Raw genomic sequence first — 144179 nt, forward strand, 5'->3', positions numbered from 1 at the left:
TATTTTGAACAAGACTGTATGTTTAAATGAACCCCACTAAACGAGCAATCGCACCAGGGTTTGTTTTAATCGAACCAAACATGACAAGTGTGAACAGTGAAATAGAGCATCCACAACTCTTTTTGCTGAAATGTTACGGAGCGTCACTGTCTCTGGGTATAGCGTTTCATAGTCCACTATTATTAATTCAAAGCAATGCCCCCATGCGCATCTATGAACTAGGGGTGGACAATTATTTGTTATTTTAATTTATCTTTATAAAAATAAGAACTAAAACCAGTTGTCTAGACATTAATTAAATATACACCAATTCATAATAAAACTACAAAAGTTATTCAGCCAAGAGTACAGTAATTTTACTTTGTTGTTTGACAAACAGTGGCAGGTTTACTGTCATAGGCGCTGTCACTTTAAGAGCTAATGCACAGATCCTATTGACACGCATTTCTCAAAACTAATTTGTTTACATTATATAAAGCCATAAAGTTCTGCATTATTAAGGGAGTGGTCACTTTGAGTGACAGGTTGATTGCTGTTTGTCTGCTGTCATCACGTCACCTCACGTCACCCCATATCCAGCCTCTTTGCCCATTTTCTTGACACGCTGCCAAGATGGCAACTGCCAGCTCGACCCTACTTTACACTTCAGAACTGTCTTCAGAACCCTATGAGTGGCATCACGGACACTATGTCCATATTTTTTTACAGTCTATGGTTAAAATGCTTAAGTGAGTATAAACATAAAATTTGCCAGTCACTGCCAGTGTAATTTTCATGTCCCTTTCACAGTTCATGGCCCACAGAATATCTTGTATGAATATCTGAACATGCAATATATCAAAAGAAAAACATTTGTTTTATTCGAGTTTCATGTATTTCTTTTATCAACACGAATGTGAGTAAGGCAAGTTTATTTATATAGCATAATTCATACACAATATTAATTCAAAGTGTTTTACACAGAATAGGTATTGAAATATTGATAGAATAATCAAAACATATGCATAAGAAATACAAATACCATGTATAATAAGGCTCCCTGTCTAAACAGAAGAGTCAGAGACATTCGGTTTGTGAGACACTACTCGCAGCCCGGCTTCCTAGTGACCTCCTGTCCTTCTAAGGACCCAGTGTTCAGCACTCACACCTGATAGAGATAGAGTAAGTCTAATGAAAAAAGCAACATTTTGAGGCAAAAAGCTGAGAAAATTGCAACTACATCCACATGATTCAATACGTTGATCTAACACAGATGGAGGCCATCAACACCCCCAAAGCAGTCCTATCGCTCGTCCTGGTCGACATTTCTTTCAGTAACATTAGGCAGTTTTGATTTATATGCTGTTTAATGTTGATCGCATTATTTCTGCTAGAGATCAATCGTTCTCCTTCACCTGTGTTTTGACCAGATTCTGCATTCGTTCAGGAGATGTGTAATAGTGCCCCTACTGTATAACAGTGAAAATGAATAAATTACCACCACCACCACCCCCCAACCGGTACTGTACTATTATATACACAAAGAATATTGACCGATTTATTTTTTTACTTCCTAATATCCTTATCAGTATCGGTCAGGCTCTAGTTTTGAAATCCAAAATTTTGGATAAAAATGTGTAATAAAATGTGATGATAATGTTACACTAAAATGCTAGTTCTTGCAATCTGATTTTATGACTGGATTCTGCCTGTGTTGTCTGCATAGCAAAAATGAATCCTTATAAAAGTTGTTTAGTCAAGAGTACTGGGTGATTTTGTTGTTGTTGGTCTTTTGTGGTTTGATTAACATTAAGGGTGTGTTCACACAAAAACAACATATAGTCCTGGTCCGCTTAGCGTTCACACGGGCATTTTTAACAGCGAACCTAAAGTTCTGTATCGTCTGTACCGTCAGATAGGCAACACGGGTCCTTTGATGAGAAGAACCAGGTTTGCTTTTTGTGCATTTTTTCTAGCATTTTCAAAACATGCTCGTCAGACATAATATTGATGAGGCACTTCCTTGTTGTGCTACGTTTGCCCTCTAACGTTAACGTTATTCATTTTGGATACACCGATCTTTCCGCGTCATCAGCTGACTATGGGTCGCACCTTGTGACATTACGTCTGGTTTTTGGTCCGTTTACATGTCTTTGGTCCGTGTTGCATTCATATATCAGTCGAACCGGAAGCGGTTTGACGGTATTCGTTTGGAAGCGGACCGAGACCCATCTTTTTAGCGCTCTCGGTCTGCTTGTTTGGTGCGCACCAGGGTTCGAATGGCAGCGTTCACATGTTTAAATGAACCGCACTAAATGAGCAATCGCACCAGGGTTCGTTTTAATCGAACCAAACATGACAAGTGTGAACGCACCCTAAGATGCAGCAGGAATATTACATTATAATCTTAGATTATGCAGCACACAGCTCCGTGCCTTCATACATTTCATTAATAGACCATCGTTTTTTTATATCTGACTTTTTCATGCTACAGCCGATATGATGATGGTTGTAAATTAATCAAAAATCAGCCGATAAATGTCAACGTTTAATACATCAGTGCATCTCTATTCACAATGACACTAAAACGCCAGTTCTTGCATATCAGAATAAAATGGTGCAAAAATGCGTACACACAGCATGTTTAAGGAAATCGGGTAAGAGTGTAAGGTCCACACACACTCCTAAACGTAAGGTTCGTCTGGACTCCTCACAACGGAAATGGTTTTGCACATGATAAACCATTAAGTTTATCACATAGAAAATCTCATAAGCTCAGTAAAAGCTGCGGTCGTGCAGACTCTCCATCCTCAGGGAAGAGCACCTAAAGCAACAATACCATTATATATTGCTATTCAAATGAGTTGTTTTGCTTAATATAAAGTAATTAAATAAATAAAAGGGTATCGCAAACATATGAAAATAACAAAATACCATGAAATATATTCAGTTCAATGAGGAGCATGTGTAAAGTAGTGATTTCTTTAAGTAGTATTTTGTTCCGGTACAAGGGTGTCGGAGCATCAGATTAAACGTGGATTGGCCATTCCAGTTCAATTAATTTACTGAATTGCTCTGCTCTTCCCTTTAAGGCATTGTCCTCTTGACGTAAAGCCTCTCCCTGCAAAATATATGATACTTTCACAAGGGACTTGCGCAGTTTTAGTGCTGTTGAGGGCACTGAGAATCTGTTTGTTGAGTTATTAAATCCAGTCATCTTTTTTACTGCCTCAAGTACTGTGTTGAACTTTCCTGGGTTGATCAAGTCCTTCAAAGCATCAATGTCTTTGTCGATAGTTCTTGTCACCTGAAGAAGTCTACCAAGTTCTCTCATCTGGTTTCTTATGTCTGCCCGGGGGCGTCCAACATCTCCATTTTTGAGGAACATCCTCTCGCCCAGTGACAGAATCAGCGGGTCAGATTGCACAACTTCAGTTACACTGTCAGATGTCATGTCGTCAATAATTTGTTTAAGTCCACTGGAAACGACAGACTCCATGGGCAACAACATGGAACAACTCGAGACCTGCACTTTTGGTTTCACTGGCGTATCGTCTTGCTCTTGTAATTTGCAACGTTTGTGATGTTTCCAGAGTTCTTTTTTTACATACATAGCAAAGCAAAACTTGCACGGCAGATAGTCCGTTGCTGTTGACTTATAAGTTGCTTGCCTTTTTGGTATGATCTCTCCTTTCCCAGAAGATAGGACTGAACTGTTGTGATGGTAGTTTCCCATGTTCCTTAGTTTGGCTAATAAAAGATTACGCATGGCTGAGCCTTGCCTGTGTGCCAGTGCCTTGGCAACTTCAGCTTTTTCCGAATGTTTCTGTATTAGATGTCTAGTAATTTTTGCATAAGGCTTCTCACAGTAAAGACAGTAATTCTTCTTGTCATAGATGCGTTCTTGTACACTGTTTGAGGACATTTTCACTCCGACAATTTGTTGTTGAGAGCTACAGCCATGGGCACTTTCATCTATTTCCATCCAGGTCTTCATGAGTGGTCTTCCTGGGATGCCTTCTGCTATTTGTTCTTCAGCTCTATTTGTTTCTTCTTCTTCTTCTTTCATTTCCAGGGAAAAGCAAACCTGTTGTTCACCATCATACTGAAATAAAGAAACACAACTTAAATGTATTTGCAAATAATAACAATGTAATAAATTCCCCATATATGCATAGTCGTTCATCACCCGATCATGTAATTAAACGGCTATTTACCATTTCATACTCAAATAATTCCTCTTTAGGGTGAAAAGATGAATGTATTTCTGGCTTTCTGTCAGTACTCTCTAGGATGCCCATCTCATTTGATGTTTGGAGACAGCAATCAGCTGTATGTGTTCTGTCCTGTAAAACAAAAACCGTGTGTGAAGCCATCTAAAAATACCAGATTTATGATCCATGTTTTTATTTCTCTAGAGCCTGCTGTTTATCTCATAACATTGTGTCTTGGAATCACTGTCTTTTGAGTCTTCAATTGTTTATTAATTAAACTGCCCAAATAGATAAAATACTTACTTCATTTCCATTCTCATTGAATGTGTGATCAAACTGGATTCCGAAACCTGTAAATGCACAACAATTGTTAACTATATCCAATTATTTAAGGATTCCTGTATAATCTACCATATGATTTATCGATTTTTATACAGTCGGTAACATTATCCACCATCAGGTGCCACTGAACTGAATCACTCGTGCTTTGGTGACTCCCTAGTTAATTTTTTGTTATTGATGTTTTAATCAGGATACTCGTCCAGTCGGCCAATTAAACTTCTTTCACTTGCCCCTTCAAAATTCGTTCTCTCTTTAGCTCTTTACGTGTTGCCCGGGGCGATATGACGAAATATATCGTCTGGACGATAGAAAATGTCTATCGTTTTATATTAGGCTCTATCGCTTACGCCACGATAAGGCGTTTACGGCAGAATTTTACGTCAAGATGCACCTCACGCCACGGCATGCCCATGCACGCTGCAATACATAAACACACATGGAGGAAGACGGTAGTAGACGCGGTTCAGACCAGGGTGATTCTCAGAGTAATTATGCCAGAGTGGTGGCATAAGCGCTCAAAACAAACTTCAGACACACCATATATTGAAATATTTTAATGGCAGGTGTAGGGATGACGAAAACTAAACATTTTCTTGACCGACCACAGAGCCTCATTAGCCAGTTGAAACCGGTTAACCGATTAGTTTAAAATATGCTGCGCTATTTGAAATAACAGCTGCGAGCCACGCTCCCTCTCTCTCTCTCTTTCTCTCTCACACACACACACACACACACACACACACACACAGTCCTAGCGCTGCCGCCTCCCTTCCACTCACGTCACTTTTTTTAAATCCCCCACAGCGCGAAACATGAGTCCCGCAAACGCGCCGCCGAGGAGCTTGTTTGTAATCTGAGGACAATGGCTCCTTAGTTTCGAAATGGTTTGGGCAAGGTGATCGCGTTGAAAATAAAGGCGTTTGTCTAGCGTAAGAAGCTCATTTGAAACATTGCCGCGGCTCATTTAAGAAAATGACAGCTCCGAAGAGACGCCGCTTTAGTTCGAGGTAGTGCTAACAATAATAAAGGAAGACGATCAACACCTTATGTGTTACCACTGAAATGTAGATGTAATATATTTCCAAATGTAAGCCCATCTTAAGCGAAATGCACGCTTCATCCTGTCGTCTGCCCTGGCTCTAACCTCGAGTGTTTTAGCCGGTTTACTTTTTGCAAACCTTGTGAGCGCTCAAACCCAAACGCTGTGACCTCGCGTCAAATGTTTTTATTGGTTTATTAAGTACAAACAGGCGAGTTATGAAAAATTGAGTGCGAGGGATTTGTTCACTTCACACAAAAAGATTTTGTAATGAGACGGCTAACTGTAGTAGCGTTTAGTCCACTGTCTATAATAGCCTAATTTAGAGATCACTTTTTTTTTTAACCGACAACTTTGATCGGTTAGCGTTGATACGGTCAACCATCGGTCAAACGTTCATCAGTTAACATCCCTAGGCAGGTGTTGACTTTACCAACAGTCTTGCTTGAAAAAAAGGTTCTAAATAAAATAAAAATGTAGTCCATACTACCTTTATTTGTTTTGTATATCATTTCAAACTGCATTTCCACATTGCAATTTTGTATAGACTATTCATAAACTGAATTAACAGAAAAATTGCTATATCGTTATCGGGATATTAAATTTTGGCCATATCGCCCAGCCCTACACATACATATTATATATATATATATATATATATATATATATATATATATATATATATATACACACACACACACTTCATCTTAAAGTCAACATGGGAGAGTGATTGCGATATTTTTTGGATATATCTACAATTTTTTGCCCAAGTGTGCTCTAAAGTTCATTAGCAAACACTTTATTTCCATTCTGGTCATGTGATCTCAACACGTGGATCACAGGACTGAGCTCAGCTTTGAGAATGAAACTAACCTGTTTGTTCCTCAGTTTCTTCTTGTTTCACACTGAACACATCTTCAATCCTTATGTCTTCACTCTCCTGTTTAATAAACGCCATCTTTAGATCCGTGTCTCGTGGATCTCAGAGGCTTCTCCGGGGGTTTTCCTGTGTGTTTGGACAAAGTCATGTTTAAGAGGAGAATAATAACTACTGAACTAGGGAACTAATTGAGACACAATTACTGTTCTATTAGTGAATTATTATAATGTGGATATCTATAGATACAGTGTTGTAATGAAAACATTTGTGTTTTGCTTATAAAAGTTGTCATTTTTCATGTTTTGTTGTCGCATTTATACAGTTTTGAACGGCAGGATTCATCAGCGGGCAGTGATTCAAATGCTTCAAATCAGTGAGTCATTTGGCAAAGTATTCGATTCAATTGACGAGTTTCAAGAAGCGCCGTTTCTCCATCACCACTAGTGTCTGAATGGGTTAGTTCACCCAAAAATCAATTTACAGCAGGGAAAATAAGTATTTGACACATCAGCATTTTTATCAGTAAGGGGATTTCTAAGTGGACTATTGACAACATTTTCACCAGATGTAGCCATCAAGCCAAATATTGAATTGATACAAAGAAATCAGAACATTTAAGTATACAAGTTGAGTCATAATAAATTATTAATTAAAAATTAGCTAAGTCCGATTTTTTTTGGGCGCAAATTACTAAATCAAAATTTTAAAGTATAAATTGTCCCCTGTTCCTTTTGCGATAGTCACTCTGAAGACACTGATCATATCTTTTTTTAATGCAATTTATCCAAACTTTTCTGGATATCAATCTAGTACTGGTTGATAGAAAAAGAGGTGGTAGTTGATGGTTTTATTTTTTCTCTAAACCATATTTTATTTGGAGTATCCAAAAACTGCTGTGTTAACTCTTTTTTGCTAAATAACATTGTAATACTAGCAAAATAGTATTAGTATAATAGTAACCTATTAACAAAGATTGCATAATTTTATAGTTAAATAGAAACGGTAATAAAAATAGCTATTTTAAATGGGTTTCAATGGCTACATGTTTGTCCAAAAGGGGCTGAGAGGATTTTGTGTACCTAGTGCAAAAGGAAATGGCAGTGAAATTATATTTCACTGGCATTTTATTTTATTGACAGTGACATTTTATTTCACTAGCATTACCACAGGCAAAGTTATCAAAATAAACTACACTAAAAAAGCCTAAAATGTCCATAAGGATGCACAAGGGTTACATCTAGACTAAAACACACCTCTTTACAATGGCGTACACATAGAACATTATCAATTTCTTTATCAAGTTATTTACATGCGAGTACGCTTTACTCACAAAAACACCACACTAATGTTACATGAATCATATTAAAAAGAGATGTTCAATAATACACCCTTTTACACCTCTTTTAAAAGTTTGTATTTGAATACGGAAATTCACAAACCTTTCTTCAGTCGTCTCTTAACAATCGCAGGAGCGCGGCGCAGCTTTATGATGTCATCGCAGAGCAAAATAAAAGTCCTGTTCCCTCTGCAGTCTAATATCACAAAAATGCATAGAATATAAATGTTTTATTACACGTTGTCCAATTATGTGATGAAAAGATGTAATATTTGAATGCTGAAACTATTTATACCAGATACCCCAATATCAAAATGATCAAATTGTTACAAATGTGATTTAAAAAAACACATTAAAAAGCGTGTACAAGCTCCTTAAAGCAGAGTTTGCATGAGAAAGTAGCACAATGCATATATTCCATGAACCAATAGAAGATAACTGAAAAAATAACCATTGTATAAGTGATTTCTGCACTCAAACACGTCCTGTTTTAGACAGAATCTTACATATTAGATGTGATACACACTCTTTCAATTAAAGTTGTCATTGGTCAGCATTTAAACATGTATTTTACCAATCAAACTGCACCGAAAATGTATGTTATTACTTGTATGCAGCAAACTTACTAACGGAAAATGACTTTTATTTTGTCGAGGCACTGTGACGTCATAAGACCGCGTCTAGCGTCTGTGATTCGGCTGGAGAAAGGCTTGAGTTTTACTTTTTTAAATCGACACAAACAGCGTAATTTATCGTATAGTTTCTACAGTCGGTATAAATTAATGAATGTGTATTGAATTTAATGCTTTGTCTAACATAATGAACGTTAGTTTCAGCAAATAAGTATATATATACACACACACAATTAAAAATACCATCTTAAAATATTTATTTTGTTTCAATATATGAGCACTTAATTCTGGTTTTAAATTCGGTTTTCAGTCATTTATTGAGTATGCAAAAGAACAGTTATTTGTGCTAAAGTATTTATGATTACATTAATAATTTAAATAATATGAAAACACGTACCAGTTTACAACATCAAGTAACATAATGAACTGTTTCTGCACAGCTAAGGAAGTGGCTTACTATTTAATGTAGCTTATAAATAATTGAACCTCATATAAATCATGAAGTGTTAGTATAAGTTGTATCTTGTGTCAATTTGTGGCTTGACAAAAATTGACAAAAGACAAAAAAAACTTCTGGCTTATCACTTTGCTTTCTGTTATTTATTCTAGATAATTATTAATATTAAACGTGACTTTGTCCAAACACTCAGGAAAACTCCCGAAGAAGCCTCTGAGATCCATGTGACATGGAAGTTTTCAGTGTGAAACATGAAGAAACTGAGGAACAAACAGGTTAGTTTCATACAATCCTTATTAACTGGAAGTGGACGTGTTTGTACTATTTACTTTTGTTTTATACTAAATATTCAATCAACTATCACAAATTTCGCATCATTTGAAACCTAAAACACTCAAGATTCATGTTTTGCAATAAATACACCAGTGAGGAAAGGGTTAAATGAAATCCTGAAGGATCGGCCATTTAAACATTAACATAATAAACGCTGTACTCATCTTTCATCTCCTGACGTTCAGATCAGATTGGACGAATCCAAGAAACAACAGCATACATGTCTGTGTAAGAGTCTTCAAAATACATCCCACTTTTTAATCCAAAACAATGAAAAAATAAGGAGAAAAACAAATACCCATTTGTTTGCATGAGAGTTTTGAGTTAAAGTAGTCAATCATGTCCATTTTCAGTGAAATGTCAGTTCTAATCAGTTCTAGCGATCTGTCCTCAAAAATTCTGATTTAAAGATGATGGATTTGCTGCAGTGGACACTACCATCTACAAGCTACTCAAAACGAAATTACATATTTTGAAAGGAAACACAATTGAAAAAGATCTAGGATTTGAGGAAGTACCAGACACAAATGAACACAGATGATTCGTTCAAACATAATTCCACACAAAACCCAACCCAACAATCCAGGCCCAAAATCAACCATCTTTGGCCGTAAAAGTCTGTGCCATTCTGTCTGTGCCAAGACTGTGCACATCTGCTAGTCATATCTGTGGTGACTAGCAAGGGTTCATGATGCCACCAACCCGGGAAGAAGCTTGTTGTAGTCCAAAACGGCCGTTTTTGTAGGCAATAAACTGCTATAAATTTAAAATACAATATATCCGTTTGCATTGAACTTTCAGTGCCGTAACTTTGCAGATTCTGTTTATGTTCAAGCAGCGACATTACACACTAACTAAAGTTAAACAAGTGAAATCGCATGCAACCACCCCTTTAAATAAACTCTTAAACACCGTTAAAATCCACAGGAAACCCCAAAGAGACTGTTGTTACATATAAATTACATCAAATCATTCAAAAAGGATGATAGTCAGACTTGCATTCAAACAGCCTTTTACTGCATAATTTTATATCATGTCCTATAACCAACAAACACAACCTTTATGTATATATATATATCACTCACAATTCCTCTAATTGTATTACTATTGAACGATTGACTGAAAGTGTGCCTTGCTTGGTACCATTGTATGTATCTGTTCATAATTCAGAAGATGGCTACATTAAAATCTGTGTAGAATGTATTGTGTTCTTATAATATAAATCTCTCTTCTTAGTGCGGGAAGTTAGGAGACCACAGATAGGTAATTTATGGTGAGGGGGGTGGGAACATAGTCGGACACAAGACGAAAAGACAATGAGACAGATTATAACGATATCATGAGACAGACAATCGTGGCAGACCAAGATCCGAGGAAATAGGTTAACAATTACATTTCAAACCATCTAAATACTCTCTCACTTTCCTTTCTTTTACTTAGTTTATTTTATTTCTGTTGAGTCTTATGTCAAGTTTTGCCATAAAGTTTTGATCAATGATTCTACAGCAAAGCGGGCTTCAACTTCAAACAACACCAACAAAACTTTTCATTCATCCACCAATAAACCACATGATTGGCTTCCCAAGACACAACAAGACTGTCAGCAAAATAACAAAGAACCTAGGGAACCCCTCTGCAGCCAGGACCAAAAAGGAGGGAATCCCCATTCAAACACCTTCACAAACAGAGCAGTCATCCCCTTCATTATCCTCTCACCAGTCGCCTCCTCTTCCAGTTTGTTTGCAGCCAGGGTTGTGATTCACCCTTCAGTCTCGGGCGTTGATGCGCTTATCCTATGAGCTGAAGTACAAGCTCTGCTAAGCCCCTTTCACACTCTGATTCCGGCAAATACACGGATAATGCGACCCGGCATTTGTTCCCGGGTCGCTAGATTTGGTCCATTCACACTGCCAGTGAAATACCGTAATATGTGCGCTTTCACACACAACCCGTAACGGTCCCGGATCGAGTTGACACGTGACATCCTGATGTGACGTATAACGGCGAGCGATCTCCGCTTCAGCGCGGATAGTAAGGAGCTCCGTGGGCTCGACTTGTGTCCAGGTTGCACACATTTCTGCTTGTTTAATTTTAGTTTCTTTTGTATACGAACACTCTCTGCGTTTTAAACACCGACGAGCTCTTCTGGCACTGCAGGGTTGTGTTATTGAAAAAACAAGCTCTAGGAGTCGCACGATAACTACGTACACGTTGCGGCATTAGTTTTGGCTTTTGTTCACACAGCGCTCGTCCCGGGTCGAATCCCGCAATATTACTAGGTCCCCGACCCAGGTCGAATTCGGTAATCAATCCCGGGACGTGGTTGCTTTCACACAGAAGGTGACCCGGCAATGCTCCGGGAATATTGCGGGTCCGACGTGCAGTGTGAAAGGGGCTCTAGTGAAGGGATCTGTAGAGGACTTTCCACAGCCCACAGCGAGCCAGGCTTTTACAGCCACTACTTCCCTATTCCACAGAGTGGTGGTGGCCTTAGGCTCATCCTCGATATTTGAGATGGAACAGATTTCTGATAAGACTCAGAATACTAACTCTTGCAGATTTGTGAAGGGGATTGTTTTTTATGCATCTGAAGGATGCATACTTTCATATCCCGATACCCCTCATCTCAAACAGTTCCTAAGATTCAAATTGGAAGGGGTGGCTTACCAATATAGAGTCCAACCATTCGGACTGTCCCTAGCTCAGCGCACTTTTATGAAATGCGTAGATATGGCCCTCTCCTGCCTGAGACCGATGGGAGTACGGATCCTGATTTAAATCGACAATTGTCTACTCTTAGCCCAATCAAAGGAGGCGTAAAGATCTTTGCTCCTCAGCCACTTGTAAAGTCAGGGGTTCAAGATCAATTTAAGCATAATCTCACTGTCCCCCATCCAACGCATCCTGTCCTGGTCTTCGACTCTGTCCAAGTGTGTGTCTGGATTTCCCCGGAACGCTCTCTAAAAATCCAAAGGCTAGTGGCATCATTCAGAATCGGAGATGGCCTCCCCTTAAAAACGGTTCAAAAGCTACTGGACCTCAGCAGACAGCTTCTCTGAAGGATGGAAACGTTTCTGCATCCATCCCTATCACTTGTGGACTACCATGAGTGATATCATTTTGGGCCCAAAATGGATGCTACCTTCGGGGTCTATCTTTCAGAAATATATTTCATATCGTTACTATGCAGTATGTTCTGATAAAACTTTAGATTTCTGCTATATAACTTTAACTCCTCCTGATAAAAACATCAAAGACAGAAGTTATTTTGGTCCCCTGATTCCATTACTACGGTAAACGGTTTTCAAGGTAATCTCTTTAAACAATGCAGCGCTGTGCTTATAAACACTACATTAGAGGGCAGTACACAGAGGGAAGATGAAACGAAAATACCATGGAAACTTTTCTGAAGACTTACGATTTGATGTGTGTTGCTTTGTGCCGTTAAATTAGGGTTAACTTGTTTTTGTTTTGCCTTAGACCTGATGCAGCTGAAAGAGGAGAGTCAAGAATGGAAGGAAAGGGAAAAGAAAAAACAGCATATGAAAGATCATGATTACATATCTGGAGAATCATTTAGTTGCTCAATGACAAAAAAGATTTTCTTAATAAAAACAGAAACTAAAAGAGATTTCACCTGCCAACAGTGTGGAAAAAGTTTCACTAATAAAACAATCCTTGAAATCCACATGAGAGTTCACACTGGAGAGAAGCAGTTCACTTGCCAGCAATGTGGAAAAAGTTTCAGTCAAAAAGGAAATTTTAATGTCCACATGAAACTTCACACTGGAGAGAAGCCTTTCACCTGCAATCTGTGTGGGAAGAGCTTCCTTCAAAAAGAAAACACATGAGGTTCACATGAGAGTTCACACCGGAGAGAAGCCGTTCACCTGCCCTCAGTGTGGAAAGGGTTACGCTCTCAAAGGAAACCTTAAGACTCACATAAGAAGTCACACTGGAGAAAAGCCTTACACGTGTCATCTGTGTGACAAGAGATTCGCATATCAAAAAGACGTGAAAAATCATTTGCAAACTCATTTTTTTATATAAATCAAATGTAAATGTATGCTCCAATTACACTTAATATTGTAACATTGTCCGCTTGTTTGGTGTGCACCAGGGTTCGGATGGCAGCGTTCACATGTGTTCAAATGAACCGCACTAAGCGAGCAATCGCACCAGGGTTCGTTTTAATCCAACCAAACATGACAAGTGTGAACGCACCCTTAATTTCACCAAGTTGATCACTCACTAAAAACCCCTCAGTCATCATGTTTTCAGGCCATTTCCAGTATGATTTTTATGTGACGATAAAACTCAAAGGGCTCAGGGGAAGCAAGAGAGACGTGGACTCCCTCTGTAACTTTACCTGCGGTGTTACTATTGGACCATGTTACTTTAGAAAAGTTATTTTGACATGTTTTAATGTCACACAATGTTTTATATTAATATTTATGCTGTTTTATTTTTGTAAAATGATCCACAACAACATTTCCAAGACACTTGAAGAAACCCTCCTGCAAAGCTCCCTGAAAAACTATGAGCAAGTGTACCAAGACAAGCTGTTTAAAACACAAAGCGTGGTCACACCAAACACTGTTTATCAATGAACTCTAAATTAAACCAATTTATGGCATTATTTTTGAAAGCATTCTCACATTACAGCATTTTTACACAAGTGTCTAAAACTGTTCACAGTACTATAGCTTTGCAGGAGGGTTTCTTCAAGCGTCTTGGAGATGTTGTCGCAGTTCTTGTGGATTTTGTCTCAGTTTTTTTAGTTTCTTCATGTAGTTACAGACAGACTTGATGATGGTGAGATTAGATCTCCATGTGGATCAAACAGCTGTTGTCAGACTCCTGCATCCACAAATCTCATTGGAATGGATTACAATTAATGGCAAAATAAATGTTTGAAAATGTAAACTGATATTACTGACACACAATTGCAAAATATTTAAATAACTGGCTTAAAACATTTTTGGGGGGTGAAAATACTAACTTGCTTAAGACTTTTGCACAGTACTGTATATTGTCTTTTAATGATTATAATAGTGAACAGAGCGTTAAATACCCAGCTTCACAGGAACAGTGTTGCTCCTTAATGTTGTTATCCTAAGTCTCAATCACCAGGTGATGCGGTAGTTCAGTTTTACCCTGTGACCTGTAGGCTATAGCTGCAATCTTTATTTAGTTTATTACATTTTGAGTTCACATCCTGAATATATACATTGAATGCATATTGCAGACCTTTCTGTCTGCTTCTGTCTGAAATCAACATGTAATTTTTCCAGAAATTATTCACTATTTCCCCAGGGAGTACACAAATGGACAGTGGGAGCTCCAGGGCTGGTATCGAATGCTTGTCAGACGTAGCAACAGTAACTAAAGGGGGCGGGTCTTTGCGAAGGGTGAATTGGTCAGAACTCCTCCGGGAGGCTGGACACACATTTGAATCAATAAATCAGGACAGGGGCGGGAGTGGCTCAGTGGTTCATGTAGGTTGTCTACAAACCAGAAGGTTGTTGGTTCAATCCCCGGTTCCACTTGACCAAGTGTCGAAGTGTCCATGAGCAAGACACCTAACCCCAGCTGCTCCCGACGAGCTGGATGAGCCTTACATGGCTGACATCGCTGTCGATGTATGAATGGGTGAATGTGAGGCAAAAATGTAAAGCGCTTTGGATAAAAGCGCTATATAAATGCAGTCCATTTTAGGACACAAACAAAGCCTCAGGTGACCGATTTGGGAGACCGAGCAGCTATATTTAAGTAAATACTCTCACTTCAGACTTTCTTTTATTTAGTTTTTCTTTTAGTTTTACCCTTAAAGTTTCAGTTGATGACTTGCAGCTTTCAAACTTCATCCACGAGACTTTTCCTTCATCTGCCAACACCTGTGCATATACTGCTAAAAACGTAGGATTTCATAATTTCATTTGCTTAAAACTCATTCTTTCCTCACTTTCTTTCTGCAACTTGTATGTTTTATGTTAGAGTAATCAAAGTCTTAATTTTTTAAGAGAAGTGTATTGTTGTTGCTATAGGCTAAATATAAACTGCTGATCTTAAACTGTTATCTTGCGAATAAATTGTTTTCACTATAGTTTGGATATTTATATCCAACAGAGCTGATATTACGGTCTATAAAATTCCCTATAAAGGAATTAATAATTCTCATTTGAGCTTAATTGACCTTTCCTTCACAATGAATTCAATGTTATAAGAAGTAATCCTTTTAGCTCAGATTTAAGTGCAAGTAGTTGCACTATATAGCAATGCTCACTCACAGTTTCACTATTGATCACATTCAATGCATTTTTACTTGTTAATTATTCAATTGTGATATTTTGATAAATCTGCATGTATTTAGTCATTACATGTATGATGTGCAGTTCATTGGAGCCACTTTAATGACAGTTAAGGCTTCATGAAAACATTTACATGATAAGACAAGTAAGAAATACTTCACTTTACACCTTTTACAAGGCTCATCATCATTTGTAATGTCCCCTTTTGGCCAGTTTAGAGAAGAGAAAGAGTTTCGAGACAAAGAAGGGGTAACAAATAATAAACATGTGTGTACAACAAAATCGTTTTATTATATAAAATCTTTTTATTATAAAATCTTCTTTATATAGCCGATTATCTGAAAAGCTTCAGGGATGGCCATATAAAAAAATAACAAAACCCAGGTCAAATGGCTTTATTTAGAAACTGAAATAATTCTTAACACAATTATAAACAAAATACAATAAACTTCCCTCCCTCCTTTACCAGACAGAGGAGAGATACAATTGTAATCCAAAAAAGGGCTCCCAATCCTCTACAAACTCAACCCATCTTTATTTCTAAAGCTTTTAAAACCAGAATGTGTACCAGTACAATAATAGATCAAATTGGCTTCACTGAGCAATAGAGAGAAAGAGAGCACAACTACCAAAATACATCCCAGAATGTGGGATAACTTAATGTTTTAGAACAAGAATGAAAAAGTGTAATATAGAGGACTTTTAGTCTTTTTTTAAAAATACAGTTAAGGGTGTACTATCTGAACCATGCCTGAGTGCGTTTAACCTCCAAAGTCTGGTTCGCTCCGTACCGCGGTTCGTTTAACCGTCCCTGGCCCGTTTTGGAAGAGGTGGACCAGAGCGCAGTCCTGTTGGGCTCTGGCACGGTACGTATGTAGTGTGATAACGGAACAGCTACTACTCTTGTAGGCGCTACTGTCATCATTACAACAGCAAACATCTTCTATTATTACTTGGAAAATACACTTTTCAACTAATTTGAGTATATTTAGGTTTATAAAGGGTCTGGTTCTCACCTGATTGACAAACAGGAATTGTATCGCTTTTCTTGCGGTCTTCTTTAAAACAAAAAGTTGCATCGTATATGACTTAAACATGCAGGGCCGGCGTTTGCTACAGGCGATCTAGGCGGTTGCCAAGGGCGAAATTGTGTTGAGGCCTAAGGCTTACTTCTCATTAATCACAGATTTAGAACAAGCGAAATAAAACATAATATTTAGTACTCAGCAGCAGTCCAGTCCTTTTTGTCTTTAGCCCAGGCGAGACGCTTCTAAAGCGGTTCAAGAGTGGCTTGACACAAGGAATGCGACAGCTGAAACCCATGTCTTGCATACGGCTGTGCGTAGTAGTTCTTTTAGCACTAACTCCAGCTCCAGTCCACTCTTTGTCAGTCTCCCCCACATTTTTGAATGGGTTTTGTTTCACATTCCTCTCCAGGGTGCGGTTATCCTTATTGCTTGTACACTTTTTTCTACTACCGTGTTTTCCGGACTATAAGTCACTCCAGAGTATAAGTCGCATCAGTCAAAAAATGCGTCATGAAGAGGAAAAAATCCTATGTAAGTCGTACTGGACTATAAGTCACATTAGGGCAGAAGCAGCGCGGAGAACAGGAGCCGCCCGCTCAATCAAACAGCAGAATCAGCATAATCGAGCAGCAGAAAGAAAGTTTGAAGTGAGTAAGAAACTTGTGAAGGACTGGCAAAAAGCAGAGGTTACTTTAACTGTAATGAAGAAAACAAAGAAAGCTAATCGCGGACTGAAAGCAAGATAGCTGAAGGAACGAGTCCACAGATAGAGACTAACGCTGTTTGAATCGTTCTCGGCTGCATATTTTACTACCTGCAGTTTGTAATATGCAGAATAGGATTTTCTTCATTGGGGAGCATTTTGTTAGTGTTCAGGAGCAGCATAGAGCGCCCTCTCGCGGCTGTAGACGTAGCTAAATGTTTATTCTTGTCAGTCAGCATGAATTAAATTTGATATATCCCTTACGCAACAAAAATATATTTCTCAATATATTAGTTGACAATATATTTCATGTGTCTCCATATATTGTGAAATTTACATGGTAATATATCACATGATATATTATATAATATATTATATATGCAAGTTATATATTGCAATATATGGGAAAATACTGCAATTATTGCCGTTTTCATATATTGAATAAATACATATCATTATACTATTCAATATATTGCTATGTATATTGAAATATATCCTACAATATATGAAATTATATATTGGAAGTCATTGTATATATATGTAAATATATATGTAAAATTATATGAGATAATATACCTCAATGTACTGGATAATATAATCAGATTTATATGGGAACATATGTCTTAAATATATTGATTTATATTACATAGTATATAATTATCATATATATTGTATACATGGTAAATATGAAATAATCTAATGTACACTGTCTGTCATATATTTTAAAATATAACAGATTAAAATATAATATAGAAATTAGGGCCGCGACTCGATTAAACAAAATAATCTAATTAATTAGAGGCTTTGTAATTAATTAATCGCATTTTAATTGCATATAAATATTTGACCTGAGAACAATGAGAAGTAATTTTTCACATGTATTTTTAGTATACCATTGAATAATGACTGAATACATAAGCTTAATCAACAAAATATTGTTTATTTATTTCAGTCCAGCAGACCAGTGCATGTTTGCCAGTTTAGCAAAAGCATTTTTGTGATATTTGAGGCTCAATGTGCTGCAGTGATACGCGAATTCCTTGTTGTATAGCTTGCACACAACCATGCTCTTGACGACGCTTCCATTCTTTCGTTTTTAAAACAAAATTTCCCATCCACGGGGCCAAGCAAAGCAGTCTCATCAGCTTCTTCGTTCCATAGCTTCGTTCATGTTCACATGGTTCGTTGTTGTCGTGACTCCGGAGCGCTAGTTGGTGTTCCAGTATAATTGGTCCGTCGAAACTCATTCATTGAAAAACGTTCCGCGGTGCAAAAATAAGTGTGGTAAAAATTTTTTTTTTTTTTTTGCGTTATTAATTAACGCGTTAAAGTCACGTAATGAACGCGTTAAAGTCACGTAATTAATTAATCTTAATTAACGCGTTAAAGTCCCGGCCCTAATAGAAATATTTTCTAAATATAGAAAATATATTGAATGTCATGCACCATCATATTTTCTAAATATAGAAAATATATGGAATGTCATGCACCATCTGATTTGGGCTATTGTTAATCAACCTCTGTAAACATATGCAGGAGCTTGCTTAACTCACAAAAAATACTTTGTTTCAATAAACATACATGAAATAATTCAGTTTTGTTTGTATATCAATGTATTTTAATATATGAATCAATATATAGCAATAGGTTATCCATCCATATATTGCTATATATTTTCAAATATATGAGGAAGTTTCTGATACATTGAAATATATTTTCTAATGTATTGCAATATAAATTCTAGTATATTGCAATATATTTTTGTTTCGTAAGGGATAAGTCACACCTGACTATAAGTCACAGTACCAGCCAAACTATGAGAAAAAGGGTACATCTTTTCTTCCCTTCGCCTCTCTGATAATGTCCTTGGACACAGAGCTCTGTGAACAGCCAGCCTATTTTGCTATGATCTTATGAGTCTTGCCTTCCTTGTGCAATGTGTCAATGGCCGTCTTTTGGACAACTGTCAAGTCAGCAGTTTTCCCCATCATTGTGTACCCTACACAACTAGACTGAGAGATCATTTAAAGGCCTTTGCAGGTGTTAATTAGTTTAGTTTTAGTTAATTAGTTAATTAGCTGATTAGAGAGTGGCACCAGGTGTCTTCAATAATGAACTTTTTCACAATATTCAAATTTTCTTAGATACTGAATTTGGGATTTTCCTTAGTTGTGTTATAATCATCATAATTAAAAGAAATAAACCTTTAAAATATATCGATCTGTGTGTAATAAATTATTATAATATACAAGTTTCACTGTTTGAATGGAAATAGTGAAATAAATCAACTTTTTGATGATATTCTAATAATATGACCAGCACCTGTACGTAAATTTTACTCCTCCCAACAATGCTAACAAATAAATCTGTGAGAACGTCTTATATAGGTTATATGACGTTATAGTAATGGCAGCGCTGCTGCAGCACGCATTGCTTCAGACGAATGAAAATGAACGCTGCAGATGCTCAATACACAATCATCTTAATTAAAAGTGAACTAAGTGATCTTATCAGTGCTTATGCCACTATCGCGGTCTGATTTTGAAGCTGTTGATCAATAAAATGCAGCTCATATTTATTTCTGTGACGTGAACTCCATTAAAAGTAAAAATATTTTATTTGAAGGAATTGAAGATATGAATTGTTTCGGTGGCATTTTTACATCGGTGCACAAAGAAACGCTCCTTTCCATAAGCACCACCTACTGTCAGAGAGTGAATTTATTCAGTCCATCTCTTTTTGTTTCGTGCAGAGGTTTCTTATGTAACAATTTCACAAAGACTTTATTTCATAAAGTCAGACCATTCTGAATTTGCTCTAAGTCTTGAAATTATGCAATCTAATTTAAATAAAAAAAACTACTGCTCATGTGTGTATCTTAGTTTGGTTGTGATTAAAATGCAGTGGTTACCTCTCATTTTTTATGGCTAATTTTTAGAGCAAATTTAAAGTGAATAAACAACGAATACATTTGCCTTAACAAAAAAAAAAATCAGCAGCTGTTATCGGAAATAGCCAATTTGCTTGTAAAAAAAACTTTGAATCGGCCATTCATCAGTGCTGAGGTCTGGGATCTTTGGCTTGAAAAGGATGGTGACCACTTCCCTAGATCATAGGCAAATCTGTGCTTGTGTGTTTTACAATAAATACAATATGAACACAATAAGTACATTGTATTTATTTTTTGACATAACGACATAGTAGTTAAGGACTCCTAATATAAAGTAGAACCTTAATTATTTTTAGCATATTAAACTGAAAAAGATAATTGCATGCGTTAACAAATTGATTTTGACAGCCCTAATGGTGACATTGAAAGGGAAGTGGGTAAGACTGTGCCCTATTTAAAGGGAGATCGGCAGCAGCACTTTGCTTTTTTTTTTTTTTTTTTTTTTTTTTTTTTTATTCCAGTGTAGGTCTTTTGTCTGAAACAAAAATCTAACACAGAGACACTGAGGTGCGTAAATAAAGCCCAAATCCAGCATAAAGGGGTTCTGTGAATGTGGTTTTGAATGTATGTAAGTGTGTGAGTGTGTTTGTGTCAGAGACGCTGTAGAAGGACAGAGTTCCCGCTGACCAATCCAAATACACTCCTACTCTATTAGAGGAGCCTGAAGGAACACGTGTTTTGGTTTTCTTATTATTGTGACGGACAGTGAACCTGTTATCAGAGCAGATCAGACTCCAGGACATTTCACTGGATCCAAACTCACAGTCATCACTTCCTCCATACGCCACAGAAACATCAGCATCTCCACTCCATTCTGCCTCCCAGTAACAGCGTCCAGTCAGACTCTCTCTACACAGAACCTGGGGAACCTGCTCAAATCTCTCTGGATGATCAGGATATGGCTGCTTCTCCCTCATGTATGTTACCTTTCTGTTCTGCTCAGACAGCACAAGATAAGTGTGAGCTGTGTTTGGATCCAGTGTGAGATCACAGGTATCTGAACACAAGAAGAGAGAAAAATTTTAACAACAGCTTTCTCAACACAAGTGTTTAGACTACAATAAAACACTAGGATTGATGCAGTTTACACATCCTTCCAGAAGTATCACCATTTCAAGAAATATACAATCGATATGGTAGAAAACGTGTGTTCTTTCACTAACAACTCGACTCAGCTGATATGCTGATATATATATATATATATATATATATATATATATATATATATATATATATATATATATATATATATATATATATATATATAAAAGCTATTTCCTGTTGACACAGAAATATTTAGTCTGTATGCTTCCTTTAATTTAAATCGTATAATTTTTGGCCAAGAACAATTCAGACGTTATAAACAAAACAGACATTTTTCTTGACCTGTAGATGGTGCTGTGCTGAAATGGTCAAATACCAAGTCTAGCCTTGTGCCAGATATTAGCATGCATAGCTATTAAATTTGTTAATATGTTAAAATAGACCGGTTTGGTTTTTCTTAAAATGAAATGAGTTTGAATTTAGATGAAAAATGTTTGCTATGGTACATGTAGAGACTGTTCTCTATGGTACATGTAGAGACTGTTCTCTATCTGTGTGCCATATTTCATAACTTTGCTATGTATGGTTTTATAGGCTATATATCCAAAGAAAGAGCTGACCCTCTTCTTTTAAACAACAAAAAGTTTTATTCTAACTTCGTGCATTTCATTTTTTATCAACACTTGAACATGGGTAAGTTTCATAAAAAAGGAACATTTTGAACAAAAAGCTGAGAAAATCATGTTTTTGTGAAAGAGGAGATTGAGTCCATCAACACCTCTAATGCTTCAGTCCTGTAGCTCGTCCTGGGTCCACATCTCATTCACTAACATCAGATAGTTCTGATTTATATGTTTAATGTGGATGATCACATTATTTTTCATATGCATCTGCTTACATACAATCGTTTGTTTTACTGCGTCTTCTTCGCGTGTATTTTGATCGGGAGATTCCGTACTCATTCAGAAGATGTGTAATAGCGCCCTCTAGCGTCTAACAGTGAAAACCCATAAAATTCAGTTTTTAGCCGGGAAGCGTTTTCTCACAAATAACGGAAAATTATGTGTTTGGCTGGGAAAGAGTTAAAACAGAGCAGTTGGACACATACAATGATAGTGTGTATAAAACTACTCATAATTAGTATACAATTATTTTGTGTGCTATGACCAATAGGTTTGAAAAACAGCCCTCAATTGTGCCACAAAATGTGCCTTTTTAAATTAATTTATGTTTTATCATAAAACATTTACTTAAATATGTAAGGGATCTAAAGCTGTCATGTCCACTGATAACTTTATAATGTCATTCCACCCAGCCATTGTGTGTGTGTGTGTGTGTGTGTGTGTGTGTGTGTGTGTGAGCGTAAACCTACATTTTTTTGGTCCTGGTGTAATTCTTATCTCTCCTCCATGGTCTATGCTGGGAAAAAAACATGCAGACATGTCATATTCTGTAGATTTAATACAAAATGAATGCATTTGTAAACATATTAGTCACATACATATAACTGGCAATACATGGTGGTCCCCCGACCCTTTGCATCACACAGTTTATTCTGTTTATTGAGACACAACCCTGTTCACACCAGTCAAACACTGCATTGAAGCACAATATCATCTCCTCCTCTCTTACTAATTCAATCTTTATTTAAAAAAAAATGTCCCACTTTTTATTAAGTGTCTTTAACTACTATGGGCTAATATTTAAATTAATTTGATACAATGCACATGTTGTGTACAGACAGGAGTTCACATTGTAAATTTAATTACAGCTATAAATACTTTCTGTAATAACATCTATAAATACACTGTTGAGGACTAAAGCCAATGAAAGCAACAACTGATCTACTATTTAAAGTTTTAACTCCTTAAGTGGAAAAGAAAGCATTCAGTCAAGCTAAAATTATTCTGCTTCGTTTCTGTAATTGTTACCAGTAATAGATAAACTCATAATATCTGTCACCAAGTAGACGACCGATACAGGCCTCTTGTGCTTTATGCAAGGCAATTCTGGGCTGATAAAAGAAAAAGGCAAACAAAAATAAGCCTGGACTTAAAAGGTTGGTTAAAAACTTAAATACACGGAATAGAAAAGGATTTTTAAAAAAGAGGGTGGAAAAGATTGGAAGATGACGGGATAAGGGATAACGTTTAGATATTATCCAATGCATGGAGTCCTGATGGTAAACAATATTGGTAAAACTTTAGTTTAGGGTCCAATTCTCACTATTAACTAGTTGATTATTATTATGACTATTTTTTGATCTTGGCTATTTAATAGTACTTATAAAGCACATATCCCAGTCCACCGTATAATGTAATAAAGGCTTGCCAGAAGGTTACTGAGGTGTAGGTCAACACCACAGGTGTTGGCAGTGCTACTTAAAGCATGCAAGTCTTGACTTTCTCTCAGGTGAGCTTTTCCTCAGTCTGCAAAATGCAATCCATCAACTAATTCACTCTCCTCCATCTAGAGGTCTTCACGGGGCACCCGAGACCCGTGGACCCCGGGATCCGACCCGGGACCCGTACGGGTTGGGGTCTATATTTTAAATGGTCAGCCGGGTCCGGGTCGGGTCCTAATCTATTACTTCGGATCCCGGGTCTGTTAATGTTGTAGCATGTAATACGTCAATCGGACTCGGAGAACACCTGGCCGTGAGAGTCAGCGCGGCTTGTGTGTTTTGTGTAACTTACAAATTGCTAAATTAGGATGAGAAAAGTGTGAAATGAGGTTTAGAAATACACAACAACAACAAAAGCTCTCACTCTCTCTCTCTCGCGCTCTCTCAGCCGTTTAGAAAGCGGGCAGATTTAATGCATACGCGCGGTAATAATGTGCTCAATAATATATTTCAAATCTGCGACAAGACCTCAGGTGAACTGTCACATAAATGTTTTCTGTGATGCTCAAAATGCGTTAAAAAACCTCATATTTCAGGTGCTCCAGCTGACATGCGAGTGCAGTCTCAAGTGCGTATCATGTTTCTATGGCAACCCGAGCTTCCGCAGTGACTGTAATGACTTTAAAAATAATACGAATGAACCATCTTGTTTAATCTTAAATTTCTGCTAGTCAGACTCGGCTCAGAGAGATTATGGCAAATAAATAATGCTAACGCAAGCGGCCATGACACTGAACGAGCAATAGTTATTAGTTAAAAAATGGCAAACAGTCAACGTTATTATGCAAGTTAACTTTTCAAGGTAGGCCTACAAGGAAGAGAGACAACGGCTATAGATCGTTAGGTAGGCAGTTTATTGTGTAATATGACAATCGGGTCCAGTCGGGTCTGTGTCTTCCCGGCGGGTTCGGTTCCAGCTATCAAATAATAGATGGGTCCATGTCGGTTCCGGGTACTATATTTTTGCCATTTTCGGATCTGCACGGGTCCGGGTCCAGTTTTTGAAATAATAGACGGTTTCGGGTCGGATCTGTGTTGAACATTGCAGGTCTCTTCGGATTCGGGTGCGAATTTTTGGACCCATGAAGACCTCTACCTCCATCACTTGCAAGGTTTGAGCTGAAGTCAGATACCAATAGCTTTCCTCTGGCAACGATCTAAACCGATAAAGCACTTGCCATGCCTAGAAGCAGTGGTAATTTTGACAGCAAATTTTTATTTAGTTTTAGTCATAGTCTTTTGATTAAAATGCCATTTAATTTGTCATATTTTAGTCATGTCATTTTTTTTAGGATTAGTCTAGTTTTAGTTGACTAAATATCATAAGATTTTTTTTGACTAAATCTACAGAAGTTTTAGGGTAGGTTGCACCAACAAGGATTAAATTAAACTCAATTTAGAGCTATGTTGTTAGTGCCTCATCTTTCTACCGCAATATTTACTTATGAATGTTTGTATTTTCACATGATCCTCAAAGAATTTGGAGCCTATAGTTTGAGAAAAAATGATTAACCCAATATATTTCAAGATTATAACAGGCACACTCACACTGTATAGAATGATTATTAGTGATTATTATTATCAGTATTAGTGCCATACATACTTAAGTATTTCCAATGTGCAGTTAGGACTGTTTAGTGTATCAGAGAGCTTCTTAACTCCTGATTGTCCAAGGTGATTGTAGCTCAGATCCAGCTCTCTCAAGTGTGAGGGATTTGAACTCAGTGCTGAAGCCAGATAACAGCAGCTTTCCTCTGTCAACATACAGCCAGCCAATCTACATACAAAAAATAAACAGTCAGATAATATGCAGACATGCATCAACACTCATTTAATCTACATTATATTTTAGCTCCGACCCTAATTAAACACAACTGAACCTTTTAATCAAGTTGTTCAAAATGACTTGTAAAATAACAGGAAGGTGTGTGGGAGCAAGGTTTAAACTGAAGTCTACAGGAAGGTAGCCCTTCAGGAGCAGGTTTGGCTACCCCAATTTTACAGACACAAATCAAGTCATATAATCCATAAACTCCTGATATATTATCCTGATATAACATACTAGTTAAAAAAAAAACCTTTTACATACCTCAGTATCTCCAGCTGACAGTTTGGACTTTTCAGCCCAACAGAGAGCAGCTTCACTCCTGAATCCCTCAGGTCATTGTTACTCAGGTCCAGCTCTCTCAGACAGGAGTTTGATGATTGTAGAGCTGATGCAACAATTTCGCAACACTGATCAGTAAGGTTACAGCTTGCCAATCTGAAAAGATAAAAACAAAAAAAGTGTCTGTCAGTTTTCTAGCAGTTTTCACAAAGCAACTTGTATACCTAAATTTAGATTAAGTTTAACATCAATGAACATTTAGTTTACTTTTTTAGATTTACTTAGTTAGTTTTAGTTTAGTTTTAACTCAATAGCACAATGAACAAGCAAATGAAAACACAACTAAACTAAACAGTTAAATCTAAAGGAATCAGCTCCCATGACTTCATGCTTGTGCTCAATTGCATCACATTTGTTTACAGTAGATAATTACTCACAGAGCTTTTCTGCAGTTCCTAACAGCAGGTACCAGCCTCTTCTGACCATCTCTTGATTTCATGTTATACTTTCCAAGATCTAACACATCCAGCACCTCATCTGACATCAAGATCATGTTTGCCAAAGCAGAACATTGTGTAAGAGAAAGTGTTTTATTTGTTTCAGAGCTTAAAAATGTCTTCATTTCTTCAAAAAGAGAATTGTCCTTAATTTCAAGCAAGCAGTGTGAAAGATTTATCCATCTTTCAGGACTGGCATTCTTCTTTTGAACTTGTTTGATGTGTTGGATCACTTTTTCAATGCTCTCTGAGCTGTTCTCTCTGTGTGTCAGTAGATCCTGTAAGAGCCTCTGATTGGACTCCAGTGAGATGCCCAGCAGAAACCGCAGAAAAAGATCCAGCTGTCCATTTTTACTCTGGAGGGCTTTATTTATTACTCCTTTCAGAACTACATCCAGATGAAGATTCTCGTGCTGTGTTTTGGAGTTTCCTCTCAGAAACGATTTCAGAACCTCATTATTTTTGTGTAAATATGAAACAAACATGAAAAACGCTGCCAAAAACTCCTGAAAGCTTAAATGTAAAAAACTGTAGACTTTCCTTCGATGAATCACAGATTCCTCCTTGAAGATCTCAGTGCAAATCCCAGAATACACTGAGGCATCAGTGACATCAATGCCACTCTCTCTTAGGTCCTCCTCGTAGAACATCACATTGCCTTTCATCAGCTGATTGAAAGCCAGTTCAGCAAGTTTCAAAATCACTTCTCTGTTGAACTGCAGGAGTTTCTGTGGATCTCTCTCTTCATACTTCTGATTCCTCATGTTGATCTGAATCAGCAGGAAGTGGATGTACATTTCAGTCAGTGTTTGGGGGATTTCTGCACTCAGATCTTCTTCCAGGAGCTTTTGAAGCACAGTGGATGAGATCCAGCAGAAGACGGGTATGTGGCACATGATGTGGAGGCTTCTTGCCTTCCTGATGTGTGAGATGATTCTGCTGGCTTGATGCTTGTCACTGATTCTCTTCCTGAAATATTCCTCTTTCTGAGGCTCATTAAATCCCTGAATCTCTGTCAGACGGTTAATGTATTTGGAGGGGATTTGATTGGCTGCTGCTGGTCTGGATGTGATCCAGATGAGAGCAGAGGGAAGCAGCTCTCCTTTAATGAGCTTTGACATCAACTCATCCACTGATGAAGTCTCAGTCACATCAGAAACTTCATGAGCATCTGAAAACATCAGTGTGATTCTGCTTTCATCCAGACCATCAAAGATGAACACAACTTTGCACTCTTCAAAAATCCTTGAGTCTAGTTCTTGAAGTTCAGGATGAAAGTCCAGCAGAAGTCTGTGAAGACTGCACTGATGATCTTGGATCAAGTTCAGCTCTCGAAATGGAAGCACAAACATGAAATCTACATCCTGATTGGCTCTTCCTTCAGCCCAGTCCAGAATGAACTTCTGCACAGAGACGGTTTTTCCGATTCCAGCTATGCCTTTAGTAAGAACAGTCTTGACTTTCTCTTTCTCCACACATCCTGGTTCAGGTGAGGCTTTAAAGATGTCATTGCAGTAGATTGGAGTGTCTTGTGAGTGTTGTGTTCTGGCTGTTTTCTCCATCTGTAAAACTTCATGTTCTTCATTCACCCCATCTCTCTCTCCCTCTATGATGTAGAGCTGTGTGTAGATCCTGTTCAGGAGGGTTTCATTTTCCTGAAGTTTCATTCCCTCAAATAATCTCTCATACTTGTTCTTCATGCTGGTTTTGTGTTGTACTTTGACTCTCTGTAGTTCATCATGTATTGGTTGTTGAGAATCCTGCTGAAGTTTGCTAGTCTCCTTTAGCATGGCTGCTTTTGTGTAACAATGAGACGTACCAGCAGAATTGGATCCTTCTGTGACGTTTTCTAAAATAGGACGTTTTCTTGATCTCTTTCTGCATTGGGGACAGTCAAAGTCTTTTGATGAACTGAACAAATCCCAGTAGCTGTTGATACATTTTCTGCAAAAACTGTGCCTACAGCTGATAGAGACAGCATCTTTCAGAAACCTCTTACAGATTCCACATTTGGACTGAAGCTGGACCAGATCATTCTCCACACTGCAAATATAAGAGAAAGAAAACAAGAAAAGTTTAATTGATATTAGAAAATAGGGATGTCCCAATTAAGTTTTTTTTTGCCCCTGATTCGTGTGCTGCACCTTGTGTTACAATTTCATTGACCTGTCTCTGTCGTTTTCTATCTGTCATACTGGCACAGCCGTCAGCATTTTGCTCGATAAAGACAAGGGCTCATCACAGAACATGCCGGTGAAAAGGCACGCAATTTTTTAATCATAACGTGCATTTATATTGTCCCCAGTGGGAATCTCAGTAAAAACAATATATTTTTGGTCACAAATGCAATTGTTTTAATCGCAGTCTGGAGCCATCTTTTGTGAAGTCCTAATTATTTTATTTCTTTTATATTCTTAATTTCTGTTTTTCTCAGTTTACAGAAGCGTGATTTGATGATGTGTGAATCCACATGCTTATACTGTTACTTCTAATCATAATGGTTAATGATTGACTAAAGAGCAAAGGGAAGTAATCTAAATTAACAAAATGCTCTCGTAACACTTCCCCAAAAGCTGCACACAAGTCCAGACTAACTTAAAAACTTGAGACTAGTGCTGGGTGGTAAAATGGTTCATCCAGTAAAAGTTTCAATTTTGCAACCGATATTAATTTTTAAAAAACCGCCATAGCAGTCGTGAAATTGCTGAAACAGCTGTTGTATCTATTCAGTGGACCTCTATTAACTGCATATCCTTATTACACTAATGGTAATAACATGATTTTCACGATGCGGAAAACACAGATGAAATCAAAGATTCCAGTAAGAAATGGAGCTTACTCTAGAAAGCAGGAGGTCATATAATTTGGCATTTTTGGGATGAATAGATCAAAAGTATTCCTGTACAATGAATCAGATAATCGATACAAACTAGTGACTGTAATATTAAAGCTCATAAAGACTGTAATTGAAATCTGAAGTCGGTTTGCCATGTCTGTGTGAATGAGCCCCACAGCTTCGTCTACTACTACATAAGTTGAAGCACGTGTGACATTCGCAATGATTTCAGTATCTGCTGTTGCCCTATATGAGGACATATGAACTTCATTGGTAGAGTCACAGTCACTTAATAATTAATTTGATAAAACTATCAACATTTGTTGTTCCATATACACACAGGAAATCAAAGGTTTTCACAACAACCCATCATGAAAAGTTTGGTATACTATGAAAGAACAAATATATTATTACTATTGTACATTATAGTGTACTTCGATTAATAAATAAATAAATAAATAATATAGCCTTTGTAAAAACAAAAAACAAACAAACTCAAAGGTCTTCATTCCAAGCAGGCTAAATAAAAGCTCTGTCTACTTTGAAATTATTATAATATTTCTAGTAATTAATTACATTTTAATTTCTAGATTAAGTTTATGAACTGATTTGATTACTGATTTGATTTTTAAATGAATTTTTATTTATCTTAGTATATATATATATATATATATATATATATATATATATATATATATATATATATATATATATATATATGGGCCGGGACTCGATTAAAAAATCTATCTAATTAGAGGCTGTGTAATTAATTAATCGAAATTAATCGCATTTTAATTGCATATAAATATTTGACCTGAGAACAGTGAGAAGTAATTTTTCACATGGATTTTTAGTATACCATTGAAAAATGACTGAATAAATAAGCTTAATCAACAAAATATTGTTTATTTATTTCAGTCCAGCAGACCATTGCAATTTAACCATTGTGTTTTCCATTAAGTATAGCAATAGCATATTTGCGATATTTGAGGCTCGATGTGTTGCAGTGATATGCAAATTCCTTGTTGTATAGCTTCCACAAAACCATGCTCTTGTCGACGCTTCCATCCTTTCGTTTTTTAAAACAAAATCTCATCAGCTTCTTCGTAAATGTTCACTATGGTTTGTTGTTGTCGTGACCATAAGTTGTGACCGTCGTGACTCCTATGCGTGACTCGTGAACGCTAGTTGGTGTTCCAGTATAATCGGTCCGTCGAAACTCATTCATTGAAAAACGTTCCGTGATGCAAAAATAAGTGTAGTTAAAATTGTTATTTATTTTTTGCGTAAGTAATCTTAATTAACGAGTTAAAGTCCCGTAATTAATTAATCTTAATTAACGCGTTAAAGTCCCGGCCCTAATATATATATGGTGGGCCGTTATTGGCGTTAACGTGCTGGGTTAACGTGCGACTCTTATTGGGGGCTAAAAAAAATAACGCCGTTAATCTATTCTCAAAGTTGGGTTGGGAGCTGGGTCTATACCAGCGTTTCCCAACCGGTGTGCTGTCTGACAAGAGCAGGGTTGTCGTGCAAAAGGTGCACTTGCACCGTCGTTCATCTCACATCTGATGACGCATATTTAATATGGTTTGTAACTTAAAAATAATTAGGGATGCACCGAATCCAGATTTTTGAGGTTCGGCCGAATACCGAATCCACTGGTTAAGATTCTGCCGAATCCGAAACGGGATACCGAATCCAACTCCCATCCTCAGTCCATTATCACAGTAAACACATTAAAGGGGGGGTGAAATGCTGTTTCATGCATACTGATCTTTTTACACTGTTAAAGACTTGGATTCCCATACTAAACATGGACAAAGTTTCAAAAGTTAAGGTGGACGTTTGATGGGAGTATTTCTTTGTCAAAAATACTACTTCCGGTTAGTCATAAGTTTCGGCAAGTTTTTTGCGATCATGCGTCCCCTTGACGTTAATGGGGGCGGAATTTCCTTGTATGGGCCTTATGGACAATTCTACCGGAAGAGCGTGAGCGTGAGAGAGAGAGGGAGAGAGAGAGGGAGAGAGAGAGAGAGCGAAAGTAACAGGCTACGCCCATCAAAGCGCTGGCTTGTAGGATGCGCTGCACAGGTGATGTGCACAATTACAATGTCACCAAAAAAGTGCGTTTTTGGTTGCCAGACCAAGACAGTCCTGCACAGATTCCCCCAAAACCCCCCGTTAAGGCAACAGTGGATGTAATTTGCTTTTCCGGATCAGCAACTGAGTTGCGCGAATGTTTATATCTGTTCGCTGCATTTCGGTGCCGACTGTTTCATAAACAAGGCCCAGCTCGACGCCGGATTTTCCGATCGCCTAATGCTGAAGGATGGAGCAGTCCCAACGATAAAGGTCCCAACGTTAGAACCGCAGGCTGTGAGACTGCTTCAAATGTCTATGCTCATCAAGTAGCCCAAACATGATCACGTATAGTTAATTGATCAATGGAGCATGCGATGTGTAGTGCGTGTACATTTGTTTAGCTGCCCACTATATGTGTAACTTTATGTTTGTGTATTGTAAAAGCACTCCAAACAACAATACACAAAGAGTGGGGAAATATGTTGAACTAAATAAGCGCGCTTCTTCATTCAAATGCGCTACTATTCCATGTCTTTCTATGTAAACACTAACTTAGTGCAAAACCAGTCCGCTTACTAACGTTACAATTGTCTACACAAACCACGCGTAAACACACACACACACGTGCACAACTGCACTTCCACCATGTACACCTTCAAAGACAAAAATACGACGATATAATTCAAGTATAAATATGTAAATAACACAAGCCGCTAAGCATATTATATAGTTAGTGTATAACTTGTACCACATAGAGACGTCCTGCTCTAGTCGTTTTTGCTGCTGCTCCTGTTCAACTGCAGCCTCTGGGTCTGATTCCGGATCATAGATGTATGGCTGTATCTGATTAAAAGCCATATTTTTATTTTGAATAAAGTTTTTTTCCCGCTGTTAGGGATGACACAGCTTTACGACGCACTCGACTCAACACAATAGCAGCAGCGCGCACACGTCATTTTCACTCTCCCACAGCCTACTGCATTCGAACGGTCCACCTAGTAAACACGTGCTACAATCAACCGCGGCATCATCGACCAGTATCGCGTAGTGCAAGCGGGTTCGGTTCGGTGGAAAATCTAAGGTTCGGCAGAAACCGAACCCAGTCAAAAAGCCCAATATTCGGCCGAATCCGAATCCGAATCCTGGATTCGGTGCATCCCTAAAAATAATACTTTATGTATGTTTCTCTCTCTGTGCACTCGTCCCAAAGCGTGCAAACGTCCCACCACAAGCAAATATTGAGTTATCTTTGAAGTCTTGCGCTTGAACGAACAAACTCACACAGAAAGTATGTCTACATGTCCATCTTGATGAGTATCCAAGCAGACATAAGCCCCGTTTCCACCACAGGAACTTTACCCAGGAACTAGGAACTTTGGGTGGTACTTCGTGTGTTTAGACCGCAGGAACCAGGGTAAAATTGAAGTTCCGGGTAAATATTTCCCCCTCCAAACGGCCCTGCTCGCGAGGTAGTACTTTTTCAAAGTTCAGGAACTTTCGAGGGCGGGACTTGGGCGCTGAACATGCTGATTGGTTGAGCTCACGCAGTTCAACCGGCATTTTTAAAAGTCTTTTGCGAGGTTCGTTCTACGTTCAGTAAATATCAGTCTTTGCTCTCTGTCTGGTGGCGCGCGGTCGTCTCAGCCATCTCACGTTCAATGTCCGTAATAGCTGATAATAATATACATTGTCATTTTAAATCTAGCTTTACAAGCTTTCTGAATATGCTGCATGCTGCTGAATCTGCATATTAGTGCTCTTTTCTGTCATTGTTAATTACCTCTTTAGTAAACCTATACATAACCAGCAAAAGCAGCAAAGCTTGAATCTCGTCCATACTCGTTATTAATTTTTTTTCACCATGTAAACGACCTGACCGATTACTTTTAAGTGTGCGTCCTTACATGACGTGACGGCGCGCGCCACGCTCATGTTGACAAGAGAGGAAAGTACATTTTTCTGAGGGGTAAACTTTTTATTTCGTAAGTTATGAAGATAATGTTGGAGTAATGACACAGCGTATATTGCCCCAGGCAGTTTTTACTTTAACTGCGCCTGACAGAAGATTTTTTTTTCTGAGATGATTATTACACTTTACAACAAATAGCTATAAATAATACTGTATTAGTCCTGGTGGCCGTTAAGAGTTGCTATGGCTACAGTTAACACATTCAGCTGCTGGAGAAAACAGCGTTGACATTTTTGGTGCGGCAGACAAACTGCATATGACAAAATGATTGCGATTGAAAGTCATCACATGTAAACACCAGATCGGTTTAGATAACGTCTCATGTAAACAGATCACTAAATCTTTCAATCGGTACACACACAAATGATTACTGTCCTTCACTGATTTGGAGGAACAGTCGCGCGCAGTCCTACATCACCGGACTAATTTGCCTAATCTTCTCGGAACTTTTATCGCGGTCGAAACGCAGACAGCTGCAGGTCTGGGGGGGAGAAAAGTTCCTGTAAAAAAGTTCCTGGTACAAATAGTTCCGGGTAATTTTGGTGGAAACGGGGCTATAGTCTGTATATGCCTTAAGTGAACTGTATACAGTCGAGAAAGACAACGCATATCCCTGCATTGGGTCTTAAAGGGGCAGTAGCCTTTAAGCTTGGAACATACTCTGCAAGAACAAAGAAATTTGTTTGTTTTCTCGAGGTGGCAAAAACAAGAACAACGTTCGTTCTTGCCAGTACATTTCATACTTCACGAGAAAAGCAGGTGCCGATCATCTGCGTTTCTCTGCATTAACCACGCCCAATTTCTGCTCAGGCGATGTGTCGAGAACAAGCTGCGAGAACTCTCAAACCAGGGCTGCGAGAACAAAATTACGTTCTTTTGTTCTCGCAGCCCTGGGAGCGAGAACTTTTTTCTCTGTTCTTGCGGAGTATGTTGCAGCCTTTACTGCTGTCTGTCAAACAAAATATATCACTCACAGCTCTAGATTGAAAAGCTTGTGTAAGTTTAATAAGGATTAATCATTCATTGAAACAGTGAAATATACAATTATTTTACATTTGATTACTTTATTAAATTTCTTTACCTAAAAACTAATGTTAGTTTTTATTTATTTAAGATTTATTTATACACTTTAAACATTACAAAACAAGAACATACAAACATAAATTAAAACATAATGGAAGCAGGGGAGGATGAAAACACAAAACATTACAGTACAAAGATGCCCAGAGGATTATTTTCCCCTATAAAAAAAAAAACAAAACAAAAAACAAAAACACATACAGTACAATCATGCATATAGTGAATACAGCACGGTCAGACAATACAAGATTAGTATCTACTTTTAGACTGGTGATAGATGTGGGGGGAGAAAAAGGGGGTCACATACAAAGAGCAGGGTCAAGCTGAAGAGTTTGGATATGTTCACGAAGGGGCTGCCAAAGCTTAATGAAGATGGTACTAGGTCGGTGAAGAGAATACCTAATTTTCTCCAGTTTCATAAAATAAAGAGCATCCCTTATCCAATGAGCGTGAGACGGAGGGTGAGGGCTTTTCCAATTCAACAGAATTAAACGCCTAGCTAAAAGAGTCAGAAAGGCTACAAAATCTGAAAAGTGAGAGGGCAAAGAATGGCCAGGCAGTAGAACCCCAAATAAAGCTGTGACTGGGCAGAGTGGAATATCCGCAGTGGTAATGGCTGACAATGAGATAAAGATTTGCCTCCAAAAGGAAGATAGGGCCGGGCAGGACCAGAACATGTGAATTAAAGTGGCTGAACCAGAGTTACATCTATCACATTCCGGGTCAATAGAGGGGTTAATGCGTGCTAACCTGGTCTTAGACCAGTGGGCTCTATGAACCACCTTACACTGTATGAGCCTGTGACGTGCGCAGAGAGATGAGGAGTAAACCCTCTTTAGGACTGCCTTCCATGTCTCCTCGGTAATCTCAGTGCCAATGTCCTGGGACCAGACCAAACGTAAGTTATCAGAGGAAGATTGCAAACGAGAAATTATATTCACTAATTTACAAATTGACCCTTTTGTACAAGGATCCACACCCAGAATGGTGTCCAAATCTGAAGGGAGAGGTGCATTTGGAAAGTTGACCATTTTTTTCCGAACAAAATCTCGAATTTGTAAATATCTGAAAAAATGTTTTTTGGAAATATTAAACTGAGAAGCCAATTGTTCAAAAGAGGCAAAAACACCATCAATGTAAAGGTCAGCAATAGAAACCAACCCAAGGTCCCTCCAGGAGGTGTATGCACTGTCTAAAATGGAGGGATGAAACAAGGGATTAGAATGTATTGGGGATAACAGGGGAGTATTATGAAGACAGAAATGACGCAAAAATTGGGTCCAGATTTTAAGACTGTTTTTAACAATTACATTATTTGAATATTTCATTGGGGACAATGTATATGGGAGGCATAAGAGAGCCGCCAGGGAAGACGATTTACATGAGGCATTTTCAATATGCAGCCAGGATAGGGAGTTGATGGAATTGCTTGGCTGGAACCAGTAAAGAGTAGTGCGTATATTTGCTGCCCAATAATATATTAGAAAATTAGGAAGAGCCAGACCACCCAACTGTTTTGTCTTCTGCAGAATGCCTTTCCGAATTTTGGGGGTTTTTTTATTCCAAAGAAAACTAGAAATAGAGCTATCAAGTGCAGCAAAAAAAGACTTTGGAATAAAAATGGGAATACACTGAAATAAATATAAAAGTTTAGGGAGCACGTTCATCTTAATACAATTAACCCTACCGATCAGGGATATAGGAAGGAGAGACCAGCGATTAAAATCCTGTGATAGACGGTTAAGCAATGGGACAAAATTGTGGTCAAATAAATCTGAAAAGCTTTTGGTCACATTTATACCCAGATATCTAAAACTTTGTAAAGAAGATCTAAAGGGCAGGGATGCTAATGGATAATTCAAGGCCGCTGTGTTGATGGGCATTAATTCACTTTTACTCAGATTTAATTTATAGCCTGAGATTAGGCCAAAATCGATTAGCAAATCAAGCACCAAGGGAATGGAAGTGCCAGGATCAGACACATATAAAAGGAGATCATCTGCATACAAAGACAGTTTATGCTCCAAACCTCCCCTTTGAATGCCAGCCATCATACTGGATCTTAGAGCAATTGCCAGAGGCTCCATGGCTATTGCAAACAACAGGGGGGAAAGCGGGCATCCTTGTCTAGTCCCACGGCCAAGGGAGAAATACTCAGAATAGTTATTATTAGTTCGAACACAGGCCAAAGGAGATGTATATAAAAGCCTAATCCAAGATGTAAATTGATCAGGAAAGCCAAATTTCTTCAGTGTATAAAACAAGTAACACCATTCGACTCTATCAAATGCTTTCTCAGCATCCATGGAAATAACCAATTCTGGAGTTTCATTTAAAGAGGAAGAATAGAGAATATTAAAGAGGCGTCTGATATTATGAAAAGAATGTCTATTTTTAATAAAGCCTGTTTGGTCCGTAGAAATTATAGTTGGAAGGACCACCTCCAGACGTCTTGCTAGGACTTTAGCTAATAATTTCACATCTGAGCAAAGTAAGGAGATGGGGCGATAGTTGCTGCACTGGGAAGGATCTTTATCTTTTTTGGGAATAAGAGAGATGATAGCCTGCCGTAAGGAATGAGGGAGAATACCTGAGCTATAAGACTCATTGAACATATTAAGCAAAAGAGGTGATAATTTGTCAGAAAATGTCTTGAAGAATTCTGCAGGAAAGCCATCCGGCCCTGGGCATTTGCCATTCTGCATTAGACTAAGAGCGGTCTTAATTTCATCCAATGTAAGAGGGCCCGTCAAATTTGAGGAGATTTCAGGGTCAATGCAAGGCACATTGAAGGAATTGAAAAAACTATCAAATTGGGCTACTTCAGCTATGCTTTCCGAGGTATATAAGGAGGTAAAATAATTCTTGAACTCATCATTAATAGTTAACGGATTAACTGAAGACCCATCAGAGGTGGAAATTTGAGTAATGAGATGTGAGGCTGCGGACTGACGTAACTGATGGGCAAGCAATTTACTTGATTTATCACCAAATTCATAATAATTGCAACGAGTCTTATGTAAAGCTTCAGTTGCCTCATTTGAAGTAAGTAAATCAAACTCAGTCTTTGTTGTGAGAAATTTAACAAAGTCATCTGAGTTTGTAGAATTAACACAATTAGACTGGAGCTCTGTCAGAGTAGACAAAAGATTATTTCTCCTTTCAGTCATCATTTTTCTCTTATATGCTGAATATGAAATTATTTCTCCTCTGAGATAAGCCTTGCATGCCTCCCAAATTGTCTTAGCTGAAACATCAGGGGAAATGTTTGTGGAGATAAAAAGGTCAATACGATCGTTAATAACAGAAATAAAATTAGAATCATTGAGCAGCAAAGAGTTGAAACGCCAAGGGGACCGGGTCATTGAAAGGCTTGGTAAGGCGAGGTCAAATGTAACAGCAGCATGGTCTGAAATAACAATAGTATTATAGATACATGAACTAACCAGTGGAAGCAGTTTGTTATCAGCAAGAAAATAGTCAATGCGAGAGAAAGTATGATGTACAGGGGAAAAGAAAGAAAACTGTTTAGTGCTAGAATTAAAGAAACGCCAAACATCAGATATAGCATAGTGCTCCATGAATAGCCGAATCATCTTGCTGGACTTAGACTGTGGACAGGCCTTAGATGAGGAGCGGTCTAAAAGAGGGTCTAAGCAGCAGTTTAAATCTCCACCCAGAATTAGTTGATTGGTGTTCAAATCTGGGAGGGAAAACAAAACTTTTTTGAAAAAAGCCTCATCATCCCAGTTAGGGCCATATACATTGGCCAAAATCAACCGAACTCCATTGATCTGTCCTCTAAGAATAATAAAACGCCCATTGGGGTCCGAGATGGCCTCAGAAACTGAGAAAGGGACCGACTTATGGATGAGAATAGCTACCCCTCGGGACCTATCCTGAAAGCTGGAGTGGTGGAGCTGGCCTACCCAGCCCTTTCTAATACTTAGATGGTCTGCGGGCCTGAGGTGTGTTTCCTGAATAAAGGCTATGCTAGTATTTAAATGTTTCAAATAATTAAGAACTTTATTTCGTTTCACAGGAGAATTCAGTCCCTTGACGTTCCAGCTGGTGAATTTCAGTGCACCACGAGGTGTCATATTATACATCATGGATAATTAATTCCCAGAGGATAATAAAATTTCTGAGATCCCCACACAAATATCCCAGCCAATAGTACATCTCGCTTGTAGCATAAGGATATAAAGTGCCATAATGATTGCACACAGATTGACAAAGGGTAGGAGAAAAAAAAACAAAGAAGAAAAAAAAAAAAGAAAAAAAAAAAAAAAGACAGAAACAAAAAACAAACCAACCCTACCACCCCCCCTCCCACCAGCTGACAGGAACAGCAACTGGAGCCACTTTACCATAGCGACAAGTTTCCTAACTCCTTGTCCTCCCATAACAGGTACATAACCTCAATAGTGATCAACAGAGATTACTGACAGACACTCTTCAGAGCAAATGTAATGTAAAATCCAAAAAAAAAAAAAATAATTGGGCAAAAGGACAGTAAAACTAGCTGTCCAAAAGTAGCACATCTAGTATGAGTTAAGCTGAATAAATCAATTAAAAGATACTTTGTGGTGAACATGTTCAGTATAAACCAAATCAGCTTTGTTTAAGAACAAAAACATTTTTTTACAGCTTTCAAATTTAACGAACAATCCAATGTTACATACACTAAACAGCCCACCTTAAACAAAGAAAGAGAGAGAGAGAGAGAGAAAAAAGAAGCTGTCGAAGAAGCCCGCTCGCAGGATGACAGAGTCTGACTGAAAATTGGAAATCGTTTGCTTTTGTATATCAAAATTAAAACATAAGTGCAAATCATTTAAGCAAGAATAACTAAATAAATAAAATAAAATAAAAATATTCAGCGTAATTCTATATGACCGAAGTTACCATGCTGTACATAAAATGAGATTCGAAGTCCTTGCAGTTAGTGAACTAGAAGAAGAGAGAAATAAACATCTTTATCAAGGCAACAGGTCTAGACTCAAATCCGATCCACTGCTCGTAAACAGTCAAATTTCCTGTGAGTCCAGGCTTTGGATGAAGTTGTTGGCCTCTGCAACAGAAGCCAGCCATTTCTTCTCATTGTTTAGAAGTGTTATTCGCAGTCTAGCAGGGAACAGAAGCGCAGGCTTGAGACCACGTTTGTACAGTGACGACATCACATCTTTATACTCGGCGCGAAGTTTCAAAACCTCAGGGCAGTAGTCCTCAAAGATACGGATTTTGTGTCCTTCATACAGCAACTCACCCTTTTTGCGAGATTCGCGGATGACCAGATCCTTCACTTGAAAGCGATGAAACCGCAAGATGACGGGTCGCGGTCTCTGATGTTAGTTTTTAGGTAAAGAATTAATGACCTACCTGAAAAACCTGAAAAGCATTGTTTATTTTATTAGTATCTTTGCTCAACAGTATTTGTGTGCTGCTTGCATTTAAGTTATTTGTTCTAATTTTCTTTATTTTTTATTTGACACAGTTGTCCTTTTTTCCCGGAACACAGTAAATACAGAACCGTACCGAAACTGTGAACCTAAAACCGTGATACAAACCGAACCGTGAGTAATCTGTACCATTACACCCCTAGCCTAACGTATGTGAGAGGGTAGCACACATATTCTAAAATCCTTCAGCAGAATTCAGATGAGTCTTTTTAATCTAGATACATTTTAAAATGAATTTAGATTAATTTTAAAATGAATCTAGATTAAAAAAATTAATCTATGCCGACCTCTAATATATATGATTAAAAAAAACATGATACAGATTGTTGGTTAAACCGCCCAGGACTACTTGAGACCTGGCATGAGAATGGATCATAGCCATACTATCAAAGCCTTCACGTCCATTAAGAATGTGAACCAACACTGGTCTCACGGTTCAGTTCGATTACAATTATCACGTCATCAATTCGTTTTAATTCGATATCACGATGCCCTGCATCCTTATTTATACAATTTTGTCAATAACTACAAGCAGTCAAATATATGAACCTTTAAAATACAAAAAAGGAAACTCTAAAAGCCACTTTAAGAGGTGGTCTGGGCCTTACAGTCAAAACTAAAGTTTAAATGCATCTGTTGTTGAAACCACATATGTAAATTTTACTCCTCCCAACAATGCTAAATATTTTTTTTTAATGAAAACGTGTTATAGGCTATATGACGTTATAGCCAGAAATGACAGCGCTACTGCAGCAAGCATCGCCATAGACAAGTATCTCTTCATTAAGCCAACGCACAAACTACCGCAAATTAAACCAAAAGTAAAGTTGTGTAAATAAAATTTTGATAAATCATAGCTTTGATTTACACAAAGCGGGTGTGTTCTCCAAGTCGTACTTAGCGGGACGTTTATTAAAGCCAAAATGTGTGTTTAAAGTAGCTGGAGCCTTTTTAATTACTCTCAGTCACGTCTCGCCTCCCTCTGCCATTGTATGCTCCTACGACAAAACACAGACGCGATAAATGACATCAGAAACAAATCAGTACGTTATATTTGGCTATGGTCTATTACTGAACTGATACCGAATCGTCCTCGTCTGCATCGCAATGCATCGAAGAAACTATTAATTTCGACACCCCTAACGTCCATAATGCCAAAGTTTATATTTATATATACCCAATGTTCTGTCATATATTTTTTTTGTAAATGAGTACCAATGTAACACTGCTGCGCTGCCAAGACTCTAAAGGTATAACTTAACTGAAGGTATACCATTTCTAGGTGTGTTCCCCAAACTATACCTTAGGAGGTTGCATAAGGTATACCTTCTTAAGTGCGACGTTAGTGGGTGCTGTCCGTGGCGGCGGTGCTGAATTGGCTTATATCGATGGCTCAAGAATCCATTATTTACTCTATGCAGGGGCTGTTTCACTGCGTTATGCGAAGAAAAAAAAAATTCTTCATAAAATAAGCACTCCAGAAATAGTTCAACTTGAATTTATCATACAAAATTGCTAACTACATTTTATCTAATTTTGAAATGAGTGCTCGAACCAGCAATCTCATGCTCAACCGCACCATGTGTCAAACCCACTGCACTAACTGGCAGTATGCCTTCACTGGCATATTTTCCATAATGTCTTGATTCCACAACCAGGGATGATTGCCCAGCAGCTGCATCACATTATTGGGTAAATAACTAATTTCTGTTATTGAATGGCCTACTCAATAAAAACGCAACACGCAAAACATATAATCAGCTGCTACTATGGCGGAGAAAAAAGAAAGACAGAGGAGAGCCCCCAGCTTTACTCAAACCGAATGGCCATCCTTTTAGATGAGGTTATGCAGAACAAAGACATACTTTTTTGGAGTTTTCGGACAACAGTGTCCAACAAAACAAAAAAGGATATCTGGGAAAACATAGGCATTAAAATGGCAGCATCAAGTTCTAGCCCACAGAGAAACTGGGAAGTTGTCCGTAAAAAGTGGCACGATTTTGCTAGTGCAGCCAAAGCAAGAGGTGCTGCAGTCCGGAGAGACCGGGCAAGAACAGGTGGTGGGCCCAGCTCAGTGCCTGAACTCAGCACTGATGAAGAAAAGGCCCTGGCAATCATTGGGGAAGCTGCCTCACAGGGTATCTCGGGGGGTATAGATCTGAGAGCAGGTGTAGATACCACTCCAGGCTCCTCAGAACAGCCCATCCTTACCCCCAGCACCGTCATGCCCTCTTCCTCCGCCAGCAGTGGGAAGGCTTTTCTGGCACCGGCGTCACCACGCCTGCAGTCTGCACCTTCATCAGCCTCGACTGAGGTCGCCCAGCACCAGCAATCCGGGAGTGGCTCCAGAAGGCGTTCTATCCGATGCGACTGCAGTGAAGAGCTGGTGAAGCTCGAAAAGGAGAAGCTGGAAGTGTTGCGGGGGATCGAGCAGGGGTTACAAGAGGCCAATAACCTTGCCCGGGCCACACTGGAGGTGAAAAAGGTGAAACTTCAGATTCTGGAGAAGCAGTATGCTTTGTCTGAGGCAAAATTTCAAAGACCTAGCATTTCTGTTCCAATCATAATCCAATGTCAAGATAAACGTGATTATGATGCTCAGAGTTCAGTGTTGTGTATTATGTTTTTTTATTACACAGCTCTATAAAATACTTGATTCTGATTGGTCAATCCCGCATTCCAGCGGTATGTTATTTCCAGATAACACCCGCTCATACTGCAAGTTATCTTGGCTGGTACTACTTGTTTGTTTAACGTACTCTGCTGTCGTTGACTGTCTAATAGCACCATCGTGTGACTAAACACTTAACCGCCACAATGGAAGACTTCAGCATACATTTCAACATTTACGGTAAAAACAAATCTTTTCAGCAAAGGATAGAATCAGATGACTCCACTGACTCCCCATTTAAAACAAAAAAACAAAAACTTAACTCTGAAGAACAAGCAACCACGAGACACAAAGAGCTTACGGAATGTGAACTTAACAAAAAAGAAGACTACTGCTACGAAACGAACAACAAAAGAACCACATTATGGGGAATTAAACTGCTCAAAGATTGGCTAATTGAGAAAAAAAATGCCGGCAGAATATGATACTTATGAGGCAGAAGACCTCAATATGGTGCTACGCTCCTTTTATGCATCTGTTCAGAATTCAAACGGCCAGATATGTTCGATAGCCAGCTATATGGCTATCAGGGCTGGTGTCGCCAGATATTTTAAAAAGTTTGACATATTGAAGAGTGCTACCTTTAACTCCAGCAATGCCGTTTTTAAATCCACCATTAAAAAAATGCGCAAAATTGGCAAGGACATTAGTCAGCATCATCCTTCCATCTCAACAGCAGACATGGACCTAATAAGACATTCGGACGTGCTGTCATCGGACACAGCCACTGGTCTCGTTCGGAAAGTTTGGTTTGATGTACAATTACATCTGGCTAGACGAGGGAGAGAAGGAAACCGAGACTTGAGAAGGGACTCGTTTATCATAAAATGCGACGGCAATGGTACCGAATACATTACTCTGTCTCACAATGCAGACACCAAGAACCATAAAGACCCGAAAGACCTATGTAAAGAAAATTACAGGGGTTGCATCTTTGCGGAACACAACAACCCTCAGTGTCCTGTTGCTAGTTTCAAAAAATACCTGAGCCTCTGTCCACCTGACGTAGATGCGTTTTATCTCCATCAACTACGACAAAACCAGGATTTACTGAATAAAAGAAGTGTGGTACTCAAGGGAGCCAATGGGACATAACTACCTTGCCACGATGATGTCCACTATTAACAAAGCAGCTGGACTCTCACGCCGATACACAAACCACAGTTTGAGAAGCACGGCAGTGCAACTCCTCTCACGCGCCGGACTGGAAACCAGAGAGATTATGACCGTAACAGGACATAGATGTGAGGGTAGTTTAAAGAGCTACTGGACTCCGACCACCGCAGACAGAGAGAAACGGAGCAGGATTCTTTCATCAAATCCCGACAGCAGCATCGCAGGCAGTAAGTGTCCACTTAGTTGACCATACGCATGAAATTGAACCGCAAATATAGTTTAATTCTTCTTATCATTGTGTTTTAGGTTCAACCAAAGAAAAGTCAACAGAAGGAGATGCTTTAGCTGACCGAAACATCAACTTCAACATCCCCACCGGCGTTGCATTCACAATGAGTCAGTTCACAATAAATGGAAATGTGCAGTTTAATACTTACAAATAAAGCATATAAAAATATGCCTAATTAATAACACATGAGAGATGTGTGCTGGAAATGAAATCAAACGGCATCTTTGTTTTTGTTTATTATGACGTGTAGCCTGCCTTGTCTTAAAGAGCATTTTTTCTTTCCTGAAAAGTTTGATTTTGTCAACTTACAAATGAGCTAATAAAATATTTTAATCAATATGATAATGTCCAACTGTTTATTGTACGGGTTAGGGTCCGAATGTAGGTTACATTAAACATCTTGTCTGACAAAAGGCTCAAAGCAATTGGAACTGTTTTTCTTCGCGGACGCTTTGCGTTAGAGCATATTATATATTAGTTTAAAATATTTCAACTGAAGTCAATATTTCGTGTCTAATTTACTTGAGACAAGTAACTAGCCGTGTAATAAGCGGGATAATGTGCACCCAGCCGGTCGTTATCGCAGAATAAACCCCTTCAGAGTGATGCTCCGCTTCGCGTCGGGGTCCTGATCACTCTGTCGGGGTTTATTCTGCGATAACAACCGGCTGGGTGTACATTATCCCTTACTTATTCAAACTATTTCATTACATTACAGATGAACTATCAACAACCCAGTGACTGACAGCTTCCAGGAAAGCACGCCTTTTATGAATATATGATCATGATGTGGATTTTCTTTGTTTTTGTTTCATTAAACACCAATTTGATTAACCACAAATTTCCTGTCGTCAATGTTGGGTCTGTGAGCATATTCATTGCAGTTAATTCATTGCGCAATGATCAATGCCACATAATGATGAATAAACTCGGTTGTGCACAATTGCAAACAAAAAAATTACAGGGTATGTCCGCAAAAACAAAAAAAAAGAAAAGAAAAAAGAAAGGAATGTTGTGTGGTGGCGTTGAAAAAAAATAAATAGGGTGCAAAAAACACATTAACCAAAAACAGTGTGAATGATTTGCTGCCTTGTTTGTACGCCAGCAACGTGTAGGGCAGGGCTATTCAAATCTTACCCCGGAGGGCCAATGCGGTGTTTAGCTCCAACCATAATCAAACACACCTGCACTTGCTAATCAATGTCTTCAAGTTCATTAGAAAATCCCAGGTGGGTGTGTTTGATCAGGGTTGGAGCTAAACTCTGCACCGCATTGGCCCTCCAGGGTAAGATTTGAATAGCCCTGGTGTAGGGCATCTCTTTGTTGAGGTGGGTTGTGGACTTCTTCCTCCTCCTCCTCCTCCTCTTCCTCCTCTTCTGGCAAGGCTGCACCTCCACTTACTGCAATGTTGTGTAGCATGGCTGTAACTACTGCAACTGCACAGCATCTTTGTGGCTTCAGACGCAACCCTCCAGCAGATTTATGCAGTCAACGAAAACGCATCTTCCAGCCAGGGGTGTAGCACAGAGGTTCTGAGAGGGTAGTCGCTGTCTCCTAAAAAAATGCTCTGGCTGAAAACCCCTATTTCTGCATCTTCACCCACCGCTGAATTGGCCCACACAAAGCAGTCGTGTGTGCTACCTGGCCACTTTGCCAACACGTCCGCAAACCTCCCTGTGTGGTCCACCACCACCTGGACATTGATGGCCGCGAATCCCATACGACAAATGAAGGCCTGGTCTAGTGCCTATCAAGGGTTGGTGATGGGTATAAGTGTCCCGTTGACAAGGCCTATTATAAGCCTTGATGCACCTCCATCACTTCGTGCCTGGAGGAAGGCATGTGGATATAATCTGTGGCATGATGAAACAGGATGTTTGTTACTGAATGAACGCACCGCCACACCGATGTGTTACTCAGCCCATATCCATCCCCAACCACCTCCAGAAAACTCCCCACTGCATAAAAACGGAGAGCCGCCAGCAGTTGGATTTCAAGACTGAGGGGGTAGCTCCGTCCAGTTTGTCTCGACAAAGTTGGACCAACAACTTCTGACATGGTAGCCAGGGGACTAAAGTTTTCACGTATGAAATAGTGCACATACACTAAATGGCTCCGCGGATGGCGCCGTCTTTGATTTAGCACAACTATTTTCTGTCTTGCTGCCATAGTTTGACCAAACTCCTCCACGATCATTCCCTTCAAATAGGCTCCTAAGCCTTTCCTGTCTAATGGTTTGCCAGCTGATGTACCTTTGGATAATATAATTAAAAAGCTAACAACCACTAGTGTAATGACAATTTTAATCATTGCATTAAAAAAACTATTAAAATAGCTTAATTGGTGTATATTACAACTTCAGGATTATATTCGTACAGACTGACATATAAAGAAGCTTTTTGCACAGTGGTGGCCACTAGTGGAATGAACTGTTAATAGTGATAAGGTATAGCTAAGAGTGGTCCAGACCAACCTTACGAAAGTATGACTTAAAGAAGGTATTCTTAACTAAGTTCGTTTTGAGAAACACATATTAACGTTAAGGGATACCTTAAGGTATTACTTAAGAATGACGTAGAGTTAAGAAGGTTTTGGGAAATGCAGCCCAGCTTAGTAGAGAACAAGTAACCAATAAGTAGGCTAACATACCTGTATATTTCGCTTTCTTTTTTATATTTCCTCTTTTTTCTTTTTACGATACTTAGCCCCTGATGGCTTTGACCTTTTCATGATAATGAAACTAAAGCACGGATGAAGACGTTCCCTGCCGCCCTCTACATGATCTCATTTCATTACAGCAGCACCACTATCACCATGGCGACTTCACTCCAATAATCGCAACTAATCATGATGCCTCGAAATAGCAAAAGTACGAAATAAATATTAATAATAAAATATATAAAAAATAAAAAATCTTGTTTGGGCGGGGGCTCACTGGCGCCCCACAGCTGTTGGCACCCTAGGCGACCGCCTAGTTTGCCTATGCCTAGAAACGGCACTGCACACACGTTTCACCTGAGGCCAGTGGCCGCTGCTCCATCACTGAGGAAAGGTGGTAGTTTTATGGATGCATCACTCTTCATAGAACACAGCTGGGCACTGGAGTAGTTGTGTTCTTCTGTGTCTCCCTAAAGGCACACACAAAAACAATTCAAATGAACAAATATTCTGTAATGTCTAATGTAATGTTTATCACTGACAGCTCTGACTCCGCAAGGTGCATTAAATAGCCGTGGATTATACCAGTTATACCATGGTTATTTGCCAGCATTGACCACTGAAAGCTGTTATTGAACGGAAGGGTAAACACTAGGGGTGTAATGATTCGTTTTACAATGATTCGAGTCGTATCGCGATTTGAGGTTGTCGATACGATTTAAGGATGATATTGGTTCATTTAGAACGATATGATCCGAATCGATTCGGTAACTTTTTAGTCAAAAATTTAAATCAGTGTGACTGTTTTATTTCAGTCGAATCGAATTGTTGTTAAAACGAATCGTTACACCCCTAGTAAACAGAGGCACAGAGATAAAGTAGTGCATAAGATTACATTAGTGCTGCACCATGTATTGAAATCGAACTGCAATCTCGATTTGGGTAATGTGTGATTATGAAAGCTCAAAGGCTGCGATTTTAATGAAATAAAAAAATACCCAATGTGTTAGCGAAGAGCGGCTCTGTGATCAGGAGTCCGTCTGAAAGAAAACATTCATAAAACTGTTCAAAAAAAAAGACAACGTTTAATAACATAATTTACCTTACTTCATATCGTCAGTCGAGTTTTTGAGCTGATGTGGCTTCTCAGAATGAGGCAGACGATGCACTATTTTATAGTATTATATACAGCGAAGTCTATGTCAATCAGCACTGCATTATAATATACTTTATTATTATGAAAATACCCTAGATGGCTTGAAGAACTCAAATACACCATATTTTGCTGCAGTCGTGTTTATTGGCGTCATGTTTAATCCAAGCGTTTCTATCGTCTGTTTATTTCATAGACAGTAAAAAAAAAAATGGACAGAGCTATCCCATAGACTTCAACGGCGGAAAATGAAGTCAATTACAAGCACTCACTTCCTGACGGCTGAGCGAACTGCGCCGGCTCAGACTGAGCTTGAGGACGTAGATGTGATGTAAGCAAACTGTCTGACAGCTGTAGGTCTTCTAGTAGTTGTGGAAAGTGAAATCTGAATCACGTTGTTTAAATGTTTTCTCCCGTTGCTTTTGGCTCACTATGGGCTTCTCCCCATTCTTCTCCCGTGACTTTATCAGACTTTATGTCTCCACGTCCCCCCGACTGTCTCATAGACAGTAAAAGATTGCTTCTGAGCGTCTCCTCCTGTCTATACGGTAATTTCTCCACTGTGCGACAGAGTCGCGTTGGTTATGACGCAATCGTTGGCCTATTTTTACAAAAACAGCTTCTACGGGGTGATAGTGTAAGATACCAGGTAATGGAGCCTTTTATGCATTATCGTGTTTCTTTATAAATAAACAATGGACAAATTGATTCTTTAAACGCCTTAGATGTAAAGTTATTCACTGTCAAAATGACTCAAAAATGAATGGGAGTCAATGGGATGCTAAGAGCAGGTGATGGCTTGGTTAGCAATGGCCGCCCCATGGGTGGAGCGCTTTCCGAGTGCTAGATTACCCCCTTGGTTTATTTATCCAACAGCGTTAGCATCACATCAGGGATTTCCTGAAAATGAACGTCATTACTTCTCTGAGGCAAATGTGGCTTTTCCGCTCGAGGGCGCCCTCTGCTGGCCTTCAGTATGAATTTAACTTTTGGGTAATAAATAAAAAGAAAAATATATATTTTTTAATAACTTCTAAGGCTGAGATCTTTCTAATGTTTTAGTCATAGGCTGTCTGCATATTCATAGGTAATATTAATAGCAGTTTGTTTTGTAAAATGAGTTTTCTGTAAAATATTGTTTACAGAAACAAAATTGTTTACAGGAACAACAAAATATTGATGTAAAAATCGCAATCACAATTTCAACCAGAATAATCGCAATTATATATTTTCCCCAAATCGTGCAGCCCTATATATATGTGCATCATACATACATGTCAGTCAGCGTGATAACGCACGTAAAGTACATCGAGATTTATTCCCAGTCCACTCAAATTCTGATTTTGGCCACCTCTGAAAATGGGTCAAACCATAGATATTACCTAAGAAATTCAAGCAAACGTTGCATGAATGCCTGCAGGATTTCATCTGACGGTATGCACAAAAAGGTTTTTTATTTAACACAATAGAGTTAAATAAGCATATAGCCTTACTCTTACACACCTTCAGAGCAACGGTGCTGCAGAACGAGTGTAGCTACTCTATCTCTACACGTTTTCAACATTTTTAAATCTGAAAACTGCAAAAAGCAACTAAATTGTCAGACATCCATTTAGCGCATGTTCATTGGAAAACAACTGAAAAACAGCACTGGTTGTTCTCTCAATACTGTTTATTTCACTGACAGGAATCTCTTCAGACAATTCAGTGAGAGAGTAGTCCAAACTAATTAAGGCTGGATTCAGTGGACTAAAACTGGATTCAGGCCGTCTGCAAACGCATTTAACCCATTCATGATTTAAAACATAATTTAAGATATGAAAAATATCTGAAACGATACCAATACTCCTTGCTACAGTATCGATATACTGATATCAGCTACGCTTTCTTGCTCTCTTCTCCAACCGACAGCGAGTTGACACCAGAGGTTGAACGATATATCGGGCATTTTCATTTTTTTAATATATCGGCATAGGCAGATATTTGTGTTTAGTAGTGCCGATTTAAAGTCAGGCACGTGCGTGGGCAACCCCGCGTTATTGGTGCGGTTGAACGTGCTATTTCCGCATGTGAATGTAAAAGAGCATGGTGCTTACGCATATGTGGGATTTATCAACGACGATTGCTTACTAATGTTCCTAAGAACTGTGTATGCATGTTTAATAAATATGGATTTTCAGATTGGGCAGGTTTGCACATTTTTGTTTGTGCTCTGGAGAATACCAAATGCATCTATTTAAAGCTATTGCAAAAGAATTACCCCATTGTAAAAAATACATCAAGTTAACACATATTTGTGAGATAATTCTAATGAAATTGATCAACATTTATATATGTTTTAAGAGCTTTTTTATATAAAGTGATCTCTTCAGAATACATTTTTGATTGCCTAGACTTTCAATAGACAGACAAAAAAATTATAATATGAAAAATATCTATATGACAGTATATGCAGCGTTATTTCCCCCTGGTATCAATACATCGATACTTTTCCAGGTATTGTGTCAAAGTAAGAAATTCTAGTATCATGGCAACACTAATTCATACAGATCATGGTATAACAGCACACATTTAGCCTGAACGAAATGAGATGTTATTAGGGGTGTAATGATTCGTTTAACAACGATTCGATTCGTATCGCGATTTGAGGTTGTCGGTACGATTTAAGGACGATATTGGTTCATTTAGAACGATATGATCCGAAACGATTCAGTGACTTGAAATCGATTCAGTAACTTTTTAGCCAAAAATTTAAATCAGTGTGACTGTTTTATTTCAGTCGAATCGAATTGTTGTTAAAATGAATCGTTACACCCCTAGTAAACACAGGCACAGAGATAAAGTAGTGCATAAGATTACATTAGCGCTGTATAATATGCAATATGGGGCTGGGGGTGCTCAATATTTTAAAGACGTGGCGCAGAGTTGCGCAGCGCTGAGCGCAGACCGCACCTTTAAAATTCGAACACATTGTTTTTAATGATTGTACACTCAGCGGCGGCATTTGGCGCCTGTCCGCAGCGACTCAGGAAGTTGTTTAAAATCCTGCCACGCCACAGAGTGCCATTTCAAGGTTATATATTACATTTATATTTCCCTCAAATCGTCAATATACATACTGATTTCAGCCTGTGCTACAAGATACACCCATCGTGCAGCTCTTCTGTCAGAAGTCGATTCAAAATTGAGCTTGCGCGTATATAATGTGTGCATCCGGTGTGAGATCCTGAGACTCGGCGCTGAGCTTCAGTCCGGTGTGAGATCCTGAGACTCGGCGCTGGGCTTCAGTCCGGTGTGAGATCCTGAGACTCGGTGCTGAGCTTCAGTCCGGTGTGAGATCCTGAGACTCGGTACTGACCTTCAGTCCGGTGTGAGATCCTGAGGCGCAGCGCTGAGCTTCAGTCCGGTGTGAGATCCTGAGGCGCGGCGCTGAGCTTCAGTCCGGTGTGAGATCCTGAGACTCGGCACTGACCTTCAGTCCGGTGTGAGATCCTGAGGCGCAGCGCTGAGCTTCAGTCCGGTGTGAGATCCTGAGACTCAGCGCTGAGCTTCAGTCCGGTGTGAGATCCTGAGACTCGGCGCAGCACTGAGCTTCAGTCCGGTGTGAGATCCTGAGACTCGGAGCAGCACTGAGCTTCAGTCCGGTGTGAGATCCTGATGCTGCGTTCACACCGCACGCGAATGACGCGATTTGCGCGAGTGAATTACATGTTAAGTCAATGCAGAGACGCGAATAGGCATTCTGCGGCGCGATTCGCGCGAATGAAGCGGCAATGATCACGCGAATTGAGCGTTTTGCAGAATCGCTCAAGTTGAAAAATCTGAACTTTGGCGGATATTCGCGCCGCGTTAACCAATGAGGAGCCTGCTTACTGCTGTCACGTGGTGAAGTGACGGATGGGAAACCCATAGGGGAACCCCGAGGCCAGAGTAATTTAAAAATACTACTCTATTGTGTCACAAAATGTACTTTTAATAGTTTTTCAGGCGAGAATGTAGTTGTTTAAAGCTCAAATATGTGATTTATTTATTAAGAGAGCTCCTATTTGAAAATTTGATCTGGTGTTTTCGGAGGTGTGAGACCCGGGCGATCATCGGAGCTCAGCGCTCATCAACCCCGGTGAGAGCAGCCTTAACTCGGATAGTCTTTCTGCCGACTGCTGCTGCCTGGCAGAACCCCCTCCCATGACGCGAATTCGCGTCTGTTGTGTAGTGAATGTCACACGCGAATGAGCACTTTTTGTATAAAAAAAACAGATTTGAGCATTAAACAACAATATTATCGCCTGAAAAAGTCTTCAAACTACGTTTTGTCACACATTAACAGTAGTATTTTTTACAGAAAAGAAGTCAAGTGACCCAGTCAAAATGACTAGCAGAAACCCCTCCCATGACGCGAATTCGCGTCTGTTGTGTAGTGAATGTCACACGCGAATGAAGCGAATTTGACGCGCGAATGAAGCGACTGGATTCAAAATGTTCACGCGTCCAACTTCGCGCGAATAGCGCGATTTATTCGCGTCATTCGCGTGCGGTGTGAACGCAGCATGAGACTGCGCTGAGCTTCAGTCCGGTGTGAGATCCTGAGACTCGGCGCTGAGCTTCAGTCCGGTGTGAGATCCTGAGACACGACTCTGAGCTTCAGTCCGGTGTGAGATCCCTGAGACACGGCGTTGAGCTTCAGTCCGGTGTGAGATCCTGAGACTGCGCTGAGCTTCAGTCCGGTGTGAGATCCTGAGGCGCGGCGCTGAGCTTCAGTCCGGTGTGAGATCCTGAGACTGCGCTGAGCTTCAGTCCGGTGAGAGATCCTGAGGCGCGGCGCTGAGCTTCAGTCCGGTGTGAGATCCTGAGGCGCTGAGCTGAGCTTCAGTCCAGTGTGAGATCCTGAGGCGCGGCGCTGAGCTTCAGTCCGGTGTGAGATCCTGAGGCGCGGCGCTGAGCTTCAGTCCGGTGTGAGATCCTGAGACTGCGCTGAGCTTCAGTCCGGTGTGAGATCCTGAGGCGCGGCGCTGAGCTTCAGTCCGGTGTGAGATCCCTGAGACACGGCGCTTAGCTTCAGTCCGGTGTGAGATCCTGAGGCGCGGCGCTGAGCTTCAGTCCGGTGTGAGATCCTGAGACTGCGCTGAGCTTCAGTCCGGTGTGAGATCCTGAGGCGCGGCGCTGAGCTTCAGTCCGGTGTGAGATCCTGAGGCGAGGCGCTGAGCTTCACTCCGGTGTGAGATCCTGAGACTCGGCGCTGAGCTTCAGTCCGGTGTGAGATCCTGAGACTGCGCTGAGCTTCAGTCCGGTGTGAGATCCTGAGACACAGCTCTGAGCTTCGGTCCGGTGTGAGATCCTGAGACTGCGCTGAGCTTCGGTCCGGTGTGAGATCCTGAGGAGCTGAGCTGAGCTTCAGTCCAGTGTGAGATCCTGAGGCGCGGCGCTGAGCTTCAGTCCGGTGTGAGATCCTGAGACTGCGCTGAGCTTCAGTCCGGTGTGAGATCCTGAGGCGCGGCGCTGAGCTTCAGTCCGGTGTGAGATCCCTGAGACACGGCGCTTAGCTTCAGTCCGGTGTGAGATCCTGAGGCGCGGCGCTGAGCTTCAGTCCGGTGTGAGATCCTGAGACTGCGCTGAGCTTCAGTCCGGTGTGAGATCCTGAGGCGAGGCGCTGAGCTTCACTCCGGTGTGAGATCCTGAGACTCGGCGCTGAGCTTCAGTCCGGTGTGAGATCCTGAGACTGCGCTGAGCTTCAGTCCGGTGTGAGATCCTGAGACACGGCTCTGAGCTTCGGTCCGGTGTGAGATCCTGAGACTGCGCTGAGCTTCAGTCCGGTGTGAGATCCTGAGGAGCTGAGCTGAGCTTCAGTCCAGTGTGAGATCCTGAGACACGGCTCTGAGCTTCGGTCCGGTGTGAGATCCTGAGACTGCGCTGAGCTTCAGTCCGGTGTGAGATCCTGAGGCGCGGCGCTGAGCTTCAGTCCGGTGTGAGATCCTGAGGCGAGGCGCTGAGCTTCACTCCGGTGTGAGATCCTGAGACTCGGCGCTGAGCTTCAGTCCGGTGTGAGATCCTGAGACTGCGCTGAGCTTCAGTCCGGTGTGAGATCCTGAGACTCGGCGCTGAGCTTCGGTCCGGTGTGAGATCCTGAGACTGCGCTGAGCTTCGGTCCGGTGTGAGATCCTGAGACTCGGCGCTGAGCTTCGGTCCGGTGTGAGATCCTGAGGCGCGGCGCTGAGCTTCAGTCCGGTGTGAGATCCTGAGGCGCTGAGCTGAGCTTCAATCCGGTGTGAGATCCTGAGGCACGGCGCTGAGCTTCAGTCCGGTGTGAGATCCTGAGGCGCTGAGCTGAGCTTCAGTCCGGTGTGAGATCCTGAGGCGCGGCGCTGAGCTTCAGTCCGGTGTGAGATCCTGAGGCGCGGCGCTGAGCTTCAGTCCGGTGTGAGATCCTGAGACTGCGCTGAGCTGAGCTTCAGTCCGGTGTGAGATCCTGAGGCACGGCGCTGAGCTTCAGTCCGGTGTGAGATCCTGAGACTGCGCTGAGCTGAGCTTCAGTCCGGTGTGAGATCCTGAGACTGCGCGGCGCTGAGCTTCAGTCCGGTGTGAGATCCTGAGACTGCGCTGAACTTCAGTCCGTTGTGAGATCCTGAGACTGCGCTGAGCTTCAGTCCGGTGTGAGATCCTGAGGCGCTGAGCTGAGCTTCAGTCCGGTGTGCGACCCCCTTTAGGCACAATTGGCTTAAGAACATGCATGTAAATGCACTCAGTGTTCATTTCCTAACTAGGAAGGTATTTCTTTAGGTTTATTTATCAGTGCACAATTACCCTCACACACCTGTAACCAATAGATAGGTGCGTAGAACGAAGGATAACCAGATCCAAAAATTTTAACAAACAAACAAAAGGAAATCCCGCACACAATCAATGCTTGCAAATATCAGAAACTTTTTATTAGCAACGTTTCGGTCTCATGACCTACATCAGGCATATAATCAATACTCAAAATCCATGACATTTAAAAAGATAACATGACCAATCATTGCAGAGAACCATTAATTAGTAAATCACACTAATGATTTTGCTAAGGAGACATTCATTCATTGAGTGTGATTTACTAATTAAAGGGGTACTTCAGCGCTGGGAAGATGAATCTGTATTTAAACTGGGTCATCAATGCAGTAGAAATGTGAAATTGGACTTCCGGTTATGGCGTCGAGCTGAACAGCAGCACTTCTCCCCGCTCCGTCGCTGAACTTCAGATTACCGCTGCAAAACCGCCTAACTCCTATTCTAAAACTACTTAAAGTCAACCCAATGTCATTATAAGTTAAAAATGCCCAGGGGAGTATCAAAAAACAAGTATAAGAAATCGCTTAACTCTCTGGACTTTCAAGCTAGCGAGGACAGTGTCTCAGAACCCGAGCACAGTGAAGGAGACGCCATGTCGGTGGACACGGACAGCGCGCAGGTGAACGATGTAACCAGCGCTGATATTATGCAAGCCATCAAATCCCTTAAACATGACTTTCATACAGAAATTAGTGGTGTGTTAACGGCTATTAAGGACGTTCAGGCAAACATACACGAGTGCAACGGACGCATCACACAGGCTGAAGAACGGGTATCCTCGGCGGAGGATTCAATTAGCGGCCTGCAGACAAAAGCCAGCGCGTTGGAAAGAAAGGTGAAGTTTTTGGAAACGAAGGCAGATGATCTGGAAAATAGAAGCCGCCGTAATAACATGAGAATCGTGGGCATACCAGAGAAGGAGGAGGGGACGGATTCTTGCGCTTTTATGGAAAAATGGTTTACCGAAAATCTAAGTATACAGCCGCCGGTGATATTGGAGAGAGCTCACCGCATTACCGGATCGACGAGCACCCCCACTTCCTCCCCGCGAACCTTCATTGTGAAGTTTCTAAACTATCGCGACAAGGAGCGCGTATGGAGAGCATCAAGAGCAAAGGGTCAGTTGATCTACAAGAATAACAGCATCAGGTTCCACCCGGATCTATCGGCTGAAGTATATAAACAACAGCGAGGCTTCTATGAAGTGCGGCAGAAGTTGAGGGAGAAGGGAGTGGACAAACATAGGATGCTTTTTCCAGCCAAGCTGCTTGTGACCCACGGAGGACGCACACACACTTTCAACACACCCAATGCAGTCTATCAGTTCATTAATGACCTGGGATGATTCTGCTCGTTTCCCTTTCTGCTCTCCTGTAATAATGACTTGTTGTGCGACTATATTAGGGAGGCATTTTTCATTCGTTTCTAACTTGTGGGATGACTTTATGGGTGTAAAGGCAATGGCACCAAATCCTCTTCAGTGGCGGATAAAGGTACATTTACTTTTATTTTATTTTTTACTTTTTCTTTCTTTCTTCTGGCGATGAGAGTGGGAGACACAAACGCAGGACATCTGTGATGGTTGGAGGGGACACAGATTTACTGCGGGACTGCAATAACGAATTTGCAGTCAAGGCCCAGTCTCCTTTATGGAGGCTTTGGATAATCCTTCACTTCCTTGTAAAACATTTTTTTTCACGGCCAACTCAACTGCTTTATATGGTTTTGTTAATGTTACTGCAAGGAAGACCCATATGTTTATGGGTGAACAAATTGGAAGTCTGGATGCAAAATGTTATTATGTATATAGTTACATTGTTCGTGTTAATGTTTTATTTTACAACATGGGATGTGTATAATAGTGGGCCCCAAGAACATAAAAGAACTGCAATGTGTGATAAATGGTTTGCATACGTAAGCGTTAATGGATAGCATAAGAGTAATTAGCTACAATGTTAAGGGCTTACATAACCCCATAAAAAGGAAAAAAATCCTCAATGAGCTTAAACATCTTAACTGTACTATAGCCTTTATACAAGAAAGCCACCTATCAGACTCTGAACATATGAAACTTAAAAGGTCATGGGCCAGCCAAGTGTATTTTTCATCTCATGGTTCAGGGAGAAGGCGTGGAGTGGCAATATTGTTGCACAGTTCACTGCAGTTTTGTTTACACTCAGAAATTACGGATAAAGAAGGGAGATTTATTTTGATAAATGGGTCCATCTGTGGTGTGAATGTCTCTATGCTGAACATCTATGCTCCAAATGAAAGCAATCCTAAATTTTTTAAGAAAATAAGTGAAATGATTATAGAAAAAGCTAAAGGAATCATTTTGATTGGAGGTGATTTTAATTGCATCTTGTCAAATAGGATGGATAAAAATCCACCATCATTTGCTACACTTTCAGCGACCAGTAGGATTCTAAAGCAGATGGTGGAAGACCTGGGTCTGATCGATGCATGGAGACATATACACCCAAGAGATCGGGATTACACGTTCTATTCAAACCCACACTCCTCATATTCCAGGATTGATTATTTCTTTGTTGCTAAAAATGAATCTTACAGAGTCCTTGATTGTAAAATACATAATATAACCTTAAGTGACCATGCCCCAGTTAGTTTGATTTGGGATTTGGGTAGGGGTTATAGTCCAAGGCTATGGCGCCTAAATGTCTCACTTCTAAACGATAATGCATTTAAAGATCATATAAAGGCGGAATTGGACCAATACCTTCACTTTAATGACACGAGTGAGATGTCACCAGTGACCTTGTGGGAGGCGGCTAAGGTAGTTTTGAGGGGAAAGATAATTTCATTTGCATCAGCTAAGGCAAGACTTAGAGAAGCCAAACGTAAAGAACTTGAAGAACAAATTAAACAGTTAGAACACAGACATAAAAGTCAACTATCTACAAATGATCTAACTCAGCTTAAGGAAGCCAGGAGGGCCTTGGGAGACTTGCTCACAAATAATATTGAGAGAAATTTAAGATTTTTAAAACAGCGCTATTATGAGCATGGGAGTAGAGCAAGCAAATTATTAGCATTCCAACTAAAAAAACAGATGAGCCTGACAGTTGTACAGAAAATAAAAAATAATGACCCAGATAAGCCCTTTCTGTATAAGCCAGGTGAGATATCGGGAGCTTTTGCCACTTTTTATAAGAAACTGTACTCAAATACGGACACATGTACAGAATTTGAAAAAATTGAGGCCTACTTAGAAAGCATAAACCTGCCAAAACTATCAGAAGAAGATTCACAAGCGATAGATCGACCCATTATGAGAGAGGAAATTGTGGAAACAATCAAGGGGTTAAAAAACGGCAAAAGTCCGGGCTCGGATGGATACTGTAATGAATTCTATAAAGCCTTTGTAGACGATATAAGCCCCATTTTAGAGAAAGCATATGCTTATGCATTTGAAAGGGGGGAATTCCCACCAAATTGGAAAGAGACAATAATATCGGTAATTCACAAGGAGGGAAAGGACCCTACAGAGTGCAGCTCATATAGGCCCATTGCGCTTCAAAATTCGGACTGCAAAATATTGACCTCCATACTGGCAAAAAGACTTAAAACAGTTATTACGACTTTAGTACACCCAGACCAGACAGGCTTTATTGCTGGTCGCCAGCTGTCAGATAATATTCGTCGGCTACTGAATGTTATGTCTTATGCCAAGTCAAAGCCGGTGCCATGTATGGCATTGGCTTTGGACGCAGAAAAGGCATTCGACCGTGTCTCCTGGCCTTTCCTTTTTAGTGTTTTGAGGAAATACGGTCTGGGTCCTGGCTTTGTTAAATGGACCCAACTGTTATGCTCATCTCCAAAAGCGTCAGTAAGGGTAAATGGGTGTTTCTCACAAAAATTTCTGTTGGGGAGGGGTTGTAGACAGGGGGACCCTCTTTCGCCTCTTCTTTTTGCCCTTAGTATAGAGCCCCTTGCACAGCTAATAAGAGACAGCACAGATATTAGTGGTATAGAAGTGAATAGAGAGGAACACCGGTTGTCGCTATACGCAGACGATGTAATTGTGTATATCTCAGATCCCATAAAGTCCGTCCCAAATTTAATGATATGTACTGAGACCTTTGGATTTTACTCAGGATACAAAATAAATGTGACTAAGACAGAAGCACTCCCCATGAACAATTTAGTTTCCCCACAAATGAAATCTGCTTTCTCATTTAAATGGCCAAGGGAGGGAATTAGATATTTGGGAATAAATATACCCCCTGACCTTAGTTTATATCAAAGTAACTATATTAAATTAATAGATAAAATTAAGTACGATTTAAACCACTGGAATACACTTCCCCTTACCTTAATAGGCAGGGTGGAAGCTATTAGGATGAATGTTCTCCCAAGGCTCCTCTTTCTTTTTCAAACCCTACCAATCTCTCTACCTAAATCTACTTTTAGTCTTTTAGATCGTCTCATCTCAAGATTTATATGGCAGGGTAGGAGACCCAGAGTTAGATATAAAGTCTTACAACTGGCAAAAACTAAAGGGGGTCTAGGCGTACCCAACTTGAAGTATTACTGGTTAGCGTCACAATTACGTGCAATGATAGTGTGGCTATCAGATGACACAAGTACAAGATGGCTCAATATAGAAAAAAGTTACAGTCCGGATATGCCTTTGTCAGTGATTCCCTTTAATGGGCTTAAATCCACCAGAGAACTGTTGGGAGAATGGTCGAACATAACATGCGTAGCTTGGAAGGAAATACAACAAATGTTTAAGCTAACAGGCGATTTCTCTGTTTTGAGTTCAATTACCTATATTCGAGATTTCCTTCCATTGAGATTTGATACAGGATTCAAAAACTGGAAACTTTTGAACCTTCACTATGTACACCAATTATTTAGTAATAACAACTTCAAATCATTTGAACAACTGAGAATAGAGTTTAAACTACTAAGAACGGACTTTTTCAGGTACCTACAATTAAGGAGTTTCATACTGAAACACCCAAACTGGAATAGACTAATAGAGCCCTCCCTTTTAGAACGGTATTTATTAAAAATTCAGGGTGGTGAACATATGAGGAAACCAATAACCAATGTTTATAAAATCCTTGCTTCAATGACGAGAGATAATTCACTCTATGTGAAAGACAAGTGGACTAGGGAGTTACGGCTCGAAATAAGTGAAGAAGTTTGGTTGGAGGTATGTACTCAGGCTCATAAAGTCACGAATGCCAATTTGTGGAAGGAATTTCAATGGAAAATAAATAACAGATTTTTCAGAACACCACAAGTCTTGGCTAAAATGAATCCGAATCAATCAAGTCAGTGTTGGAGGGGGTGCGGAGAGACAATGGCTACTCACTCACATATTTTTTGGCAATGCCCTTTGTTGGATAACTTTTGGAAAACCATTTTTACATATATTAATAAAGTATTGAGTGTTGATCTGATAAGAGACCCTCTGATAGCAATCCTAGGGATTAAACCAGTTGTGATACACAGTAGGAAAAAGATGTATTTATTACAGATATTACTGATAGCAGCAAAGAAAGCAATTACAATAAAGTGGCTTAAAAACGAACCACCAAACCAAGCTGAATGGCTAACGATTTTGAGAAATATTTACACTATGGAAAAAATTACATATTCATTGAGATTACAGAGGGAAATTTTTATTGAAAGATGGGCACCATTAATGACGGTGATGGAAGACCATTAGAATTAGCCGAGTATATTTGTCAGGGGAACTTGAATACAACCCATGTTTTGTTTTAAGTTGATGTTTGTTTTGTTCAAATTGTTACTTTAAATGTTGTTAAATATTTTCTTATTTCTTCTTCTCCTTGTACCTTTGGACAAATTCTTCTGTATAATTGATCACACATGCAAGGATGCGTGAATGTTATGATCCCCTGTAAAGGATATTGTTTCTGTGTGCAAGTAATTGTTGTAAAAGGAGATCTGAAGAACATTCAAAATAAAAATAAAAAATAAGTAAAAAAAAAAAAAGAAATGTGAAATTATTTTTGAATTTGGTGTCTTCTAGACTGAGAAAAGACAGAAAATGTATTTTTGTCCCATGGGGATGAAAGACTACAATTCCCAGAATGCTTCGCTGCCCTGTGCCATTCCCAACGCCACCAACTTGATTACAGTGACTGAGTTAGAGGAGACGCTACAATTAAAAACTGAACGTGTCTGTTCAATATAATGAGTGAGTCACCGCGCGAGTATCACAGCACTGAGCACTAACTGCAGGAGTGATGAGAGCTGAGGTAATCGTGACTACACTCGCGGCATACATTCACAACGCGTGTTCAGTCTGGCGAGTTTCAGTTCATGCCTTTACAAGCTTAACTTTCATAGAAATTAATTTGAGAAGTTAAAAGACTTACATTGCTCACCATACCTCCGTTTAAATGGGTGCCTGTAGCTGCCAGCTGAGCTCTCCCTGCAAGCTGAGTGTAATCTCCCATCCACCATGCGCGGATTCAAAACATGCGGAAATGGCTCCCTCTGCTGGCTGTAGTCTTTAGCCTTTGGGCAAACATTCCTCCTATGATGCAAAAATCGTCCATTTGCATCATAGGAGGAATTTTTCCAGAAATAAAATGCATAAATATCTTGTCTCAGGGAGATATGAGGGGGGAAAGCACAATAATTTGAATATACTCCAGGGTTTCTACTGATACAAAGCCATATGCTAATCGCTGAAGTAACCCTTTAATGGTTCTCTGCAATGATTGGTCATGTTACCTTTTTAAATATCATGGATTTTGAGTATTATATATATATATATGCCTGATGAAGGTCATGAGACTGAAACATTGCTAATAAAAAGTGTATGATTTTTGCAAGTATTGATAGTGTGCCAGATTTTCTTTTGTCAGTTGGCAGGCAGTTCTGGTCACTTTATATAAGATATTGGTGTGTGCAGTGTATAAAGGACAATAAAAACTGTTTTACCCTCCTGCTGACTAGTGTTGTGCCCCCCCGCCCCCCCAGGCCATTTACATACACATGATTCAACTATCAGTCGACCATAGAAAGATTCGACAATTCTGATTTCGAATGTATAAATCCTTAATTGGAGACACCCCTACGTTTTAGTCAATGAAGTGTTCGACATTGAAAAAAGTTTGAGAAAGGCTGCTCTAAAGGCTGCTCATCACAGATCACAGATCTGAATCTACCAAATATCACCTAAATCCTCTTTTTTTCTTCATCTTGTTTTTGGTATCTGTGTCGGGGAGCTCCTAACTCAATCTGTTCCATAATATTGAGTGCAGATATCACTAATTTATCCTTAAAGTCTACTTTGTTTGAAGTGAGGTCTGGAGTAGGCCGAAACTTTGGAGTAGGCCAAAGCCCTTGAGCTACCTAGGTATTTCCTGTTTTCACACCCAGGGCCCAGGTGGACGTACAGGGTAAGAAACAACATGCCTCCCAAACAATCAAAGGCTGTACCACCAGAGGATGAGTCACTGGTGACCATGAGCCTCTTCACTCAGACGCTTGAGCAGCAAAAAGATTTTTACAAAGCCATGTTACAACAACAACAGGACAACTTTAAATCTTTTGTGCAGCTCATAATTGATGGCACCAACAAACGCTTAGATGATGTATTTAAGGATGTTCAAGGAATCAAAATCAGCCTGGAATTTACTCAAGACAAAGTTGACAAAATGGCTAAAGCACAAGAGGAAATGAATAAGTTGAAGAAGCTTGAAACGGAAATACTTAAATCAAAGGAGGAGTTGGACAATATGGTTACAAAGCTGGATTTTATTGAGAACCAGTCACGAAGAAACAACTTTATAGTGGATGGCATTCCTGAGGAAAGAGGAGAGAGCTGGGATGTATCCGAGAAGAAAATCAAGGATATGTTGGTCAGCAAAATGGGTCTAAATAACAACAATATTGAAATTGAACGGGCCCACAGGATTGGACTGTATCAGGAGGGTGGAAGACCCAGACAGATAATCGTCAAACTCCTGCGATTCAAGGACAAGCAGACCATTTTATCCTCTGCAAAGAAATTAAAAGGCACACGTATTTATATAAATGAGGACTTTTCTGAGGCTGTAATGAAGAAAAGAAAAGAACTGCTGCCCAAGCTGCGAGCTGCCCGGGAAAGAGGAGAAATAGCCACTCTGAAATATGATAAACTGGTCATAAAATCCAAGAGTGGAGGAGCCTAGTTAGAAGTATGTAAACACTCAATCTTTTTGTTTTGCTTACTTGTATATTTGTCTGTTTTTATTTGTAATTTAGATCATGGCTATTGACTTGTGTCATTCAGCTTTTCCAATTAAGGGTATTACAATAGCGCACTTGAATATCTGCAGTTTGAGATACAAAACTAATGATATATATCAGATTTTGCAGTCCAATAGTATTGAAATCCTAGCTTTATCTGAAACACACTTAGATTTTAGCTTCACGGATGCTGATGTGAAGATAGATGGTTACAGATTGTTTAGGAGGGACAGAAATAGACATGGTGGTGGTGTAGCATTCTATGTTAAGGATAACATCCCAGTTAATGTTCGAAATGACTTCATATGGCAGAACATTGAAGCATTATGGGTACAAGTTCATATACCACACATAAAGCCTATCTTAGTTGGGTGTGTATATAGACGGTTTCATCGAACGCACGCGCGTTGCTACGGTTACGCGCCTGGCCCGAAGTTAACTTCCGGTCTGTGTCTGTTTGTATGGCGCACTACTCAGTAGAAATACATTTTAAAGTACTATTCTTGGTTAACATGATATAAATATTAAAAATCAAGCAGAGAACACATGGCACAAGTTTCCCAACATTATTCTTATATTATGAAACAAAGAAACATGTTATGGCGAAGCATTGCATAATTGAAAGGCGAGTGCGCATGCATTTATATAGGCTACTGTGAACCCACCGGTAAAATGATGTTCGTTCAAATCCAGCTCAGACATGACATAAATCTGTAGCTTACTATACTTGTTGTAGCCATTAAACAATGTTTTTTTTTCTTCATATTTATGTTTAAATATTATAATATTATTTTTAGATTTCATCTGATTATAGGCTATAAGTGCAAATGCGAGTGGGTCAGAAATGATTTTGGTTGTTATATTTAGTTTAATATTACATTTTGTTTTGTAAAAAGCCTTTATTTCGTTTTTGTACAAATTGTCTCTTAATTTTAATAAAGGGTTCTTCGGTTAATTGCATGTATTTAATTAATAAGAAATAAATAAGTAGACTAGGTCGCGGAAGCCATCGCTTTCATCATGAACCGAAGCGCGTCTCAAACTGAAACTCAGCAGGCTTGCCTCAGACATGAGGAATATGTAGCCTAATATGTGTAGAAACGAAAAGATTTAAATAAGCACATGGTGCAGTGTTCAGAACTCACGGTAAACAACCAGCTGGATACAGATGATCACGGCGATGGGCATGAGCGGGATGTTAAAGTTTAAGGGATTTTTTTTTTATTTTTTTTTACCTTCTACTGAATATGATCGGGTGCAAGCACATTTTAAACAGGTAGCACTTATTCACACACGTAATTTTGTGAATAAGTAATTTTGTCGTTTTCTCTAATGATTTCAAAAACATCTTGTAGTGCTTACCTGCTTGTAGTTATACTACTGTTATATTCTATTATATGATTTTGTCATTTCACACTGTGGCCAATTTAAATGTTACCAACTAAATGATGAGACATACTGAGTTTATAATTAAATTTATTAATTGCGTTTAATTATTGCATCTAAAGATTTTTCACGTGAATAAAGGCAAATAGATTTGCACACTTTGCTTAATCACTGGTCTAGTCTGTTAAACTTGTCAGAAGTTCTCGTTTCTAATCTGCCCTCGTGGTCTATTTTTTCTCTCATCAAAACCGAATACCATCAGTGGTTGTACATCAAGAGCAGGGACAGTTTTTGTGCGTTTTGTTTCGCGATCTGACCGGAACAAACAGAAAGTCTCTGCAACGGCGTTAAGCGTTAGATTAAAGCGCTCGTCCGTCTGTGTGAAGACTGCACGAGCCGCGTTTGCTGCATTGAACTGCATTATTTGTATTAGTTAGGTTAATCCGTGAAGCAAGATGTTTTAAAAAAGTGGTAGGGACATGTCCCACCCGCAAATTACGCCTATAAGTTAAAAAAAATTGGTTGATTGACGCCAATCGGACGTTCATGTTTTTTTTCCGTCTATTTGAAAGTTCGGCTAATAAACATGGTCATTTTTTTTATAAGTTACATAAACTGCTTTCAGGAGTTTTTGACCGGCATATCATCAAAATGTCCGGAAAACGAAACCTCTGCCGGTCACTTTGACCGGCTCCATTTTTTTCTCGCGGAAACTCTGGGATCAACGTGACGGTGAGTAATGAACGACAGGATTTTCAGTTTTGGGTGACCTACCCTTTAAGTGGGGCGTTTTCCCACTCTATATTAAAGACATAAATGGGAGATTATTTATAATAAACATGCTGAAACAAAAAAAAAATCTATACATAAAGATAATAGTGCACAATCAAAATTAAAGATGCTAACGCATAAGAAAGATAACGCATCCTCTGGTGTTATTGATGTCTACCGGAAGTTAAGTTTGGGCCACAAAAGCGCGCATGCGCAGTAGCGTTTGTTTATGTTGTTACCGTTGAAACCGTCTATAGACCTCCCAGTGCCAATACTCAATATCTGGATAACATATGTGAAATGTTTGATGCTGTTTGTGATCAAAACAGAGAGATATTTATTTTAGGTGATTTTAACATTGACTGGCTGTCACTAAACTGTCCAATGTATAAGAAACTTAAATCCACAGCTGCAATATGTGGCCTAAAACAAATCATAACTCAACCCACTAGGGTTGCAACAAGTACATTGGTTTCATCTGCAACATGTATAGATCATATATTTACAAATGCTTTTGAACAATGCTCCAAAGCAGTCTCTGTGCCCACTGGTTGTAGTGACCATAATATCATAAGAGTCACAAGGAAAACTAAATTGCCTAAAGGAGGCTGTAAAATAATTCATAAAAGAACTTACAGATTTTTCAACCAAGAGCAGTATGTGGGTGAAATTCAAGGTGTGGACTGGTCAGAAGTGTATGAAGACCGTGACCCTGACTCAGCCCTTAATAAGTTTATGGACATACTAATGAAAATAGTTGACAAGCATGCTCCTCTCAGAAAAAGAGCTGTGAGAAATAAAAGTGCCCCTTGGTTGGACAAAATTCTTAAAAAATTTAATGCTGTCTAGAGATAACGCTAAAATAAAAGCTAACATTTCTTGCGAACTAGCTGATCAAAAACAATATAGAACTCTCAGAAATAAAGTAGTTAAAATGAATAGAATGAAGAAAAAAGAGTACTTTCAAGAAAAGATTAATGAAGCAAAAAATGATGGTAAAAAATTATGGAACACTTTAAATCAAATAATGGGCAGGAGTAAGTACTCAGCTGCTTCATATGTTGAAAATGATGGAGTGTTCATCACAGATCCAGAGGGAATTGCTAATTATTTTAACAATTATTTTATTAGTAAGGTAGAGAAATTTAGATCTGGTATGAGTCCAAATATCTCAGCATCTTATGATGCAATATTAAGTAAGATAATGAGTGAGAAGAACCATTCTGTCACTTTCTCATTCAGTCAAGTTGACAGAGGTTCTGTTGGAAAAATTCTTGCAGCTCTTCCTGATGGAAAGGCATCAGGCATGGACCATTTGGACTCCAGGCTTATCAGGGTGGCAGCTGAAGCTCTGTCCTTTCCCATTGCTCATTTGGTCAATTTAAGTTTGTTGCAGGGCGTATTTCCTGAGAAATGGAAGGAGGCTAAAATTATACCACTGCCTAAAAATAAAAGAGCCACATTTACAGGACAGAATAGCCGACCTATCAGTCTATTACCTTTACTCAGCAAAGTCATGGAAAAGATTGCTTTTGAACAAGTTTATAAATATTTTTTTTCTAATAGTTTGATTACAAAATATCAGCATGCATATCGGGAGGGTCACTCCACATGTACTGCTTTAACTCATATGACCGACAACTGGTTAGAAGAAATAGATGCAAACAGATTAGTAGGAGCAGTGATGTTGGACTTCAGTGCAGCGTTTGACCTGATAGATCACAAAATACTGCTTCCAAAATTAGAATGTTATGGTTTTACACCTTCGTCTCTGTCATGGATGGCGAGTTACCTATTCAATAGGAAGCAGCGTGTGTTCTTTAATGGTCAATATTCATCTACTAAGACAATACATTGTGGTGTGCCCCAGGGTAGCTGCCTTGGGCCTTTGCTATACTTGATCTTTACAAATGATTTACCTTTTATTGTGAAACATTCAACTGTTGTTATGTATGCAGATGATTCCACACTGTACTGTTCTGCAAAAAATCCTCATGATGTTTCAAATCTATTAAATCATGATTTGCAGAATATAAGCAAGTGGGTAAAAGATAACAAATTAGTTTTAAATGTAGACAAATCAACATCTATGTTTTTCTGGAAAAGATTGAAATTAACTACCCAGCCATCTTTGAACTTGTCAGTCAATGGGCTGCAGCTAAGACAAGTGACGCAAGCCAGGTTACTGGGCGTCACCTTGGATTCTTACTTGTCTTTTTCAGCTCATATTGATGGAATGATTGCTAAAATGGGGAAGGGTATTGCAATGTCCAGAAAATGTATGTCATATATCCCTATGTCCATTGCTAGACAGGTGGTCCAGTCTCTTGTTTTGTGCCATTTAGAAAACTGTCCAATTATATGGTCATCTACATCACAAAAACATCTTCGTAAGCTTCAAGTGGCACAAAATAGGGCGGCAAGGACTGTCCTCCAGTGCTCTTTAAAAACTAACGTGGCCCTGATGCATAAACGTCTTTCTTGGCTCACAGTTGACGACAAAATTAAATCACGATTACTTTTAATGTTGTGGAATGCAGTATTTATGAAACAGCCACAGTTTCTCTCTGAGAAATTTGTTTTTGTAGGAAGTGGACACCTACACGCCACCAGGCAGGCACTAGGTGGTGATATAAAACTTCCGCTTCCCAGGACAAATTTTTTGAAACGCACATCACTTTACAGAGCAATATCTATTTGGAATAGACTTTCTATCTCATCACGCAGAATTCAAAACAAATACAAATTTAAGAGGACAGTAACCAAGGAACTGCTGCAAATAATCTAGTGCCAGCTGTAAATTGTCTTTTTTTTTTTTTTTTTTTTTTTCTCTCTTCTCTCTGAATGTAAGCGCAATGTTTGAATTATTTTTATTGTAATTTGTGTTGATTATTGTTTTGTGTGATTTTATGATGTGAATAATTTTAAAAGAGGACCCCAGGAAGATTAGCTGCCATTAAATGGGCCGCTAATGGGGATCCTAATAAAACAATAAAACAATAAAACAATAAGTGTTTTTGTGCAAAAAACTGTTTCACCTGAGGCCAGTGGCCGCTGCTCCATCACTGAGGAAAGGTGGAGGTTTGATGGATGCGTCACTCTTCATAGACACACAGCTGGGCTCTGGAGAAGCTGCTTGGATCTGGGATTGACCAACATCCTCCATTCTCTCCTCATAGAGACTCATTTTAGAAGCAATATCTCCCTACATTCATTTTGCATTCAGAAACAGAAATCATAAATGACACAAGAACAACAACAACAAAATATGATTATAATAAACAATATAATTCTGTAATGTCTCTTGTGGGCAGCCTTTTTCTTCTAACTATTTAGTTGTTCATTTAGTTACCTTGTTATTTCTCGTTATCTTGTTATTATTGTTATCTCTATTATTAAAGGCTTATCCCAGTTATGTTCATGTTCCTGTAATTCACTACAACCAATATATCTGACACACTAATTTGCATATTAGTGTAAAAATATTTGTGTTTTTGTTACTGAGAGAATAGCGAGCAGCACATATTCACATACAGTATTTATCTAAATGGCACTCTCAGCATGTGGATGGTGTTGGGATGTTCACTAACAGTATATCGCTGAAAAAGTATTTCAAAGTTATTTTACCCCAAAGCAAAGTAAGAACCAGGACATGGCAGTGTGTGTATGTTGGAGAAAGACTTCAATTAAATATAAGAAACTGATAAGATACTGATTTTAGTTGGTCTGAATTAAGGTATAGAGTTGCATTCAAGCTCTATTAAGGCATGAAGACATTTTTTTCACAGGAAATTAACTTTTCAATGTGTATTTTGGAGATTAAAGATGAGCTTTAAGGGATAAAATGATTGATTACACAGAGATTTAAAGGCAAAGCAGATTCAGCAGATGAAGATGAGATATACAAGCTATACATTTTATATAGAGGTTGTGGAATACACATCCTCATAACAACACTTTGAAAGTCAGAGATAATTGGTCTTTATGCATTTAGCAGACACTTTTATCCAAAGCAAAGTTGCAAGGTATATTTTTCCAGTTCATGCATTCCCTGGCGATCTAACCCATGACCGTGGCGTTATGTACTGAACGAGCAACACTGACGCAAATAAACAAACACAAATTCCAGCAGCTGGTTAACAACATCCTTTACTACAATTTTTCAAATGATATAAATCAGCATTTTTATTGTAAAAGCTGCTAAAAAATAAACACTATCACTGACCCCTCGGCTGTTTGTTTTTGGCATTTGATCATTATATAATAACTAATTTGATGACTATGCTGTATAATTGGAGAACATCAGTATGTTTGCCATCATGGCTGAGAGGACACTAACATTAGCAGGACCTCAAGCGGTTAAAACAATGTGACAAAAACACAGGCCAATCTGATCAAACTCTTTAATGTCACGATTGTTACCTTCTATTTGCGTTCGTTTATATCCTCCTGGTTGCTTATGCATTCGTTATTCAGCAAAGTGGCATATTTAAAGCTAGTGACATGAGAAAGCAAGCTATCCTCATACAGCCGACAGAAACATTAGAAACACATTCGATTTCAGTTTTTTTATCGTAACTGTAATACTTTTGTTATTTTTATTAGATAAACAAGTGTTTGAATAATAAGTAATAATAAGCAAAAGTATGGTATTTGTGGTAAACGGCGTCACTGCTGTTGAGGCGAAAGACACGATAATTACATGATAATAAACAGCCGCTGACTTTGTTGACATGACATGGTTAGATTCAGATTGTAAATATCATTATATATTTGTTTTGTGTCCATCCTAGAGATAATCACCATATTTATAATGAAACCATCATATTTAACTAATATATTTATCAAGTCAACTTTATTTATATAGCACTTTTTGCAATTCCTATTGTTTAAAAAAGATTCACAGTGTTAACAGGAAAATAATGCAACAGAATTTGACTCGGCTGTAAAATGTGATGTTATCAAGCTCATTTCAATTATCATATAGTGATTATGCGGGTAGATCGGAAATATAATTTAGTTGATATAGTTAATTTAATTTAGTAATTCAATTTATTTGGATATTATTTAGTTGAAATTTTAGTGTCCCCAACTGAGCAAGCCAAGCCAAAGGCGACATATTTTATGATATTTATTATATCATAAAACATCATTTATAGTTACTGCTGTAAATCTCTATAAAATTATTATGGGATCTCATTCAATGCTTTCAGAATCTTTACTTTTTAAAATGTGGTTTCTGTATGAACATTTGTTCCTATATTAGCATATTTTAATTACAGTATGTTTATTGAAAAACATTTTTTATTTTATTTATCAAAATAAACCGAAAATAGTACAAACTTTGCTGAAGTGATCAATTGTTTTGAACTATAAACTTAAACATGATTAAAAAACATTATTTTAGTGAAAGTATTTTTTTATACATTTATGAGATTTTTATAACAAAATAAACCACTTTTATGATTTATTTTATTGTCGTGTCTCCATCAATGTTCAGTGAAAACATAGTGTTTATATTTTTTCAGCAATCATACACACTACAGCCCTTATGAAAATGAATCATGGTTTTACTACAAATAAAACCAAAAAACATGGTTATTATAGTTATATTTTATATTGTAGTTTGCTACTCTAACTATAGTTTAACCATGGTATTTGTGGTAAAATTGTGGTTATATAAAGAGTAATCAATTAGCCCAAAAAACATGGTTACTACACTGTTACTATTATAAAAACATGGTTAATTTTCATAAGGGGAATAGTGAAAAGCACATTTTTTCTTCATGAGTAACACTTTAGAATAATGGTCATTAGTTAACATTAACTATTAATGAACTGTACTTTAAATCATTTTATCTTTGTCAATGTTAATTTCAACATTTACTAATGCATTATTAAAATCTTGTTAACATTTGTTAATGCTCTGTGAACTAACATGAACGACTGGATTTTTATGAACTAACGTTAACAAAGATGAACTAATACTGTCACACATGAACTGTTCATGGTTAGTTCATGTTAGTTAATACATTAACTAATGTAAACTAATAATGATCATTATTCTAAAGTGTTACCTCTTCATGTATGCCTTTATCTTTGTACTCTATCTAGTGAGACTTTTCCTGTATTGCAGCACGAGTGCAAGGTCCACACACACACACACACGTACACACACACACACACACACACACACACACACACACACACACACACACATGTTGGTCTATGTGGTTTACAGGGACTCTCCATAGGCGTAATGGTTTTTATACTGTATAAACCGTAGACGACCGCCTAGTTTGCCTATGCCTAGAAACGGCACTGCACACACGTTTCACCTGAGGCCAGTGGCCGCTGCTCCATCACTGAGGAAAGGTGGTAGTTTTATGGATGCATCACTCTTCATAGACACACAGCTGGGCACTGGTTGTACATTACCCTATCTAGTGAGACTTTTCCTGTATTGCAGCACGAGTGCAAGGTCCACACACACACACACACACACACACACACACACACAGCTGGCTAAACTGTTTAGTGTAGTGACTTAAACATGTCTTTTAATGGGCCCCGTTTTCAGTCAGTTTTGTATTCATCCCGAGATCTTTTACGCACAAACCCAATTCACTCAATCCACAGGAGCTGCATTAGTTTTGTATTAGAGCAGAAGGCAGAAGCAATCATCTTTCTGTGATGATGAATTATTATAATTTGTGTAGCCGACCCTGTCCTTTATAAAATGCTAAAGTAGCCCTAAACTCCAGCAATCTTTTGGAAACAGGGAAACGTCAGCTTACTTTCAGCTTGATTTGAATAATGCGGCCAGTTTTAGAGTTAAAAGAAAACTAAAGTTTGCTTGCAAAATTTGTTTGTGATCAGTAGATCGCTCTGTCACATCCTAGCATTCAATCTGATTCAAAGCTACAGAACTCGCAGAAGTGTATTAATGACGTTATTTAAAAACTAGCTTTTCATTAACTGTCCCTGATTCCTGATTGACTTTGATAGTAAAATGATACTAATTAAATATTAAATATACCCACATATACACATAACGTCAATTATGTCTCGAGATGTGTGTGTGTGTGTGTGTGTGTGTGTGTGTGTGTGTGAGAAGGACTGAACTTACCAGTGAGAATGAGCTTTGAAATACTGCAGAATGAAATGGCGCCTTCTCAAAAGCTGAAATCAAATTTTTTGGTTTCAATTTGGTCTTCTTCTGTTTTGTGTTTGGAGCATTTGATTCTGTGTTCATATCGCCACCTTCTGTGCTGTTGTGTAATGTCATTTCCCTCTTTATTTCAGACAAAAGAAAAGAATAACAGACAGATCTGGGAACACTTTACAATACCGGTGCACTAACATGCATTAATTAATAATGCATTAATGCTTAACTAATGGACAGATAATCATGAGTTAATGTATGACCCTTACAAAAGGAAAATATATTTACCAATATATTTTCTTGAAATATATTTTAATATATGGAATAATATATTGATGGTATGATAAAATATATTATATATTCATGCAATATATTGCAAAATATACAAATGATTGCCGCTTTCAATATATTGCAATATATTGGAAAATATAAATATTAAATCCCATATATGTGAATATATTGCAATATATTTTTGTTTCGTTAGGGGACTCATGAAGAATTAACCCATTTATTAAGGATTACTGCATCAGCAACTGATGAACATTCAACATGATTAATAGATTCAATTATATATGAAATACTATTGATTAAATTTGACATCATGTATTAATTCCCTAATAACATAATTACATCAACTAATAATGTTTAATGTGTTAATTATCAAAATGGCCAAAGTACTTTAAAGGTATCATGAACTGGCTTTTTTATATTTTTAATACTGTTGTCAGAGGTCAACTAATGGTGTTTGTGTGGTTTTTACATTCAAAAACATCATAACTAATCAGTAATAGGCTATTTTCTACACTGGTGTTGAGGCTCTCTCCTGAACGCTGGGGTTTTGATGGGCGTGTCACTGGAGACTTGGAAATAAACGCCCACGGCTAGTATTGGATAAGATTTGCATATTTAATGAGCTTAAGCTCCCCTGTCAGTTCACAGGAGGGAGGAATTGATTTAAAAGCGGCAACCGGACTAATTCTCTGACAGGGCTCGTAAACGTCTTTATCAAACAAACACAATGATTTATTTTTTTCATCCACCCGCCATTGTTTTTTTTTATTACTTGGCCCGGCCGAGCACGGGCACACGCTCTTCAAATATCAAGTCAAGAGGGTGAACACCGCAGATCAAGAAATGAATGTTATTTCACTATTTAAGATTCACCGGCCCACCGACAGGCTTACGTTTTAGTAGCCCGTTTGGAAAACACATAGCCCAGGGGTGTTAGGCTTTGCGAGCCCTGAGAGTCTGATCCCGAATCGCAATGAACCAACAAATAAAGGATTCTCCAGCCTGTGACAGTGTGCTAAGGTATGTTCTGTTAGACACGTACACATAATCAAAACGATCTATAACAATGCAATACTATCACATTTAAAAAACCTGTTTTACTCACATAAGTGTGCTGCACCATTCCTGTCGGATCCAGTATAGAAGGAACAGCATTGTGTTTTAATCTCAATATGTCTGCAAATCCAGTGTCGACCTGTGTCTTGTTCACAAATTATTATCTTGCTATCTTTGGTGTATTTATTGCTCATTTAGCTCATGCCTGCAAGCACTCCTGTAAATAACTGAAGCCCTCCGCACCTCGTTCGCCCCCAGGTGGCCAGTCACAGTATAACCGCCCCTCCGTGTTTTCTAATGGACGCGAGGCAAACTAAACAATTAAATTACATTATTAAATTAAATTATTAAGTTGGTTTCTGGCACTGTAGCCAGTTTTTATCAAAATGATTTCATTTCAAGTGTTCGTTTTTTAAAATAAGTTTAGTTTTAGTTAGTTATTTGATGCTATAAAAACGGGGGGGGGGGGGGTGACCTCATGATTGAGTGCTGAGATCAACGGCTTCGCTTCTATCTACACACACCACTGGTACCTTACAGTAAAGCCGCCATTTTGTGCCGCCATGTTTCTACAGTAGCCGTAAAGTGGCAAACTTCTCTATAGAGCACTAGTCACTCTCTGCTCTCTCCAAGGACTACATTTTTGTCCTGTGTTGGCCACCGTAGCTTATCTGTGTTCCGAAAGGTGGTGGTGGTGGTGTGGGGGGTGGGGGGTGCAATTCACAACCTCACCACTAGATGCTGCTAAAATATACACACTGCACCTTCAAACTCCACTGCACTGCCTCACCTGTTTGATACCTCTTCAAAAAGGGATTGAAAAACCCGCCAACTTCTTCTCCGTCTCGGAGTGCGCACACTGGAGGTCGCCTAGGATTAATTTGCTTTTAAGAACACAGTTCAAGCACGTCCCGCAGTTTAGCGACAGTGACTGCATCTTACATCACACTTATTCAGGTGATTTGTATGTTAAGTTTGGCTTAGGGGGGAGCGAAACACACCCCTGTGAAGGAAAAGTGCTTTTGAAGCTAAAAATCAAAACAAAAACTCAGTTTGGACTAGCAGATTTTCTCAAGAGAGGCCTAATTTCCAAAGTGATGGGAATGTTTGTGCTGATGTTCGACGAAAGTCTGAATCGCACCAGCAAAACGAAATAGCTGGACCTGTATGTATATTTTGGGGAGGACAGGGACAGTCAAGAGACCTGAGATCGGACCGAATGCTCAGTCCATGCGCTCACAACAGAAGACAAAACACGAGGAGCTTTAATGTCCAAATCCCAACACAAAACCGAAACCAAACTGGATCGAAGTGCTGGGATCCAAACACCACGCCCCACACAGAAAACTACAAAGACAGAAGAGCACGCAGATCAAGCATGCTCAAAGCTGCGCGCTCACACAAGACAAGACAAAATACAGAAGTGTCTGGGTTCTGTCACAAAACCAAGAGAAAGCTAGACTGAAGTGACAAGAACCCTGACAGTGGACTCCTTGGCCTGAGGAGACTGGGGTCCATTTTAATGTGAATGTCCTTACTGTGGACTCCACATGCTACACAATGCTGTCAAAAGTGGCTTTCCCATGTGGCAAGTGTAGAAACTGTTGAGAGCCATGCACACATTATCCCACAGCCAGGAGAGAAGACTAAACTGCTGTGATCAAGCCCACCGTCTTCCCTCTGTCTTTCTGTGGTCATCCTGTGACAGAGAGGGCTCTTGAAGTTTGGCTTCACAGTATATGGAAACTCAAAACAACTCCCAAACTCTGGGACAGCTTCTTTTGACACACTGGAGGAAGCCACAAAGGCCACACTCATCAAGACGCGGAATGCGCTGCGCTTACTGCAGGGTTCAGCGTAGCCCTTCAGATGCGCTTCACTGGCCAGCGCAAAGTAGGCGCAGTTTTCAAAACTTTTAGCTGGAGTTCTATATGTCTATTTCTATTCATTCAATCAGCAGCAAATATGTATCTGTCCCGTGCTAAGAAGCAAGCGATAGCACTAACCCTGCTAGTAAGAAGAAGAAGAGAGAGAGCAGCAAGGAAGAAGAGGCTGTGGGTGCATGAAATCCTCAGATCCAGTGAAGAGTTGGGTGAATTTAGGCTCGCGAAAGAGCTCCGTTTCCACAGAGACCGTTTCCAGGTGTACTTTCGGCTCAGTACGGAGCAGTTCGACATGGGCAGAGTCAGACCTAGAATCTCAAGCAAATTACAGAGAGGCAATTTCATCAACAGAGCGTCTGGCAATTTGTCTGAGGTGGGTGATTTGTATTGAAATAAAATGTGATAAAAACACATTTTTATTTTATTTTATATAGGCTATTTTAATTGTACTGAAAGTTAGATTTTACTGAACATTGTCATTAATTTTCTTATACCTGGCAACCGGTGACTCGTACACCACCATAGCTTCAAGTTACAGAGTAGGCATATCCACTGTAGCAGATGTGTGCAAGGTAATTTGGGACAGCCTGGTGGATTACTTTCTGCCTGAACCAAAGACTGCAGACTGGGAGGAGACCGCCCTTTGCTTTAAGGAGAGGTGGAACTTCTCAAACTGTGTGGGTGCAATAGATGGGAAGCATGTGGTGATCCAGGCACCACACAATTCCGGTTCCCAGTATTTTAATTACAAGGGAACGTACTCTGTTGTTCTTCTAGCGGTTGTGGATGCAAGTTATCTTTTTAGAGTGGTGGATGTTAGAGCTTTTGGTCAGAACAGTGATGGAGGGACCTTTGCTGCCGCCACCTTTGGACAAACCTTGCGAGAAGAAAAGCTGCATCTTCCAGAAGATGCTCTTCCCCCAGGTGCTGATCACCTAGGGCTCTTTGTGGGAGATGAGGCTTTTCCTCTCAGGGGAGTTAATGATTATATTGATTGCACATAATGATTATATATATATATATAATATTGGTGTCTTTTTTTCTTCTAATTTTATTACAAGGCAGAATGTGATGTGGTCCTATCCTGGAAGAAACCTCTCCCAACCCAAGAGGATCTTCAACTACCGCCTTTCATGAGCCAGAAGAGTAGTTGAGAATGCTTTTGGGATTCTTGCTGCACAGTGGAGAGTCTACCACTGGGTGATTTGCGTGAGCCCTGGAAACGTGGATGCCGTTGTGAAAGCACAGTGGCCCTACATAACTTCCAGAGGTGGAACTCCACAGTAGAAGCTCCTGTTCCACAGGAAAAACAGCACATCCCTGCACTTACACCTGCAAGGAAGGTAGGCACCAACAACACCTCCCAAGAGGCAGTAGCTTTACGAGAGTCCTTTAACAGCGACTTTTCCTTAGCCGCTGGTGAAGTGCCCTGGCAACACAACATAGCCTGATGTGCCCACTCATGTCTTGGTACAATTTAAAGGGATAATTTACCCAAAAATTTTATTTCTGTCATTAATTACTTACCCTCATGTTATTGGACACCCGCTATAGACCTCTGTTCATCTTCGGAACACAAATAAAGATATTTTTGTTGAAATCCTATGGCTCAGAAAGGCCTCCGTTGATAGCAATGTAATTTCCTCTCTCAGTGAATCGATGCGACACTTCACTTCAGAAAGCCTTTATTAATCCCCGGAGCCTTGTGGAGCACTTTTATAATGGATGGGTGTACTTTTTACGGCTGCCATTCACTGCCATTATAAAGCTTTGAAGAGCCAGGGCATTTTTAATATAACTCTGATTTTGTTCATCTGAAAGAAGAATGTCATACACACCTAGGATGACTTGAGATTGAGTAAATCAAGGGGTAATTTTCATTTTTTAACTCTATAAGGTGAGCTATGCCCAAGGTTTTTAAGGGAACATAAATTAAAGCCTACAGCATTTCAATGTTGTTTTAGGCTGTGTGAGAATATATTTATATTATGATATAAATATCTAACATTACTGGCTTTAAAATGTAAAAAACTAAAAAACATGAACGAATGATACACAGATTGTAATGTTAATTTCAGTCTGTCTTTTATTTATAATCTTTAATTTACATTATGGTATTTCACAGGAAGACAGGAGTGTAACTAATATATAATAGCTAAGAAAATAAAGTTTCAAGGCAAAGTGTAAGAAGGTGAAGAAAGAAACGGTCATAAAGGAGGTGGAGACATTTAAGCAGCAGTCTTTTAAAACTCGTTCCACACATTAAAGACCAACAGCATCTCACATCCGCATTACTTTTTAGGCAACATGACATCATGACTTTGCGTAAACATACACGCCACTTTCTTAAGCCAAGTGGCGTGTTATCTGTACGCATTTTGAGCTATCCACGTGTATGTCTACGTCGAAATGAACCATCATCTCCGCTTGTATGTGTACACCATGTGATTCTGCCAACCTGATCTCACAGAATTAATATTTATAGCCTAATTTTATATTTTGGAGCAACTAACTCCTACCGTAAACCCATTTTTAACACGTAACAGACAAATTTACAGTAACATGTATTTATTGCAAAAACGGACCAAAAAACAGTATAAAAGCATTAACTCATGTTGCATTCCATGTCTTCTGAAGTCATATGATATCTCCATGTGAAGAACAGAGTTGATCTTAATGTTTTAGTCGTTGAAATGATGATCGCGCCCCTTTGTGAACAGAACATACGCATTCGTTCATATTTCTCATTCAAATGATACACACAACTCTTTAGAATGAAGCGATCGGTCATGAGACACACGAGAGCCAATGGTGTTTTACAATCAAAGCTGGCGTAATGACGCAGTTGGTCACGAGACACACGACAGCCAATGCTGTCAAAGCTGACCTGACGTTTCTTCTGGCGGCAAAATTTGAAATGTATTATTAATCTTTGGCAGATAAGCTCGACGTTCTCATCGCTTTTGGGGATTTTCTTCACACAAATTAATCATTTGGCCTCGAAACACTTGGGATATTTGTACTTTGCCTGCAGTTTTTTGTGTGTTAAGTGCCTGCAGTCGTATCTGCCTGTTATATCCTGTTTTTTATAATACACAAATGGGTAGGTTTAGGGAAGCGTTTGAATTACGCGTTCAAAATGTGTCTGAATGTGTGTCCACATAGTAAATGGATTTATAAACATACTAAATTATGTTTTTTTTTTTGAAAATGTAAAAATGCAGAATGTTTCTTGTGATTGGTAGGTTTAGGGGCTGGGGCAGTGTGTGTGTTTGTGTGATGGGTAGGTTTAGGGGTAGGGGCAGTGTAGGGGGATAGAATGAAATGACGTTGATAAACACGCTAAAAAGTGATTCTGCGTCTTGATAGCACGCCAAAATGGCATACGAATTGGCGTATCAAACCTACACCATTTCATGAGATGTTTTAGGTGTATCTGTAAATGTAATGATGGAAAAAGCTTTTTTTTTATTGCACTGATCATCACCAGAACCTAATGGTCTTTCCTCAGAGTGAAGGTGTAGGTGATCTTTGTAATTTCTCCATTTCGTAAATATCTTGCCACATTCAGAACAATGCCACATCTTCCTAGAGTGAGTCTGCAAATGGCGCTTCAGGTCTCTTTGATACATGAAGCTCTTTTTACACTGAGGACACTTGTAAGGCTTCTCTCCGGTGTGAAGCCTCATGTGAACCTCGAGGTTTCCATTTTGAGTGAAGCTCTTCCCGCAGTAATTGCAGGTAAATGGCTTCTCTCCAGTGTGGACTCTCAAGTGGACTGTCAGGTTTCCTTTATATGTGTAAGTTTGTCCACAGTGTTGGCAGGTGAATGGCTTCTCTCCATTGTGGATTCTCATGTGGACTTTGAGGTTTTGTTTTTGGGTGAAACTCTTTCCACACTGTTGACATGTGAAAGGCCTCTCTCCGGTGTGTGTTCTCACATGGACTTCAAAGTTTCGTTTATGATTGAAACTCTTTCCACAGTAAGTGCAGGTGTAATAACTGGTAGATCTGGTCTTCGGGGCTCCTTTTTGTGAGCAAGTCACTTCAGTCTGTGTGGATTTTTCTCCGATCATGAAATCATGCGTCTCCTTTTTCACCTCCAAATCATTCGGTTCTTGACTCTCCTCTTTCAGCGCAATCAGGTCTAAAGCGAAAAAAGACAAATACAAGTTAACACCAGTTTAATGGCAAAAGCATGGGACATCAAATCTAACAGCAAGGATGTGACCCTGGACCACAAAACCAGACATTTTTGATAAATAGCTTTTTATTGACGTATGGTCGATAGGACACTATTTTGGCCGAGATACAACTGAAAATCTGGAATCTGAGGGTGCAAAAAAAAGAAATATTGAGAAAATCTCCTTTAAAGTTTTCCAAATAAAGTCCTTAGCAATGCATATTACTATGAATAATATATTTATGATATGTATATAAATATCTTCATGATACATGATCTTAATATCCTAATGATTTTTGGCATAAAAGAAAACACAGTAATTTTGACTCTTACAATGTAAGGGACTTGTGAGGGATGTATGTGAGACAATGTAAGGGACCCCCGTGGGACTAGTGACGAAGAGTTGACGAAAGACTTGTTACCTGAAAACTCAATATTCAGATTCTTTAGGACATGTCCATCCAACAACCACTATTTTCTGTGTAAATGAACCACCGTCTCATCACGGCTGGGTATCGTTCAAAAAATGTCAATATCGAAATTGGGGGTGGGGGTATACAGGTCCTTCTAAAAAAAATTAGCATATTGTGATAAAGCTCATTCTTTTCCATAATGTAATGATAAAAAATTTAGATTCATTGCACACCAACTGAAATATTTCATGTCTTTTATTGTTTTAATACTGATGATTTTGGCACACAGCTCATGAAAACCCCAAATTACGGTCTCAAAAAATTAGCATACCATGAAAAGGTTCTCTAAACGAGCTATAAACCTAATCATCTGAATCAACTAATTAACTCTAAACACCGGCAAAAGATTCCTGAGGCTTTTAAAAACTCCCAGCCTGGTTCATTACTCAAAACCGCAATCATGGGTAAGACTGCCGACCTGACTGCTGTCCAGAAGGCCATCATTGACACCCTCAAGCAAGAGGGGAAGACACAGAAAGACATTTCTGAACGAATAGGCTGTTCCCAGAGTGCTGTATCAAGGCACCTCAGGGGGAAGTCTGTGGGAAGGAAAAAGTGTGGCAAAAAACGCTGCACGAGGTGAGCGGACTCTGAGGAAGATTGTGGAGAAGGACCGATTCCAGACCTTGGGGGACCTGCGGAAGCAGTGGACTGAGTCTGGAGTAGAAACATCCAGAGCCACTGTGCACAGGCGTGTGCAGGAAATGGGCTACAGGTGCCACATTCCCCAGGTCAAGACACTTTTGGGCTACAGAGAAGCAGCACTGGACTGTTGCTCAGTGGTCCAAAGTACTTTTTTCGGATGAAAGCAAATTTTGCATGTCATTCAGAAATCAAGGTGCCAGAGTCTGGATGAAGATTGGGGAGAAGGAATGCCATAATGCCTGAATTTTGGGTTTTCATGAGCTGTATGCCAAAATCATCAGTATTAAAACAATAAAAGACCTGACATATATGAATATGAAAGTTAAATTTTTATCATTACATTATGGAAAATAATAATATGTATCACAATATGCAATTTTTTTTTAGAAGGACCTGTACATATGCCCCACACTCAAGCACTTTATAGTATCGGGTCTTTACATCGATTTAGAGTTCCTTGAAGCACATAATCTATAACCAAGAGAGTTTGCTTTTGAACTGATTATTTCCTCCGACGTCTGTACTGCTTTAAAAAAAACTCGATATGAATGAATCGCCAGGTCCTGACCATATTGCTCTGCTGTTTTTAAAATAATCAGAAGATTTATTTTCTCCTTCCCTAACTTATTTATTTAATCTTTCTTTGTTAACTAACAAGAAAGACTAGCATTTGTAGTCGATTGTTCATTAGTGGAGAATTAGACCGATATCTAAGCATTGTATCATCTCGAACCTGTTGGAAAAATTAGTTAGTGAACAATTGACACGGCACCTAAATACTCTGTAAAATTCTGTCTATTAACCAATCTGGATTCTGTAAAGGGCACCGTACAACTACGGCCATTTTTAAATTCTTAAACTATATAGTGGAGCCCTTAGATGACAGGAAACTGTGCTTGTCTTGTCATTGATTTTTTGGCCTTCAACACTGTGGATCACAATATATTATTAACAAAGCTTCAGGTTGTGACATCCAGTGGGAAGTGTTTCAAATTGACATACACCTCTCTGTTACAAACCACACTTTTAATCAGACTTTTAAACCACAAAAAGGGGGTTAAAATGGCTGACACCGTCGGTGTATGAATGGATGAATGTGAGGCAAGATGTAAAGCGCTTTGGTGGCCATGAGTCTGTTGAAAGCGCTATATAAATGCTGCAGTCCATTTACCATGAATGTACTGTGGTAATTCACCATGGGTTGGGCAGAAATGTGGAATATTTATATTGAATACTATGTTAGAGTCATTTATATTGCATTAGATTTGTTAGGTGGGTAGGGGAATGTATAATTCATTTTTGTTTAGAAATTATGTCCGTTTCTTTGTGCAGGTGTGTAGTTTTTAACTTGTGTTTAGGCATCAACATATAGATTCATAATATCATCGACAGTGGTTGTGAGTAGCCATGCATGGTTTTACCAGTGTCTAACTGTCAGAACATTTTCATTTAAACCTATAATAATTAATTATGGATTAAATAAGTCTTACTAATAGCCATGAGCTTGTATTGTTCCAAGGAAAATAGTTGTACACAGCTTTAAATGATCATGTTTTTATTTATTATGGTCTTGTTTCTGCATATTATTGGGTACCACCTCAGCGTTTGAATATGATAATCTGTGGCCATTTAAAACGAGGATCACAGGACTGAGTTCAGCTTTGAGAATTAAACTAACCTGTTTGTTCCTCAGTTTCTTCATTTTTCACACTAAATTCTTCAATCCTTATGTCTTCACTCTCCTCTTTAATAAATGCCATCTTTATAATAGTGTCACGTAGATCTCAAAGGCTTCTCCAGGAGTTTTCCTGTGTGTTTGGACAAAGTCATATTTAAGTTGAGAATAACTAATAGAAACATGAATAAATCTACAGTAAATCTGAGTCTAGTTCAGTCAATATAGTGAGTTAATGGCACTGCATGACTATTACACACAAAAACACTCAAAACCACAAAATAAAATATTAATTATATTATATATTTAAGTATGTTATAGTTAACACTCTACACTTTCAGGCAAACATGAGATATTTGTCTATAAAAGCTGTCATTAAACGTTTATTCTCGTTATAGTTAGTGTTTTGATCAGGTTTCGTCGGTGGTGAGTCGAGCAAAGGAATCGTTTAACAGATTCAAATGACTCGGAGCGGTTTCTCACATCACTTCTTGTTTAAGATACAGGAAGCGAAATGAGACGAGCCTTTTCTGCTACTTGCGTGTGTGGATGTTTATTACTCACAAAATAGCGTCCATTAATGCAGTGTTATGCTCAGTAATCGCTCATTCATCGCTTCAGCTGCATTACAACAGGAGCTGGATCGCGGCGCGCCCGTATGACGTCACGCCTAAAATAAAAGTTCTGTTCGCTAAGAAATGTACAAACAAGAAAACATATCAGAGAAACACTACGTTTGATTCTCAGTGAAACACACATTTAAATGTATGTTCAATGACATTCTAATAAAATACATAAAATAACGTTATATTTTTCAGCTTTTCCAGAAATAACTATAAAACACAAATAGGCATCGGACCACGGTAGTAAAATACTAACTATTCATGCTAAATTAAAGAAATACTGTTTGTATGCGGGATTGTTTTGCACAATTTTAAGCGTCCCCAAAATTTCTGAGCAGTCATTTACACACATTTTCACTTTACTGGCAGAATACAGAGAATACACACACTTTCGAAAGTAAGCAGATCTGCTTAAAATAAGACTAAAATGCAAAATAACCCAAATAAAGTTTAAAAAGTTGTAATTTCTGTATATAACATAAACAGCTTATGAAAATGTAAATATTAAATATAATTATAAAATGTAAAAATATTGATTAAATAGTTTTATAATCATATATTGTTTTTTTTTGTGTGTGTGTTAAGTCTTTTAGTTATAATATTGTTTAAAACTACTTGCTATTTACAAAGGCTACTAACTATTTCATTGTCTTTTAACTGTTTTCATAAGTTGTATTAAAACTAGACCAAAAATACTAATAATTAATCCTAATAGGGAACCCACAACAGTTGATAAAACATCGTTCCAAATGTATTTTCCCATTTTTTAATTAATAGATAATAACAAATTAGATTTAAGTGATATTTTGACCATTCAAATAGAAAATGTCCCCGTTTTCTGAAATCTAGTCATCTTGATATATAATACCATGTATGTTATTATATTTTTCACAAAATGCAGTGCAATCACTGATCAGATCTGAGCACGACCCCTGCACTATAATACACAGATACACCACAAGACCTTCATATCTCTCAGTCAGTGAACAGAAATGGGGTGCAATGATGCTGATTATTTAGATTTTAATGTGAGACATCCAGCAACTTCAAAACCTTCTTGTTGTCAGCCTTTTGTCTTCATACATCTGAAGTACATCCGCTGGATTGATTGGTGATGGGTTGGCTTCTCCAGACACGCTGTCCAAAGCATATTTTGGTAGTTGGATGATCTGTTTGTGGCCAGCTTTCAGCATCAGTTCTTTTAGGTTTTGTAGTGTTGGCATAGTGGTTACACCCAAATGACCCAGAAGATCCAGCAGTTCATCTTCTTCATCACCAAGATGATCTATTAAACTATACATATGGCAGAAACTGTACAAGGTTGGCTTTATAAATAACAATAAGTATTATCTCAAGTGTAGTAGTTTTACATGATCTCGCTGCATATTAAAATTACCAGTAATTTGCTGGGTAAAATAATACCAAACGCAAAGCCGAAAAAGAAGCGTCTCAGATTGTGAGATGGAGGTTCTGCTCTCTGAAGTAGAGGATGGAAAATAATGGGCTCTTTGCTGGAGTTTCAATTAAAAGACCAACGGTGGAGTGCACTGTAAAAAAATATTTAAAATATAAGTTACCTGGTTGCCTTAAAATTTTGAGTTCATTGAAATAAAAAAATTGAGTTACTGCAACAAACATTTTTGAGAATCGACAACCTTTATTCAAATATTATTAAAAGTTTTTGTAAGCATATTGGGTGATTGTGTTTTATTTGTGATGACGCAGCCAAATGGTGCTATTTTCATGATTTATCACATTGTTTATGTGCTTAAGATACAATAATATTTTGAGTTTCTATTTATTTAACCAATTTCCTTAATAGTATCAACTCAAATTTTTAATTTCAATTAACTAAAAATTTTAAGGCAACCAGGTTACTTAATTTTTTAAGTTAAACCAACAAAAAAACATTTACAGTGAATTAAGCCTTATTTTGAAGCAGACCTTTAAAATAAAGCACGCAGTTGTTGGTACTATGGTATTGTATTGAATATTCTGTAACGCTTTACAATAATGGTGCACTAATATGCATTAAAGCAGATAAACATCACATTCTCATTTTTGGATGGACTATCCCTTTAACATGCTTAGCTATGCTTTCTTCTAAGGCACACTACACTCTCTATTCGCAGTTCCCAGGCCTCAAGCCTTGCCAGAGCCACAAGCTCTCATGGATATATACGGTTTCTGTGCAAAAGACATAGAAAATGCAGATGAAACTGGTATAAGTACAGTCCAGAACCCCGGCAGAGTACTGGCAAGACGGGGTGCCAGACAGGTTGGAGCTGTGACCTCTGTGTGTGGAGCTTGATTTTCTGAGGATCATGATGGTAGACATTAATAACTTGGGTAACACCATTCCTCCCCACTTTATCTTCCCAAGGAAGAACTTCCATATTCCCTTTGTCAGAGATGGACCACCTGGATCTATTGAGAGGGCGAATGGATTCGGCTGGATGAATGTAGCATGTCCTTGTTTTCCTGCACTTCCAAGCTCATACAAGGTCCAGCTCTCAAAGTCTAATTCTGGACAACCATGCTTTCCATCTGTCTGTGGAGGGGATTGATTTTTGCTAGAGATATGGCACTGTGCTCTTATCTTTCCCCACTCATCGTTCACATAAACCTGTATATGGCCTCTGGAAGAAATAAATCAACCATTTCCAGGACAAATGGATGAAGACACACGCTGAGCATCTATGACCTTCCCAGAATAGTGAAGGAAGCCTTGCCACTTGCTGCCGCTACCACAAACGCACAGGTAGGCTTCAGGTGCTCAGGGACCTGGCCTTTAAACAGGGATATTTTCTCCAACCAGGAATATGCCCCCTTACGTGTCACTTAGTGTCTGAGTGACGTTTAGATCAATATGTAATTGTGTGGTGCACGCTTTCCTCTCAATAACAAAATTAACATACAACAAAATGAGAAAACAACAAGCATGTTTTTTAAATTGGTTGTTGGCTGTGTGCGGTAAAGTGTGTGTGAGGCGTCCGCTGGAATTTCCACAGTTAGCGGTAGCGTGCAGATATTACCAAAACTCTCCACTTCCTTAGTGGATGCCTAATACTGACTCATTACCAATGAGACACATTTAATCACCTTAGCATCATCTTTGAGTTTGATAAGAGATGACGGTAAAATTAATACTTTTGTTGATCAGACATGCATTAAATTGATCACAAGTGATATTTTTAATATTACAAATGATAATAATTTATTTAATAAATGCTGTCCATTGAACTTTCTATTCATCAAAGAATCCTGAAAAATAAAATGTATCATGGTTTCCACAACATTTTTAAGCAGCACAACTGCTTTCAAAAGAGATAATAATCATAAATGTTTTATGATGATGAAATCCCAATATGAGAATGATTAGTGAAGGATCACTGAAGACTGGAGTAATGATAAATTCAGCTTTGATCACAGGAATAAAATACATATTCACATAGAAAAAAAGCTGTTTTAATTTGTAATGATATTTCACAATATTACTGTTTTAAATTTATTTTTGATTAAATAAATGCAGCCTTCATGAGCAGCAGATACTAAAGATTAAAAAAAGCTGCATTATTCATATGATGTAGGCTACATTAAGATGGCTGGAAAAATACACATAAAGCATACATTGTCGCAATCGTCTGATTGTCGTCGTCACGTTTCAGCTCATAACGATCGTTTTCCTTCAGCTGCAGCTCCTGCATGACAGTAAGTTTCTACGAATCCGCTTTTGGACTTTCTGAAAGCGCCCTCCTCATATTTAGATACGAATAAAATGACAGATGACATGCATAGATTATTTTTTGTCTCTGAATTTAAATCTTGATGTATTCACATTGTTTTCTATGTAAATACACTTGCCTGTGACCTCAAGAAGTATCAACCAAGGTTAGAGAAAGCTGTTTTTAGCGTCCCTGTTAATTTGCCCGCCCCGTAACACCGGTTCGAATCCCGCTCGGAGTGGTTCGACTAGGATCGGTGAGACCCAGTAAAAGTGCGGGGAACGAAAATACATTTTATTAAAAGTGCGGGTGACACGTCCCCCCATCATCTATGCCCATGGATATATGAATGAAAGTTCTGTCACAAAACGATATTGTTACGCATCTTCACGCTTTTTAAGTGGGTATACGGAATCCTCGGAAGGTGAAGCAGAGCTCGCTGACTGATTAAACATTCGCCGTATCCAGTCGGCAAAACTCCAAACACATCTTCCCTTTTTAAGAATGACTTCTATTACTGCCCACCTCTAGTTCAAAATTGCGCTTGTCCGCTTGTCATCGCTGTTCCGAGCTTGAGACAGACTTGATAATAGCGTGCAATTTTCTCACTCAAACCACCAACCTTCTGCTGCTTCTGCTTTAAGAGGGAAACGTTGCCCATAACTGCTTGTCTGTTTTCTGTAGTCCTCCGTAAGAATTCTTAATAATAGCATATTAGCAAAAAGGAGCTAGCAAATGATCCAGTGTGTATCTGTATTTGCAATCGTAAAATGATTACATTTCCAACGTGTTCTCGACTTGGTGAGTAATGTAGCAAATCACAGACATGTTTTTAGATATCTACAACGCAGCTGGCCAAGCACAGGTGTTGAATTGGGAATCCTCTCATCGCTCGAGTGTTTGTCCGGGTGCTGAGTTCAGTTAACATGCGTGTCTCTGTAGATGCAGACATTGTGAAAATAAGAGCTTCATTGTATACCAGCTTCACTGCGGAAATCTGTGAGATTGCGTTTATTGAATGAGTGACAGCTTTTAGTGATTATAAAGAGAGCACTCTTTGCACGCTGTCTGGGCAATATAATTATTTATTTTTTATTAATAGGTCTATAATATATTCAGAATTTGAATAAAACTTTTGTTTTCCATTCGTGACAAGCAGCCACATACACGCTTCAATACACCGACTTATCCACATATACAAGCGGTATTCACTCGAAAAATGTGATGACTGATCAGTTATAAATAATCATGTTGAAATCAGGCTCATAAAAATGTCAGGAAAAGACGATTCCTGGCTGCATGTCATTATCCATGGATCACTGAATCTGTGGTAAGTTGTAAGGACCAGTATATCAAGCCCAACCTTTAGTTTAAACTGATAATTGTTTGCTATACTCAAGTTTTCCTCTAATAGCTGCGGTCACGTAGCAGCTCTTCTGCCACTCAGGGGGGGGCGTGTTCCGGCGGAAAAGTGGCGTTGATGCATTCCCTTTATTGAGTGTTACGCCCTCGTGCGTTTATTGTTTGATATTCTGAACTTACTGAATAAAGAGAACGAGTCCTAGTCACGCCGACCCCTGTCTTCTTCCTTCTTGTCATATACGAACCTCATCACAGGCATCTTCACGTGACTTTAGGGGAATATCTGAGGTGAACCTCCTTGCAGCAGCAGCTGTTCTGTTCAGGGTGGGGACACATACACAGAGCTTTCAGACCATGAGTTTCCAAATGACAGGACAGACTACATTTTACAACCTCCAGAAGGTATACTTGCACCCTGCTACCGAGGAAGTGTATAGTGAAAAAAGAACAGAACGCGTGACAAAAGTGTATTTAGAACAGGAGGATGGAAAGAAGCTTCACTTGACGTGTGATGGCCGATGTGACACAGCAGGTTTCAGTGCAAAATACTGCCACCATACCTTTATGTTAGATGACACAAAGGAGATACTAAACACAGAACTGGTGGAGAAAAATATATAAAAATAGCACCAGATTTATATTAATCTAAAATACAGATACTATTTGGAAAATTCTGTTTACATCCAATTCATTTTCAAACTTGACTCTTTAGGTTACTGAGGCCACCAGCTCTGTTACCATGGAACCACTGGCTTTCAAAAGGGGCTGACTGAGCTCATGGACCAGGGCCTTGACGTGGAGGTGATGGCCACGGACATGCTCCACATCTATTCAAAAAATAATGAGGGAACAATTTCCTAATGTCCAACATGAGTTTTTACATCTGGCACACAGCCAAAGGTATGTATTTGTTTTGCCATCTCTGTATACACGCAAATCTCCACACTTCTCCTGCTTACCCCCACTGACACCTCAGGGTCTCACAGTCTTCACCCCACTCCCAGAGCTTTGCAGCCTTGATGCACTCCGCTAATGTATTAGTGTGAATTGTTAATTCAAGAAAACAATGATCAATTTAAACTTCTACACTAGCAGAGTGCAGGAAGTCTGCAAAGCTCTGTAAGGTGTGAAGAGTGCGAGACTAAGGTGTGAAAGGGGAGAATACAAAATAAAATGAAAAATGTTAGTGTTTATCAAAACTTGTGCTTCATTTACTCAGGTTTCTGGAAGAAGACGCAGAAGAAGGGAGGAAAAGGCCCAAAAAATCTGGCATGGACCAGGTCAGTGTTGGCGTGGTTCTGCGAGGGCTGCAGTGGTGAGTAAGAAGGTCAAGCACAGATGACCAACACCTGTCTCTGATTGCAGTAATTGGCGTGGAGAGAGCACTTATAAGCCACTGCCGGGGGAGAGAGAGGAGAGAGTTGGACTGGGACTTCGCGAGAGTTGCTAAGAGACCAAGAGAGACGTTTGTCGAAAAGAAGTGAACTGGAGCAATCCATATCGGGGATTTTGAGTATTTGCGCCACCGAGCACATGTTGTTTTCTGTTTGAAACTATTGGATAAAAAATGTGCGAGTCCCAGTCACGCCAACCCCGTCTTCTTCCTTCCTAACCCTCTACGAACTGTATTTCACACACCATGTGTGTAATGAGCATGAGTGGACAGATGATGATGGAGAACAGCATTGGTGTGGCCATGCTCCTCTAACAGCCCAAGAGCAAAAGAAGCACATGTGAATGAAAAAGGATTCTGTGGCGTTTCAAGACCTGTCAGTCATCGCTGGAAAAGATGGCCCTGTTCAAACACAGTGGTGAGAGTACCTTGTTCTCTTGATTACTTTTTCCAAATACTAATGCTCATGTTTTAGTTGGTTATATCCATTCTCCCGTTCTCATTTTAATTTCACACTGAGCCACTGTAAATATTTCACAGTGCACTTCTGAAATGCCTCCCCAAACGCCAGGCATTCCAGGGAATGAGGGAGCGATGTCACCTGGCCATCCTGGAGCACAAAGAGAATATTGTCAAAAGGAAGCAGGCCACAACCAAGACAAGTGTGTTGTCAGAGTAGTATAATATCCAAAATTAGAATATTAGAATATTTACAACTAAGAGAACAATCAGACAAGAGCAATGAAGTGCACCTTTTTGAGTTGTTTCATATTGGCAGTAAGCGTTTTGTCAGGGCCGGCTCTAGCTCTTTGGTTGCCCTAGGCGAGATGGAGTTTTGCGCCCCCACCCCTTCACCCCACCCCTCGTCTCTGTTCTAATTCAGCACATCTGTTTTCCTAGGCCTACCCCTAACCGAGAAGCACTTATTATTAAACACGTTCGACGCTTTATTTCCACTTTTCAAACATTTTCTCACTTTTTATTGAAAATAAATGCCTTTCCGATCTGGTATGTGATGGGAAAAGGGAATAGAGCGAGTGTGGCAAAAGGCGGGATCGAACCTCTCCTCTGATTGACTTGCATCAAATCTTAATGCCATGCGTCTTACCACTACACTACAGCCTCTGTAAAGAATTTGGTGAACACAGCATATTTGTGTTTAATGTAAATAATATGGCATCTATCGTTACTCCAGTAAAAAAAACAAAAAAACGAGAGGCCGTATTTATTTCCTTCCGTCCTCCACGTAGAGAGCGTTTGTACTTTTTATAAATAACATGCATACGTTATCCATAGGCCTATTTATAACGAAATGGCCTTTTGATATTTAAATGACATCCATGTAGGTTATTGTAGATTATTGTCATTGAAGTTATGTTTGCAATACGTATAGTAATATGTAGAAAACTTGCAATTCTACATATTAGCTTAGTGACAATATTAATAATATTTATAAAATAAATATGAGTTGATAGGATTGATAATTCTAAGTAATTTTATTTTGTTTGACAACATATTGGCTGAGATAAGAAGACTAACCTCTATACTGGACTTTCTTTCGCTTTTTTTCCCGTCCCTGTGCATCCGCGGGGTTTAGACGCCTCATTTTTGATGAACGTGCAATATGAGCACTTGCCTGACCTAACGCCTGAACTAATAATCAATAATCACCATCAATTCAATCTAATAATCAGGTTGATAAGTTATTAAACGTGTGGCTGAGGGGGCGCCCTATGATGATCATGTTTAATAAACATTATGTTGTATTTCGCTTGTTCTGATTCTATGCTTAATGGGAAGTAATGGGCGGCACTAGAGCGCGCTCGCGCCCCTAACACAATTGTCGCCCTAGGCAACCGCCTAGCTCGCCTATAGCAAACGCCGGCCCTGCGTTTTGTGGGCTGCACATCAGGGGGAAAAAAGTCTAGCAAAGTCAAAGTTCAGATTTTTTGTTTAATTATATTTCCTATCCTTTACAGGACAAGCACGGTTTAACCAAGTCTTCTGCAAGAGATCCAAGCTGTGGGTCTTGAAGAAAATCTTCACACCACCTAGTTTATAGACACACTCATCCAGAGGGTCATGGACAGAAGATGCAACCCAAACATTCAGTTCAACCAGCCTACCTCCTCACTTGCCCTGCCACCCAACATTGCACCCGTGCCTAAACCATCAAAGGAGGCTCCCACAACTTCTTTCCAAAGCCGCTTCTGAGACCAACACCTTCCGACAGCAACTTCTCATAGCATCCATGGCACCTACCTCAAATTCCCTCTGCTAGTCTTCCTTGAGTTATCTTCCTGTGTCAGATCAGATTCTCCCACTGCTGTTTATATTTCATTATTTTTGCTTTGTTTGTATATTGTGCAAGGCATTTTTTGATGTATCTCCTTGTTTATTTGAATGTGTACCCTTGACTATGGTGGCACAATATTTTTCTATGGTGGCAAAACATTTCTTAATTTTACCCTGTGTAAACCAATGCTCTACATTAAATACTTGTGGAAGAAGGCTGAATGTTTAATGTCACTGTGATTGTCACTTTTCCTGTCATTGTGTACAGTAAGTACTCTACCTTAACTTTCACTTCTTGGAATTCACTTTGGGTTAAAACGAGAGAGCCAAATGTAATTTATATTACACAACTTAGCACATTAAAAGATGATGCAAGGCATCCATGTCCATGTCAACAGATTAGCTTAGTTAGTCTGAATGCCAGCCAAACTTAGCCCCGCCCACAACTTTTGAAGTCGAGAAGTTCGGTCTTAACTTGATCTGTTGTGGAGCAACTGAGTCTTGTTGACAACTATGGGTGGTTCCCAATTCTTATTTGTGCATCCTCGTTTCCTTGCCTAGCTTCCTTCCCTCGCTCCTTAGCTCTGCCCCTTCAGGATGCGAGGAAAAGACGCGAGGACGGAGGAATTGAATCAAGTGAAATGATAAATCCTCGCTCCCTTTAACGTCACTTTAAAGCGGCGTCAGTTAATGATGACACTGCACTGTTGGATTTATTCGTGATTCTTGGACATTAGAGATAACTTTATATTGTAGCTTCAGCCTCCACAAAATACAACATTTATCCATATTTTAATATTACCAGTTATTATTAACAACGAATTCCAGTTATTAACTGCTTTTTATTCATTGTATAGTATTAGTTTCTATTAGTTTCTCTATTTGTTTCTTTCATTTTGTTGTGTTTAACCCACAATCATTTTGACCTGAACAGAATAACTGTTGTGGTCCGAGTGGTCCAAGACCTTAGGACTTAAACTCACCTAAAGGATTATTAGGAACACCTGTTCAATTTCTCATTAATGCAGTTATCTAATCAGCCAATCACATCAGTTGCTTCAATGCATATAGGGGTGTGGTCCTGGTCAAGACAATCTGCTGAACTCCAAACTGAATGTCAGAATGGGAAAGAAAGGTGATTTTGAGCGTGGCACGGTTGTTGGTGCTAGACGGGCCGGTCTGAGTATTTCACAATCTGCTCAGTTACTGGGATTTTCACGCACAACCATTTCTAGGGTTTACAAAGAATGGTGTGAAAAGGGAAGAGCATCCAGTGTGCGGCAGTCCTGTGGGAGAAAATGCCTTGTTGATGCTCGAGGTCAGAGGAGAATGGGCCGACTGATTCAAGCTGATAGAAGAGCAACTTTGACTGAAATAACCACTCGTTACAACCGAGGTATGCAGCAAAGCATTTGTGAAGCCACAACACACACAACCTTGAGGCGGATGGGCTACAACAGCAGAAGACCCCACCGGGTACCGGTACCACTCATCTCCACTACAAATAGGAAAAAGAGGCTACAATTTGCACAAGCTCACCAAAATTGGACAGTTGAAGACTGGAAAAATGTTGCCTGGTCTGATGAGTCTCGATTTCTGTTGAGACATTCAGATGGTAGAGTCAGAATTTGGCGTAATGTGGGATTACAAATTTATAAATTGTTATATCAAGGTTCCAATGTAATAGTATACAGACAGTTTGTTATGTACATAATGCTTTACAGTTTGGAGGTTTCAGGTTGACTACATTCTAAGGAGATCAAGCTAATCAGTCTTTTGTCTTTATGCACTTCCTGATCTATAAGCAACATTGTCAGAGTGATCACATTTGCATCTATTCGTCTGATTGGTACTGTTATGCTGATAGGATTTGGATTGGTGGTTTGATTGGCACTGTTATGCTGATAGGATTAGGACTGGTGACCTGGAAATGTATGGGGTGTGTCCCTTTTACCTAAACAACATGTGCATTCCTTTGTTTAGATTGTCTCCTCCTCTACTGTGTAAATCCCTCCCCCTGAAATGTGGATAAATTACAATGTATAATGTTTAGAATTAGACTTGGACGACTGCAGCCACAGACGGCACGTGTGTTTCTCAATAAAGAGGAACGCCTGCCCGAAAGATATACCCAAGCTCTCCTGGTCTTCACTTCTGAGTTCCCAACAGTTTTGGTGCCGTGACCCGGATAGAGATCCTCACCTGAATCCAGCTCAACAAAGATTCTGACTTTGTTCCACCTGAATCCAGCTCAACAAAGATTCTGACCACGTTCCAGACTGAATCCAGCTCAGCAAAGATTCTGACTTTGTTCCAGACTGAATCCAGCTGAATTGTTCTGTACAACCAAGGGTTGGTGAGTCACTCTATCCAAAAGAACCATTAAGACCAGTACAAATTTGTTATCCTCTGCACAGCCAGAGAAGAGTTATCAGACAGCTGTAGGGTTTGATTAACTAAGTTATCCTCTAAAAAATGTGTTTTAGAGATGAAAGTTATCCTCTGTTTTCCAGGCAGGGAAGGTTAGCATCACAAGCTAATAGTTTGTAAGCCTCTGTTTCGGCAGGGAAGAATTGTTTATAAGCCTCTGTTTCAGGCAGGGAAGAATTGTTTATAAGCCTCTGTTTCAAGCAGGGAAGAATTGTTTTGCCTCTGTTTTTCAAGCAGGGAAGAATTGTTTTGCCTCTGTTCCAGACAGGGAAGAATTAGTATCACCAGCTAATAGTTGTTCAGCCTCTGTTTTTCAGCAGGGAAGATTAGCATTGCAGGCTAATATTTGTGTTGTCCTCTGTTTTACCAAGGAAGGTTAACAGTAGTTGATCTATGTTAACAAGTATACCCTCTGTTAACTAGAATTTTAGTGTTTTGATTGTGTGGTTACAAAGAAACATGTTTAGAAAGAATGCTAGACTGTTCTCCACAATTGAAAAAGGTGGTCTTGCGACGCCTTTGTGGTCAGATAGTGAATTTAAGTCATTGTTAGGAGAGCACATGGACTCAATTGTGACTGAGTCAGTCAGATTGTATTTGACAAAGAAATATGAGATCCATCCAGACAAGACTTGGTCAATTGATGAATGTAAAAAAGTTTTAGGAGCATGTATTCGCAAGAACAATGTGAAAGGCATTATTTGTTGTCACAGAGAATTTGGTTTAGCGCTAGCTAGACAACAGTCTCAGCGTATCTCAGAGCTAGAGAAACGGAACCAAGAGTTTAGTGCTGGGGTAGCATTTTTGACAAAGAAATTGAACCGCAACAAAGCTGCAGAGAAAACTGATGTGAATGAAGTTAGTCAGACTGATAACACTTATCCTGACTTACAAACTTTGTTTGAAACAGATGTAGCTATCCAAACAGTAACTGATGTGCCTGTCGATTCAGTGAAGGTATGTGTTGCAAGGAAAAGATCTGGGATTGAAAGTGTTCCTCATAACTCTGTTGAACAAGTACAAACTGTAGCTAAAGGACTAGCACCTAAAGACATAGAAAGATTATCCCAGAGCTTACCCTCAGCACGCACACATTTTTCTGAATTTAGAAGGACATTGTTATGCAAAATGCGTCTCTACGACATGTCGTTAACAGAAGTCACACAGCTGATGTCACAAATTCTAACTGAATCTGAATTCAACAGTTTTGAGTCTGCTGTTACTTCTGAACTACGACATGTCAGTAAAGGCGATATGAGAGAAGGTGTTTTGAAAATTCTAAAGAATATCATGGTACCCAAAGTAGACTGGTCCAAAATCACTAACTGTGTGCAAAGGAAAGAAGAAACTGTCAGCGAATACACTGAAAGATTTTGTCAGTCAGCTGTAACTTACAGTGGAATAGTTGATGATTCTGAATGTGTTTTAGATGACCAGGGAGCTTTTGTTCGCGTCTGGTCAGATGGTCTTTTAGCAGAGTACAGAAAAGCATTGCCATTCCTAGATCTAACTTGGTCTAACAATACTCTCAGAAGTAACCTAGAAAGGTTAGCTACTTGGGAAAGAGATGCTGATGTTAAGGCAAAAGTAAGAGTAGCAGCAGCTACGTTTAGCACAAGAAATCAAGACAACAGATGGCCTAAGAGAGAAGGCAAATGTAACTACTGTGAAAAATCAGGTCACTGGCAGAAAGAGTGTAGGAAGAAGTTGCAAGATAGTAAAAGAAATGCTATGCATAATTCTGTTCCTTCTCAGCCAGCCTACAATCCTGAAGTAGTTCCGCCAGGGTACACTGAAACTTTAGGACAGCTTGCTCAGGCTCTTCTAAAAGCACAAAATGAACAGGCAAAAAACTAATTGTTGGGGCTGTGAGTAGCTACCTTTCCCCTGTAATCCGTCACAATAACAATAACATTTTTGTGAACGGTAGCAAACAAGAGAAAGAGATTGACTTTTTGCTTGATACAGGTGCAGAAATTACAGTTATTCCTACAAAATTGGCTGAAGGTTTAAACATTGATCCAGCCCTTCAGGCTTCATCAGGAATGGTGTTAGGACAGACTGTAAATGTAAGATGCCCTCATGCAGTGTCCGCACTAATGAATCAAGCAAAAGTCACCTCTGTCACCTCTTCTCGTTGGGGAAATTGGTTAACGACCCTCACAGCCCCGAACATTGTTTTACAGCGTGCACCTGTCACAAACCCATCCTCATGTATCATGTCTGCAATGACTGAAGTTTTGTTAGAGGATGAAGGAGAAATGACTCACGATTGTGTTACGCTTACATACGCAGCTACAAGTGAAATAGCAGAAACTCCCATTGAGAATGCAGATTTGGAGTTGTTTGTTGATGGTTCAGCTCAAGTGATTGTAGGTAACAGAAGAGCAGGTTATGCAGTCACTTCCACCACTGAAGTGGTAGCGTCAGGACGTCTTCCAGATCATTTTTCAGCTCAAGCTGCAGAACTAGTAGCCTTAACTAGGGCATGCACGCTAGCTTCAGGATCGGTTGCAAATATCTACACTGATTCCAGGTATGCTTTTGGGGTAATTCATGATTTTGGTGTCATTTGGCAAAGTAGACAGTTTCTAACTTCTGCTGGATCCCCCATTAAGCATGCTGGATTAGTAAAAGATCTAATGTTTGCCATGAAACTTCCAAAGAAATTAGCGGTGATCAAAGTGAAAGCACATCTCACAACTAATACTATGGAAGCTAAAGGTAATGCTCTTGCTGATGTAGCTGCTAAACAAGCTTGTTCCTATGCAACTGTACAAGTATGTTCAGGTAGTACAGCACAGAAGACGATTCTGCCTCCTGAATCAATAATTGACCTGTACAAAGATGTTCCTCTATATGAAGCATGGACATGGTTAGACAAAGGAGCCACAGTGGATTCATCTGGCTGCTGGACCAAGGGGGGAAAGTATGTTGCCCCAGAATCACTGCTTCCATATTTGGCTCAACAAATACACAATTTGGGTCACAGTGGTCCAGCAGCAATGAATCACAGGTTCTCAAATCAATGGTGGAATTCAAAATTCAGAAATGTAGCTAACGAAACAGTCAAAAGATGCGTTACATGTCAGAAAAATAATGATGTGCCAGCAGCAATTACAGCAGCAACACATACCCCAGCTCCACCAGGACCATTTCGTCACCTGCAAGTTGATTACATATCGTTGCCTCCTTGTAAGGGTAAAACTGATGTTTTGGTTGTGATAGACAAGTTCTCAAGATGGATAGAAGCTTATCCAACAGGGCGTGCTACAGCTGCACATACCGCTAAATGTCTTGTCACTGATTTCATTCCTAGATGGGGATTACCAGATTCCATTGACTCAGATCAAGGTACACACTTCACAGGACAGGTAGTCAAGGAAGTGTCTAAAATGTTGAAAGTTAAGTGGAATCTTCACTGCCCCTACAGGCCACAAGCATCAGGACAGGTTGAACGTGCCAACAGAACAATCAAAACCAGACTAAGCAAAATGCATCAGGAAGGAGTATCATGGGTTGAGGCGCTGCCAGCAGTTCTGTGTAGTATGAGAGCGTCACCTAACAGATCCGTAGGACTGAGCCCTCATGAGATTATTACAGGACGGCCAATGCAGATGCCAGGCGTGATTGATCTTAGAAATGCTGATGTTCACATTGCCTCAGATGCCCTGATCACTTACTGTGAAAACCTCACAAAGGCAGTACAGAGTGCCAGAGAGAGAGTTGAGTCATGTTGGCAGACGCCACCAGAAGGTGGACACACGATCATCCCAGGTCAGTGGGTGATGATAAAGTCATTCAAAAACAAGCCCTTAGAGCCTAAGTGGCATGGACCACATCAAGTGATGTTGATTACAGCAGCTGCAGTGTTGTGTCAGGGAAGGAAAGCTTGGACGCATGTGTCACACTGTAAAGTTGTTCCCCCACCGACAGGGATAGGTTAGGACACACGGACCAGTGAGGAGCCCAGGAAAGAACCGAATGCAACAGGCATCGGGGGCCAATCCTGCGGTGAAGATTTCCTCATAGGCTTTCCCCGACCCACTAGTCCATCCTTACCTCACTGTTCTTTAGGTGTCGCAGGAATTAAGACATAAGGAAAGAAGGAACAATAGCAGACTCAGATTGAACAGAGGAAACAACCCCAATGTTTGCAGTCTTTTAGAACAAATACTGCTCTGCTGTCTTTTGTTTTCTTTCTTACTCTGTGCAGATACCACTTGATGGCTGTCCCCAGATCGATACGCACCGACTTCCTTACCTGCGTATGAAGCCACAACCTCTAGAGGACAACTAGACTCACTACCGAGCCAATTGTCATGAAAAAAAATACACAACGCAGAGAATCACCTACGGGAACTTCAGTCATCTATCAACATGATCAAGATTGCCTTGCTACTAATCATCATGGACATCGCACAAAGTGTAGACTCCAGAAACAACATATTCTTAGAGCTTATGAATATGTCAAGAAATGCCATGTTTGCTGGAAAGAATGTCTGCATGCCACACTCACCTGCAGGAGAAGCAAGAATCCCATGGGTGGCATATGATGGGAGGAACTTCTGTCTACAACATCCTACCAGCCAATTCAATGGCAGGTGCACCCTGGTTTCTACATAATTCAGCTCCAACCACAAACCAGAAGATGGCTGCATTCAAGGACTCACTTATGCACAAACATGGTGGTCAAGTACTCTTGAACAAAATCCAACAAGACATTCTTGATCTTTAAGCAAAATTACATCAGATGACTGAAGATAATTCTTCATGGTTCGGAAACCTGTAAGGTTAACAAATGACTCACAAGGACTGTTCCAACCACAAAAGAACATTACCCGTAAGAACTACACGGACCCTAGTGGCATGTTTGTTTCTGTGTCAGCATGTCACTCGTCACTACAGACAATCAACACAGAGCAAGTGATATGTGCCTGTAACTTTTTCAAGTTACATGAATTGAAGATGGGGCTTATGCTAACAAACATAAGCTATAGAATGGACTTATAAAGGTTTAAATTTGTATTATGTGAGAGTTATTAGAACTCTCAAAGGGGGGACTGTGGGATTACAAATTTATAAATTGTTATATCAAGGTTCCAATGTAATAGTATACAGACAGTTTGTTATGTACATAATGCTTTACAGTTTGGAGGTTTCAGGTTGACTACATTCTAAGGAGATCAAGCTAATCAGTCTTTTGTCTTTATGCACTTCCTGATCTATAAGCAACATTGTCAGAGTGATCACATTTGCATCTATTCGTCTGATTGGTACTGTTATGCTGATAGGATTTGGATTGGTGGTTTGATTGGCACTGTTATGCTGATAGGATTAGGACTGGTGACCTGGAAATGTATGGGGTGTGTCCCTTTTACCTAAACAACATGTGCATTCCTTTGTTTAGATTGTCTCCTCCTCTACTGTGTAAATCCCTCCCCCTGAAATGTGGATAAATTACAATGTATAATGTTTAGAATTAGACTTGGACGACTGCAGCCACAGACGGCACGTGTGTTTCTCAATAAAGAGGAACGCCTGCCCGAAAGATATACCCAAGCTCTCCTGGTCTTCACTTCTGAGTTCCCAACAGTAAACAGAATGAGAACATGGATCCATCATGCCTTGTTACCACTGTATAGGCTGGTGGTGGTGGTGTAATGATATGAAAAAGTTCTTAACAAACAGAATAACTGTTTTTTAAATTGTTCTGTTATCGTGCAGCCCTACCTTCAATCATGTTGTTGTTGTAGTTATTGTTGTTTTAAAGGGGTGGTAAAACACATTCTTTTGAAGGCTTAATTGTGTTTGTGCGGTGCACTGTAAAAATTGCATTATTTTTCATATATTTAAAGGAACAGCTGGAGGACCAATTTGCAACTTATTAGGTCAATTGGCAACATGATTGGGTATAAAAAGAGCCTCTCAGAGTGGCAGTGTCTCTCAGAAGTCAAGATGGGCAGAGGATCACAATCAGGGCTTGACATTAACACCCGCCAACCCACCAAATGCGGGTAGATTTCAGCTGTGGCGAGTACGGCAGCCACTCCCACTAGCCACTTTGGCGGGTTGAATATAATTTCAGCCTACAACCAAATGAAATGCGAAGACCATCGTATCACAAAATTAAAATTGTCTCACAATTCTTTATCGATCAACTTGCAGTAGGTGAAGGTGGGATAGGCACAATCGCGCTGAATGACACACAACAGAAGCGTGCAGAAGCTCTGTCCACGCGCAATCAGTTCTCCTTGTCAGTGTTGGGCAGTAGCATCGCTACATTTCTGAGGATCAATCTCAAATTGGAAACACAACTGCCAAGTTGCGGATATACTTCACTTTCTACGTTCCTTTCTGCCTCGCGCAGACGCGCACAGAGATGCGCGCGAGCCTTTAAAAGGACTCCTTTGGCAATGGGCGCGGAAAGAGGGGTTCGGCGCGTGCACTGGAAACGCGCACTATCTAGTTGACGTTTGTTCCCGAGCTCTCAGTTCGCTGTTGCACGCGCGTCATCCGTGCGGCGACAAAAGAGAAATCGTCTTCAAGTTTTAAAAGAATCTATTGTGTCGCTTGAATAAACACCTCTTATTAAAAGCATCGGGGTCCAGCCTGGCCACCTCTTGATATGAATGAATTAAACTTTTCCATGGAGAACAAAGACACACACACACACACACACACACACACACACAAATATAGGCACGTTTTGTTTTTTGCCATGTTGGTACTATTTGGAGCAGGTCTTAATTCTTTTGCTACTGTAGCCTACTTTGAGCTGAGTTGAGTTGTAAATTAACTTAGTTTCCTGCAAAAGTGCCCAAGTCTAAATTGAGCATAAATGCAAACACATATCATACACATACAGATGAGCATACACACACTCTCAACACCTGGTTTTGTTAATATTATGGATCATGTTTTTGCTGCCAAATTGATTTCGACAAAATGCTGAGTGGCTAGTAACTTTGGAAAACCACTAGCCACAGTGCTGGTGAGCAAAAAAGTTAATGTCAAGCCCTGAACACAATCCACTGTGACATTCGCTGTTATCAGCTAAAAACTCAATAGGTCAAAAAGAAGCCATATCTAAACATGATCCAGAAGCGCAGGCGTTTTATCTGGGCCAAGGCTCATTTAAAATGGACTGTGGCAAAGTGGAAAACTGTTCTGTTGTCAGACAAATCAAAATTTGAAGTTCTTTTAGGAAAATTGGGACGCCATGTCATCCGGACTAAAGAGGACAAGTTGTTATCAGTGCTCAGTTCAGAAGCCTACATCTCTGATGGTATGGGGTTACATGAGTGAGTGTAGCATATGCAGCTTACACATCTGGAAAGGCACTAGGGCTGAACGATATATCGTTATCGTATCTTTTTTTATATCGAAAAAAGCAACGATATCGACGATATAGATTTCCCTTCTCCGCCCTGCATACAACTCTGGCAGTCACAACAAACATCAGTTTTACGAGTGCCCTTGAATACACCGCTAAAGGTGTATATAAAACGCTGAATGAATGATGATCTGCTTTTGTCAATTTTCCTTTTTTATTTAGAATATTCACAAATGTGTTAGCTATGGCATTAAATATCTGATATTCCGATTGTCAAGTACATGCAAGTGGAAGCATATTGTTGTTTAAACCCATTTATAACGATGGCATTAGTTGAGCTCTATGCGCGATGGCCGCCGCCGTGTTAGTTTGTGCCACACACGCAGTTCAGAGAATCGGATCTGTTTAATTGACAACCTCTATGTCAACAACATGTGAATTCATCCATTTCTCCCGAAATACTTAAAAGTGGCTGGTGAACTGGGAATAGAATAGAGTAAGTTATTTACAATATGTGTGTATCTGATATGAATAAAACGTGTCGAATTATAATGGAAAGGATTATTATTACTTCTTCCATAGACATCAGTGTGTATTTTACAAACTCTAAATGTATTGTTTTTTAGTACTTACAGTCTTGTTCAAAATAATAGCAGTACAATGTGACTAACCAGAATAATCAAGGTTTTTAGTATATTTTTTATTGCTACGTGGCAAACAAGCTACCAGTAGGTTCAGTAGATTCTCAGAAAACAAATGAGACCCAGCATTCATGATATGCACGCTCTTAAGGCTGTGCAATTGGGCAATTAGTTGAAAGGGGTGTGTTCAAAAAAATAGCAGTGTCTACCTTTGACTGTACAAACTCAAAACTATTTTGTACAAACAGTTTTTTTTCCTGGGATTTAGCAATCCTGTGAATCACTAAACTAATATTTAGTTGTATGACCACAGTTTTTTAAAACTGCTTGACATCTGTGTGGCATGGAGTCAACCAACTTGTGGCACCTCTCAGCTGTTATTCCACTCCATGATTCTTTAACAACATTCCACAATTCATTCACATTTCTTGGTTTTGCTTCAGCATTTTTGATATCACCCCACAAGTTCTCAATTGGATTAAGGTCTGGAGATTGGGCTGGCCACTCCATAACATTAATTTTGTTGGTTTGGAACCAAGACTTTGCCCGTTTACTAGTGTGTTTTGGGTCATTGTCTTGTTGAAACAACCGTTTCAAGGGCATGTCCTCTTCAGCATAGGGCAACATGACCTCTTCAAGAATTTTAACATATGCAAACTGATCCATGATCCCTGGTATGCGATAAATAGGCCCAACACCATAGTAGGAGAAACATGCCCATATCATGATGCTTGCACCTCCATGCTTCACTGTCTTCACTGTGTACTGTGGCTTGAATTCAGAGTTTGGGGGTCGTCTCACAAACTGCCTGTGGCCCTTGGACCCAAAAAGAACAATTTTACTCTCATCAGTCCACAAAATGTTCCTCCATTTCTCTTTAGGCCAGTTGATGTGTTCTTTGGCAAATTGTAACCTCTTCTGCACATGCCTTTTTTTTAACAGAGGGACTTTGCGGGGGATTCTTGAAAATAGATTTGCTTCACACAGACGTCTTCTAACTGTCACAGTACTTACAGGTAACTCCAGACTGTCTTTGATCATCCTGGAGGTGATCATTGGCTGAGCCTTTGCCATTCTGGTTATTCTTCTATCCATTTTGATGGTTGTCTTCCGTTTTCTTCCACGTCTCTCTGGTTTTGCTCTCCATTTTAAGGCATTGGAGATCATTTTAGCTGAACAGCCTATCATTTTTTGCACCTCTGTATAGGTTTTCCCCTCTCTAATCAACTTTTTAATCAAAGTACGCTGTTCTTCTGAACAATGTCTTGAACGACCCATTTTCCTCAGCTTTCAAATGCATGTTCAACAAGTGTTGGCTTCATCCTTAAATAGGGGCCACCTGATTCACACCTGTTTCTTCACAAAATTGATGACCTCAGTGATTGAATGCCACACTGCTATTTTTTTGAACACACCCCTTTCAACTAATTGCCCAATTGCACAGCCTTAAGAGCGTGCATATCATGAATGCTGGGTCTCATTTGTTTTCTGAGAATCTACTGAACCTACTGGTAACTTGTTTGCCACGTAGCAATAAAAAATATACTAAAAACCTTGATTATTCTGGTTAGTCACATTGTACTGCTATTATTTTGAACAAGACTGTATGTGAATTTATATGTTTGAAACCTAAAATAAACAGTATGTGGTTGAAAACACTGAAAAGTTGTAATATATGACAGCTCTGAGCGCGACTGTCTCTGGCTAAATTAAACATTTGGATTTAGCAGTTGATCATGTGATGTTACTTGATCATTCGCTCCAGGGACCAGTCTAGACTGATTACACCTGTGTGACCGTACGTGCGAAAGGCTTAAACAATACATTTTTTGACACTAATTTTTGAAATGTAGGCTTAAATCTTTTTATTTTTTTGAGAAATGTTTGGTTTTCACAGAAAACGTAGTCATATTGTATTGTATCGATATCGAGGTATCTGGCATGAAAATCGAGATATGAAATTTTGTCCATATCGTTCAGCCCTAAAAGGCACCATCAATGCTGAAAGGTATATCCAAGTTCTAGAACAACATATGCTCCCATCCAGTTGTCTCTTACAGGTAAGACCTTGCATTTTTCAACATGACAAATGACAATGCCAGACCACAACTGCATCAATTACAACATCATGGCTGTGTAGAAGAAGGATCCGGGCACTGAAATGGCCAGCCTGCAGTCCAGATCTTTCACCATTAGAAAACATTTGGTGCATCATAAAGAGGAAGATGCAACAAAGAAGACCTAAGACAGTTGAGCAACTAGAAGCCTGTATTAGACAAGAACAGGACAGCATTCCTATTCCTAAACTTGAGCAACTTGTCTTCTCAGTCCCCAGACTGCTATAAAAAGAGGGGATGCCACACAGTGATAAACATGGCCTTATCCCAACTTTTTTGAGATGTGTTGATGGCATGAAATTTGAAATCAACTTATTTTTCCCTTAAAATGATACATTTTCTCAGTTTAAACATTTGATGTCATCTGTTGCATTCTGAATAAAATATTACAATTTGAAACTTCCACATCATTGCATTCTGTTTTTATTCACAATTTGTACAGTGTCCCAACTTTTTTGGAATCGGGCTTGTAACCAAAGTAAAAAAATCAGTACCTTGTGGGTCACTATGACCCCATTAGGAATTAATTGAACACAAGGAATGCTTCATTATACAAAAAAAAAAAAAAAAAAAAGTATACTTTTAGGGCTTCGGGTCATTTTGACCCAAGAGGGACTGATTTGTTACAGAGCGTAAAGGACGGATGAAGTTTAATTTAATCCTCATTGGTGCAACCCACCCATCTAAGAACAAATAAATGTTTTATTCCAACTCCAGTTTCATAACCTGTTAATCATAAAACCAATGTCAACTTTTATACAAATATTTTGGTAATCATGAACCTCTATGTGCACAAAAAAACAATTGGCAGGCTCTTACCAGGAGGTTCCCTTAAAGGTCCCGTTCTTCGCGATTCTATCTTTCAAACTTTAGTTAGTGTGTAATGTTGCTGTTGGAGCATAAATAATACCTGTAAAATTATAAAGGTCAAAGTTCAATGCCAAGCGAGATATTTTATTTAAAAGAAGATCCCTTTCAAAGCCTACAGCGAGCGGCCGGTTTGGACGACACCGCTGCACTTCCTGCTGTGATGACGTCACTAGAACCATTTGTTGACTAAAGCTCCGCCCACAAGAACATGCAAAATAGGGGGCGTGGTCTCGTTGCTCTTCCCGCATGGAGAAGAGCGCGCATTGAGCGCTTGCATCTCCCCGTTAAGGTAAGAGGCGGGACCTTTCCGGGCAAAGTGCGCTAAGCTACTGTCCAATCACAACACGGGAAGCGCTGGCCCAATCAGAACTCATTACGTGTTTCTGAAGGAGGGACTTCATAGAACAAGCACAAGAACAAGAACAAGAAACAGCGCTTTGGAAATAGATACCAAGCTTTGGAAGTACTATATATATGTGGTTTTATTTCCAAAAAAAGAAACAAAAGAAGAAAGACATGAACAAATGGATATGAACAATATACACTTAATTGCCAGTTTATTGGGTCCACCTTGCTAAACTAATGCTAATAGTTTTTTTTTACAGTGTTGTTTTAGACTGCATTAATTTGATATAGGTGTACCTAATACACTGCCAACTGTCAACAGTACAGCTGCTGTACTTTTTTGTACACAAGAAAACTTTTACATTAGCAACAGTACAACATTTGAATTAGATGACAGTAGCCCAACTCAACAGTGTTTTAGTACAGCAGCTTGTTTTTTAGAGACATTACCTTTGGGCTAGCTTTCAGATCATCCAGCTCAAGGAAAATCTTTTGAAACGCCTCAAAAGTGTTTTTCAGTTCTTTTGGGTAGCTGAGGTTGAGTGCGTATATCAGCCCCATTAGCAGCGCACAGGCCCGGGGTATGTCTAGGTCTTCCTGGAGTTCTGTTCCCTCAATCACAATTCTTGCGGTGACTGGGTCAGCAATTGTGGCTCCTTTCGTTATAATAATCTTCATCACTTCATTGGTGTTATTCCCATCATCCTAAATAGATCAGATTAAATTTCAATGGAGTATATGTAACCAAATAATCTATTAGTAAAAGCCTTCATGTAATCCTTAATTGGTCCGATTGAGTTCGATAATGAAATTCCGATTGAATTGAAAGGTGTGGTTTATTCCTTTTTTATTAGTTCACTTGATTGGACTGATCAATCTGAATGAATTCATTCCAATTGAAACAAAAGGTGTGCATGTAAACATAGACAGTCAACATATTTAAAAGTCAGGGTCTGTATTCACAAAACATTTTATTTTACCACTAAGAGTTCTCTTGAATAACTAAGATTTTTCCTCTTATAACCTATTCACAAAGTGGCTGAGAGCAACTTTTACTAAGGAATAGAGAGACGTCTTAAGCTAAGAGTAAGGGCAGGTTGACCTCGTTGCTGCGGATGATGTCATCACACTTACTAGAATTGACCACAGTGATTGGCTGATAGGGGAGGAGTGGGGACCCACATTATATTAGGTGGCCTTAACTACTATGTACTTATTGTGTACATACATGTGTTGTACTTACACTTAAAAAATTACCTACATGTTATTACATCTGTAATTAATTTCTGTAGTTACATTTATAATGACCCATCCCTTACAGCTAACTCTACCCTTAAACTGACCCACACCACCACACCTGACCCTAACTCTCCCCTTAAACTGACCCACACCACCACACCTGTCCCTAACTCTCCCCTTAAACTGACCCACACCACCACACCTGTCCCTAACTCTACCCTTAAACTGACCCACACCACCACACCTGTCCCTAACTCTACCCTTAAACTGACCCACACCACCACACCTGTCCCTAACTCTACCCTTAAACTGACCCACACCACCTCACCTGTCCCTAACTCTACCCTTAAACTGACCCACACCACCACACCTGTCCCTAACTCTACCCTTAAACTGACCACACCACCACACCTGTCCCTAACTCTACCCTTAAACTGACCACACCACCACACCTGTCCCTAACTCTACCCTTAAACTGACCCACACCACCACACCTGTCCCTAACTCTACCCTTAAACTGACCCACACCACCACACCTGACCCTAACTCTACCCTTAAACTGACCCACACCACCACACCTGACCCTAACGCTACCCTTAAACTGACCCACACCACCACACCTGTCTCTAACTCTACCCTTAAACTGACCCACACCACCACACCTGACCCTAACTCTACCCTTAAACTGACCCACACCACCACACCTGACCCTAACTCTACCCTTAAACTGACCCACACCACCACACCTGTCCCTAACTCTACCCTTAAACTGACCCACACCACCACACCTGTCCCTAACTCTACCCTTAAACTGACCCACACCACCACACCTGTCCCTAACTCTACCCTTAAACTGACCCAAACCACCACACCTGACCCTAACTCTACCCTTAAACTGACCCAAACCACCACACCTGACCCTAACTCTACCCTTAAACTGACCCACACCACCACACCTGACCCTAACTCTACCCTTAAACTGACCCACACCACCACACCTGACCCTAACTTTACCCTTAAACTGACCCACACCACCACACCTGACCCTAACTCTACCCTTAAACTGACCCACACCACCACACCTGACCCTAACTCTACCCTTAAACTGACCCAAACCACCACACCTGACCCTAACTCTACCCTTAAACTGACCCAAACCACTAGGGATGGGATGAAATATCGTTTGACAAAATATCGCGATACAAAACGTGACGAAACGTATCGAGGTCGAAAAAAATGGATCGCGAAATAAAGATATATGGCACTTCTGCATGATTAGCGTAGTATATAAATAATTTAGTGTATTATATGTATGTGTGTGTGTGTGTGTGTGTGTGGGGCAGACATGACAAAACGCAGCGCGCATTTTCTGTTTGATCTGAGGCATAGTCCGTAGTTGGAAAAAGTGAGAGCAGTCAGACAAGATGTAGCAGCAAACATTAATAGGGAAAGAAAATGGTTGACATTAGCATTAATATTCTAAACCAAAAATGCAGTTATTGCCTACATAAACTACCATATTTTCTGTTTAACTTTTATTAGACTCCAGAAAGAAAAGGTCGTTTTTTCACTGAGCACATTCTCTGCAGTCTGAGCTCGATGCACTGCAGGTCACTCTCGCTCATGTTCTGAGGTAAATCATTAACACCATCACCGCTTACAGTACACCTGTTTTATTGAACTAAATACATTACAATCGGATAAAACGAATGCACAGGTTACTTTCCTGAACAAGTCGAGTCGTCCGTGTTCTTCACACTGTCCACGTGAATTGCGGACCAGTTCGGCGGCGCGCACGCAAAATACCGGCAGTTCAATAGGGAATGCGGATCTCTTAAAGGGGCCACACTATATTCCTACTCGTGTAATATGGACCTCCTCCTGGTATGGTGTGGTTCTGGTTTGCTCACTGGTACACATTAAAAAAATTTCATACGAACTGTGCCCTGTTCTGAATTAAACTGCCAGTGTAAAAACTCCCTTTATATTGTTAAAATGAGAGAAATCACTACTTACTCATTATTTTTAAGTTTAGGCTTAAGAGACATGAACAATTTCTTAGATAAACATATCTATGACCTTTGATATGTCTAGTCTTCATGCTGTATTGATTATTATTGAATAAGTATGGTTTCACTAATAATAAATGTACATTTGCATAAAGCATGCATATTTGTCCATACCTATGTTGATTAGAGTATTAAAAACTTAATTTAAGATACATTTACAATTGCTAAAAAGGTGCGATTAAATTGCAATTAATCGCGAGTTAACTCATGACAATCATGCAGTTAATCGCGATTCAATATTTTAATCGATTGACATTCCTACAGTGCCCTCCACAATTATTGGCACCCCTGTTTAAGATGAGGTCGCGGACTTCTAAAAATTCTCCTTTTTTTTAAACAACATAGAACCAAAATGCAAAAAAAGAGAAAAATCATACCTTTCGTTTAAGTACATTACTTAGGTGGTACAAAAAAATCACAGATTTGGAAAAAAATAAAAAATATTTTGATATCGTATCGTGACGTATCGTATCATAACCCTGGTATATCGAGGTGCATCGTATCGTGAGTTTAAGTGTATCGTCCCATCCCTACAAACCACCACACCTGTCCCTAACTCTACCCTTAAACTGACCCACACCACCACACCTGACCCTAACTCTAGCCTTAAACTGACCCACACCACCACACCTGACCCTAACTCTACCCTTAAACTAACCCAAACCACCACACCTGACCCTAACTCTACCCTTAAACTGACCCACACCACCACACCTGACCCTAACTCTACCGTAAAACTGACCCACAACACCACACCTGACCCTAACTCTACCCTTAAACTGACCCACACCACAACACCTGACCCTAACTCTACCCGTAAACTGACCCAAACCACCACACCTGACCCTAACTCTACCCTTAAACTGACCCACACCTGTCCCTAACTCTACCCTTAAACTGACCCAAACCACCACACCTGTCTCTAACTCTACCCTTAAACTGACCCACACCACCACACCTGTCTCTAACTCTACCCTTAAACTGACCCAAACCACCACACCTGACCCTAACTCTACCCTAAAACTGACCCACACCACCACACCTGTCTCTAGCTCTACCCTAAAACTGACCCAAACCACCACACCTGGCCCTAACTCTACCCTTAAACTGACCCACACCCCACACCTGTCCCTAACTCTACCCTTAAACTGACCCAAACCACCACACCTGTCTCTAACTCTACCCTTAAACTGACCCACACCACCACACCTGACCCTAACGCTACCCTTAAACTGACCCACACCACCACACCTGACCCTAACTCTACCCTTAAACTGACCCAAACCACCACACCTGACCCTAACTCTACCCTTAAACTGACCCACACCACCACACCTGACCCTAACTCTACCCTTAAACTGACCCACACCACCACACCTGACCCTAACTCTACCCTTAAACTGACCCAAACCACCACACCTGTCCCTAACTCTACCCTTAACAGACCCACACCACCACACCTGTCCCTAACTTTACCCTTAAACTGACCCACACCACCACACCTGTCCCTAACTCTACCCTTAAACTGACCCACACCACCACACCTGTCCCTAACTCTACCCTTAAACTGACCCACACCACCACACCTGACCCTAACTCTACCCTTAAACTGACCCACACCACCACACCTGTCCCTAACTTTACCCTTAAACTGACCCAAACCACCACACCTGTCCCTAACTCTACCCTTAAACTGACCCACACCACCACACCTGTCCCTAACTCTACCCTTAAACTGACCCACACCACCACACCTGTCCCTAACTCTACCCTTAAACTGACCCAAACCACCACACCTGTCCCTAACTCTACCCTTAAACTGACCCAAACCACCACACCTGTCCCTAACTTTACCCTTAAACTGACCCACACCACCACACCTGACCCTAACTCTACCCTTAAACTGACCCACACCACCACACCTGTCCCTAACTCTACCCTTAAACTGACCCACACCACCACACCTGACCCTAACTCTACCCTTAAACTGACCCAAACCACCACACCTGTCCCTAACTTTACCCTTAAACTGACCCACAACACCACACCTGTCCCTAACTCTACCCTTAACTGACCCACAACACCACAACTGTCTCTAACTTTACCCTCAAACAGACCAACACCACCACACCTGTCCCTAACTTTACCCTTAAACTGACCCACACCACCACACTTGTCCCTAACTCTACCCTTAAACTGACCAACACCACCACACCTGTCCCTAACTTTACCCTTAAACTGACCCACACCACCACACCTGTCCCTAACTCTACCCTTAAACTGACCCACATCACCACACCTGACCCTAACTTTACCCTTAAACTGACCCACACCCCACACCTGTCCCTAACTCTACCCTTAAACTGACCCAAACCACCACACCTGTCCCTAACTTTACCCTTAAACTGACCCACACCACCACACCTGACCCTAACTCTACCCTTAAACTGACCCACACCACCACACCTGTCCCTAACTCTACCCTTAAACTGACCCACACCACCACACCTGACCCTAACTCTACCCTTAAACTGACCCAAACCACCACACCTGTCCCTAACTTTACCCTTAAACTGACCCACAACACCACACCTGTCCCTAACTCTACCCTTAACTGACCCACAACACCACAACTGTCTCTAACTTTACCCTCAAACAGACCAACACCACCACACCTGTCCCTAACTTTACCCTTAAACTGACCCACACCACCACACTTGTCCCTAACTCTACCCTTAAACTGACCAACACCACCACACCTGTCCCTAACTTTACCCTTAAACTGACCCACACCACCACACCTGTCCCTAACTCTACCCTTAAACTGACCCACATCACCACACCTGACCCTAACTTTACCCTTAAACTGACCCACACCCCACACCTGTCCCTAACTCTACCCTTAAACTGACCCAAACCACCACACCTGTCTCTAACTCTACCCTTAAACTGACCCACACCACCACACCTGACCCTAACGCTACCCTTAAACTGACCCACACCACCACACCTGACCCTAACTCTACCCTTAAACTGACCCAAACCACCACACCTGACCCTAACTCTACCCTTAAACTGACCCACACCACCACACCTGACCCTAACTCTACCCTTAAACTGACCCACACCACCACACCTGACCCTAACTCTACCCTTAAACTGACCCAAACCACCACACCTGTCCCTAACTCTACCCTTAACAGACCCACACCACCACACCTGTCCCTAACTTTACCCTTAAACTGACCCACACCACCACACCTGTCCCTAACTCTACCCTTAAACTGACCCACACCACCACACCTGTCCCTAACTCTACCCTTAAACTGACCCACACCACCACACCTGTCCCTAACTCTACCCTTAAACTGACCCAAACCACCACACCTGTCCCTAACTCTACCCTTAAACTGACCCAAACCACCACACCTGTCCCTAACTTTACCCTTAAACTGACCCACACCACCACACCTGACCCTAACTCTACCCTTAAACTGACCCACACCACCACACCTGTCCCTAACTGTACCCTTAAACTGACCCACACCACCACACCTGTCCCTAACTCTACCCTTAAACTGACCCACACCACCACACCTGTCCCTAACTCTACCCCTTAAACTGACCCAAACCACCACACCTGTCCCTAACTCTACCCTTAAACTGACCCAAACCACCACACCTGTCCCTAACTTTACCCTTAAACTGACCCACACCACCACACCTGACCCTAACTCTACCCTTAAACTGACCCACACCACCACACCTGTCCCTAACTCTACCCTTAAACTGACCCACACCACCACACCTGACCCTAACTCTACCCTTAAACTGACCCAAACCACCACACCTGTCACTAACTTTACCCTTAAACTGACCCACAACACCACACCTGTCCCTAACTCTACCCTTAACTGACCCACAACACCACAACTGTCTCTAACTTTACCCTCAAACAGACCAACACCACCACACCTGTCCCTAACTTTACCCTTAAACTGACCCACACCACCACACTTGTCCCTAACTCTACCCTTAAACTGACCCACACCACCACACCTGTCCCTAACTTTACCCTTAAACTGACCCACACCACCACACCTGTCCCTAACTCTACCCTTAAACTGACCCACATCACCACACCTGACCCTAACTTTACCCTTAAACTGACCCACACCACCACACCTGACCCTAACTTTACCCTTAAACTGACCCACACCACCACACCTGTCCCTAACTCTACCCTTAAACTGACCCACACCACCACACCTGTCTCTAACTCTAGCCTTAAACTGACCCACACCACCACACCTGTCCCTAACTCTACCCTTAAACTGACCCACACCACCACACCTGTCCCTAACTCTACCCTTAAACTGACCCACACCACCACACCTGTCCCTAACTCTACCCTTAAACTGTCCCACACCACCACACCTGTCCCTAACTCTACCCTTAAACTGTCCCACACCACCACACCTGTCCCTTGACTACTCCTAACTTTTCACAGATTTTAGAGCTAAAATGCTTTATGAAATACTCTTAGAGCAAAAATGTTAGAGTCCTAAAATTAGGGCTGACACGCCCATTAATTCTTAAAAAGCTTCTCCTAAATGTGAAAGTTAGGAGCTATTTTTAGCCTAAAGATGTTTAGTGAATGCGGCCCCAGATTGTCTTACCAAGCGCTCTTTAAAGAGATCTTCCTCATTTTCTCTGAGTTGCACCATTAAGGACCGGATTGCAGCCTCTCTCCTCCTGTCCACAGAATAATCCTGTTAAGAGAAAATGAGGATATCTTTTTAATAAATACATCACTAAAAAATTTAAGATGAGGGTTATAACGGCACCAATTACTTATTTCTACCCAGTTAAATTAAAATCAAATAATACATTCAAAAAAACAAAATATTTGAAATTTTATTTTTGGCCTCCTGGTAACACAGAAGGAACAACATGTAAAATTGGGATTATGAAACCATCTGCTAGAATCTCAGAAGATTTTGTCTCCGCAAGACCGCAAGTCATTTACGACATGAATACCTAACAAAACGTATTAAAGCATCAAATCCAAATAAATGTAAGATGGATCCTGTAAAAATACACTAAAAGACATCTTTCCTGTTATCTCAGAACCTCTTCAAAACATTATTTACTCATCACTTTCTTCAGGACACATCCCAAAAACGTTCAATCTGTCAGTAATCAAACCTCTTATCAAGAAGCACCAGCTTAACCAAGGAGAACTGGTAAATTATTGAACGCTCTCAAGCCGAGTTGCTAATTTTCTTTGTAGGAGTAATTCAATATGGAGAAGTTTTATTAAAATGTTAATGTATTGTGTTGTATACCCTAAGGAAGGCTCTTAAGCAGAAACACATTGGATTTTTTTATTGGATTATAGAACACTCTCAAACACTCTCCAAAATATTAGAAAAAGTATTTGACTTGATGCTGACAGAATGGTTTTATGAAGCTTTAAAATGGTACAGCCCATCAATACTTTGTAAGTGGCTAGTAATTAACCCTCGCTGTGTTGAGTACAAAGATGATGGTTAACAATAATTTTGTTGCTTAACGTGTATATTTCTAGATTTATCACGGCACAGAGAAAAATACATTAATTCTTCTTTCTTGTCTTTTTTTTTTTAAATCAATCATTTATTGGTAAAGGGTGAGAGACCTTGCGAGCCATATGATTTTTGTGAAAGAGCCAGGTTTAGCTCGCAAGCCATAGGTTCCCGACCCATGTACTAGAATCTAACGCCATGGAGACGGGTGGCTCTTCACATCAGGATTTGGATTTGAAAGGTCAGACGTCGAACAAACTTGTGTCAAATGCCAAACCATAGTAGTAGCGCCACTCAATTATTCCAGCTTTTGCGAAAGAGAAATCACGATGAATGTGAAGAATGTACGAAGTTAAGGTATGAAAACAGGCCAACAGTCAACCATCCAAGTGCAACAGGTCAACCCAAAATTGCAAAATGCCAGATGTCATTAGTGATATCATTTTCCAACACCATTCCGCATGACAAATGGCAAGAAATCCCAGGTGCTGTGGCACTTCTTATCACTAAAGTCATGGTTCCAATATACACCATCGAAAAGCCAGAATTCATAACAATGCTGCCCACTGGTGATTGAAGATACAAGTTGCCAAGCTGCAAAAAAAATTCAGAAGTAGCAATTCCCTGAATGTACACTGAAATACGTGAAAAAGCAGCACAGCAGCCTGAGAAGGCATCTTATGACCTGTGGAGTAGTAGTACTCTGCAGCCATACATGAGGCTCACAGTCCATTTTGTTGACGCAGAATATAAATTGCTACATTTTTGCCTTTAGACATGTTATTTTCCAGACAATCACACAGGGGAAATAAATTGTGACTCTGAAACACAAAACCAGTCATAAGTCTCACGGGTATATTTGTGACAATAGCCAACAATACAATTTTCCTTTTATGCCAAAAATCATTAGGATATTAAAGGTGGGGTAAGTGTTATTTCAGAACTGTTTTACAAAACGGACTCAGGCATTAGCTGAGAACTAACATATGCTGGCTTTTGCTTGAATATGCTTGTGTATAATAATATGTCGTCCTATGTCGTTAGTTGGACTCGTGCTCGTGTCCTATAGAGTTGTTTATGAGAACGGTTTGTGTTTTTTGTGATGGAAGGGGTGACTTTTTCATTGAATATTCATTTGAACAACTTTAAAGCAGACTTTCTCAATATTTTGAATTTTTTGCACCTTCAAATTCCAGATTTTCAAATAGTTGTATCTCGACCAAATATTTTCCTAGCAAACCATACATAAATGCAATGCTTACTTATTCAATTCAACTCAACAAATTACCAGTTGATTTATGACTGGTTTTGTGGTACAGGGTCACAAATGAGAAATGGCTAAAAGATGCACTGGCTAGCTAGTGCCATGAATACGGTCACCTGCATAAATTTGTCCAAAACTCACACATTAAAGTTAACTCTGATAAGAGTCAACGTCTCTTAACACAACACTGACAATCGCAGAGACCTAACTTTTCAAATAAGTTATTTGCAATCATCTGTAACCGGTCCTACTCGCCCCAGTCTGAGCGGTATTCGAACCGGGGTCTCCAGCATGGGAGGTGGGCATTCTAACAAGGAAGCTAAAGACAGCATGTGCCTCTTGAGATCAGGGGAGTGAGGTTTACTCGCACAGCTCTTACTGGCCTATTTACAGATGCAGACTGATCTCATGAAATGGCGTATGTATGACAAGCCAATTCATATGCCATTTTGGCATACTATTAAGATGCATAATAGCTTTTTATCGTGTTTATTAACGCCGTTTTATTCTATCCCCCTACACTGCCCCTACCCCTAAACCTACCCATCACACACACACAACCCCTAAACCTACCCATCACAATAAACATTCTGCATTTTTACATTTTCAAAAATACATAATTTAGTATGTTTATAAATCCATTTACCTTGTTGACACACACACACACACACATATTCAGACACATTTTGAATGCGTAACTCAAACGCTTCCCTAAAGCATTTGTGTATTATAAAAAACAGGATATAACAGGCAGATACGACTACAGGAACAATTTATTCAGAAAGTACAAATATTCCAAGCGTTCTGAGGCCAAATGATTGATTTGTGTGAAGAAAATCCCTAAAAGCGATCAGAACGTTGAGTCCATCCGCCAAAGATTAATAATAAATTTCAAATATTGTCGCTGGAAGAAATGTCACATCAGCTTTGACAGCATTGGCTGTCGTGTGTCTCGTGACCAATTGCATCATTACATCACCTTTGATTGTAAAATGCCATTGGCTCTTGTGTGTCTCGTGACCGATCGCGTCATTCTAAACTTGTCGTGACGTGTGTGTATCATTTGAATCAGAAATATGAACGAGTGCGTGCGTTCACAAAGGGGTACGATCATCATTTCAAAGACTAAAACATTAAGATCAACTCTGTTCTTCACATGAAGATATCGTATGTCTTCAGAAGACATGGAATGCAACATTAGTTAATACTTTTATACTGTTTTTTGGTCCGTTTTTGCAATAAATATATGTGACTGTACATTTATTAGCCTATTATGTGTTTTATATTGTTGAGAGTGGGTAGGTTTAGGGTATGAGTGGAGTTAGTTGCTCCAAAATATAAAATTAGGCTATAAATATTAATTCTGTGAGATCAGGTTGGCGGAATCACATGGCGTAGACATAACGTTACACGCGGATATGATGGTTTGTTTAGGCGTAGACATACACGCGAAATCACAGGGTGTAAACATACACGCGGATAGCTCAAAATGCGTAGATAATGCATATAATGATAACGCAGTTTACCCAAAGTCATGTCATGTTGTACAGTTGTACAGATGAAAGGGGCTTAACAACCAAGGACTGCTAAGTCAGGACAGCAACCCTACAGAGGAACAGGGGAGCCTTGACAGAGGAGAGATGATGTTCAGGGCCAAATGGACACTACACATTCTGTTACATACATATTTGTAGCAGGTGTTTACCTCTAGGCCGATGTTTTGGAACACCTTGCACTCCCGTCAATAATCTTTCAAAAAGTATATCAACTTTCTACATATTAAGAAACAGGTATGCTAAATATGTTTGATAGGATAAATTGAAGTGAGGATAGTTTACATGTCTGGCCAATGCTAAACAGCTCTCCTTTTTTAAATTTAGGTTCCTATCACAATCCAGACTCAGAGGAGCATCAAAGAGGCTGGATAGACCTCTTTGATCTCGATGATCCCCAAGGACTTGGAGCCTTCAACATACAGTACGAGGAGGAGAGTGCAAGATGTCAGAGGAGCAGAAGAGGAGAGGGCAATATGTCAGATGAGAGGAAGAGGAGAGGGCAAGATGTCAGAGGAGAGGAAGAGGAGAGGGCATGTCAGAGAAGGAGAGAAGGAGTGGGCAAGATGTCAGAGAAGAGGAAGGGGAGAGGGAAAGGAGAGTGCAAAATGTCAGAGTAGAGGAAGAGGAGAAAGCAAGATGCCAGAGGAGAGGAGAAGGAGAGGGCAAGATTTCAGAGAGGAAGAGTGGAAAGGCAAGATGTCAGAGAGGAATGTCCACCTTTAGATGCACCTATTTGAGGTCGTTATCTGCATAAAGACACCTGTCCACCCCATACAATCAGTAAGAATCCAACTACTAACATGGCAAAGACTAAAGAGCTGTCCAAAGACACTAGAGACAAAATTGTACACCTCCACAAGGCTGGAAAGGGCTACGGGGAAATTGCCAAGCAGCTTGGTGAAAAAAGTTCCACTGTTGGAGCAATCATTAGAAAACGGAAGAAGCTAAACATGACTGTCAATCTCCCTCGGACTGGGGCTCCATGCAAGATCTCACCTCGTGGGGTCTCAATGATCCTAAGAAAGGTGAGAAATCAGCCCAGAACTACACGGGAGGAGCCTATCAATGACCAGCAAAGAGCTGGGACCACCGTTTCCAAGGTTACTGTTGGTAAAAAACTAAATGTGCGTTCACAGCGCCGGCGGCGAGAGCGGCAAGGTGGCCGAAAGTCATTCATTTTCAATGGGAGCCGGGCGGCAAGCTCCGGCGAGAGTGGCGCGACGCGTCTTGGACGATTTGGGCGCCAAGGAGAGTTGAAATAAGCTCAACCTTATGGTAATAAGCTATGACGCGGTTCAGCAGGCAAACATTCAGAATGTAGAAGTGCTCTGCTTGAGAGAAATCCAGGGAACGCAGGCCTGTAAACTTTGGTTCCGACCACATTAGTTCCCAAGCAAAATGTAAGATAATTTGATCATTGCTGTGCAGGTTTCCCTATCATTTATGACGAGATCATTCATAGTGATGTATAATTTGTAAAGAAGTCGTGCAACACTATTTTATAGGTGCTAGAAAGCTCGTTTTTCAGCGGGTATGCAATTAATTCTTACTTTGACATTTAAATGATTTCATGAGGTTAATTTATACCCTACTTGTGCTCAGTCTATCAATCAACATGCTTGGTTGATTTACGGCCTCTTTAAATACAGTTAAAAAAAATAAAAACATTCGATCTACATCAGAGTGGTAGCACCTCCACAAAGCTTTCTACAGCGTTGTTGGCAGAGCGGCAAGAGCGAATTTTGACGCTCTCGCCGGCGGCGTTGTGAACGCATGGTAAGACGTCATGGTTTGAAATTATGCATGGCATGGAAGGTTCCCCTACTTAAACCAGCACATGTCCGGGCCCGTCTATGACCATTTGGATGATCCAGAGGAGTCATGGGAGAAAGTCATGTGGTCAGATGAGACCAAAATATAACTTTTTGGTCACAATTCCACCAAACGTGTTTGGAGGAAGAAGAATGATGAGTACCATCTCAAGAACATCATCCCTACTGTGAAGCATGGGGGTGGTAGCATCATGCTTTGGGGGTGTTTTTCTGCACATTGGACAGGGCGACTGCACTGCATTAAGGAGAGGCTGACCGGGGCCATGCATTACGAGATTTTGGGGAACAACCTCAGTTAGAGCATTGAAGATGGGTCGAGGCTGGGTCTTCCAACATGACAATGACCCGAAGCACAGCCAGGATAACCAAGGAGTGGCTCTGTAAGAAGCATATCAAGGTTCTGGTGTGGCCTAGCCAGTCTCCAGACCTAAACCCGTTAGAGCATCTTTGGAAGGAGCTCAAACTCTGTGTTTCTCAGCGAGAGGCCAGAAACCTGACTGATCTTGAGAAGATCTGTGTGGAGGAGTGGGCCAAAATCCCTCCTGCAGTGTGTGCAAACCTGGTGGAAAAACTACAGGAAATGTTTGACCTCTGTAATTGCAAACAAAGGCTACTGTACCAAATATTAACATTGATTTTCTCAGGGGTTCAAATACTTATTTGCAGCTGTATCATACAAATAAATAGGTAAAAAAAATCATACATTGTGATTTCTGGATTTTTATTTAAGATTATGTTTCTTACAGTGGCCATGCACCTATGATGACAATTTCAGACCCCTCCATGATTTATAAGTGAGAGAACGTGCAAAATAGCAGGGTGTTCAAATACTTATTTTCCTCACTGTAGGTTATCCACCCTTGCATAGCTGGCCTGGAAACAAACCTTCACATGAGGTTCCATGATCTGGACATCCTTTGTGCCTTCAGTGTCAGTGTCTTCAGTTCAACATCTCTCATCTGCAGACTATTGCCAGGAAATTTGGTCCTAAACATGTGAATGTAAGAGTGGTGCTTGTTCAAGAATCATGTGCTTACTGGGGCATTCAGGGTAGGTGAAATAACATGAGTATGACTGCAATCAGCACACAGCACACTAATGCCATGGTAAACCAAATATTGTTTCAAGAACAAGTACCAGGACAAGCACATGAGTCTAGCAAGTAAGTTTGATGAGTGGGTCAATCTCTACCTCTTCCTGAGCAATTCTTGTGAGCATTGCACTTATCCTGTTCATGGTCGAGAAATCACATTCACAGTGGAAATGGGGATAAGTGCATCACTTTAAAAAGCACAACAAACAATTATGCATTTTCTTTAGATTTTTTGTTGAGCGCAGTTTTTTATTTTCTTTTGTTTGTTTTTGCTTTATCTTTAGGTAAAAACAGACCTAAAAAATCAGAACACCTCTCTGCCTCTCTGAGCATCTCCATAAATGGACCCCAAACAGAGGCCTTCCCTTATGAAAGGACATAAGACATTTTTTTCCTCAGAAAGTCCTGTAAAGTAGCATGTTCAAACAAAGGGTGCAAAATATGCCATACATAGTAGAGCTGAGTGTTGAGCTGTTAGAGTAGAGCTGTTTAATTTGTAGGAAAAAATATATTTGAACAAATATATTTGAAATATTTGCATGGTAACACTCACTATTATAATAATAATAATAATAATGCGTTCGATTTATATAGCGCTTTTCAAGGCACTCAAAGCGCTTTACATTGAAGGGGGGAATCTCCTCAACCACAACCAATGTGCAGCATCCACCTGGATGATGCGACGGCAGCCATTTTGCGCCAGAACGCTCACCACACACCAGCTGATTGGTGGAGAGGAGACCTAGTGATGAAGCCAATCAGGTTATGGGGATTATTAGGAGGCCATGATGGACAGAGGCCAGTGGGCAAATTTGGCCAGGATGCCGGGGTTACACCCCTACTCTTTTTCCGAAAGGGATTTTTAACGACCACAGAGAGTCAAGACCTTGGTTTAACGTCTCATCCGAAGGACGGTGCTCTTTGTCAGTATAGTGTCCTCATCACTATACTGGGATGTTAAGGACCCACACAGAACACAGGGTGAGCGCCCCCTGCTGGCCTCACTAACACCTCTACCAGCAGCTACCTGGTTTTCCCAATTGGTCTCCCATCCAGGTACTGACCAGGCTCAGCCCTGCTTAGCTTCAGTGGGAAACCAGTCTTGGGCAACAGGGTGATATGGCTGCTGGGTTTTATTCTATTCTGTTTTATTTGAAATCGAGTTGTGTTGAACCACTTGCACCACTGCGTATTTAATACAGATTAAATACGCAGAAAGAGATGCTTAATCCTTATTGGTGCAACTCAGCCTTAAAGTGCCTTAATGTACTAAAACAGTGATATTAAAAGATCAAATTAATTTCTGCATGCTATATATATATTGGGTTCATCTGCTTGCCTGTACAATTTATGCATCATCAATAAGGTGATATTGAATTTGGTCTTTAAATATAACAGTCTTACTACATTAATACTGACTACAAACATGGTAAAAATGACTGCCGGGTAATAGAGGAAAGCTTTGTTTTGCCCTCCAGGTGGACATTCCTATAGGGTTGTGATGTCACGTGAAAACTATGAATTAACTAGTTGCTTATTAGCATGCATATTACTAGGATATTGACTGTTTATTAGTACTTATAAAGCACATATGAATGCCTTTTCTGCACCACCATATTCTACATCCCTTAATCCTACTGTCACAATTCACCAGTGTGAGTGCCCATGATCACCACCAGAGGGCCCTCCACCCCAGACTGTCACTCCATCACAAACTACATTACCCATAATCCTTTGCCTAGGACTCATTAGCACTCACTGTTTACACCTGTGTCTCATCACCTCATTACCTCTGCCTATAGCTGTCTCATTTCGTTAAATTTCGAAGGCTGCGTCCTCCGGAGGACACGTCCTGTGTAGGATGCAGTATACGGAGTGTCCTCAATCAGAAATAAACGAGACGTCCTTCGTAGGACACACAGGCAGGAAGTATCACGTTGCTATGCCAACACATTCAGCCTTGTTGTGCTCTTTCCAGTTTATATGAATGAAAATTGTTTATAACTTGTATATTTATAACTTGAAAATTACTATGAAATGTTTCTTGTCTTGACAGCAATGTACTGTTCTAAACGTTTAAAAAGCACTAAAGCGTTGTAATCCTGTTAACCACAACTATCTGTTTGAGGTAATAGAGCTTAAAAATAAAAATAAGCTTGAACTTACATTTTAAAAGCCACACCTATACTCGCATGCATATCTGGCAGTGGTGCCATTTTTTCATATAATATAAAAAAAATTTCTGACGGTTGTGAACGGCGACGCAAAGAATTATGGGTCATCTCCAGCCGTGAAGGCTACACCTCATGCACACTCCGAAATCCTCTGAAAGGACGCATTCGAAGGTCACATTTGAAGTGTCCTACTCACTTTTTTGAAATGAGACGGCCTTATGACGTTTGCACCATTCAAATGCGACCTCCGGAGGACACAGCCTTCTGAAATGAGACACAGCTTATATATATACCTTGTTCACTCAGTCATTCAGGGCGAAGTCTTGTTTAGTGTCACAACTGCATTTCTGAGCATTTCCCTGGTTTCATGTATCTTGGTCTTTGATTTCTTGCCTTCTCCGTGGATTACCCTTTTGCCTGTTCCTTCTGTTTTGTTTGCCTTTTCGGACTTCTTGCCTGTGTATGACCTTTTGCGTGTTTTATGGACTACGACTTTGGATTACCCGTCAATAAAAACTCCATTTGGATCTTCAGTTTCGTTACAGAAGACTTTGCCAACATGGATTCAGCAGTATGTCTTGTCCGTCTATGCCAGGGAACTCACTCACTCGAAGACCACATCATAGACTTTCTGAACATTGCAAACTTCACCAACCTCCCAGACTTTATGTTGATTGACTTTTTTTGCCATGGACTCAACAAGAAGTTACAAAGCAAACTCGTCCGTGATGGTCCTCGAGGGTCCCTGAGTGAGTTTCTTGATTATTCCCTTCAGGTAAGCGGCTCTGCTTTCACAGTGGGTGTCATGGAGGAGGATTGTGACATTTCCACTGCATCTGCCGAGCCTGTGTCCTCGGGCAAGATGGCCGCCGAGCCAGTGTCCTCTGACAAAATGGGCGGCAAACCTGTGTCTTTGGACAAGATGGCCGCTGAACCTGTGTCCTCGGACAAGAGGGCCGTCGAACCGGTGTCATGGGACAAGATGGCCACCGAGCGGGTGTCCTCTGACAAGATGGCCACCGAGCCAGTGTCCTCTGACAAGATGGCCGCTGAGTCTGTGTCTTTGGACAAGACAGCAGACCTTCGAGAGCCTCGTGTCGTCTCGGCTGGCCTTCCAGAGCCTCGTGCCGTCTCGGCAGGCCTTCCAGAGCCTCGTGCCGTCTCGGCAGGCCTTCCAGAGCCTCGTGCCGTCTCGGCAGGCCTTCCAGAGCCTCGTGCCGTCTCGACAGGCCTTCCAGTGCCTCGTGCCGTCTCGACAGGCCTTCCAGTGCCTCGTGCCATCTCGGCTGGCATTCCAGAGCCTCGTGCCGTCTCGGCAGACCTTCCAGAGCCTCCAGTCGCTGACCAGAGTCCCGAAAGAGGGCTCCTCTCCATGTCCCGAGTCCCGAGAGGGCTCCTCTCCTGGTGCAGAGTCCAGAGAGGGCTCCTCTCCGTGTGCAGAGTCCAGAGAGGGCTCCGCCTCCTGCCCCGAGTCCAGAGAGGGCTCCGCCTCCTGCCCCGAGTCCAGAGAGGGCTCCGCCTCCTGCCCCGAGTCCAGAGAGGGCTCCGCCTCCTGCCCCGAGTCCAGAGAGGGCTCCGCCTCCTGCCCCGAGTCCAGAGAGGGCTCCGCCTCCTGCCCCGAGTCCAGAGAGGGCTCCGCCTCCTGCCCCGAGTCCAGAGAGGACTCTGGCTGGACCGTCTGCGCTGCTGCGGTGGTCGTCTGCTCTGCCGTGGGGGCCTTCAAGACCAGTCCTGGCCTCCTGCTCTGCCTGAATCTCCAGGCCCTCTTCCACTACATATGCCTGGCCCTCCATCCCACCCCCGGGTCCGCATCCGCTCTACCTCCCTCCTGGACAATTTTAGGAGCGTCTGGAAGCCGCTCCTTTGAGGGGAGCCTATGTCACAATTCACCAGTGATAGTGCCCATGATCACCACCAGAGGGCACTCCACCCCGGAGTGTTACTCCATCACAAACTACATTACCCATAATCCTTTGCCTAGGACTCATTAGCACTCACTGTTTACACCTGTGTCTTATCACCTCATTACCTCTGCCTATATATACCTTGTTCACGCAGTCATTCAGGGCGATGTCTAGTTTAGTGTCACAACTGCATTTCTGAGCGTTTCCCTGGTTTCATGTATCTTGGTCTTTGATTTCTTGCCTTCTCCATGGATTACCCTTTTGCCTGTTCCTTCTGTTTTGTTTGCCTTTTCGGACTGCTTGCCTGTGTATGACCTTTTGCGTGTTTTATGGACTACGACTTTGGATTACCCTTCAATAAATACTACATTTGGATCTTCAACCCAACCTTCTGTCTCAGAGCAGTTCATTACACCTACCCAGTTCCTACCTAATATCAACTAACTACTTTAATAAGCAGTGATTAGGAGTTTATTGAGGCAAAAGTCAAAGTTAATAGTTAGTAAATAGTGAGAATTGGACCCTAAAGTGTGACCATTTGCATTGGAGAATATTTTTGTGTTATTTTGTATTATAGTATTAGTTCCCCCTGTACCTCCCTATTATTGATGAACCCTGCCTTAAATTTAATTTATTGTCTTCCTGTTTATTACTGTGAAGCTGCTTTGAAACAATCTGCATTGTATAAAACACTCAATAAATCTTTACTTGACGTTTATTCATACCTCCAGCAGCATGTTCCTTATTCGCTGAACATTCATTTTTGTAGGCCCTCTTCTGGACAACATCAGTGATATTATTTTCGGGAAGTACTGGTCCAGTTTTGCCATGAATGTTTCCTCCAGGGTAACAGTGGTGATCCTAGTGAACTCTTTGTTTATCTGCAGAAAACAAGGTATAAGACGGCACAATTTGTTAATGTAGAAAATTGACATACTGTGAACAATTTTATGAACAAGTATTTACCTGATCTGCACAGAAAAGAGCAGGCCACCTGTCTTTTAAGTCATTGACTGATGGAGAGTGAATGACAATTTCCTGCCTGCGAATGGAGAACGTCTTTGCCATTTTCTCACAGATGATCTGATAGTTGTTCCTCATCTGTACTTCATTAAGGAGCTCCACTCGTTCACGTTCCAAGCTTTCTTCGGTTTCTCCTTGTGGGTGAGGAGGCAAAAAATTCACCTCTGCCTTTCTTGGCTTTTTGATATTCTTCGCTGGTGCCTTTTCATGCGCTCGCTTCTTTTTCAGAGAGTTCACATCAAGCTCAGGGCATCCAAGACCTCTCAGCTTTGTTCTATAGTTGCCCATTTTATATTTTAGCCGTTGTCGCCATCCATAGCATCCATTATATGAGCCCGGTTCTTTAAGGCAAGGATGTTTCTGAATCAGCGCCTCAATGACATCCGACAATTGAGCGCTTGTTGGATAGGCAACATACTGAAAGATGGTTTCGGCCAGTTTCTCCAGGATGTCTGGAAGGATTGAAGCGAAGTTGAGTTGAAATCCATCCTTCCTGAAAGCTTCATTTCCTGATGCAAGCACAAGTTCTGTATCGTATGCAAAGCGAGGTACTTGGAATTTAGCAGGCCAGCGCTCTGAACGCTGAGCACTGGGTTCAGGTGACGAAATTATCTGATTATCCTGTGATCCAGGAGAGGAAATGCTGTTAGAAGGATGAATGGAGGTCTGTGAAGTACAGACCAAGGATGCTGGGGTTTGGATGGAGTTCACTGAAGTACAGACCGAGGATGCTGAGGATTGGATGGATGTCTGTGAAGTAAAGACAGAGGATGCTGGGATTTGAATGGCGGCCTTTGAAGTACAGACTGAAGATGCTGGAGATTGGATGGCGGCCTTTGAAGTACAGATCGAGGATGCTGAGGACTGGATGGCGGTCTTTGATGCATTTTTAATGGAATTATCCACATTGGTAAAGGTCAGAGTAAGTGTAGGAGGTTCCAAAAGGTGAATCACCTTAATGGTGTCCTTGTCTTTGATTTCACTTGTTGAGGTAAGAGAGAAATACTCTTCTCCGAAATCTGGATCCTTGTAATGCAAAGTAAACCTCCCAACGAGGCCAAATGTCTTCCTCACAATACACTCAAGTTCATTCACAGTCCCAGGGATTCCACGAGGCAAGTCCAGTTTGCGAATGTCATGTTCCTGAAGAATGATACGAAGTTTGGCTGGATGATACACTGGAGCATCTGTAAGAAAACCACATTAGTTAGTCAAATTACAGTCGTGTTTTCACTGTTAGATGCTATTACGCATCTTCTGAATGAGCACTGAATCTCCTGATCAAAACACACGTGAGGAAGACGCAGTAAAACAAGCGATCGTATGTAATCATATGCATATGTAAAATAAAGTGATCATCAACATTAAACATATAAATCAAAACTGCCTAATGTTACTGAATGAGATGTGGACCCAGGATGATGTGGCTACAGAACTGAAGCATTAGAGGTGTTGATGGACTCGATCTCCTCCATTTGTTTGATCATCTCTGAATCTGATCTGAAGTCAGTCTTTCACAAACACGTGATTTTCTCAGCTTTTTGTTCAAAATGTTGCTTTATTATGAAACTTATCCATATTCAAGTGTTGACATAAAAACATTTTTGTTTGTTTGTTTAAAAGAAGATGGTCAGCTCTTTCTTTTAAAATATAGCATGCTAAGATATTCATAAAACTAAATATTCTATGGGCTATTCAATTTTGGTAAAAACGGTCAAAAATCCTGGCGGTGGATGGCTAATTTTTTTTTAAACACAGGCGTGTAAAAGCGTGTAAGGGGACAAAATTCACTTTTATAAGTCGTGAATGTGTGCGTGTTTAAACTAGTGATGGTGAGTCAACTCCAAAAGAGTCGACGTTACGTTTCTTCATTCAGATCCATTTGTGATCTATTCCCTTCTGAATCCAACTATTCCCTTCACAAAGCCTTATAGTATCCCTCCTGAACGCTTTCCATATATGGTGCACGTCTCACTATATCATTGCGTTATACTTTTGTATCCTTTTGTAAAGTTTAAGCCTGGTCGCCATTCATTCATGCCATTATATGGAGGAGCACGTGCAGGAATAAAAAAAAAAAAAAAATGTAAGTTCTGCTTTCGAGTTCAGAAAAAGTTAGATGGAAATAGGGAATTGGAACAAAAGCAGGGTGAGTAATATATGGCTTTTATTTTCATTTCAGGGGGAACTATCCTTTTAAGATAATTATAAGCAGATATCTGTAGTTCAAACAACTCTGAATTGTACGTTAGTTATAACAGCCCACGTATTAAAAAATGTTCGGGTTTAAATCAGGCTCGTAATTACCGTTAAAGGGATCCCATGGTGTTGAGACTTGTATGGCTTAATATAACATAAATGATGTCTCTTACTGAATTATGTGGTAGAAAACCCATGAAAGATCTACGTTATTTAAAAAATCGATTTTATATTTGGACCATGGGCGGCGCCATTTTGTTTGCGTTCTAGGTTGATGACGTAGAAAGGTTGAACTCCTCAATCAGCTGGCGTTACCCGTAGCTATTTTTACCACAACGCAACTCGAAAATTGTTTCAGAGTTAAACAAAACAAATGAATTGCTTTGTAATTGTACTTAAAACACACTCAAACATACATGTGCACACAAACTCACCTACACAAGTCACAAACAGATCGGCGGGCGCGCACACACACACCTGACTGCTCTGTCTCAATCGCATGCATCATCACCAAAACATCCTGCCTCTCTTCCTCACGTTACTTTATCCCATCGTCCTACCTAGATATTTCCCTCTGCTGGTCACATTAGGCATTATAGTTAATCTACTATCAACAGTCTATCTAGGATATCAACACAGGGAATAGATTGAGGGTTATGTATGCGCGCGCAGTGCGTGCGTGTGTGTGTGTGTTCGCGCCGATCTGTTGGGCTGTGTGTGTGTTCGCGCCGATCTGTTGGTGTGTGTGTGTGTTGCTGTGTTCGCGCCGATCTGTTGGGGTGTGTGTGAGTCTGTGTGAGAGAGAGAGTTTGTGTGCACATGTATGTTTGAGTGCGTGAAGTCGGACAGCTGTTTGTAAATCGGCTTTACTCGTTATTGCGGTGGAACGTGAGACTGAATGACTGCACTCGAACATGTCCACTATGGTGTCGGACAACACTACAAATGTCCGTCCCTTCAAATAATGCCCTATTTAAGGGTATAGGGTCGATTTCAGATTCAGCCCCTGTCGTGGAGACTGAGCAGCCCAACATCTCGATTGAGACAGAGCCTGTCGTGTGCGCGCCCGCCGATCTGTTTGTGACTTGTGTAGGTGAGTTTGTGTGCACATGTATGTTTGAGTGTGTTTTAAGTATAATTACAAAGGAATTCATTGGTTTTGTTTAACTCTGAAACAATTTTCGAGTTGCGTTGTGGTAAAAATAGCTACGGGTAATGCCAGCTGATTGAGGAGTTCAACCACTCTACGTCATCAACCTAGAACGCAAACAAAATGGCGCCGCCCATGGTCCAAATATAAAATCGATTTTTAAAATAACGTAGATCTTTCATGGGTTTTCTACTACATAATTCAGTAAGAGACATCATTTATGTTATATTAAGCCATACAAGTCTCAACACCATGGGATCCCTTTAAGGCCCTTTCACACCAGACACATAACGGAAACGTGAAGCGAAAAAGTGAATATTTCACATACAAATAGTTCGTGTCAAAACCATTCACATCAACCGCAAGATGAATTTGCTAAGTCTGTGACGTTTCAGAGCTCAAAAATTTCAAAACTTTCGTGGGCGAGAAAACATGGACACTTTATCATCCAGTGAAGACGAGCTTTTCATTTTCTTTAATAGATCAAAAGAAGGTTTTGGGTGCACCCAGTCTTAAAGGAGTATGCTAATCTTGCACAGGACTAAAACTTCATCATGGCCGGTTCTGCACTTACTTTCCAAAGTCCGTTGGACAATTTGAGGAGCTCCTCCAGACAGTAGCACCGCATCTGACGAGACAAACACACTTCAGGGAACCAATCGAAACAGAGCAGCTATGCTTCCAGTTGAGTCACAATGTAAACATTTAAGTGTGTATTGAACATTGACATACTGATGGCAACACATTCATTTTCCATAGTCACGGACACAATTACATTAATAAAATAAAAAAACAACAACAAACAACAAACAACAGTTCAAAAAGTTGTGTTATCGTTGTCTGTGCTGCAGCTGTTATCTTGTGAGAAATGCGATACCTGCAAAGGTTAATGTTGATTAAATAGCTAGTGACATCTACTGAACATTTCGTCACCATTGTTTCTTTTTATGTGATTGGTTGAAGCCTTCTCTGTTGCTGAAGTGTTTCAAAAAAATCGAAGCAAAAAATAAACGTTGCAACGTGCACAGGCTTGGGTGAGTCGGACTTGATTTTTTTTGGCCTCAATCTAAGCTCTACTGCTTATTTAAATTAATATACAGACCTATTAATAAAACGACAACTGCACAAAAATCAAATGAGACAGTAAAACACTTACAGTATGCTGTTCCTCCTGCTGCTTGACTGCTTCTCCCTGCAAAAGAGATATGTGCAAAAGAGCTATAAAGCAAAAGGACAGCTTACATAAAATGAAGATAATAAGATAATTAAGAAAAATAACAATAATAAGATTAGAGAAATGTTCTGTAGGAACACACACATAACTTTTTCTCCCCAGATCTGCTGTCTGCGTTTCCACCGCGGTCTAAAGTACCAGGAAGATTAGTCTTTCCAATTAACAAAAAACTGATTTTTGTGTCGAGGACAAGACTGAGACCATTAAAATATGGTCGAGAAGCCAGTTGTCCAGCACGTTTACATTGAGAAACAGAGGAAAAACACGTTCTGTGTGACAGGGTTCTTACAGATTTCATGACAAGTAAAATTCAGTCTTTTTAAAACCTTTTTAAGGCAGCACTAGGTAACTTTTCAACCTTCATAATATATTTTCAAGACTCTTGTGATGATCCATCGACTTACAATAGGTTGAATGACACGTCTGCCATAGCCTGATGGGGTCTGTATCGTTTTTAATCGTACTTTTAAACTTCGGGTTTCGCGTAGTAACCCGAGAACAAAAAGAACTACAAAATTCGACTGCTTTACGACATATACGTCACTTCCACCAACACCCATACTAACACTTCCTTAAATTCGGACGTGCGAGCCCAACTGTGTTCGTCTGATAATATAGTCATGTCCGAAGCAGCAGAGACAAATAAGAAAGAAAAGGTTTTGTTGGAGGAAAGCAATAAGAGGAAACGAAAAAGTGATGGGATTAAAGGCAGGACAAGGATCAGCATGTGACCAGCGTTTGCTCGTCGGCGTGAGCTGAAGGAGGCGTGCCCGACCGATGCTGTCCTGCTTGTTACGGTGAGCTACCACTCAAACATTGAACTGAAGTATCATATAGATTCTGTAAAACGCTAACCAATAGACTACTATAATGACGCTGGCTTGTAAACGTGAGCATCACGATTATTTGGCGTTTGAAAAAAATAAAACCCATGAAATTATATTCATATGACCTGCTGAAGCATATGCCACTGACTGTACCTGGGATGAAGACATTTCACACGCGCCGCCAGAAGAACACATGTATGTGAACTCCTCCTGCAGTGTTCAGGGGAACTGTTAGTGCTGCACCGACCCGCGGGACGCTTTTATGAAGTTATTTGGCCCGCACCACACCACTGGATATATTTTTACAACCCGCCGCGCACCCGTGACCATTAAATAGACATACGGGGTCCGCGGGTTATGAGACGACCCGCGCATCACTAGTTCAGGGCTATCAGGGCTGTCATGTCAGCAAATGCGCGCGCGATGGCATCCCCTGTTGTAGGAGGACAGAGCTTACGACAGTAGCTGAGGACATTATTTTTTCCCAACTGTAGGGGGACCCTGAGAGCAAAAGTTGCCAAGTGCTGCTTTAAGACCATTTATATAAAAAATTAATACCTATTTCACGTCCCTACCAGCAAAGAAAAACTAAAATTTTCGCGCTTCTCCTTTGCTTGATGTGTTGCAGTCTATGGTTGTGGTGCTGTAGCGCATGATCTTCATTTGCTGAAGGCATCACATGTTCGCAGTATTTGAATATGACCTCGGGCTGCGTTACGATCTCTATGTCCACCACTCTTTATTTATCAGGGTATCTGCAGGTTTCACCAAGTCAAATTTAAGACCCTTTTAAGACCATTGTGAATAAAATTTAAGACCTATATTGCGCAATAAAAAAAAAAACATGCATAGGAAGTGCAGAATCACTCAATTAGCCTACTTAAACTTATATTATTTAATTTATTTAAATTGAACAAAGTATTAGTACACTTATTATTCATAGCTCAATCCCACCAGTATTAGCATATATATATATATATATATATATATATATATATATATATATATATATATATATATATATATATATATATATATATATATATACACAAAATTTGACCAAAAATATTTTTTATTTTGTGGTGGTCACTTCCATAAATTTGCTAACATTTTTATTTTTTTCATAATTAGGATGCAACATTAACCTAGATACACAATAGTCACACATGGCAATAAACAAACTAAATGCATGAATCTTGTTTGGTAGGCATATTACAAAAACAAAAAGGCTGGTCCAGTGGTGCACTATCTATCTTTAATAACACGATCGCTTGGGGTGGGAAATATGACCAACATCTTAAAAGTAAGCCACAGCAATAAGCAATTGCTTAATATAAGTAAAAAGTTTTCAAGTAATTAAGTAATCAAGTAATCGGCGGTCAGTAATAAAATATATAATTATAAACAAATGACAATAGGACAAATAAATACAACATAAAGATGCATATCTACAAAGAGGAACACTCCACTGTTTTTAGAAATAGGGCTTATTCAACTTCTTTAGACGTTTAGATATGTGGGCAAATGCATTTGTCTCAGTGCATTGCTTTAGTTTGGCAGGGTCGCCGCTAGCTTAGCTTAAAATGCATTTCTCCACATATCTAAATGTAACAAAGTAGCAAAGCTGAATAAGCCCTATTTCTAAAAAAGTTGAAGTGTTCCTTTAAGTGTAAGTGCTGTTTCCCCGTTTGTGTTGTTCTTAGGCTACATTAGTTTGCTTTCACTTTGAGAACTTACTAATGCACAGATCCAGTGCTTACTGACACGTCCCTTTTAAAACTTTTGAACTGAAATCAGGATATAGACATATGCATAATGTGTGTATTTGATCGTTCAAGAGTAACGTTAGGCTAATGAGCCTAGAAATAACACATCCAATACACTCGCGCGAGCGCTGACAGGCAGCAAACACACGCAGCCTGACATCGGAGTTTACATCACTGTTATTAACTCTTTTAGTGCAATCGGGTATATTATACTTTTATTTGGTCATTATGCAAGACGGTGAGATCGCGGAACTGAAACAACCGTCAGACTCAGCTGAAGAATGTTTTATGCGTCTGTGGGGTACGATCAGAAAGAGGCTCGTGCCAATAACACGAAAGATGATTGGCTGCAATATAAGTGGCATGCTTGTCTAATTTGTAGTTGTAATAGAGCGAACAATAGTTGGATTAGCGAAAGAAAAAACTACAAACACCACAGAACAAACACACACACACACACACACATGCGCGCATGCTGCGGGAGGCGAGAGCATTTCATTTAAGTAGGAAGATTAAGACCTGTTTAACAGTATTTAAGACCTAGAATGCAAAGACTTTTTAGGCCTTACATTTGTTTTTATGTTTTTATGACCTTTATGGAAAATCCAGACGTTTTTATGAATTTGTATGGCCTTAAATTCTTATTATTAAATATATGACTTTTTATGACCCCGCGGAAACCCTGTTTATGCTACGTTATTTAATCAAAATAATCGTGGTTGACAAATGAAAGTTTTGAGGAAAAATACAATACAGAGAAGTTACATAAAGCACAATTTTTTAAACCCAGACATTAAAATTCAAGATTTTTTAAAGTCTTTTAAGGTATTATTTGCAAAAGAATAAATTCAATGCTTTTAATGCTTTTTAAGACCCCACGGGAACCCTGGTGTGAACATCCAATGAGGGGGCTGGCGGGAAAAATGTTCTGTTAGAAATAACACATGCTCACATCGCGATTTTCTTACATTTTCAACTATTCGCACAGCCCTAATTCAACATCATAGATTCAAAATTGGAACAGTAAAATGGAGAAGATATAGAAGAAAGACATATAAGGCAGAAAAATGGAGCTAAGTAGCATTGCAACAAATTCATGATGGATCACTACCGAAATAAATTCAGCCACTGTCTAGACTTTTCCCTTTTTCGGGCTCTTCAACTTAAAGGGGCGGTGAAATGCTGTTTCATGCATACTGAGCTTTCCACTGTTAAAGACTTGGATTCCCATCCTAAACATAGACAAAGTTTCAAACACTAATGTTGGACGTTTGATGGAGTATTTCTGTGTTAAAAATACTCCTTCCGGTTTCTCACAAGTTTTGGAGAGTTTTTTTCGAGTATGGGTCGGCTTGACGTCGATAGAGAGCAGATCCAGGCGCCGCGCTCCACTTTATTCCTATGGGTGACGTCGAGCGACTTCAACGCTTCAGCACAGCATTCCGGGTAGGCAGCGCTGCATTTGAACCGATTTGAACGCAGAAATGACGGGAAGCTTCACAACATCGCTTCAGTCGCGTCTCAAAGTGGATCTCCACGGTTCACTGCTGTCAGGACTTCACCAAATCATACCAAAGAAGTGTGTTTTTGACGGAGCGGTCCCAGCGATAAAGGTTCGGTCCTGCTTTGGAAGCAGCCGGTGAGTAAAACTGCTTCAGATGTCTGTGCTGTCGGCTATCGTCGCGTGAGTAAACATCAGTAAACGACACGATCGCGTGCTTCGTCATTCAAATGCGCTAACGGACTCCATTGCTGTTCTCTGTATAACGTTACACTAGTCTGACGTGCTAAACCGTTCTGCTTGCAACTGCTAAGGTTTAGTCGCATACAATAGTCCATAAACCGAATCATGTCCTCATAAACTGCGAGTAAAGACACAAATGTTGACAGACCACTAAATACAGTCCATACCACAGAGACGGACGTCCTGCTGTTTCTCCTGTTCAATTTATTTCTGCCTCCGAATGATTCTGGATCATCTATTAGCTGAGATAGCGATGGGTTTCTCCACGCTTGAGGACGTCACCGCTCGTCATTCTTTAGCTCCGCCCACTCGATACGCCTCCAGGCGCTCGGTTTTTTTCTGGAAAGACTCGGTACAGCCCATATTTCTTTTATAAATATAATAAAACTAAAGACTTTTCGGAGATATGAAGGATGCAATACTACTTTATAGGTACTCAAGATTGACATGATTGACTGAAACTGAGTGTTTCACTCCCCCTTTAAACACGTGAAGAAGCAGAAGCAACTGTATTTACTCGGGACAGTATGTGACAATACAGTCGTATCTATTTATAGAACACAGCCTGTGAGACATTAAGAAATATCATTCATCTGGGTACAGATCAAGGCTCAAAAACCAACCTGCTTGTTCCTCAGCATCTTCGGGTTTTACTCTGAATAGTTCTCCAATCCCCATGTCTTCACTCTCCTCTTTAAACAACGCCATCCTTATACGAGTGCGTCACACGGATCTCAGCTGAACCAGGGTTTTCCTGTGTGTTTGGACAATGTGACATGTTTAAAAAGGAGAATGATTAACAGAAAGCACTACATCTTGAGCTGCCTTTATGTCCTATCAGAATTAGCCTAAATACCAGTTTCATAGTTGGAAATTGGACATGAACAGCTTCTCAAGTCATGCTTACGATTGGGAGATAATTTTGTAAGGCTGGAGAAACCTCTGACACTTTGTTCATGAGATACGGACAATTCAAACACATCAAGGAAAGGCTGGGTGACAAAACGAGAATTATTGTGATATAGCATATCTTTACTATATTAAGAGTTAAATCATGTTTACGCGCAAAAGTCAGAACAAAAGTAATTAAAACGACGCCACGTGAACCATTTATCCGCTCGGCTCAAACAGCAGCACAAGCTCACTACAGAGCTCGAGTTCAGCGGAGAACACAACTGTCTGAGTGGATTAAGCTAGTTTAAAGCCAAATGAAACGGCACTGACAAACAGCAGAAACAGAGCAGTCAGACGCTTATCATTCTACAAATCCATCTTTTACAGTGGATTTACTACATTAACACCAACTGCACCATGGTTTTGCGGCAAAAATAAAAATGAGCCAATGATTTACCCTCAAAAATGTCCTGGCTCTTCCACGCTTTATAATGGCAGTGACTTCTTGACTCGTTTATGAAGTCCAAAAAAAGTGCATCTATCCATCATAAAAGTGCATCTGTCCATCATAAATGTCCATCCATCCATCATAAATGTCCCTCCATCCATCATAAAAGTGCATCCATCCATCCATCATAAATGTCCCTCCATCCATCATAAAAGTGCATCCATCCATCCATCATAAATGTCCATCCATCCATCATAAATGTCCCTCCATCCATCATAAAAGTGCATCCATCCATCCATCATAAATGTCCATCCATCCATCATAAATGTCCATCCATCCATCATAAATGTCCCTCCATCCATCATAAAAGTGCATCCATCCATCCATCATAAATGTCCATCCATCCATCATAAATGTCCCTCCATCCATCATAAAAGTCCCTCCATCCATCATAAAAGTGCATCCATCCATCCATCATAAATGTCCATCCATCCATCCATCATAAATGTCCATCCATCCATCATAAATGTCCATCCATCCATCATAAAAGTGCATCCATCCATCCATCATAAAATTGCATCCATCCATCATAAAAGTCCATCCATCATAAATGTCCCTCCATCTATCATAAAAGTGCATCCATCCATCCATCCATCATAAATGTCCATCCATCCATCATAAAAGTCCATCCATCCATCATAAAAGTGCATCCATCCATCATAAATGTCCATCCATCCATCATAAATGTCCATCCATCCATCATAAAAGTGCATCCATCCATCCATCATAAAAGTGCATCCATCCATCATAAAAGTCCATCCATCCATCATAAATGTCCATCCATCCATCATAAAAGTCCATCCATCCATCATAAAAGTGCATCCATCCATCATAAATGTCCATCCATCCATCATAAAAGTCCATCCATCCATCATAAATGTCCATCCATCCATCATAAAAGTGCATCCATCCATCCATCATAAAAGTGCATCCATCCATCCATCATAAATGTCCCTCCATCCATCATAAAAGTGCACCCATCCATCCATCATAAATGTCCCTCCATCCATCATAAAAGTGCATCCATCCATCCATCATAAATGTCCCTCCATCCATCATAAAAGTGCATCCATCCATCCATCATAAATGTCCATCCATCCATCATAAAAGTGCATCCATCCATCCATCATAAAAGTGCATCCATCCATCCATCCATCATAAATGTCCCTCCATCCATCATAAAAATGCATCCATCCATCATAAAAGTGCATCCATCCAGCATAAATGTCCATCCATCCATCCATCATAAAAGTGCATCCATCCATCATAAATGTCCATCCATCCATCATAAAAGTGCATCCATCCATCATAAAAGTCCATCCATCCATCATAAAAGTTCATCCATCCATCCATCCATCCATCATAAAAGTCCATCCATCATAAAAGTCCATCCATCCATCCATCCATCCATCCATCATAAAAGTCCATCCATCCATCCATCCATCCATCCATCCATCATAAAAGTCCATCCATCCATCATAAAAGTCCATCCATCCATCCATCCATCATAAAAGTCCATCCATCCATCATAAAAGTCCATCCATCCATCATAAAAGTGCATCCATCCATCCATCATAAAAGTGCATCCATCCATCATAAAAGTCCATCCATCATAAAAGTGCATCCATCCATCCATCCATCCATCATAAAAGTCCATCCATCCATCATAAAAGTCCATCCATCCATCATAAAAGTGCATCCATCCATCCATCATAAAAGTCGATCCATCCATCATAAAAGTGCATCCATCCATCCATCATAAAAGTGCATCCATCCATCCATCCATCCATCATAAAAGTGCATCCATCTATCCATCATAAAAGTGCATCCATCCATCATAAAAGTCCATCCATCATAAAAGTCCATCCATCCATCCATCCATCATAAAAGTCCATCCATCCATCATAAAAGTCCATCCATCCATCCATCCATCATAAAAGTCCATCCATCCATCATAAAAGTCCATCCATCCATCATAAAAGTGCATCCATCCATCCATCATAAAAGTCCATCCATCCATCATAAAAGTGCATCCATCCATCCATCCATCCATCATAAAAGTCCATCCATCCATCATAAAAGTCCATCCATCCATCATAAAAGTGCATCCATCCATCCATCATAAAAGTCCATCCATCCATCATAAAAGTGCATCCATCCATCCATCCATCCATCATAAAAGTCCATCATAAAAGTCCATCCATCCATCATAAAAGTGCATCCATCCATCCATCATAAAAGTGCATCCATCCATCCATCCATCCATCATAAAAGTGCATCCATCTATCCATCATAAAAGTGCATCCATCCATCATAAAAGTCCATCCATCATAAAAGTCCATCCATCCATCCATCCATCCATCCATCCATCCATCATAAAAGTCCATCCATCCATCCATCATAAAAGTCCATCCATCCATCATAAAAGTCCATCCATCCATCATAAAAGTCCATCCATCCATCATAAAAGTGCATCCATCCATCCATCATAAAAGTGCATCCATCCATCCATCCATCCATCCATCATAAAAGTGCATCCATCCATCCATCCATCCATCCATCATAAAAGTCCATCCATCCATCATAAAAGTCCATCCATTCATCATAAAAGTCCATCCATCCATCATAAAAGTGCATCCATCCATCCATCCATCCATCATAAAAGTCGATCCATCCATCCATCATAAAAGTGCATCCATCCATCCATCCATCATAAAAGTGCATCCATCTATCCATCATAAAAGTCCATCCATCCATCATAAAAGTGCATCCATCCATCCATCCATCCATCCATCATAAAAGTCCATCCATCCATCATAAAAGTCCATCCATACATTACAAAACGGTATCCATCTATTATAAAAAGGTATTTTATTCTATAAAGTTTTATTCTATAAAGTCTTACAAAAATGTGTCACTTCACTTCAGAAGGCCTTTATTAACCCCCAGAGCCAAGTGGAGCTAGCCTAGAAATCTAGACGCACCCTAGCGGCAGCAAATCTAATCTGCCGCGAGTGTCGTCTAGGAACTCTCAATACCCTTCTGAGCTGTAAAAACCAAACTCTGGCCGGGCCAATCACATCGTGTATAGAGTCGGCGGGCGGGGCCATAATGACGACGGCCGAGTTGCGCTTGCGCTTCTAGTAAACACAGAAACTGGCGAACGGCGGCGGTCTTTCGAATCAGCTCTGACCGCGACTCTGGAAGACTTGGAGTTAAGCTTTTCTCTGAGAAAAGAACAAAGAACGGCACTGAAGTCATTCTTAAAAAGGGAAGATGTGTTCGGAGTTTAGCCGACCGGTGAATGTTTAATCTGTCAACAAGCTCCCCTTCACCTTCATTGCTCTGGTTGGTGTAGCGCTATCCTATCGCGTGCAGAGGGAGTTTGAAAGACAACCGTTTATCCGCCCCTCGGATTGAGCCCTGTCTATGGTGAGTTTCCAGACCAAACATCTTGATGTGGGTCAGGCTTGTCAGTCTAATGTGGAGCAGTTATATGATGGATAGATGCACTTTTATGATGGATAGATTCTTCTTTATGGACTTCATAAATTAAACAACCATTCACATTACAATACTTGGATTAGCCAGTACATGTTTAATATAACTCTGATTGTGTTCGTCTGAAAGAAGAATGTCTTACACATCTAGGATAACTAGAGAGACAGTAAATCATGGGGTCATTTTCATTTTTTTTTTATTAAGCTATAGCATTTGTGCATTATACTAAATGTATTTAGACAAATGTATTATTTTTCATACAAATATCATGTTACATTTTTGCCATGGTAATGAGGTGCTATGTGTGTGTTTTTTTACCTGTGTTTTTTATTATTTAAATCTATGAATTTATGGAAGACCAATGGTTTATTTTAATAACACTTTACCATATAAAAATTTGGTTGATACAGTTTTGACAAATGCCACTGTTTTGGTTAATGAAAATAAATTGGCATGCATGACAACTCAATCTACTGCTAAATGTGCATTTCTAAGAGACAAAACATCTAATATTAATATTTCAGCCTGCGTTGCAAACTGTGCTGAAGATACTCAAAGTAAGGAAACGCAAACCTGTTTTATGAATTCAAACAATATCACTCGTTAAAATAAAGAATTCATTTTTCTGCTAAGATATTTATTCTGTTAAGGTAAAATGACAGGAAAAGTGTAAAGAATAAAAAAAAAGAAGTGTTACGTTCTGACAATAAAGAGTAGTTTAAAACCACAAAAAAATTCACTAAGGGGAAAAAACTTGCCTTTAAACGTGTGACATTTATCATGATATTTATCGATATCGACTGATAAAATCATCACTAGAGTGTTTAAAATAAAACTGAGCAGTGTTGATTCTACTAATTACTGCTGGAAGAAGTGTCTAAAAAACATAAAAACTAGTAATTCCAGCGGTGAAAGTATAAAAAGCTTGGATAATATTGACAATGAATGAGATGGTACAATTTACTCTTGGATATTAACTTTAGTTCCAACCCTCATTGTAACCCTAAACATAGTGATTAGCTTATTTTGCGTGTTTAATTAGGGTTGGAGTCAACAGTGACATTTGCCTTTTAATGTGATTTCCTTAAAATACGCAAGAGTTGCTGTTCTTTCCAACAGCAAGCAACTTGTGTAATTATCCCTTATGGAAATTAACCATGGCTTTAACTACAATTATGTGAGACCCTGCAGCACAAATTCCAGAGTCAAACTTAGTTAAACCATGGCAAATTAACAATGGTTTTGCTACTCTAAACATAGTTTTACCATGGCATTCGTGATGAGACTAATACAAATGGTAATCAATTAGTCAAAGAACACAGTAACTCCACATTTACTATAAAAAAAAACCATGGTTCATTTTGTGGAAAGTATAACATTTCTTTTAGACTGATAATTCATTTTCTCACACTTTAACTAGCAAAACACTTAAAACTAGACTTCAAATGAATACAAGAGTAACAGAGAATACGAATTATATAGATAATTTTAAATATACGAATTATATAGTGTTTAATGAATAGTAGTTTGCATTTAACATATCCCACTTACATGAAAACAAAAGCGTATGAAATCGTTCGTGTTCGTGTCGGTGAATCGAACAGCGAGTCAATCTGCGATTGCAGAGCAACTGATTCAAATGACTCGGAGTTTGGAAAAGATCCGTTTCTCCATCACAGTCGAATTCGCGTTTAAATAAGACGCGTCTTTTCTGTTTCTCACGTGTAGTTGCGCTTTTCTTACATACACAACGCTCATTAATGTTAGATAAAGCATTAAGATGTTGCATTCATTAACAGTTGATTCATTCACATATATTGCAGACGCTACAGAATAGACTTTTGTGTCGAATTAAACACTTTAAACGCATGCAAACACAAACCTTTCTTCAGCCAAATCACAGGCGGACGAGCTTGGCGCATACTTATGACGTCACATCGCCACACCAAAATAAAAGTCCCGCTTACGAGTTAACACAAATCAAAAACATGCATTAGATGTACATACAAAACACATACATATGTGTATTAAATGAAACGAGTTAATTTCGCTCAAATAACAGAGAAAGTTCATTGCACTTATTATAAAAAGGTTGTGGTAACTCAATAACTGTTCAGCAGAACTCAAACTGAATCAGTTATAGCAGATTTACAGTTCCCAGCATGCTTTGCTTCAGTCTCTGTCCATGTAAATCTACGGGCACAATATCAATAAAGGCATAGATGTGTTTGTGTTTAATGACGTAATGTTGGCATTTAAAAGGGTGTAGCTATGAGTTTCTGTTGAAGAGCAGAGCCTGTGAACATGTGAACACTATTTTTTATACTGATTTGTTTGAAAATACGATAGTAATTTCACTTACAGATGATTTGTTAATAGTTCCTCATTTGACATGAGTCACCCCAACTCATTGAATTTTAAAACAAGGGGTAAAAAATATATATGTATGAGGTGGCGAGACACACGGGTTCAAACCAAAGACACACAGTATTGATACGAACACTTCAGCTAAAATTATGTTTTTTTTTAATAATGTCTAAGTTAATACTCATTCAAAACAATCACTTAATTGATAAATAAAATAATTAAAATGTAAAAAGTAAAGATTCTGAAATCATTGAATGAAATTCCTTACTAATTTATTATAGATTTACAGTAGTTTTATTTTGTTATATGATATGATTAATATATTTTTTTTAATATGATGGTTTAAATATAAATATGGAGCTTCTAAGGTGGACACCAAACTTAATATATGACATTTCCCATCTGAATATAACCATGTCAAGGCAAAAAATGGAAAGCTAGCCGAATATGGCAAGCCGTATTAGCATTTAATGCCCTTGTCTGTACTAGTCGTAATTTAGTTTTGAGTTTTCTTTCTGCAATTTGGACTCATTGTAATTGTAATTCAAATATCTACAATGTGATGAGTAGTTTAGAGCTAAACAATTTACATCCATGTTTTAATGTTGTCAGGATTGTTTTGAGGATGATGTTAAGTTAAGAGATCAGATGGATATTTCAGCGAGTGAGCGGTTTTCTGATGTAATCTTTATGTCAAAGTACTTGACTTTTTTTTTTTTTTTACTTTCCGTCTAGTAATTAAAAAGTAGGCCTAATTGGAAATGTCTTTAAAGGTTCTGAGTGCAAGTAGCAACATAAATGAGGCTATAAAATTAATCTAGTTATATTCAGAGAAAAAAATCGAAATGTTGAGAATAAAGTTATTCAATATCGAGAACAAAGTCATTACATTTCTGAGTGCAAGTAGCAACAAAAATGAGGCTTTCTGTAGAGTTTGTACAATTAATTTGATACAATTGTTGCTTTGTTTGGCTGCATCGTACGGAAGATTAGGGCCAAACAATAATAAACAAATAAAAACCATCTTGAGATTAAAGTAATTTATTATGCAAGATTAAACTTGAATTTGAAATGTATAAAACAAACATTACATATTGAGAATAAAGTTGTGTTTTATGAAAAATCATTAAAGGGGGGTGAAATGCTGTTTCATGCATACTGAGCTTTTTACACTGTTAAAGACTTGGATTCCCGTCCTAATGTCCCGTCCTGCATGTGCCAACGAGCTGGTTGAAGTTCTCACCTCCATCTTTAACCTCTACCTCAGCCAGCGCATTGTACCCTTGTGTTTCAAGAACACGACCATCATCCCCCTACCTAAGAAGAATCCACCCACCTGCCTGAATGACTATAGGCCAGTGGCACTCACTCCAATCATAATGAAGTGTTTCGAGAGAGTGGTGCTGGCCCACATTCAGAGCAGCATACCGGACACCATCGACCCCCTGCAGTATGCCTACCGGCCAAACAGGTCCACCTCGGATGCCATCGCTGCTGCCGTCCACTATTCCCTCTCTCACCTGGAAAACAAAGACTCATACCTACGGATACTTTTTATAGATTACAGCTCCGCCTTCAACACGGTCATCCCACACAAACTCACCAACAAACTGTCAATAATTGATTTGCACTCCACCCTCTGTGAATGGCTCCTAGATTTCCTGACTGGCAGGCCTCAGTCTGTACTACAATAGGACTTCAGCCAGCACCATAACGAACATTGGTACTCCACAGGACTGTGTACTCAGCCCCATCCTCTACACCCTGTACACCTACGACTGTGTCGCCTCCCACAAGGACAACATCATCCTGAAGTTCGCGGACGACACTGCAGTGATAGGACGCATTGCTGGCGGTGACGAGGCAGCTTACAGGAGGGAGGTGGCCAGTCTGGTGTCATGGTGTGAAGAAAACAACCTCACTCTCAACACAGACAAGACAAAGGAGATGATAGTGGACATGAGGAAGGAGAGGAGAACGCCTCAGCCACTGTTCATCCGGGAGCTTGAAGTGGAGAGGGTGACCAACTTTAAATACTTGGGTGTCCACATCAGTGAGGACCTCAATTGGACACCTCACATCACACAGCTGGTCAAGAAGGCTCAACAGCGGCTGTATACCATTGAGAGTGTCCTGACCAGCTGCATCACTATGTGGTATGGCAGCACTTCTGTCAAGGACCGCAAACGCCTGCAGAGAGTGGTGAAGACTGTGCAGAAGATTACCAGGGCTCCACTACCCTCTCTGCAGAGCATGTACCACCGCAGAGTCCACAGAAGAGCTGCTTCCATCATCAAAGACCCCTCCCATCCCCAACATGGACTCAGGACGGAGGTACAGAAGTGTGAAATGCAGGACTTCCAGAATGAAGAACTCTTTCTTTCCCTCTGCCATAAGACTACTAAACAGCAAATAGGAGTCTACAATCACAACATCACATGAATAATTGTTTACATACTGCACTACCCCACTTTACACTGCCAGAACTGCACTACCCCACTTTACACTATCAGGACTGCACTACCTCACTTTACTACTTTACTCTTTAGTACTTTTACATTTTTTATATATTTGCTCTTTTATAGTTATATATTTATCTTATTTATTATTTTATTTTACTTACTTGTTTGACATTTACCATGGACGGCAAAGTAAGAATTTCATTGCACAGGGAAACATGCTTTCTGTCTGTACACATGACAATAAACACTTTGATTTGATTGATAAACATAGACAAAGTTTCAAAAACTTATGTTGGACGTTTGATGGAGTGTCAAAAATACTCCTTCCGGTTTCTCACAAGTTTCGGAGAGTTTTTTTTGAGTATGGGTCCACTTGAGGTCAACAGAGCGGAAGGTCCTTGTATGGGCCGTACGGGCTCTTCTCCCGGTAGGGTGCGCGCGCGCGTTGACAAGAGAGAGAAAATGCACGCCCATAAACACTGCTCTCAAGGTGGAGATCCACT

At 40.0% G+C, this 144179-nt stretch overlaps 5 protein-coding genes and 1 long non-coding RNA gene across 11 annotated transcripts; 2 read left to right on the top strand and 4 right to left on the bottom strand.

Moving 5' to 3' along the window:
- Positions 1-896: 896 nt before the first annotated feature.
- Positions 897-8050, bottom strand: LOC137074932 (uncharacterized). The gene is made up of 5 exons (XM_067443028.1): positions 7894-8050; positions 6448-6580; positions 4497-4543; positions 4197-4325; positions 897-4084 (listed from the first exon to the last, which is right to left on the bottom strand). Exons 2-5 carry the CDS (start codon positions 6530-6532, stop codon positions 3008-3010), a joined length of 1338 nt encoding a protein of 445 aa, XP_067299129.1. The 5' UTR covers positions 6533-6580; positions 7894-8050; the 3' UTR covers positions 897-3007.
- A 115-nt stretch (positions 8051-8165) lies between these two features.
- LOC137074951 (gastrula zinc finger protein XlCGF67.1-like) lies at positions 8166-88765 on the top strand. Of its 4 annotated transcripts, none has more exons than XR_010904963.1 (3): positions 8166-8498; positions 9073-9154; positions 88589-88765. XR_010904963.1 is itself a non-coding variant. In XM_067443057.1 (3 exons), the coding sequence occupies exons 2-3, from the start codon at positions 9109-9111 to the stop codon at positions 13061-13063; spliced, it is 417 nt and encodes a 138-aa protein (XP_067299158.1). In that variant the 5' UTR covers positions 8166-8498; positions 9073-9108; the 3' UTR covers positions 13064-13298. The 4 variants fall into 4 exon arrangements, 3 of the variants coding, with proteins under 3 accessions (XP_067299158.1, XP_067299161.1, XP_067299159.1); XM_067443057.1 differs by lacking the exon at positions 88589-88765 and adding an exon at positions 12693-13298; XM_067443060.1 differs by lacking the exon at positions 88589-88765 and adding an exon at positions 12693-13298 and having other exon boundaries at positions 8479-8534; positions 9032-9154.
- On the bottom strand, positions 19853-72049 carry LOC137074938 (NLR family CARD domain-containing protein 3-like). 2 transcript variants are annotated; one of them, XM_067443038.1, is made up of 9 exons: positions 71925-72049; positions 67834-68000; positions 47421-47462; positions 46780-46892; positions 26197-28299; positions 25742-25915; positions 25256-25429; positions 22621-22667; positions 19853-21201 (listed from the first exon to the last, which is right to left on the bottom strand). In XM_067443038.1, exons 4-9 carry the CDS (start codon positions 46845-46847, stop codon positions 20693-20695), a joined length of 3075 nt encoding a protein of 1024 aa, XP_067299139.1. In that variant the 5' UTR covers positions 46848-46892; positions 47421-47462; positions 67834-68000; positions 71925-72049; the 3' UTR covers positions 19853-20692. The 2 variants fall into 2 exon arrangements, with proteins under 2 accessions (XP_067299139.1, XP_067299140.1); XM_067443039.1 differs by lacking the exon at positions 47421-47462.
- LOC137074946 (gastrula zinc finger protein XlCGF7.1-like) lies at positions 77259-82829 on the bottom strand. The gene is made up of 3 exons (XM_067443051.1): positions 82731-82829; positions 82170-82299; positions 77259-79337 (listed from the first exon to the last, which is right to left on the bottom strand). The coding sequence occupies exons 2-3, from the start codon at positions 82249-82251 to the stop codon at positions 78595-78597; spliced, it is 825 nt and encodes a 274-aa protein (XP_067299152.1). The 5' UTR covers positions 82252-82299; positions 82731-82829; the 3' UTR covers positions 77259-78594.
- A 361-nt stretch (positions 88766-89126) lies between the features above and the next one.
- Positions 89127-91726, top strand: LOC137074954 (uncharacterized). The gene is made up of 3 exons (XR_010904966.1): positions 89127-89156; positions 89242-89687; positions 91249-91726. It is a non-coding gene; the product is annotated as an uncharacterized lncRNA (long non-coding RNA).
- A 13679-nt stretch (positions 91727-105405) lies between these two features.
- On the bottom strand, positions 105406-140801 carry si:ch211-166e11.5 (sterile alpha motif domain-containing protein 3). Of its 2 annotated transcripts, none has more exons than XM_067443040.1 (8): positions 140730-140801; positions 134568-134698; positions 129530-129565; positions 128948-129001; positions 124968-126211; positions 124727-124882; positions 113291-113383; positions 105406-106008 (listed from the first exon to the last, which is right to left on the bottom strand). In XM_067443040.1, exons 2-8 carry the CDS (start codon positions 134650-134652, stop codon positions 105721-105723), a joined length of 1956 nt encoding a protein of 651 aa, XP_067299141.1. In that variant the 5' UTR covers positions 134653-134698; positions 140730-140801; the 3' UTR covers positions 105406-105720. The 2 variants fall into 2 exon arrangements, with proteins under 2 accessions (XP_067299141.1, XP_067299142.1); XM_067443041.1 differs by lacking the exon at positions 140730-140801 and adding an exon at positions 140399-140705.
- Positions 140802-144179: the final 3378 nt, after the last annotated feature.

This window comes from Pseudorasbora parva, chromosome 5 (genome assembly GCF_024679245.1).
Source record: "Pseudorasbora parva isolate DD20220531a chromosome 5, ASM2467924v1, whole genome shotgun sequence".
Lineage (NCBI taxonomy): Eukaryota > Metazoa > Chordata > Actinopteri > Cypriniformes > Gobionidae > Pseudorasbora > Pseudorasbora parva.

Bases quoted from the DNA above. Each gene is read 5' to 3' on its own strand.
- LOC137074932 (XM_067443028.1), bottom strand. From the start codon at position 6,532: ATGGCGTTTATTAAACAGGAGAGTGAAGACATAAGGATTGAAGATGTG. The intron at 4,326-4,496 runs GTAAGTATTTTA...TTTGTTTTACAG, and splicing joins TCAATGAGAATGGAAATGAA to GACAGAACACATACAGCTGA. The intron at 4,085-4,196 runs GTAAATAGCCGT...TCTTTATTTCAG, and splicing joins AATTATTTGAGTATGAAATG to TATGATGGTGAACAACAGGT.
- LOC137074951 (XM_067443057.1), top strand. From the start codon at position 9,109: ATGGAAGTTTTCAGTGTGAAACATGAAGAAACTGAGGAACAAACAG. The intron at 9,155-12,692 runs GTTAGTTTCATA...GTTTTGCCTTAG, and splicing joins AGAAACTGAGGAACAAACAG to ACCTGATGCAGCTGAAAGAG.
- LOC137074938 (XM_067443039.1), bottom strand. From the start codon at position 46,847: ATGAAGAGTGATGCATCCATAAAACTACCACCTTTCCTCAGTGATGGA. The intron at 25,916-26,196 runs GTGAGTAATTAT...TTATCTTTTCAG, and splicing joins AGGAACTGCAGAAAAGCTCT to ATTGGCAAGCTGTAACCTTA. The intron at 22,668-25,255 runs GTATGTATGGCA...TTTTTTTCCCAG, and splicing joins TGCACATTGGAAATACTTAA to CATAGACCATGGAGGAGAGA.
- LOC137074946 (XM_067443051.1), bottom strand. From the start codon at position 82,251: ATGGCATTTATTAAAGAGGAGAGTGAAGACATAAGGATTGAAGAATTT. The intron at 79,338-82,169 runs GTTAGTTTAATT...TTTTCGCTTTAG, and splicing joins AGAAACTGAGGAACAAACAG to ACCTGATTGCGCTGAAAGAG.
- si:ch211-166e11.5 (XM_067443040.1), bottom strand. From the start codon at position 134,652: ATGGCGTTGTTTAAAGAGGAGAGTGAAGACATGGGGATTGGAGAACTA. The intron at 113,384-124,726 runs GTATGAATAAAC...TTCTCTTAACAG, and splicing joins TAAGGAACATGCTGCTGGAG to GATTATTCTGTGGACAGGAG. The intron at 106,009-113,290 runs GTAAGACAATCT...TGATCTATTTAG, and splicing joins ATCTCTTTAAAGAGCGCTTG to GATGATGGGAATAACACCAA.